At 40.0% G+C, this 120,766-nt stretch overlaps 2 protein-coding genes and 1 pseudogene across 5 annotated transcripts; 1 reads left to right on the top strand and 2 right to left on the bottom strand.

Moving 5' to 3' along the window:
- Positions 1-263: 263 nt before the first annotated feature.
- Positions 264-7,573, top strand: SETD9 (SET domain containing 9). Of its 2 annotated transcripts, none has more exons than XM_032625664.1 (6): positions 264-565; positions 2,135-2,502; positions 3,728-3,851; positions 4,074-4,189; positions 4,914-5,019; positions 6,998-7,573. In XM_032625664.1, the coding sequence occupies exons 1-6, from the start codon at positions 369-371 to the stop codon at positions 7,083-7,085; spliced, it is 999 nt and encodes a 332-aa protein (XP_032481555.1). In that variant the 5' UTR covers positions 264-368; the 3' UTR covers positions 7,086-7,573. The 2 variants fall into 2 exon arrangements, with proteins under 2 accessions (XP_032481555.1, XP_032481556.1); XM_032625665.1 differs by having other exon boundaries at positions 466-565; positions 1,077-2,502; positions 6,998-7,568.
- Positions 7,574-11,596: 4,023 nt separating this feature from the next.
- On the bottom strand, positions 11,597-41,813 carry MIER3 (MIER family member 3). Of its 3 annotated transcripts, none has more exons than XM_032628469.1 (13): positions 41,778-41,813; positions 40,309-40,333; positions 37,209-37,354; positions 28,742-28,876; positions 27,422-27,542; positions 26,392-26,477; positions 26,127-26,199; positions 24,176-24,327; positions 21,656-21,737; positions 20,205-20,299; positions 15,928-16,055; positions 15,702-15,844; positions 11,597-15,590 (listed from the first exon to the last, which is right to left on the bottom strand). In XM_032628469.1, exons 1-13 carry the CDS (start codon positions 41,784-41,786, stop codon positions 15,133-15,135), a joined length of 1,653 nt encoding a protein of 550 aa, XP_032484360.1. In that variant the 5' UTR covers positions 41,787-41,813; the 3' UTR covers positions 11,597-15,132. The 3 variants fall into 3 exon arrangements, with proteins under 3 accessions (XP_032484360.1, XP_032484361.1, XP_032484363.1); XM_032628470.1 differs by having other exon boundaries at positions 20,205-20,296; positions 41,778-41,808; XM_032628472.1 differs by lacking the exon at positions 41,778-41,813 and having other exon boundaries at positions 15,928-15,971; positions 40,309-41,679.
- A 70,707-nt stretch (positions 41,814-112,520) lies between these two features.
- On the bottom strand, positions 112,521-113,289 carry LOC116751098 (annotated as a pseudogene).
- Between the last annotated feature and the right edge of the window lie 7,477 nt (positions 113,290-120,766).

The raw sequence follows: 120,766 nt of genomic DNA, 5'->3' as shown, positions 1-120,766 counted from the left end.
AGGTTAGGATTTACCCTCACTTTCAGGCAAAGAACAGGAAAGCTGACTTTCCAGACTGAGGAAGCGGCATCAACATTTATTTTTTAATAAACACCTGCTGATTTGAAGATGGTTGAGTTATTCTAGTATACCCCTCCTGCAACTAAGCGTGGTCTAATTAATCCTCTCCTAAATGTGCGCGCGTGTGTGTGAAAATACACGAGCGAATGGAGAAAGGAAAAGGGAATAAGGAGCCCTCCTACAGCTCTACGCACCTCTGTTTCAGCGAGCTGGGGTCAATAAAGCAGAGGCACGGAGACACGGCGACAGGAGGCCAGGAGGTACCGGGACCGCCGAGCGCGGCACTGAGTGTTGAGACCGCGAAGGGGATGGACGGCGGCGCGGCATCTGCTCCTCCTCGGGTCGGGGCGGGCCCGAGAAAACCCGCCTCCCCAGTGCCTTCCTCTTCACAGCACCACAGGACAGCCATGCCGGGCCGCCTGCTGCGCGGCCTCTGGCAGCGATGGCGTCGTTACAAGTACCGCTTCGTACCCTGGATCGCGCTGAACCTAAGCCACAACCCGAGGTGAGAGGGCTGGGCGGCTCGACCAGGGCCGTTTTCCTCTAACCCAGCGACGCCATCTAGACCGCTGGGACTTGGGTTAGAGGGCCGAGGTGGGCGGAGCTTCCGGAGGGCAAAGCCTCAAGCAGGCGGAGCCTAAGACGACCCAGGGACCTGAGTGGGCGGGGCCCGAGGTGCACAGCGCCCGAGGTGGGCGAGGCGGAGGCTGATGGAGTCCGAGTTGGGCTGGGGGCCTGAAGAGGGCGCGGGGCTTTTAGGTGGGCAGGGCCTAAGGCCTATTTCCCGTCGTCCCTGGCGCGGCGAGGTACGCTAGGACCCGATCGCCCGCGGGCTGTGGCTGGAGTTCTCGCGTTTGCTTCTGCAGGGGCTGGGGTGCCTGGGTTTGGGGGAAAAATAGGAACTTTTGAAAAAGAAAAGAACTTGTACAACATGAGGGTGCGTGGACTTCTCTCCGCCAAGGCAGTTAGGAGCTTGAAGTTCCTTAGAAAAGCCAAACCGTGGTTTATTTTCACAGCTCCGTAGTTGGTATGGAGAAAACAGCGCAGCTCGGCTGTGAGGATAACAGCTTGGAGTAGCTGATGTATAAAAACGAGCAAAAAACCAATAAAAGCATGTCGGAATAATGGATTTAGAATACGGATTCAGCGCTTGAAGAAGGGGATCTAGCTGAGTGGGTGGCCGTAGTATCATTGTTATTGCCGGCTTTAGTAAGTGGCCTGCTTGTGGTCTGGAAGAAGTCAACGTAATGCTCACTTAAATAGGCAAACGAGCTCCATTGAAGGCTGGTTAATAACCAAAGAGCTTTCCCAGAGTTTCATACTACGGAAACGTGAATTCAGCTGCATCATTACTAGAATTGTGAGGCGGAAATTGGTTCAAGTAAAACAAGAAGTAAAAATAATAATTAAAAACTATTTACGGAAATAAAAAGTGATCATTAAAGAAGTAATTACTGTGGTGGTGTGATGAATTGGGAGATTGGGATTGACATATATACACTAGTATGTATAAAATAGATAATAACCTGCTGTATAAAAAAATACATAAAATTAAATTAAAAATAAAAAAGTAATTACTCCTGGGAGAGAATGTGACAAAATATATAATGTTAACTTAAATTTGTCTTTGAAACTACACGCGTGTGAAAAGAGCCATTGCAATATGAGGATTCTCATTATGTAATAACATTCACATAATGGCTTTGGGTGTAGTGGGAAACTAGCCCTGTTTCCGCTTCTGGCTCTCCCATTTACCCGCTTTCGGACCATGGGCAAGTTCCCTAACATCTTCAAGCTTGAGTTTCCTTGTCTGCAAAAATGGGGTAATGAATGTAAGGACCCAACAGAATTTGGTATGTAATGGGCCTTTCATAAGCATTAGCTGTTATTGACTTGTGTAGGTATTGTTGGGAGTCAGGTAACTAGAACTAAAAACTCTTTTCTGAACTTCTTAGTTTTATGCCCTTCAAACACATGAGAATAATCTTCATACAGGCCAGTAACCCAGAAGACATCAAGACAGTCTGGCTTTTATCAGTTGAGGGTAGTGAATAGAAACTTTTTCCCATTTCAGGACCCTCCGATATGTTCCAGAGGAATCCAAAGACAAAGTTATCTCAGATGAAGAGGTCCTAGGAACATTACTGAAAGTTTTCCAGGCTCTATTCGTAAATGATTTCAATAAACAATCAGATATCTTGACTGTGTTTCCAGAACCTGTTAAATCAAAATATCAAGACCTACTGTCAGTTCAGCATCCAGGGGTGAAACAGCTTGAATACAGACATCAACAGCAAAATACCTTTACACCAGAAGAAATTCTTTATAAGACATTGGGTTTCAGTGTCACCCGAGCACCTAGCACATTGATTTCGGCTGGAAAAGGTGTCTTCGTTAACAAAGGATTGGTACCAAAAGGCGCGGTTGTATCTATGTATCCTGGTAATGACATAATTAGTACTTGGCCAAGAGTTTCTTATAAAAAAATATAAGTTCAACAAAATGCTTATCCCAGTAATCCTTGGAGTAAAGGGTTGTATTGGAAACTCTGATTTCCACGGATTTTTTTTTCCACAGATTTTTAAACCCTGATTTGGAAATTAACTGTTTGTAAATTATCTCATGTATTAGAAAGTATCCTGGAGTATTTGTTGGGATAAATGCATTTTTCTTTTAAGGAAATTTTTCTAATCAATGTTTAAATTTAGGAGATTATAGTATGGCCTACTTTGATAAGACTGATTACTTAGAAATCACTAGAAAATAAGTCAGTTTGGCTTAGCTAACTAATAATTAAAGGTAAAAAATGATATGGGTTAAAACATGAAAGATAAAATTTAAACCTATAAATCACTGAATAAAGATCTTCCTGCCATTTCTAAACTTGAAAAGTAAAGAAGCTTCTTTTCAAAAGATCATTGACTAGCATGCTAAGTAGAATGTTACTTGTTAAACATATTATTTGGTGTAGTGGAAAGTAAGCGTGAATGTTTGTCAGATAGACCTATGTTTTTAAAAAGTCATTCTACTATTTTTTAATTCTGTGTCCCTAAGCAAGTGAGTCTCAGTTTCCTCCTACACAACTATCCTAACTCCATAAAGACTAAATAGGACAAGCCAGCAACAAACAAATTAATAGTAAAATAAATAGATTAACATGCCTGGAACATAGGAAGCACCCTGTAAGTATTAATTTTCTCCTTTCCTTCATTGCCAATGAAAGGAAAAACAACCTGAATGTCAGACTTATCTATTCCCGTATATATCTACATTATTTAATTATTAATAAAAATACTTTTCTTAAAAGGCTCTTTAATAGATGACAAATCACACTCTACTTTAAAAAATAAAAATAAAAACAAAAACACAGCTTTGTAAAACTGAACCTAAAATGTGGTGTTCACATTTTTTTAACCAAAATAGTCATATTTTATTTGGCTGTGTGGACAAGTTGGTTCTGTGCTCCTTCTGCTATTGGCCACTCTTTAATGAGGGAAGGTAGCCAAAGAGAATCTGATGGTCTAGACTGGAGGTGAAACTTTAGAAAAAGGCAGAGAAATTAAAACAAATTCTTCCATGTTATGTTTATGTTCCAGAGAAAGGTCCTTATCATGATGTTTATGATTTTTATAGGTTGCTATAATAATGTCTTTGTCTTGTATACTAGGTACAGTATATCAAAAGTATGAGCCAATCTTTTTCCAGTCCATTGGAAATCCGTTTATTTTTAGATGCCTGGATGGGGTACTCATTGATGGAAATGACAAAGGAATATCAAAAGTCGTGTATAGGTAAGTTGGTGCCATGTTCAAATTTAATTATAGGAGGTAGAACCACACCACAATGACTCTGACCACTAGCGTTTGTACTTTAAAGAAAAATCACTTAGGCAGCTGCCCTATTGATTAGACAAAAGTTTTTTAAGAAAAATTTCACTGTTCAATTCTAGGGTTAACTTTCAATTTTAAGATACAGAGGAACAATGTCTTAGCTAATGCTTTCACCTGTTTCAGATCTTGCAACGGGAGGGATCAACTTGGCCCTTTAAAAATGAGTGATAGTACATGGCTAACGTCAGAAATTCATAATCCACTGGCTGTAGGACAGTACGTCAACAATTGTTCAAATGGTAAGTTGGCACCTTGGGGCTGTGAGATATAAATACAGCAGTCGTAATGCTCCTCCTTTGCCATGTGACTGAGTGCCAGAGGCAGTTGAGTTAACATTTCAGCTATTCTAAGCCCTTGAGTGAACTCTAACTTTATAATAGCTGATATCAAAGAGAGAATTCAGGGAGATAATGATATACATTAACTGGAATTCTTTAACTTACTATTTTTATTCTGATTTTTCAGTAAATATAGGCAATTGATAACTGCCCTTTTGATCATTATTATTTTAATATTTTTTAATACTTAACTTAGAGATTATTTTGTCAGTGCCTCAACATAGCCTTATAGATTACTCACTAGACACTAGACTGGTATCCTCTTTCTGTTGCTAAGTTTGTGAGTTACCTACCTTCTCTAGGACTTAACTTTCCTACAAGTTTGATCATCTGGCTACATTTAACATAGACTTTGGTGTTCGGGAGACATGAATTTGAAGCCTGATTCTTCTACTTAACCTTTACCCTTTCTGAACCTGTTTCCTGATCTTCAAAAAGTAAATAAAACATCCAAACATATGTATATAGATATATAATCTAGCAGTGCCTGGAACATAATAGTGATTATTAATTTGAACATTTTCTGAAAATTTAGAAAACCATACATCAAGTGCCATAATTCAGTACATAATTCATGACCTTATAAAATGTCTCTGTTTCTAAAAAATTCTGTACTTGTTCCTAGACAGAGCAGCTAATGTCTGTTATCAGGAATTTGATGTGCCTGCAGTTTTCCCTATAGAACTGAAGCAGTATCTTCCAAACATTGCGTACAGCTATGACAAACAAAGGTTAGTCTTCTGGAAGAGCTTTTCCTATCTTCTGTCTTATGCTGTACCTAAAAAAATATATATTTTCTATGAAAAAACTATATAGAGATTGGGGTAAGTTTTTTAGTGAAAAATTATAACAGATTTTTATGTGCATCACACTTTAGTGTGTTAATGTAGGTTATCTGAAATTTAAAATTTTCCATTAACTTAGCTTATTCTGCTTATTATTACCCACTTTTATTCTGTGTAGTATAAGTTATCAACCTTAAAGTTTGTTTCAGGTGACTCTGTTGTTTTTCCTACCTACAAAATCTTCAAATAAATTTTACTTTATTTTAAGGATCCTGTTCTCCATTTTACATGGAAGCACCCAGTTGAAGAAAGGGACCAAATTAGACTATTACTTCTTTTGCCTACTTCACTATTAGGTTCAGAAACTTAGTCAAAAAAAGGGAAATATTCAGAAGATATGAATTTTTAAATCTGCTTTTGTTTTTACCATAATTTATTTATTTTTTATACAATTGTTAAAGGTTACTTTCCATGTACAGTTATTACAAAATATTGGCTATATTCCCCATGTTGTACAGTACACCCTTGTGGCCTTACACCCAGCATTTTGTACCTCTCATTCCCCTGCCCTTATGTTGACCCTAGTAACCACTAGTTTGTTCTCTATATCTCTAAGTCTGCTTCTTTTTTGTTATATTCACTGGTTTGTTGTATTTTTTAGATTCCACATATAAGTGATAAGAATATATGTATTTTTTTAAATAATGTTATTTTGGGCAGCATTGCATCTTCATTGTTGCACATGGGCTTTCTCTAGTTGCAGCGAGCGGGGGCTACTCTTCGTTGCAGTGCGCGGGCTTCTCATTGCGGTGGCTTCTCGTTACAGAGCACGGGCTCTAGGCGTGCGGGCTTCAGTAGTTGCAGCACATGGGCTCAGTGGTTGTGGCATGCGGGCCCTAGAGCACACAGGCTTCAGTAGTGTTGGCACGCAGGGTCAGCAGTTGTAGCTCGCGGGCTCTAGAGCACAGGCTCAGTAGTTGTGGTTCATGGGCTTAGTTGCTCCGTAGCATGCGGGATCTTCCTGGACCAGGGGTTGAACCCGTGTCCCCTGCATTGGCAGGAAGATTCTTAATCACTGCGCCACCAGGGAAGTCCCTGTATTTTTATTGTAACATTTCTTCTCTGATTGATCATTAAGTGGAAAGTCTACCGAGAATACTCAAGTAACAATTTTTAAATATAAGTAATTCTGTAGAGCTAAGAGTTCTTTATTAACAATGCTATAGGAAGATATTGTCTTTATATCATTTCACTGAGCTGCCAATTGCTAGCAAACTTTATTTTGTACAGGTCCTATTAAATTGTCTTTTGAAGATGAATGATATTTAAAACTTGGACTATTCCCTGTACTTAAACCTTGGTAACTTTCATGTCTTTGTGTGTGTATTTAACAATGAGGTTTTCTTAGCCTTATACTCTGGAGCATAATATTATTACTATTCAACAAGTACAAGAAAAGTTAAATGAGTAGGAACATTGAAGGTGTGCATTATGTCTTGTGTCCATAAAAAGTATTTTTTCAATTCCCATAAATTATAAAGTAATGTTTCCAGCTTTGCAGAATACAAAGATACAAATTAATTTTTTTAAGTGTTGATTATAATAAATTATAATAAATGTCATTTTAAAATGCTTTTTGTGATACCAGTTTTGAGGGCTTGAACATAGAAACAACATTTTCAAAAGAAGTAGTCAGTTGTATAAACAATTGACTTGTGGTCTTTTTAAATAGTACAAAATAAACATACTCTAAAATGCCTTCATCAGTGATAAGAACTATTTCCTCATGGAAATCAAATACATAAAGTAAGATGATAGTAAGGAATCTGAATAAAATTCTCTAAAATCCATATTGGTTGTATTAAAACATGAGCTTGTATCTGTTAATACTTCTAATTTTGTCTATGTTTCTTTTTGTTTTCAGTCCACTTCGATGTGTCATTCTTGTCGCACTCAGGGACATCAAACAAGGAGAAGAGCTTTTTTCAAACTACTATACAATTGTCAGCTAACTGTATGAAATTAGGTTTTCTATTCAGCTATTGAGTTAATTCTAAATGTTTTTGTTGTTTCTCTGAGTTCCACCTGCAGAGCAAATATTTTGAAACCTAACTGAAGTGGGAACTTTTTAGTTTTTATTGATATTTGTGTTTCAGTTCCATCATGAAAGCTATTTGCTTCATTACAATTTCAAATTTGTAATGCAATTCCAGTGTTAATTGGTTTTCACCTAAGTACACAGTAGTTTACTAAATTAAAACCCACTGTCTGAACTTACAGTTTCAACTTTTCTTTTGTATATTTTGATTATCTCTGTGGTGGTTTATCAAATTTTAGCCACGTCATCAGCAATTCTTGTACTATTGATGTGTACTAACTTCCATAAAGACTTAATTTTTCCAGAATATTCTAAAACCAAAAATATTTGTTGTGTTGTCATGAGTTAATTGGGGTGTGTTTGTGTGTGTGTGATTTAAAGATTGTTTTAGGGACTTCCCTTGTGGCACAGTGGTTAAGAATCTGCCTGCCAGTGCAGGGGACATGGGTTCGAGCCCTGGTCTGGGAAGATCCCACATGCCATGGAACAACTAAGCCCGTGAGCCACAACTACTGAGCCTGTGCTCTAGAGCCCGCGTGCCACAACTACTGAGCCCACGTGCCACAACTACTGAAGCCCGTGCACCTAGAGCCCATGCTCCACAACAAGAGAAGCCACCACAATGAGAAGCCCGTGCACTGCAATGAAGAGTAGCCCCGGCTCGCTGCAACTAGAGAAAGCCCATATGCAGCAACAAAGACCCAACACAGCCAAAAATAAATAAATTTATTTTTAAAAAAAATTTAACAGAAACAAAAAAAAGATTGTTTTAGCTGGTTAAGGGGAAAATGGGGGGTCATCATACTATTTACTGTATGTGAACATTTACACACACACACACACACACACACACACACACACACAGTTTAAGAGTGTAAGATTGTTTTGGCATGGAATTATAGTTAAAAGACGGTGGTGGGAGGAACACCTATCCCCTATTCCACACTTCTCATATTTGGACAGCTTCCATAAGTAATTCTCCTGCCTCTTTCTCCACCCACTGGCGAAAGAGTGATTTTCCGAGATTATCTTTAGGGAAGAACTAGGCACCCATGGCCCAAACCCCTCTAGTTCCTTTTCTGTGGACTCTCCCAGCTGAGTCTGTTCTGGGTTGCTCTCTGCCCTGTGCAGGGAGTAGCCTGTAGTCAGCCCAGCCAGTGAAGGAGTGAGTTTAGTTCAGAGGTAGAGTATTAGTGAGCTGACCTGGCCTCAGCTCTGAAGCCACATTCTCCAGTTTTATTAGTAAGAGTTACTTTGATCTGCATCAACCTGACTCCTGCATCCAACCCTCAGTTCCAAACTTGGATAGGGAGGAGGGTGTTATTTTTTGGGCCCCTCAAATCCTAACATGGCACCTATACAACCAGATTCTGACCATCTCCAATGCTACACCAACAGCTTTTCTCAGTTTATTGCAATTTCAGTGGCCACCTAACTGCCTTCCCTGTTTCCATTCCTGCGCCTTTTACAGAATAGAACACCAAGAGGGATTCTTTCAAACACAAATCAGATCCTAACCCGCCTCTGCTCAGAACTCTTTGATTACTCCTGCTTTGGAGTAAATGCCGGTCTTTCATTACCTCTGATCGCAGGTCCTGCTCACTCCACCCAGCCACACCTGCCTCCTTGCCACTCCTAGAGCCTGCCGGGCACACTCCCACCTCAGGGCTTTTGCACTAGTTCTCTCTGCCTCCAAAAACCTCCCCCCAGATAGCCATACAGCTCATCCCCTGTCACCTTGCCTAACCAACCTATGGAAATTTACAATCCCCAACCGCCAACCCCTAAAATCCCCATCCATTTCTTCTCTGTAGTATTTATCATGTATGTCCATGTAAATCCACGGAAGCATCTCTTTTTCTCAGGCTCATTTGTTTTTTATTTGTGCCGCCAAGATTCTGAGATGCCAGGAGACTCATATCGTTAAAAAAGCCAAGCCACTTGATCAAGAAGATCCTATTGGGCTTCCCTGGTGGAGCAGTGGTTGAGAGTCCACCTGCCGATGCAGGGGACACGAGTTCGTGCCCCGGTACGGGAAGATCCCACATGCCACGGAGCGGCTGGGCTTGTGAGCCATGGCCACTGAGCCTGCGCGTCCGGAGCCTGTGCCCCGCAACGGGAGAGGCCACAACAGTGAGAGGCCCGCGTACAGCAAAAAAATAAATAAATAATAAGATCCTATTACTCAGAACTTTATGTAAAATACAGAAACTTAACTCCTGTGGCCATATTAGGTATTTAGGAGTGAAGTATTGCAATGTAAAAGACTTTTTAAAAATAAGTCAGAGGACTTCCCTGGTGGCATAGTGGTTGGGAGTCTCCCTGCCGATGCAGGGGATATGGGTTCAAGCCCTGGTCCGGGGTGATCCCACATGCCGCGGAGCGGCTGGGCCCGTGCGCCACAGCTGCTGAGCCTGCGCTCTAGAGCCCGTGCTCCGCAGCTGAGGCCGCCGCAGTGAGAAGCCCACGTACTGCAACAAGGACCCAACGCAGCCAAAAATAAATAAAAATAAAATTTTATAAATAAATAAGTCAGAAAAAAATGCATATTATATAGAAAGAGAACAAATATGGTAAAAAGTTAATTGTTTAATCTGGATTGTTCTTCATACTGTTATTTTAACTTTTGTCTCAAAAGTTTTATTATTTTAAGTAGGGAGAAACGTCACCATCAGCTTAAGAGTCATCAAACATTTAGTGAATGCCTACTATGTGAAGGGTCCTGGAAGATTCAAAGAATAAAACATAGTTCCTGCTGATAAAATGCTTACAATGGTACTATAAAGCATACCCAGTACCATGACTTGGTCTGGACTGGAGAGGTGAAGATATTTTAAAAAAATAAAACACTGATTTTTTTTTAAAGAACCACTTTTTCCTTACTAGAATATTTTTTTAAGGTTTATAAATGACATATCATTTCTGACATGCTTATGAAATGCTTTTATTAATTCTACACCAGGAAACAACTTTGTGGCAGTATTGGCTTTTTGTGTAAAAACAATCTCATCAAAATCGAGGTACACTATAGAGCATGTGTCTCTCTAAAGTGAATATGCCAGCTATAGTATATTAAACCTTGAAAAATGTGAGCATTTCTGGTCTAGGACTATGACTTCACTGCCCTGTGCACTGTTTTGTCAGAGAACCCAGATAGCCACAGAGAAGAGAATAAAGATCAGAGATCACTTACCTGGGTGGGAAACTGTAAACAGTGCTATATCCCAGGGACTAATTTAAGTTAAAAATGAAAGTGTGGGGCTTCCCTGGTGGCGCAGTGGTTGAGAGTCCGCCTGCCGATGCAGGGGACACGGGTTCGTGCCCCGGTCCGGGAAGATCCCACGTGCCGCGGAGCGGCTGGGCCCGTGAGCCATGGCCACTGAGCCTGCGCGTCCGGAGTCTGTGCTCTGCAACGGGAGAGGCCACAACAGTGAGAGGCCCGCGTACCGCAAAAAAAAAAAAAAAAAAAAAAAAAAAAAAGAGAGTGTGTATAATGAAATACCCAATTTACAGATGACATGAAATCTTTAAGTCAGAGAAGCAGCTGGCTCAAAAAGTATACCATTGATGGAAATTATGGCCTAAATGGGTAAGGTCTACAAGTGACTAGATTATTCTGCTCCCACAAGGCTCTCGTCCCTCCCCTAAAAGACTAAAGCGCTATGCTCTTATATGGCGTTTGGCTGACCTCTTGGCTGTATTCAAAACACTGGTCCTTGTACCTCCTTTGAAGGCACTTCTGTGTATGTGTCCACCAGATAGCCCTGCACATTAAGGAAGAAATGTGGTTTTAGATAAGCAACTGAAGCAGAGACGTCAAGGTTTTTATCCTCCTCTTGTCCTTGTACAAAATCTGGACATTATGTGCAATCTGATCACTGCATATTAAGAATGGAACTACAGAGAAAAAGCTCTGGTCAGAGCAAGTGAAATATGGGGACAGACTTGTGAAATTAGGCTAAGGTGAGATATTTAGCTTGAAAAGATGAAGACTTAGGGCAGATATTTCTAGAGTCTACTAAACTATGAATATTATGATAAGGAAGACTAGTTTACTATAAATATATTGTCAAATAATAACATCTGATCAAATTTCAGATTTCATGTCTTCCTAAATGACAACAGTTACTGAGAAACTTGTTTGAAACATAACAGACATTCAACAAATACTTCCTGAATGAAACTAAAAGTATGTACAATCCCCACTTTGGGATAACGAGAATTTTATTATAGATGGAAATTTATTTTAGAGGAGTTAAAGAAAACTTATTTTATCTACCAATTTTATTACTTACCTATCAAATATCTTATTTACTACATCTAAAACCAACTTAACAGTGGTTAAATATCTACCCATGTGTTATAGCTTAAGAATTATTAAATAAAAATCTATTTGTGGCAAATACTCACACGAACCAAGAAAAAAAAAGATTTCCAGATTTTTATTTCTGGAACTGTACACCAGGTATTAAAGTACAACAAATACAAAATAATGCTCAAAAAAATCAGTGTTTATGTACAAATATTAAAATCAATGCAACAATAGCAACTTCCTCTTGAACATCTGATACTAAAACTTGTTCTGATTGTCACTAATCATCTCATACTCACAGCGTACTTATTTCAAACTGGGACAATTGGAATCACTGGTCATCTAAGAGGAGTTTTAATATCTACCATATTTAACAATAAAACTAATAGTTTCCTCCTTTTAGTGAAAAAATTAAGAACTTTTTAAAAAACATAGTAATGTCAATATTTTTATAAATTATTTCGATTTCCAGTTGTAGACAATGTGCTTTGAAACTCTGGGCAAACAATCTCCTTGGTGGTCAGGTTTATTTGTTGGTTTACATTCAAAGTTGAAGTATTCACTAGAGACTTTGGTTAAATTAAACAGTATCACTATGCTCTATTCGATCTGACGTTCTCAAATATTATGACCCTCAATTGTAAAAATTAAAAAGGAAACAATTGCACAATTCTTTGACCTAATTGTACACACTTTAGTATTGTTTAAACAGTATTCTACATCCTTCAAGTAAATTCAGCAGTTGACCATGACAAGAGGAAAACTAAACACTGAAAAAGCTAGCATGAAAAAGTGGAGTACAACTAACAAAAGTAAAGTATTGCTATAATCACAGCACCAGTTTCACTTCTAAATGAATCCGCTGTCCTCTTCAAACCCCCTGTACATAAAAGACACATCAGCCAACACTGCAACTGCTCACCATGGATTTTTGGTTTGTTCATACAAAAATAATATGGCAAAGGAAAAAGAAAAAAGAATTTATCACAGTTTGTTATAAGAATTGTGCTTAACACTTGATAATAAAGGCATTATTGTTTCTTCTTATGACTGCAAACCAGTTATTTTCATGCTCTCAAACGCAATTCTTCTAATAAACAGTAACAAATTCTCTGTTAAGATGCTTAAACGGAAAGGAAAAAACCCAGTAAATCCAGATTTAAAAGGAAATTCAATAAATAGCTATTTTACATGAATAAAGTCATAGTGGTACAATTTATGAATGTCACATCAAGCATGCACAAAAATGGTATTATACATGGAGGAAGCAGTCAGAAAATATTGAATTAGATCTAAAAAGAGATGAAGACTTTACATATATATACAAAAATCTTGCAAATTATTGCCTCATTTTAACAAGGAATTAAAAGTAAACGTTACCAGCCAGTTAGCGCTCTCTAAGAGGCTAAAATCAGATTGGCGTTTAAAAATCCATTAAACTAGCTGGAAATTATTTTTCTCTCATATCATTTCTGGATTTTGGTCAAAAATCTTTATTTAAATAACTAAAGTGTCCATTCAACTTGCTGATAATCAAAACTTCAGATAAGAAACACTGTTTCCATCTTGTATCAAGATCCCAGCAATGCATAGATAAACTGAATATATTACTGCATCAGCTACTGAGAATGGGCATGTTCATTTAAGTGCAACTGGTATTAGCATTCAGTCATCTTTGTGTAAATTATTTTATACAGACCAGCCACTGTAAACCCAGAGTAAAAATTAAAGTTATAACAATGGAAGAGTATGGCCAGTATCTTACTAAATTATAGGTGTATTCATTTTTAACAAAAGAAATTAGGTTCAAAGTTTAGCACAACACCACAGCAATAAGAAGCTGACAACTTGGAAAAAAATATCTGAAAGCAACACAGAACCCAGGCTACCCATTATTTACTGTGTGCATACAGGAATGCTAGACTTTAGATGTATAAATTAGAGACTGACTTTAAGTTATTAATTTAACTACTTTTCGTCCACTGTGCTAAACTAACTTTTATAGTAAATGTGCTAATGCGTAAACACTTCAAAGCAATCTTCATTAAAATGCTGCAAAGAAAAGAATACACATCATCCAAAACTAAGGATGTCATTGCAGTTCACAGTTTGTATAATAAATACCCTCCCTTTCCATCACTACTAAGGTAACTACACTCTATCTATTCATCAGCACAACCTTGAAGCGACTTATACTTACAAATATCAGCAATGTAGCCAAACATTTAAGTTTCTGCAAAGCAAGACAACTAGTAGAAACTGAAAAATTTAATTGACAGTGCAAAAAAAAAAAAAAGTAAAATTCTGTGTTTTAACTGAACTATAAAAGCAAAGCTTATCACATCCTAATACTGCATTACATATTGTTTGAATTCACCTTATAACTTAAAGATGCATGTCTATACAGCAAAAATGGCCTAAGTTTAAGACAATGGCTTCTGATTCACAATGTTTGGAATAAAAATAAAACTGAGTTTGAGATGCAACTGAACGTCAATCACTTTTTAAAACTTAAAGTGGTAACGTACCATTCTATTTCAGATAGGAACTCACATTTTTCTTGCCAGTAACTGTTCAAGCTAAACAGAAAAGTTTAAATATACTTCAAGGTTCTACTGCATTTTATGTCTAAAATCTAGAAATCCCTCCTAAATATTAACACTTTGAACTGCACCACTATAAAAAAACTTAAGAGGTGTCCCAAAATGTAAACCAATGAGTGGCAACATCCTAGGCTTTGTAGACTGTGCCCTGCAAGTCAACTGCCTCAGGATAAACTAAATTATCAATGACTGGTATGATTTTTATGATTACAATCTTGATAATGGTGGACAAAACCCCATCTAAATACCACACCTTCAAATGCCAAACTTTTAGCCAATAACTGAAGTTACACAGAAATCTTCCGGCAGTAAAATGACCAATTCTGTGTAAGGTAGCCCTGGTCTAGAATTCTGAAACAGGATCCAAGCAAGCGTCTTCATAATTTGCACGCAGTTCCTCGTGCTGGCTTCCATAAAGATGGACTTGCTGTTTTGTAAACTGAAGTGCTCTAGTTGAACAACATGAGAGAAGTTTCCATTTTTAAAAAAATCCTTGCATGTTTGTGCAGTTTAAAGAAACCTACCCCTGCTTTTATTTAATTAAGAAAATAAAACCAAAAAATGCTACATTGAGCAGGGATCAGGATCGGTACCTGTAAACATTGTTATTCCACTGCATCCATTACGGCAAAAGGAATTTACATGAATAGAAGCCACTCCCTTCAGTTCAGAACATCTGTGCTGGTTTTGAGCTGGTGGCCTCTGTCTACAGGTTTTAAAATTGGGAGTGAGGGCAGTGGGGAACAGAAAATAGAAAAAGAAGGGAGTGGGGAAGAGGTACTGGGGATGAGGAAGAGATAAGCAGAGCTTAAAGCTGCACCACAGAGTTCAATCTTAGTCCCCAACTCTGCTGATCATAGTTCATTTCCACATTTATGGATTGAAAATGAAAATACTCTTGATAAATCAAGATATAGTTCTATACATACTGACATCACTGATGTCATAGTGAAAAAAGTTCAAACTTCCAGTGAAAGACTAAGCAAACCTGATACTTTCCTGGTACTGGTACTGCACACCCACTGTTTCTGGGCCCCTCACTCATGTCACTCAGAATGAAGGGCGGCATGCTGATGCAGAGCGTGGGCACTGATGAAACCATTGGTCTCGCTGGCAGACAGACTGCCAAAGTCAGCCACAGACACGGCCATTTTGGCACTGGTGATATGATGTGTGTGATTTTCAAAGTCCACACCCAAATTATTTGCAGAAACCTCATTCATAAAGGATTCAGGAACAGCAATGCCCATTTTCAATCTCTTTGCTGGTCTTTCTGACTCTTCACTGCACATGTTCATGGGGTTTAGCTCTGAGTGATAAAATCCAGTCTCAAATAAGTTAAAACAATCACTTTCCCCATTGCTGGGCAGGGTGAGTAACTCCTCTGTTCCAACAGGCACATGATTGACTTGTCCACGGGGCGTGCTGCCCAGTGGAGGAAAGCTATCATCCAAACAACTCACATCCGCTGGATCGCAGACGGTCGCTACACCGCTGGTCAAAGCTAAAAAAGAGACGGAAAATGGTTTAAGTAAGCGGTCTGACGTCATGCCACAAAGAGGATATAAGTTTGCCCCAAGCTATGGTAAAAAATGCAAAAAGACGCTCACATTACCTGTCAAGTCACTAGCAGTGAAAGAGCTGAGAATGTTCAGCTGTTGATCAGGAACAGGCTCAGGTCGGTTAGACGTTAAGGCTGAAGAATTTACTGTCCCACCCAGAGCTTCTGTTTCATCTACCAAACGATCCATATAGTCCCTAAAAAACACACCCCAGTAATTTTATGACTGCATATCACAGTTAAAAACAAAAATCCCAGAAGTCAATCCCACAGTACTTACGTAACTCCAGGGTGATGGTTATATCGTTTCTTTCCAAATCTTGTCTGTTGAGCAAAGTAATCATAACGTTCAGATTTCTTCCACATATAGTAGAATGCTACACATTCAGCAACTGTTCTAGTTCTCACCTAACAAAAAAAGTTGCATTTTAAAAAATCAACATATTCTACGCATTTTTTAATAACTATTTTTTTTTACAACCCATAGGTCTTATTTTCTATCTTCCCAATTATGAAATTCTGAACTTTTTATTAGTGAACTGCCATTACATTTACACTATTTAATAATGAGGCTGACTTCAAAAGCCCAAGGCTTTTTCTTTAAATCAGAATGTAATAATAATAATAAATGCGTATCCAGAAATTATCTTTTTTTACACCTTTACCGAAAATCTTAAAACACTGACATCCTTTACTTTTCTTCACTGAACTTTCACTGTGATTCTGACTGTAGCAGGGGTCCTTCTTAACCCTGAGGGATCCATGAATGAGCTTCGTTGGGATCTATTAATTCCCCAAATTTCATGCAGGTCTACTTTTCTGGGGAGAAGGGTGCAGCTTCATCAGATTATCAAAGGGTTCCAGGGCCCAAAAGAGATTAAGAACCATTTGCAAAGGGATCAGTACTCTACCGCATCTGGAATTTAAGATGATTGCCAGATAAAGGCAGAATTTTTTCCTTTAACATGCACTTGGCTCTTAGTGCCAACAGAGTTTGGTAAGAACAACAACAACAATAAAATTTGAGCCTCGTTCAACTTGGCTCCACATGCAGACTAGGGTTCTTCTAACTATATATAGGTAAAGGTATGAGTTCAGATGTACAGACAAAATTCTGTATCTTTATCCAATAAACACTTTCTCCCTGCTTAATCAGTACCCAATAAGGACGTTTCAGAATCTCCATCCTGATTAGTGAGCATGTTGTGATATAAGATCATAATATAGTAACAAGCTTTTTAAACCAAGAAATAAGGTATACCTTTCAATAAATACATTAGCCGTAAGTCTTCAAAAAGAATATAGGCTTCTTGGGAACAGAGACCTTTCCTGTCTTATTCACTGATGTATCTCTAGAGCTTAAAATAATATCTGTTAAATGATAAAGCTTATTTGTGAAATAAATGAATATATTTAATAAATTATTGCTAAACTGAGATTTTATTTTGACTTAAAAGGGCAACTGCTTCATCTTTCAATAAATTAAACACTTAATCTCATCTGTGAGAAAACAATAGGTTTTCATACATACAAAAAAGCACTGAAGTATTCAACATCATACTGGAAGATCTAGCTAAATGCAATAAGAAATAAAAGGTATACAGATTGAGAAGAAAGAAATAAAACTGTCTGCTCATAGATGACATGATTGTCTATATAGAAAATCCTAAAGAAGCAACAAAAAACCCTCCTGGAACTAATAAATGATTATAGCAAGGTTGCAGGACACAAGGTTAATATGCAAAAGTCAATTGCTTTCCTATATACCAGCAATGAGCAATTGATATTTGAAATTAAAAACACAATACCATCTACATTAGCGCCCCCAAAATGAAATACTTAGGTATATACCTAATAAAATACATGTAAGATCTATATGAGAAAATCTACAAAATTCTGATTAAAGAAATCAAAGAAGATTTAAATAAATTGAGAGATATTCCATGTTCACAGATAGGAAGACTGATTATTGTTAAGGTGTCAGTTCTTCTCAACTTGATTTATAGATTCAGTGAAATCCCAATTAAAATTCCAGCAAGTTATTTTGTAAATACTGACAAATTAATTCTAACGTTTATATGCAAAGGCAAAAGACCCAGAATAGCCAACACAATATTGAAGGAGAAGAACAAAGTCGGAGGATAGATACTACCCAACTTCAAGACTTACTATTAAGCTATTGTAATCAAGATAGTGTGGTACTGGTGAAAAAATAAACAAATACGTTAATGGAACACAATAGAGAGCCCAGAAACAGACTCACACAAATATAGTCAACTAATCTTTGACAAAGGAGCAAAGGCAATTCAATGAAGGAAGGATCATCTTTTCAACAAACAGCACTAGAACAAGTGGACATCTATATCCACCTTTCACAAAAACTCAGAATGGATTATAAGACCTAAAAGTACACTACAAAACTATAAAAGCTCCTAGAAGATAACACAGGAAAAAAACCTAGATGACATTGGGGATAGTGATGACTTTTTAGGAACAACAATACTAACACAATCTATGAAAGAAAAATTGATAAGTTGGACTAATTAAAATTTAAAACGTCTACTCTGCAGAAGACACTGTTAAGAGAATGAAAAGACAGGCCAAAGACTGGGAGAAAATATTCAAAACTCACACATATTTTTTTGGACTGTTATCCAAAATATATAAAGAACTCTTGCAATTCAACAATAAGAAAACAAACCACCCAATTAAAAAATGTGCTAAAGACCCTAACAGACACCTCACCAAAGAAGATATATAGATGGCGAATAAGCATATGAAAAAATGACCCACATATGTCATCAAGGAAATGCAAATTAAAACAAGATACCACTACACATTTTAGAATAGCCAAAATCCAAAACAATGACACCACCAGATACTGGCAAGGATGTGAACAACAGGAACTCTCTCATTCATTGCTGGTAGGAATGCAAAATGGCACAGACACTTTGGAAGACAGTCTGGCGGTTTCTTACAAAACTATCCATACTTGCTTAAAGAAAAAGAAAATGAAAAAAAACATTGGAAAGCAATTATACTCCAATAAAGATGCTTAAAAAAACCAAAAAAATAACAACAAAAAAATATCCATACTCTTACCATATCATCCAACAATCACACTTACTGGTATTTACCCAAAGGAGTTGAAAACTTATGTCCAAAAAAACCCCTGCACACTGATGTTTACAGCTGCTTTACTCGTGACTGCCAAAACTTGAAAGCAACCAAGATGTCCTCCAAATGGTGAATGGATAAACAAATTGGTACATCCATACAATGGAATATTATTCAGTGATAAAAAGAAATGAGCCACACTAAGACTCCATGCTCCCAATACAGGGGGCCCAGGTTCGGTCCCTGGTCAGGGAACTAAATCCTACCTGCTGCAACTAGAAGTTCACATGCTGCAACTAAAGATATTGTGTGCCGCAACTAAGACCAATATAGCCAAATAAATAAAAAATTTTTAAAAAAAAAAAAAAGAGAGAAATGAGCCACAAAAAAACATGGAGGAACCTTAAATGCATATTACTAAGTCAAGAAGCCAATCTCCAAAGGCTACATACTGTATGATTCCAATTATATGACAAGGGATTTTTTGATCAGTGAAACTATTCTGTATGATAGTACAATAGTGGATAGGTGTCGTTGTAACAACAGAGTGAACCTACTGTAAACTGTGAACACTAGGGGATAAAAACATGGCAAAGTAGATTTACCAGTTGTAACAAATGCACCACTCTGGTCGGGGGGCTGGTGGGGGGAAGCCCTGTGTGGGTGGGAGCAGGAAGTACATGGGAACTCTCCATACTTTCTCCTCAATTCTGCTGTGAACCTAAAACTGCTCTAAAAATAAAGTCTATTATTTAAAAGTGTGTGTATATTCTAACAGTTTGGGATAATTAAATCTCATTAAAATATGCTTTGCTTATTCTTTCTTTTTGTCCTAAGGAACATACGATTCTAAAATATTTAGGTGGATAGGTCAATATTCTATGCCTACTGCTTTTTTAAAATTTTAAGTTTATTTATTATATTTATTTGTTTTTGGCTGCGTTGGGTCTTCGTTGCTGCATGAAGGCTTTCTCTAGTTGCAGTGAGTGGGGGCTACTCTTCCTTGCGGTGCAGAGACTTCTCATTGCGGTGGCTTCTCTTGTTGTGGAGCATGGGCTCTAGGTGCGCAGGCTTCAGCAGTTGTGGCACGCGGGCTCCAGAGCGCAGGCTCAGTAGTTGTGGCACACAGGCTTAGTTGCTCCGCGGCATGTGGGACCTTCCCGGACCAGGGCTCGAACCCGTGTCCCCTGCGTTGGCAGGCGGATTCTTAACCACTGCACCACCAGGGAAGCCCCACCTATTGCTTTTTAAACTAGATTTTATATTTCAGAGCAGTTTTGGGTTTACAGAAAAATTGATCAGAAAGTAACAGAAATGTTAATAGGAGGGGAGCATTAACAAGTTATAGCTTTTATTCCCTACCCAAGAGGCTCATAAATTAGTTGCTTATATTCATTGTAATTACTAAGCAATTTCTCTATACTAATTTGCCTAACTTACCTTATTCTTCTGTATAAGATGAAAATCTTTTCCAAAAAGCATGAGTGCATGTTCAAAGCTCCGGCATTCTTCTTCTGTCCATGCAGTCATTCCTTCTAAAGAAATTTTAAAACAAAATAAATTGGCCTCAAAACTCTTATATATATAAATGACTGATTTACTTTCAGTATGTTTTCCTAATAAAAAGGCTATAAACTTCTACACACACACACACACACACACACACACACACACACACACACAGAGAGACAAGTTCTTTATGTGGAGATTTTAGTTAGTAATCTTAACTAAAAAAATCTAGAATACCAAAATATAAACAACTGGGTTTTTTTCCTCTGCATGATGAGACAAGAATTTTATATTTTCTTCTATAATTCAAGCACATTGTTTTTCTGATTTTTTTAAGCAATGAGCATTTTTTTTAATTAGGGGAAAAAAAAGGTTATTTTCTTTATAGAAAAAAAAGCCTTCCTTTGGTCTTATGTCAAAACCATAAGCTCTTTAATTAGAGACCATAAATAATGAACACATATTTATTTAGAGTCAGTTTGCAAAGTGCTATACTGTAGGAATATAAAGGGAATAAAAAACAGCCCATGCTCTCAAAAGACTAAATCTCATTCAACTTCCTGGCAGATGTCAATGTTGATGAATCAAATCTACTTGGGGCAGAGGAGACTTGAAGTGCCTCACAATGGGAACCAGGTCCCCAAAGCCATTAAGAGTAGCCCACCACAAAGGCAAAAACTTTGTTCAGAGTTTTGAGAGCTTAAAGTAATTTTTTCAAAGAAGCAGCTTTTACACGGAAACATTTCAATAGACTATCTCACCTACAAGTTTAAATGCATTGTTTCCAGCTTCTATATTTTTCCAAGTCATTTATATAATATTAGTAAGCATTATTTCACTCTATATATACTTAATGAAAGCTATGGTGCATGCAATTGATTTATATAATGACAAAAATACTGAAATTAAACTTAACCATTTTCCTTGACACACACAAACCAAAACCTAAGCACTGCAAAAATGTTATTACATGATTACTAAACATACACTTCTTGCAATAAATTGAATGGAATATATTATACATGTTTCTTTTTTTTAATCTTTAATCTCCTGTTCATTTCCTGTCTGGTTTAAGAAAAAACAACTTTTTTCCCCCAATGAAATCATAAAATCATTCTTATTAATTACTTTGGATATATTGTCATCTCTGGGGTCTGCTTTGTTCTGGAGGTGACAGGGGGGTAACTAATTTGTATTTGAACAATCTCTGGTACGTCTAAAAATAGAGGGCAAGAAAAGGAAAAAATTATTTGCTATGAAGATGAAAATAGATCTTATACAAAAGTGTTATAGGATTGCTCCGTCCTTTATACTTTGCTTATTCTGATCCCCAAATGACCATCCCCTATCATTTCCCTCTCTTGATCCCAAGTGTTTCTTACCTTGAGAGGCCTTTCCGTTGCAGCAGTACCTTTCAATTGCTTCCTTTATATTATGGTTACACTTGAGAAGTTCATATAATGCCTTAGGGCAAGGGAAAAAAAACTATTCAATAAAACTTACCAAAAGTTCATACTTAAAAAAAACCCAAAAACAAACAAACAAACAAAAACAGGTGTATTGTAAGAGTCCTGACAAATACTAGCTGAAGTCCTCTCTAATTTCAGGACATTTGAAGCGTATGTTTGCCCAGACATTTAATCTACGTAACTATCCTGTAGATTGACTCTGGTATCCGAAGAGTTTGTCCATTCTGATTCTACCTCTCAGAAGTCATCTACCAGTATCATTCCTCACTTTTTTTTTTCATTGCCAGGCCTTCTGAGCTGGGAGAATATCCCTATTTTAGATGATTATTTCTAGTCAGGAAAAGTCAAGAATTATGGTCTTCTCTCTTGATAGCACCTTCTGCCTGCCTTTTAGAGTTTTAATAAAAGAGAAGAGCAGCAGGTTTAGAATAGAAGGATGGATATTTTAGTGACTGGAGTTTATAGTTATTTCCATCTACTATGGAAGATACTATTTTTAAAAAATTAGAATTTCTTCCCATTAAACCTGTTTGGAATTATGAATATACTAAATAGCAGCAGACAGAACTCAACTGAAAGTTAAATAATAATCCACCTTCCCAAGTACGTTTCAAGAAAGGCAAGGATATTGGTAAACCTATTAATACGTCAATAGGTTAATAATCAATACATTAATAATCAATCATTAAAAACAGCTGCTAAAAAAGCTTCAGATAAATCAGTACCCATTTCTATTTTTAAAAAGACAAAACCTGTAACGGTTATAAGTAGATGGATACTACCTTACTATAAGAAAGACAGGCTGTATCAAACCAAGGCTGGTATTATTCTTTTTTTAAAATTTTTGGCCACACCCCGTGGCATGTGGGATCTTAGTTCCCTCACCAGGGATTGAACCCGTGCCCCCTGCATTGGCAGGCGGAGTCTTAACCGCTGGACTGCCAAGGAAGTCCCAAGGCTGGTACTATTCTTAATGTAAAAACCTTACATGTATTACCTTCCATCAAAAGCAGGCCTCAAACCACTGTAACTACCAAAAGTCTCTGAGAGTTATAGCTAATGCGGTAAAACATGTTCTAGGAATAAGAGATATAATAATGGTAAGGAAGGAACAAACGTATAATTCAGTAATGACTTTAAAACTAGAAAACCTAAGAGAAACAACTGAAAAATCATTATACTAAATTAAATAGTTTCAGTAGCTTGAGAAAAAAATTTTTTAATTTATATTTCTCTAAATCAACAATACACAAATACAAATATAATAGTGATCCCATTTACAACAGTGCTAAATACTGTATTTAAAAATAATGAGGAATTAATTAAATGCATGTGATACTTAAACAAGCAAAAACATTTGAGTGATTAAAAAAAAAGTCAAATACATAGAGAATCAGAACATGTTCTTAAAGTAGGTTTTATGTTTTAAAGGTACTAATTCTTCCAAAATTAATTTATAGTTTTAATGGAATATCAATAGGAAAAGCCAATGGGATTTCTTTTTGACAGCTGACAAAACTACTTTGAAGTTCAGCTAGTTTGACTTCTCTGTGTTATTCGGAAATTCAAGTTTGAGTCCACCTATCTCTGGGCACTCATTAGCTGGGATTAGCTAGGCTGGAGATAGAGTGTAAAGGTATATGAGAGGGGCAAACAACGTCAGAGAGAAAAAACCCTAATAGGCAATACTTCCACCCTTAACCCACACACCATCAGGAGCATACTCCATCTATAAGCACACAGTATTTAACGAATGCTCCTAAAGCAAATTTATACACTGTTTTTTTCGTTTGTTTGTTTTTGCGGTACGCAGGCCTCTCTCTGTTGTGGCCTCTCCCGTTGTGGAGCACAGTCTCCGGACACGCGGGCTCAGTGGCCAAGGCTCACGGGCACAGCCGCTCCGCGGCATGTGGGATCTTCCCGGACCGGGGCACGAACCCGTGTCCCCTGCATCGGCAGGCGGACTCTCAACCACTGCGCCACCAGGGAAGCCCTATACACTCTTAATAGACATGAAGTTTAATCACATCCTGAATAAAGTTCAAGAATAATCCAAAAAATAACTTTAACATAAAATCTAAAAGTCCAACCACAGAGAATGTTTAAATAAACAATGGAACATACAGACATCAAGAATGAAGTATTAAAGAAATCTCAATGGCAAAGAAAATAAGACTAAGTGATTAAAAGGATATAACATGGTAGGTAAAGTAAAATATATGTGTGTGTATACAGAAAAAAAGGCCAGAAGACATGAAACAATAGAACGGTTATCATTAGGTCTTGGGATTTTTTTTAAACCAGTATTTTCCAAGTTTTAAAAATCAGAAAGAGATAGCCAGTTCATATGTAAGAAATATTTGAATCAAATATAAGAAAATCAAGAAGATACTATATTAGTTAGCTGCTGTTTCAACAAAAGTTGATGTATACCTGTTCATTGTCCCTTGTGTGCGTTCCTGCAGAAATCCTATCCATTATTTTTTCGTTTCCAGTTCTTAATGAGGTCTCAACAAGGTACTCCTTAACTTTGCTCTCCAAAACCACACCAGGACGCCAAAGTAATTGGTCTTCATTTTCATACACTGATAAAGAAAATCCCATCAACACATTAAAAGTAGTGAACACACTTTAAGATGTATACAAAACTGTTTTTCTTCTTCCTATACAAGTAACTAACTTTGAGGACACCAGTAATTTGATTGTCTGGCAAGCTGAGTCTTTCATTAGTAAAGGTTTAAAACAATTTTTTTTTTAACTTTATTAAGGTCCAAGTATTCCAGTCACTAGAGCAAGTAGCTTTTTTGGTGATTGGATTTACTAACAAGTTAGAAAGCTTTCTATGCCTAGTAGTCTAATATAAAACCTGGTAGTGGTGTCTTACATTCTTCTAATGAGGGGGTAAAAATAACCTGTGTAAATTCTTTAATAAACTTATTACAATTTTCTCTTAAACTCCCTAAATGGCTCTATGACAATGTCTACAGGTTAAAAATTGCAAACAAATTAAAACAAACAAAAATAAATAACAATCAAAATATCTGCCAATACTGAAATACCTAGGAAAGATATAGTTTTCCTTTACTGATTTCTTCCCAAAAGGTACATTTTTATTTTAAAAAGCAAAATAATAAAATAAAGTAAAAAGGAAGCAGACTAATTAAAAATGGAAAACAATGATAAACAGTAAGATAAGTAAACTTTCCACCTCTTAGAGAAGCTGATATTTAGTAAGCGAAATGACACTAAAACAAACTGTATATTTTATTAACGCTAACACTGTTGCCCATACTGAAGGTTTCTACTTCACACAATAAAGTCACACAAAAACAAAACAAAACAAAAAAAATAATAAAGTCACACAGATAGCCCAAGTATTTATCCCATTGCTTCCATCCTTCAATTGTAAAATAACTACTAAATATAGCGAATAAAAGTAATTTACTGAGAGCTCACTATGCAGCAGAGACGGTGGTAAGTGCTTTACATTCACAACTGTATAAGGCAGGCATTTCTATTCCCAATGAGCAGGAAAGTTAAAAATAAAGTGTGCCTGTGAAGCAATAAGACTGACTTTTGAGGTAAGTTTCTGGAACCAGTTTCATAAAGAAACTTTGGTCAAAACTGAAATAGGTAATATAGTTTGAGTTTATTCCCTCAAAAGATAGAGAAGATATACGTTCCTTTCTGAAGGTGTAGAACTGAGAGAATATTACCTCCCCTATGTTTCATCTAAGGACCAGCAGTTGCTGAGCATGTACTTTTGCCCATGGCCAAATCTACGTGTTTCCCAAGTTTGGCTAGGAAGGTGTACCTGGATTTTTACTTCCCACCACCTCACCCCTCCATACTTTCAGAACCAGCTATAGTTGGAATCTACCAAAAATGTGAGGAAAACTGATTACACTTAAGTAGGGGTATATAACAAAAGCAACAGAATCTTTACATTCTACCGCCTTATCTTTCAGGGCTGGGGCAAGAGAATTTCTTCTAGCTTCTTTTTTCCTTAAGTGTTTCTTCCCAAGAGGATTATATTCCTAACGTTCTCATTATCTCAGGTGATAGGATGCTACCAACTTCCACTGCAGTGGGATGTAGGCCAAAGAGCTGTACTTTAAGAGCAGCTCCACTATTTTAACAGGCGCTTAACATACTGAGTAAGAAGCACCGTAAGGGGCCAGGGTTGGGGGGAAGGGGGCGGTAGTTCTCTGAGTCTCATGGTTAATTAATCTCATGATACATTACTCCTAAGTCAGGCCTAATTCTTCCCTGACTCCAAATCTATCTTTATACTCACAGGATGAGCATACAATCAGATATAAATAAACATATCGAGCGGTAATCTGGCTTACCAAATATTATCAAAATTAAAAGGCTTCCTTACCTTTCTCATTACCAGCATACTCTCCAAGATAAGGTGGAATCTCTGCTTGATATTGTAAACCAATCATTATTTCCTACAGGAAAATTTAGAAGTAAAGACAACTTATTACAAAAATAAATAGTGAAAAAAAAAAGTTCCAATTCATTAATCAGTTACTACAAACCTAAAGTTATCTCACAAAATTATCGTAAATTATTTCAGAAGTGTTTTTAAAAGCTACTTTAATCCAAATGGTCTACTAAATTATGATGGTAACTTAACATACCTTCCTCAAATCTTCAGGTGAGTTACCACTGTCTGTTTCAACATCTTCAACCTCTGATTCTTTATCTCCATCACACGTAGTATTTGCTTAAAAGAAGAAAGTTAAATTTTAAAAAAGGGTTTTGTTGCCTATTTTTGCAGCGCCTGAAACAGTGCCTGATATTTTATATTTTACTTATGATAAAAATTTGTTGAATAAATGAGATCAGCACAAATATACTAAACCTCTTGTACTATTCTCACATTTTGAAACTAGTCAAAACAAGACACTGAAAACACGAAGAAAGTGCATAATATCCTTATAATTATCTGGTGTACGGTCATATAGTTTGGAGAGGCAAGAGGAAAACCACTACGGTCCCCTTAAAAAAAGAAGGTAAAGCACTAGATTACACTGATTACATTAATCCAGAGTGAGACATACACAACGAGCTGCACATTGAGTCCATAAAAATTATCTTTTTGCACACATATGTGTATGTGTATTGGAACTTGTTATCTGAACAGTTCTTCTACCATAAAAATACCTGAGAAATAAGCAAGATTGCATATAAGAAATTATTTCAGTTCAAAGACCTTTTAAATATTACTGATATACATTAAGGGATAACACCAAGAACTAAAAGAAAAGGATTAAATAAATCACTAAAAATAAAAAATACTTTTGGAGCAACCGATGGTAGTTTTCAAACTGACAGTAGTTTATCAGAGAGTAAGAGCCTTTTAACAGAAATCCAAAAAATGTCTATAAAATTTCATGGCTGAACTAAGATTGGTTGCCCTAGCAACAGATGAGTCTTGGGAAAGAAAACAGCCCTGCAAAACCAAGCAAATGCTTTCGTTTTTAAACAGCATATTAGTTTACACCTCCCCCAATAAAAAAAGGTTATAATCTTGTTCAGATTATAATAGTATTTTATTTCAATTAAGTAAAACACTCAGATATTCTGACATAACTACTGAATGTAACAAAATGTACTCAAGCTACAGTATCAGTGCTACTACTAATCAGTAATGATTTGATTTCTTACATCGTAAAGGCCTAGGGAAGAAATCGGAAGTTTCATGGGAAGTCACAGATGGTGTCAGATCATCTGCAGAAGACTGAGTTTCCTCATCATCACCTGACAATAGGTCTTTTGCTATTTCCTCCTATAAGAACAGGAATGCAATGCTAGGGTTAGAAATGATTACATCCCATCAATTTTGAAAAAAAAAGTCTTTATAACATTATTCATAAACATTATGGTATTATAATACAATTAAGAACTAACTGAAGTCTCAGTTTTGAGAAAAGTAAATTTGAAATTCTCCTATAATTTACTTCACATAATTAGTTAATAGCATTTACTAATTATATATAATATTAATGCTATACTATTATACATTTATGATATAACAATTTGCTTAATTTGTGGGTATGTAAAGAACTTATCTGAAGCGGTAGACTAATTTTTAGTGAATTTACAACAAAAATAATCTTACTTATAAGTGGTTAAAAATTAAACTCACTTTCTGCCAACTTAAATAACTAAAAGAAAACAAAAAAGTCTCCAAACTCCACTCTTCTGATAATTTTTTAGAAGTCCAACTAATGCACCACTCCAACCAGCGATATAATTTTAAAAGAAACAGTTCAGAATTAATTTTTATGTAAGTATATAGTCATCCTTGTGCCTGGTACATAGTAGGCACTCAATATTTGCTGAATGACTATGGTCATTAAGGTTTTTGGTACATTAATATCACATTTAATTGAAAAGTGGGAACAACATAACTCACAGGAAGATGTGGAGTCCTCTCCCTGCCTGAGACCTGAAAGATGAGGAAAGTTTCCCAGGGACCTGTTAGCAGAGACCATGACTGAATTCTCCTGGGCAGGGACTAGGCCTCCCCTACAACCAGCCTATGTTAAAGACGTATCACTGAGGCCTTGGCTGCTATGGTCTCTGTCACTCCCAGAGCCCAATAAAACAGAACTTCTCTCCAACCACTCCATGCCTAAGCCAGATTGGTTTGAAAACTTCTGGGGGATTCATTAATCAATGCATTCAAGTGTCCACAGGATCAAAAGAAGTTAGGGCAAAATCTAAGTTTAGATACAGTATGTCTACACAGGAAAGATAAAAAGTTATGGAAGAATACTCAAATATGCAAAGTATTATGAAGCTATTACTACTTTTAAAGTAGTGAGATCAAAGCCAAACAATATTCAAATCAGTCACCAAAATGATAAGAGCAATGCAGCCATAAGAAGTTTACAATTCAGAATTATGAAATGCTTTAAATTAAACTAATAAAAACAGTCAATGGTAACAGATCTGGAATTTTTTCTACATGCTTGTACTTACTTTGTCTAGTGTCATATCTGGTAGTTCATCTGCAAGTTCACTTGGGGAGCTATTTGCACTGGAATTTGCAACTGCTGGAATTGTAGGTTCATAGCCATAGAATGCCAATAAATCTTCTAGAGGCATGTTTCCTTCCTATTCAAGCCAGAACACAAACATGAACTCAGCAGATGCCACAATGCTGAACCTCAGATAAACCTTGATGCCATTAATGTTCATAAAGCACATTATCAAAACAGCAGGACCAAATCAAAACCAAGTTTTAGTTTTGCTTTTTGTAACTGTATCCAGAAAACAGGATCAATATATAATTAATATATGAACAAAAGTCTAACAATTAACATCTTAATTTTCATTTTCCAGCATCATTTTAGTTTTTAAAAACTTCCTCAAATATTTGCCTTCATGCAGACTTTTTTTCGCTTTTATACTACTATAACGATTCGCCTTGAAAACATTTCCGATTAATCAATCAATAACTTCACATAATTTTTAGCTTGTTTCCTTGCAATTAACAGTTGACCACTTGGTTTATTCTTCATGTTATTTAGAAGATATCTAATGAGAAAACCTTTGCTGAACACTTACTAACACTATTATGTTTATATATTAATGTTCAAGACACAGCTATCCTTTGATATTCCTACTACTGTATCTATATTCTGTACCAGTTGTTTTTTTCCCACAACTGTCTGATGAAGTTTGCATTACCACCATCTTACAGATGAGAAAATTGAGGCTTAGTTCTGGGTTCAAATCCCAGGCCCCCAAGTTCTCTTACTGGCAGTGCTGCTTTGATAAAATTACAGACTCTGGCTGCAGGGCTACCTGTGTTATGAATACTTATGCCATGCCACATAGTGGCACCCAGTCATTGTTTTTTCCCTCCACTAATCTGAAAATAAGTGCTATATTTCCTTTTTTAAAGTAGTTTAATTCAACCACTAAAATGCATAGAACTGTTTATAATTATCATTTAAATGACTTCAAAACCATATATTCATGAACTAGTTAATTTCTTAAATATTTTAAAGACGCTTATGTCCATCTATTAAGAGATTCACTTTTAAAACTAGCTTACGGTTTAATTTTCCCTTTAAAAAAAAAAATCTAAGTCATGAAGCACACAGCATGAAAGCAGAGTATGCAACACATGCCTACAGTTGATCACAAAGTGAGCTGAGGAGAGCCAGTGATGTCTCCCAGAGAGCCAGCTGGCTGCCCACCAGGGCCCACAAGGGACACAGGTTCTGGGGGTCCCTAAGAATTGGCCTTCACCTTTGCAGTATAGAACTTACATTTTTCACTATGCCTGAATGAAACAGATTCATGTTACGAGATGAGAATAAGGTACATGACAGAATGCTAATTTGTGAACCTGCAGTAGCAGACATGCACCCTTCCAATGACCATGCCACTCAGGAAACCTTTTCAGCTTGGAAGTGGAATCAGTAAAAAGCTGCTTTGGGAGCATGGACAAATTCAGCACAAATTAAGTTGGATGGTCAGGATGGACAGAAAGTCACCCATGCCACGGGAAAACCTCATGAAGTATTCTTCTCGCAAATGAAAGAACCCCTCGAAGGTGCCAGAACCACATTGAGAGTTTCTCCAGTCCTGCTCCTTGCAGAGTCCATGCAGCCCATTCCCTCTGGTTCACACTAGTTGTAAGAGGAGACTGGTTACAGCCTTTGCCAACCACCTGTTAGCAATATTTCTCCAAAACTTTACAGTTTCAGATTCCCTCCATGAACTGGGGAGATGGCAACTTTCACTCATCATGCACTGACAGTCCACCTTCCCATCAACACAGCATTTACTGAGCTCTAGGTACCATGTGAAGGACTACTGGCTATGGGTAAAGAAATACAATTTCCAAAAAAAAAAAGAAATCCCTGCTCTCAAGAAATTCAGTCTTGGTGGAAGGAACTGACAAGTTAACAATTGTAAAACACGGTGATAGCTGCTTTAATCAGTTCTGGAATTGGTGCTATGAAATGGTAGGTACAGAGAAGGGAAGACCTACACTCCAGGAATAATAGTATATGGTAGGGAAGTATCACACAGAGGACAAAGACTGAGCTAAGTCTTGAAAGATGAAGAGGCTTTTAACAGATAGTGTTGTGTGCTAGGGACTTGTGGTTCATCGTCAGAAACACTGACTGAGCAGTGACTGTGCCAGGAGCCCACTGTGCCAGGTGCTGGTATGAAACACAGGTCTTGCCCTTCTACAGCTTACAGACTAGGGGGATACCAACAATACTCAAATATGGAACTGCCAATTAAGATGAGTGCAAAAGAAATCAACAGGGTCCTGAGATACAGAATTATGTGGAGGGCCTACTGTCATAGGGTTACAGAGTCAGACAGTGAATGACTTCAGCTGAGGCCCAAAGTCTGAGAAGTGACCAATCCTGTGAGGAGCATTCCAGACAAAGGAAACAACACACTTGAGGCCTGAATATGGTTTTCCACTAAGCCAATGGCCAGAGCACAGAGAGTAGAATGAAGAATGGCTCAAGAGGAGATTAGAAAGACGAGCAGAGGCAGATCACAAAAGGCCTCATGGGAAAGGAACTTGGACTTCATACTCCCAGGGCAACGGGAAGCCATTGGAGAATTATAAAACTGGAGTGACATGACTTTATTCTTAAATCCTGGGCAGCTGTATGAAGAAAAGTTTGGGGAGATGAAGAGGGAAGAGAAAAGCAGGGAGACCACTTAGGAGTTGCATGCTGGGTTAGGGTAGTGATACAGACATGGAGAGAAGTGAATAGATGAGATGTATTCTGAGGTGTAATCAAATGGGCTACTGGAGTAAAAGGGAGAAAGACAGACAACTCCCCAGATTTCTATCTGAGCAACTGCCTATCGTGGTAACTTTTACTGAGGTAGAAAAGACTAAAGGAAGGAAAGGTTTATGAAGGAAAAAAACTAAGAGCTCTGCAGAGGGACTTCCCTGGTGGTGCAGCGATTAAGAATCCGCCTGCCAATGCAGGGGACACGGGTTCAAGCACTGGTCCAGAAAGATCCCACATGCCGCGGAGCAACTAAGTCCGTGTGCCACAATTACTGAGCCTGCGCTCTAGAGCCCGCGAGCCACAACTACTGAAGCCCGCGCGCCTAGAGACCGTGCTCCGCAACAAGAGAAGCCACTGCAATGAGAAGCCCGCGCACCGCAACGAAGAATAGGCCCCACTCACCGCAACTAGAGAAAGCCTGTGTGCAGCAAAAAAGATCCAACTCAGCCAAAAATAAAAAATAATAATAAAAAAAACCAAAATGTTTGAGAGGAGAAGAATACGGTGAATTTCATGATTTAAAAAAAAAGAGTTCTGCAGAGGACACAAAGTTAAGTTTGAGAGGACTATGAAACATCCAAGTGGAAAAGTCAAGTTGGCTAAGAGCCTGGAGCTCAGAGGATCAGGCTGGGCTAAAGATATAAATCTGGCATTCATTAGCATCTAGATGATATTTAAAGCCACAGGAGTAGATGAGCTCACTCAGGGAGAGAGTAAAGAGAAGGCGATCTATGCTTTATTAGAAGAATTTTCAGATATATTACCCTATAGGCAATGGGACACGTCTGGAAAATTTTAGATATGATTTGCATTTTGAAAAAGACATCCTAGGGGGAGTAGAAGAATAAGAGCCTGAACTAAGAAGGGAATTAAAGAATCTATTTCTTGACTTACGTGATAGAGAGAATGTAGGTAACACAGGAGTCTAAGTGGATTGCCCATTTCTGACCTGAGAAGGTTAAATAGCTACAGCATCATTATAAGACCAAAACAAAAGACAAATAAACTTAAGGGTAGAGGGTGGGACAGTAGATGATTTAAGGTGAAAGTCGAAGCAGTGGGCTTGAATGAGTTATCCAGAAGAGGAATACAGAGTGAGAAGACAAAAGCTAGAACCCTGGGGAATACCATCAATTAAAATGAGGGTAAAGAAAGAAAAGTCCATAAATACTACAGAGGGAAACACCAGAGGGTAGAAGTAGAACTAGGGGAAAATGCAGGATTATGTAAGTTAAGAAAGAAGCAAGGGTGGAGAAACCACGGATGGTCACTTGGGTCAAATATCAAAGAGAGATCAAGCAAGATAAAGCAGACATGAATTCTTTGTATCTGTCAATCAAGAATTATTGGTGACCTTACAACCTGTTGGGAGAAGCAAAGCTGAGGACTGAATGGGAGGGCAGAAAGTACATACACTATAAAAAGAGAATGTTGAAGGGCAACACAGGGTCAAAACAGAATTTCCAAATGTGGGAAATATATGAGTAGGAGGCCATACTGAAATAAAAAAAATAAGTAGAAGAATAAACTGAGGGCTAAAGGGGTGGAATCTAGGGACTAGCCTGGGATGTGGAAGATACTTTTGGGACCGGAGAGAAGGAAGGAAGAATTAGCATAAAAGTTAAGTTTGCATGTGTGGGGCAAACAGGAGGTTCTGGGTAGTCATTCACGAAAATCCTACTTTCTCTACAAACACACAAGCATGATCATCTGTTGAGGGAGAAGGTGACCTTCTTCGTGGAAACCTCCTTAATACAGTCAAAGGATGACACTGTAATGACCCCTAGAAGGGGCTGGTGCTAAAACACAGAAATTATCTGTACTAAAACTTTAAAGCAAAACTGGAGAAGATTAATCCAGTCTCTGAAGCACTTTACAAATGAGCTTTCTGTTAGAGTCTATTAATAAAGCACTTAGTCCTTTGAAGCATAGAAGAAATGTTTTCAAAATTGAATTAGCAAATCTCAAAGTCTCTGAGGATCTGTGGTGGCTAGATCAGCTTAGAAGTTTGATCTAGCACCTTATCCCAGGGATGAGGATTTTTCTCTTCTACAATATTTCTCAGGCATTTTGTTGAACCTATTTAAATTTCAAGGGACACATCTGAGTCCAGTCACACTTATAAATGAACTGTTTTGTAAGTCAAAGGATTTGTAACAGGAAGAGCACAATATTTAGAGGCAGAGGACTCACTAATTGCTAACTACTACTGTGGGCAAATCACCTAACCTCTCTCACCTCTATTTCCTCATCTGTAAATAGAAAAACACATTATTTCATTAATCCTATGATGCATAACCTCACATATCAGAAATCAGGATGCACCTCATCACCACTGCACAAATTTCTCATAGTAATGTCCCTCCCTGCTCCCATCTATGCTACTTCTAAATCTACGGTACATCTTACAATCAACAAGGCCTCTGAGCCAAGGAAATAATGCTAATACTTGTCTGACACACCTGATGGTGTTGCTGAATGGGTCAAATGACGTTGTCTAAGTGAGGTACAAATTAATTTTCACATAACACCAGTCTGGTACCTTATAATACTGGATGCAAAACCACATACATATAACTTTTTTAAATGCTTTTTCATTTCACAATGCGTATCAGAGGAGAAATCTATATATTAATAAAGGCAGAAATGTAAATTACTTTTTTAAAACTTATAGGTCTAAATCTACATTATTAAATTAAAACCTCTCAGGAAACAGTAACGTGAAGAAATTAAAATGTAGAACGATATAACATAAACCTTATTTTAGTATGGTTAATAACTAAAATCTTGTCACATAATCTATTCTCTATATTTACCAAAGTGCTACTGTAAGAAAACTGATTTTGTACCGCTCTTATTTTCCATAACATACAATGTACTAAAAATTTGTAAGCACCAAAATAAAGGCCATATGTATAGACTACCAAATTTATTTACTATGAGCATAACAACTTGTAGTTTTTTAAAACATTAACACCAAGGCTCTAAGACTGTTACCATGTACCAACACCTAAATCACTGTTCCAATAAGATTAATACATTATTTTAAATCGTATAGAAATAATTTCAAACTTCTTCTAAAAATAAAATGATCCTTACTCTTTATATTTGTGTCTCTATCTACTGTTCCTTTTCTTTGTTTTCATGTTTCATTAAACATCAATGAAGAACAGAGACCACATCTACACAGTTATGCTTTACTGCAGATAAGAATCACAGTTCAGATGAAGTGAGCAGTCAGTCACTCTTAGAAACAGCTCCTCTTGTCCCTTGCTCAATGAGAGAAGGATTAGCCTTCTGAGCAAGGACATAGCTCTTAGGTCTTCACTAGAATTTGTTTAAAAATCACCTGGATTTTTCTGTCGCAATTTCCAAGAATGCGACAAAATGCCAAGAAGCAAAACTGCCTAAGTACAGAGAAGTTGAAACATTTAAAGGCCTGTAATTTTTCAGAATCTACAAATTCAGTGACAGGTATCATTACAAAGATTTAATTACTGGAGTTTACTAAACAAAATGAAAATCACAGGAATAGAAACTAGGTATTTCTGTGAACAGCTAAGTGAGTAACTCTTTGCTGTTGATTATTTCTCTATATCTTCCCTAATTTTCTTTTAAAACTCACCACACAGATTAAAGCAGCTATTACTATAATCTCTGGAAGAATAAAACCTACAAATCTGGAAAACAAAATTTTACCAGCCCATAAAAATCTCTACCAGATTACCCATACTCAAGTAGTAACTACATTAACACATTAAATGAAATTTTAAATTCTTACTAGTTTACTGACAAAACATCTATATGTGTGGTTAAAGCACAGTCTAGCACATTTATATTATTTTCTTATGTCATGCTGTAAATAGACTGCTGTCTCCCTATCTTTAACAGCAAACACATAATTAAGGAAGGTGCATTATGAGACCACCTGGGACTTTTGACCAAGCCCACAGCAGTGTCCTGACATAAAAAACTACAGGAGAGAAGTAAGTATTCTAAGAAGCCTTCCATGAACTTCTACATGAGGCTAAACACATTTTACTAGACATAAATCCTTTCTCCCATAGCTCTCACTGCTTACTGCTTTCATAGTTCTTAGCAGAGGACATCAAAAAAATCTTTGCTCTCATTTGTCACCCCACACTAGACCATAAGCTCCCAGAGATCAGAAACATTGTCAAATTGCTCATTTTTGCCATCCCAGGACCCACCACAGTCCTTGGCTTAGTGATAATGCTAGCTGGATTATAATTCTCAATTTTTCTAGGCTACCTACTCATAAGAGGTAGAAACGAATTCCCTGAATAAAGTCAAGGCAGAGCTTGAGACTCTTGGGTATCTTTTCTCATCAACAGGCAACAACTTACCATCACCCCTGAAAGAAGTGATAGGTAAGACTTTTCTTCTTGATTATTTCCTAACAATTTTATCTCTATATTCCCAAATCTGTTTGGCTTTTATAGGAGATATATGTATTTTTTTTTAATGATTAAATCTAACTGCAACCATGTTGGATTAATCTGCCAAAGGAATAAACATGTTTAGAAGATTTCAGGTCTACAGGAGCAAGCCTGGGGTCTAGGCCCTGAAGACTCTGCTTCTGTTTCCCTGTGTGTTAAGATGAAAGAAGAAATGCAATAATAGCACAGCCCTGCCTCACAAAGACAGCAGAAGAGATTACCTACGAATGTGCTTTGTCTTCTTCAAGAAAAAGAAGTATGAAAACTCAGTATTATTCCTGAAAACTTTTGTTATTCTGGGCTGATTAGAAATTTGCAAATAAGGTTAATTTACAGATAAGTATAATCTTTTCAAGGAACCCCTCTCTCTGTAGTTCCTGGTATAAATATATGTTTAAAATCCAGTTCATTTGAATTTATACTGATTTGGGGTTTTAAAAGTTATAAACTACATTTACCTTCCCGACTTTCTAAAAGATGACTGGGTGGGAAGGAAACAGGATATTACTAATTCACATTTAAAAACAGAGTAAAACTTTTTCTCTCTCAATTTCCTTATAGTAATCTATCAGATTTTAAGTTTCTTGAAGGAGAACTTCTCCCTGTATCTACTGCAGTGCTTAGTTAAACTCAAGTTTGCCCCTCAGTAAAATAGTGTGATATAATGCAAAGAGGCTGGGCTAGGATTCAGAACTAAGTTTCCTACAGTTCTCTATATCTCAATATTCTCATCTGTAAATGTACCTAGTTCATTGTCCTGGTATAAACTTAAAAACAGGTTAACAAACATAAAATAATTTTTAAAAGTTATACGAAAATGTACTTACTAGGCTATCCTTCAAAATAACAAGAAAATCAGTAACTTTCTGTACAAGTTAGGTCAAAAGGAAATACGCTGATACTATTTTTTTAATTGAAGTATAGTTGACTTACAATGTTGTGTTAGTTTCAGGTGTACAGCCAAGTGATTCAGCTATTTATATATACACGTGTGTGTATATATCTTCTTATAAATATGTGTGTATATATATATATTCTTCTTCAGATTCTTTTCCATTATACACTATTACAAGATACAGTTCCCTGTGCTATACAGTAGATTCTTTGATACTATTTTTATTTCAGGTAGGTTATAAATAATTTATAATAGAATGTCAAAATCTTTACTATAAGTTTGTATTAAAATACTAAAGTAAAATCCTTTACCTTTTCTAAGTCTTCAATTTCAGAACTGAAGTTTTTACCCTCATCCATCATTTCCTCTTCTTCAAGAGTTCTTTCATCATCATAGTCATGGACCAACATCTCAGCAGTGGGGTCAAAATCATGATCCTCAGACGACAAAGACCCAACTGGAAGGAAACAAACTGAATCACTTTACAGGTTCCCAAGGCTATTTACAAAAGAAAATAACTTGTGTTCTACTGCCAGTTCCTTAATACACTTGTCTAAAAGCAGTAGAAAAATGTGAGAAGGATTATGAAAGGAAGACTTCACAAGAGTCTTACATAGTGAGGCTAAAAACTTCAGTAGAAGGGAATATTAACTTTACTCAAATTCTAACCCTCAAATAAAGGTTCAAATCACAACAGAAATGTGGTTTTTAGAACAAATACAAATTTCTGTGAAGCAGCTATACAGCAATTCAGTCTTCAAAAGCACTACCTCACTTTTCACGTCTATAACAGTATTTCAAGCTCCCCAGCATTAAACCATAAAAGCATGCTTTTCTTTGGACTACTAATAAAGTTCTTAAGGTTATGTGAAGGGAATACAGAATATCATATCTAAGAGCTTTGGAAGATGTATCCCATTGCAAGTTGTTTTAGTCAATTCCAACTTGTTTATAAGATGGTAATGCTTGGGAATTCCCTGATGGTCCAGTGGTTAGGACTGTGCACTTCCACCACAGGGGGGATGGGTTCGATCCCTGGTTGGTAACTAAGATCCTGCAAGCCACGTGGTGTGGCCAAAAAAAAAAAAAAAAAAGATGGTAATGCTTTTTAATGGCAAATCTGAAGTCAACAGGATACCCTGAAAACCAAGTGGAGAAATGAATACTATCCATAATCCCGAGAAAATAAAGTCAAATTTATGAAAAACAGGATTTTCTCCATTTGTTTTACTCTACTATGTAATTTAATTAGATCACTCTCAGAGCAGGCAAGGAAAGAAGTATTAGAATCTTGGAGTGGAGAAAGGGAGAAGTGGAAGGAAGCATATTCAACACAAAAAGCTTGATGTGTTTTTAGTCAAGCTATTTAATATTTTAAACATTTAAGGACATTAAGATCATTACCAAAACACTGAACTAGACCAAAGATTTTTCACTATGGAAAAAAACACAGACAATTCAATGTTTTTGATTCTGAGTTCAGAGAACTCTAATCATTAGCCCTAAAAATAGTAAAATTCCTATGGGACTCTATTCTTTAGGAGGTTTACATTATAATGTTATTTTTTGAATGCTGAAAGATATTAACCTGCTCATTTTAAAAGCCTGTTGAAGTATAGGTAGTTTAAGTTAATTTTAGAGAAAGATGAATATTTGTTAAATAGCTGAAAAGCAGAACATCAACCATTACAAATTTTCTTTGAGGAATTCCAGGAAACTTTTGGGGTATGCCAAAGTGTAAGGTATGAAGTAGATGGTAACTTTTCTACCTCCTTGAAAGCAGAGCTCTACCCTCTTTCTAATCCACGTATCACTTGGCACACTTTAAGGCTTCCCCTGAAAGAGGAAAGTATTCATTCAGTAACAGCCAGAAACAGAAGGGACTGAGGGTCTACTCTTGGCTTTGTCCCTGGCTTTCTGGGACCTGAGGCAAGTCATTTAAACCGTCGGGGCCTGGGTCCAGTTTTTCATTTATAAAATTCATAGGGTTGGTTTAATGACCTCTAGTCTCTTCTGGTTCTAAAATGTTCTTAAAAATTGGCTAATTGATTATAAACAAGTTATAAGTTTGTTTAAACACCAAAACCACACTTTTTGCTTTTTATTTAGATTGCAACTTCTTAAAAGCATACAGTGATACAAAATGGAAAAATTCCATTATCATCCAGATGTTTGGCATCATGTACATAAATATTCTTTCCCTGAAATCAGCTATAACAAAGAAATGTTTGTCTCAAAGTTAGAGAAACTTAAAACAATTTTTAAATGTAAAGACATAGCTATTTTCAAAATAGCCACAAATTTATTCTACTTGGTGTTAATTATTTTATAATACCTTAAATGATAATCAAGTGAGACATTAAAGGTTGACTAAAGACACGAAGTAATATGCAAGAAAATGGACTCTAAGGCAACATGTGGTAACAGAAGACTTGGGAGCCCATCCAGACTCTATTAACTAGGTAACTCTCGGTAGAGTTATTTAGAAGTCTCCTCAAGTGTAAAATAAGGGAGTTGAACTAGTTCAGAAGCACTTTTCCTGGAGACTATGAGAGGGAAAAGAGGCAGCCAAAAGGGGGCTGGAAAGAGAATAAGAAACTGAAACAAAGCTGTCCTTAACATTTCAGCACATGAGGTAAGGTCTCTGCCATAGATGGGTTTCAGGGGTTCCACAAATCCCAAGTTATATGCAATTATCCATTATGTGCAGAGTTCTGGAGACAGAGTCCCTTGCTTTCATCAGATCCTGACAGGGGTTTCTAACACCAAAATGGTTAAGAAACACTGTCCTAGATGATCTAATGTTGTCTCACCTCAAAAATTCTGTATTACCACTTTTCTTTGCCAAACTCAGAAAGTATGTGTTTCTTTTAATTAGGACAGCTTTACGTAACTCTCAATTTTGCATTTAATACAATCCACAGACACTTCTCAATTATGAAAAATGTATGAGACAAAACAAGGGGAGATGGAGAGTCAGGATTAATGATCAATATAAGCACCCCCAAAGTTCTGACAAATTAAAGAAACAATTTCTCAAAAAAATTAAAATCTAAATTAAACTGCTAAAGTTAGTGGAAAGTTTGGGAAAGATTTGGGATTAACCGTTTCAGGCTTCAAGAAAAAAACACGATATGTGAGAATTAAAGATCTATTACTTAAAAAGAACGTTTGTCAATTAGCAGCTCTGTAACAAAAGTATTTTTTCAACATGCCAGATAAAAGTGAGAAAAGAGTGTAACTAACTGTTCCTTCCTCCAACAGCTTAATTACCAAAATGAACACTGAAACCTCTTAAAAACAAATGATGAAAACTCGCAAGACAAATTTCTGTTGGAAAAATTGAGCAATAGATCTTTGGGTCCCCATCACCCTTTGGGACCCACTGAAAAGTAAGAAAAGGGTACAAACCTGGGCTCGAACTTCCAAAAGAAGCCTAGGAGAGAAAAGAAAACGTGCGGTTAGATCGCGCGGCCAGGGAAAGAGGCAGCGCCGGCAACAGGGCGCAGAGGAGGCGGAGCCCAGCGCTCCTCCGCAGCTGCCAAAAGTGCAAGACGTAGCTTCGCTCCAATCGCTCCCGGCCCCTTTCGGGCCCCTCTTGGCTGCCTCGCCTTCCTCCCCGAGTCCGTAGTGTACAAACTCGCACACCGGGGACGAAGCCCGGTGTCTAACTGGCAACTCCAAGACTCCGCTTGGAGCTCAGCAAGTTATAAAGTAGAGAAGCACAACCCAGAGCAGTCGGCTCACAGCATCGGTCCCCCATACCCCGGCATCTCAGGAGTCCCCAAAATCCCACCTGGCTCTCCACGGCCCCAAACAACAACTCGCAACCTAACACCCTTTCCTGGAAGGGACTCACCCTGCGCATCCAGTCCACCTCCTGGGGCCCGGTAGCCCCAATTCCTGGGCTGTCCTCTGCCCCCGAGCGTAGCCAGCTCTCAACCGGACACTCGCCCCCAAACCAAAGCTCAAGCCCCCCCATACTCTCTCCGGCGTCCGGAGACGCGGATCCGCAGTCCCAGAAATGCTGGTTCCTTCCAGGGTGTTCAGTCGCTCCCCGGGCCCGCCAGCGAGCCCCTCGCCCTAGCGTGCTCCAGCCGAGGGTCTTCTGCTGCGCCACCCCCTCCCCCCAAGCTCACTAGTCCCGGGGGACACAGCCAGGGCAGCTCCGCTCGCCCTGCCTCCCCCCTTAAGCTCGGAGGAAAGTGGGGCTACCGAGAGTCCGTGGAGAGAGCGTCGAGGGTCTTGGTCCTCCCCGTTTACCCACAGGAGCTCCCGCACCTCCCGGGCTGCGGGGCGGGGAGTCCCGCTCGGCTCTCGCGAAGCCCAGCGGCCGCGCATCCCGCTCGCCTCCGAGCCCGGAGCAAAGTGGAGCGTGAGGTTCCTTCGCACCGCAGCCTGGACCCAATGGGCCGGGGGCACAGAACACTCCTCCAGCAGGGCAGTGGCGCAGCCCGCTCCCCGCTTTGCAATCCGGCCGCGGAGGGGGGGGATCGGCCGGTTTCCACCCACCCCGGCCCCAGGAGGCGGCGCGGAGGCTCCGGCGGCCCGCGTCAGCTGCCCGGGGGCACGGCACGGCGGCGTCCGCGGGCCGGGGTTCGCTGCCGCCGGCCGCCGCCTCCCGTCCGGCCCCGTCGCCCGGCCGGGTCGGGGCAGGAGCCGCCGCGGCCTAGTCCCGGAGGGAGACAGCTCCCGCGCCCGCTCCCGCCCCCCGGCCGGCCCCGCCGCCGCCCGTCGCCGCCCCGCGGCCCCGCGCCGCCACGCCGCCCCCCGTAGGGCCGCGGGAAGGGCCCCGGATCCCCCAAGCCAGCTCGGGGACCGCGGGAGGCCCCCGGGCACCCGCTCCAGCCCGGCCGCTCCTGCCCGGTTTCCCTGCTCACCTCCGCCATATTGGTACCTTTAGGGCGAACGAGCAGCGCCGAGCCCAGTCCCCGGATGGGGAGCCTGAGCCAATAGCAGCCGCCGCCGCCGCCGCCGCCGCCGCGGTCCGCCCGGCACCCGCCCGGCGGCGGAGGCGGCTCGGCCCCTTATAGGGCAGGGCGGCCCGCGACACCCCCGGCCCGCTCGCAAGCCCACCCCATCCGGCGCCCCTCGCCGCGCCCCCCGCCCGCTGCGGGCGCCTCGACCCGCACCCGCTCACCCGCCCTTCGCCTCTCGGCTGGAGTAAAGTTCCTGCCGAATTGGAGGCAGACGGGGGACGGATGGAAACATCGGCGCAGGACAGACCCATGTCCACCCAGTCGAGGCCCAAGAACCGGCCGGGGCGGCTGCGGACCGACCGACAGACGCTCCGGTCCGGGAGGGCGCTGGGGAGAGGGGCAAGAGACTTGGAGGGACAACTCGACAGACTTCTCTAAGTAAGAAGAGAGGAGGTGGTGGATGGCCGAGAGGAAGCCCCGAGAAATGGAAGAAGTGGCTGATGGACTGCAGTGTCAGTCCAGAATGAGAGGACAGCGACCAGGCATTTTGCGGTTTCCCCTAAGAGACCTGCAGGAATGGGGGATGCAGATCAGCGTACACTGGCCCATGGAGTAGACGGTGGAAGTGGTCATTTGCCAAACAGGCTTTGGAAGATAGTGACAGTACGGAAGAAAAGGCAAAAGATCAACAGGGCAAAGAAGTGATAGTGAATAGAGTTGCACGACTCAAAGAAGATGCTTGTAAAATACAAACTCTGCACGTTCGGGAAAAAAAGTTAGAACAGTACTAGAGGTTGTTAATTGCCAAACAGGGTGGTAAGGGAATAGGGTTGATCCCAAATAGGGATGACCCAGAGGTACACACTTGATAGACCTATGGAAGAGCAGGAATACTCAAGGGCCTGAAACTGACCCACCTCCCACCTCCCTCCCAAAAGGTCAAACATTTGCTTAGGGTCAAATGGGAAAGTAGACCTGTGGGCAAGTGGATGGGTTGAGGATGGAGGACAAGGTTTAAGAGGTGTAACTTCTCCCAGGCATGTCTTATGGCCGTTTGGTCTTCATTGGGAGACCTAAGTCTAACTCCTGGCAGTTCAAGTTTCACACTGAACAACTCTGAGCAAAGTACACAAAAATATTCACCAACAACTCGTTGGTAGCCCACAGAGGTAAATCCTGCAAGAAGTTCGAGTCCGTATTCCTAGGTTCCTTGGCACACAGGTGTCTTGAGGCAGGAGGCCAGAAATAATATGTATAGAAAACAAAGTAAAAAGAAAAAGTGGAAAAGAGAAGTCGACTGTAAGGTCCTGGATAAGTGAGATGCAAACACAATTAGAAAAGTATAGCAGGGCCCTATAGAAACTTGGAGAAGAGTGTAATCTCAGACACCAGAGCTCTTCTATCAACTATTGCTAAAACACGGAATATTAAATAATAGAATTGAGGTTATTTGCCGTAATCTCACAAATTGAGAGACTTTTTAGAAGCTTAAACTTTCCATTCTTTTAGTCCAAACATGAAAGGTCTGGATTTTAATCTGGGGTTGCCTTCGATTCTCCCCTCCAATGGTGGAGACTGGATTATGGATAGGAGGGGAGATGATTACTTTCAACCTTTTTAAGCAAGGCATCTCAAAATTAAAGTTATTCCACTGGTGAACGTTATTTATTTATGGAAATTTTAGGAGAAAAGTCACCTCAACCATTTCAAAACATCATAAAGACATGGAAAATTACACTTTCCCTGCTGTGAAAGATATCTTTCGACATTTTGTCCAGTCAAATAACTCAAAAACAGCTGAACTTTGAAACCAGAGGGCTTGGCACACATTGTATGTACTGTCCTCAATGAGGCGTTTAGAGTTTTCAAAGTAAAAAATGGCTTGAAATTAAGTGATTAACTTTAGAAAAGTGGTAGTGAACACATCCCATGGACAGAGCCATTAAACAATGCCCTGAGCTGGACCACAGGCCACGCCACCACAGAATGGGGTTGGGATCGAGTCATGAAGAAAGTGTCTCCAGCAACCTGTCTTGTCATACTTAACACTAAGGAGAAACGTTTCCTTCATAGCAAAACGTGGCTAATCCAAACTATAAATGTGGCCTTAGGTTCCATTTTGCCCTATCTAAGAAATATACAGACTTCTGCACTTGCATAAACTTAGTAGAGAGTATGCAGATTCTCTTTTTATTAAACTATAAAGATTTTGCACAGGCACTTGTAATTTTGGCTGCTTATATGCTCTCCATCCTAGTACGTAATTCATGTAGTCTATGTCCAGGCTATTAAATAAGGATTCATAGAAAGATAAGTGAAGCTAAATTAATTTGCAGATTAAGGAAATAGAGCCACTTTCCACTCCTAATCCCCAGAGAAAAAGTATACCACCCAGTCTTATATAACACATTCCTTTTATGATAAAGTGTGTAAAGTCTACTGTTTGTACATGGATCTTTCATTCTTTTTGATGACAAGGCTTCTAGCAGTTGGTACAGATAAAAAGTCCCCTTGTTCTAGGGAGTTGAAATAAAAAATTACTTTTTACTGTTGTTATTATTATATACAACAGGTGGCATTATATAGAAAGTAAGTCCTATGCTGGACTCTGGGCACAATGGGATCACCGTAAAAGTCCTTGTCAAAGCTTACCATGTAACTGAGTAATTTTTATACGTGGTGGATGGGAATCAGAGCAAGGAAAACTCAAAACTGAAACCACAGTAACACCTAAGGAGAACCAAAATGTAATAACATCCTCCAGCCATCTTTAGAAATGAAATAAATCAAGAAAAGATTATAAATGTATGGTTTAATATGTCTTACAATATATACAATAAAATAAGAAAATGTACGTATAAAAAATGAGGGCCAGTGAAACTAATTAGCCTAGGAGATTAACACCAGAGAAGAAGTTAGAACAAGAATATGCAGGTAATGAGGTGTGATACACAACATGAGAGTTAAACCATAAATTTGGCTTAGAGCTTTCTGGAGCTAAAGCAAAAGATAAAAAATAAATACAATCGTTGCTTGATTCTCACTGTCCTTGAGAAGAAATGTACAAATTCTTCCATGGAAACAAAGCTTTTCAGAACCTTTAAAAAAATGTCTTGCCTGAGCTACATAATAATGTAGTACTGTAGAGGGCAATATCCTCTACCAGATCCTCAAAGGGCACTGGCAGGGTTTGCAACACTGTTTCTTTTAGTGACCATCCATGAAAGTTGAGGGCATCCTATAAATGTATGACCTACTGAAAGCAGTTTTAACAGGGCCACGGTAATGCAATACAAATATTTAGCTTTCTACAGATTCCATCTAATCCAAATAGACTATCCAAAGTTAATGTCTCAATCTCAAGTGCCTGTGCTAGTCAGGCAGGCACAACGAACAAGTGAAGCTGGCCATTGTGAAGACTAAAGTAGGGGCAATAGCAAACCAGCAGACAGTAACCCTACCGGAATGGAGCAGCCACTAACTCAGTCTCAGCAGACTGGCTCTAGCCTTGTGAGAATGTGGGCCCAGTGCTTCCAGGCATTCTCAATTTCCAAGAACATCGGGAAAGCCAGATTTTTATGTGACATCTCCTGGTTTTCAAAATTTATCAACTAATTTAAAAAAAAAGTTCAACACAATGTAGATTAAATAAACCATGTTAAATAAATCACGTGAACTGTGTGAGCTTCCAGTTTGCAGACTCTTAGAATCTCTTAACCTTACCTCTCAACATGGCTTCGGGTAAGACTGTAATACCAACATTTCAGCTCGTTATCACATCAAACTTCTTGCATTTTTCTAAACATATCCATTTTTCCTGGGTGAAACGCAAATATTTCTTGACGGAATGGATGACTACTCCATGAGAAAGCTAATTCACTGTAGTAAGCTTTGCCTAAACAAAGATTGTTAACAGAAGGGAGATGGTCTATGTAGTTATTTAAAAAAAAAAAAAAAAAAGGGCTTCCCTGGTAGCGCAGTGGTTGAGAGTCCACCTGCCGACGCAGGGGACACGGGTTCGTGCCCCGGTCCGGGAAGATCCCACATGCCGCGGAACAGCTGGGCCCATGAGCCATGGCCGCTGAGCCTGCCCGTCCGGAGCCTGTGCTCCGCAACGGGAGGGGCCGCAACAGTGAGAGGCCCGCGTACCGCAAAAAAAAAAAAAAAAAAAGAAAAGAAAAGAAAAAATAATTCTTATTTCTCTAAGATTGACCAAAACAGGTTGAACAAAACAACCATAAGTACTGACAATTGCTTTGTAGTTGTATGTTGTACTGTATTAGAATGGAAGCTAGAGAAAGTTCTGAAAAAGCTGAACTCAACAACGTCAGAATTTTAGCAAAAACTAACTGGGGAATCCAGCTTGGAGAACTGGCTTTGAGATGGAACACACAGGGCAAGGATATAGGGACTTCTCTTGATGGAGGAACATTGCCACTTCCCAAGGCAAGTATTAGCAGAACTAATTTAACGGCTGCATAACTTATCTTGAAGAAAGAATGCACACGGGGCTTCCCTGGTGGTGCAGTGGTTGAGAGTCCACCTGCCAATGCAGGGGTCACGGATTCTAGCCCTGGTCCGGGAGGATCCCACATGCTGCGGAGCGACTGGGCCCGTGCGCCACAGCTACTGAGCCTGTGCTCTGGAGCCCATGAGCCACAACTACTGAAGCCCCCGCACCTAGAGCCCGTGCTCCGCAACGGGAGAAGCCACTGCAATGAGAAGCCCGCGCACCGCAGCGAAGAGTAGTCCCCGCTCGCCGCAGCTGGAGAAAGCCCGCACACAGCAACGAAGACCCAACACAGCCAAAACTAAATAAATAAAATAAAATATTTTTTTAAAAAAAGAAAGAAAGAAGAAAAGAATGCACAACTCAAGGAGTGCCAGTGACTTTGCTCTGCGTTTCCCTCAATCAATATACTCTGGGTTTACCTTGAAATGGGAGACTCCAATCTTCTGTACTCTTGGTTGGCTTCTCACAGTGTGAGCACCTTGCTGCCCTGAGTATAATTCTGGTGTTTAAAGATACATTTTTTTTTTTGGTACAGTATGACCTATAAATACAAGCCATAGTATTTAGGCTTAAAGTATAGACACTTTCCTAAGCCTTTTTTTTTTTCAGTTCAATTTCTTCTAAAATTATTATCATGAAATGTTTCAGGAATATCAAAATATATGCTATTTAAATAGTTTTTCCTCCTTTTTCATTTAGTTGCACAACCAAATGTAAATACAGTGTGATTCCACATTACATGCATTTATTGAGTACCTATATATTTTTTTTTGGCCGCACTGTATGGCATGTGGGATCCTAGTTCCCCGACCAGGGATCGAACTTGTGCCCCCTGCAGGGGAAGTGCAGAGTCTTAACCACTGGACCGCCAGGGAAGTCCCTTGAGTACCTATTAAGTACATATTTTTTCGTATAGTCTTCTTCATCATCACCTTGGAGGTAGCTGTTATTGTCTCCAGCTTATAGATAAGGAAACTAAGGCTCAGAGAAATTCAAACTTATCCAGCTTTTAAATGACAGAGCTGAATTTGGGCCCAAGGCTGCTTGAATTTAAAGCCTGAGCTCTTTTCTTCATATTAAGATGTTAATGAGTGAACCAAGAACCATTAGGAAACAAAAAGATAGCATTTAAGTGAAATCTTGATAATTTTATAAACGAGACTAAGCAATCTCTCTTGGGAAAAAACAAGTGCTAAACTAGGGACCAACTTTTAGAATAACCTATGAAACTGGATAAAAGAAAAATGTGTATCAGATCAACTTATTGTAACAATACAGTAAGGAAAATAATCTGAGTTATACAGTACTTAAAAGATGGTAAGCGGAGGGCGCAGAGACCATGTCCGTCTCAGTCCATTTTTTTGCAAACATCTGGCCTAGCACACTGCTTGGCACACAGTGCATGTACACTCAGTAAATATATTTGAATGAATGAATCAGGATCTAGTTCAATGGTAGCCACTTCCTTAGAGAGAAATGACCTAAGGTATACAATAATGAGGATAATAGGCAATGAGTCCTAACGCATCATTAGGAACAGTATTACAAAGGCAACAGTCATTCACTTATTAATCCATTTACAAACCATTTCCATCCCTGGCCTTTGGTTAGATTGGGACTGCCCATGTGGTACACGTACCAGGAAGCCCAGCCACAGACACCAGCCCTCTGTCTTCACTGTGCAGTCAGGCAGCCCTACTGTTCACTTGTTCTGACCTGTTGTGGTCCTTTCTCCTTCCTCCACCTCAGATACCCAACTCTCCTTGATGTCATACCACAGAGTAACGTCCCACAGGGATCCCTTACCTGTGTGACTCACTGGGACATGCTTCTTTGGCTTTTACTCTCAGCATCTCCCTAAGACCTCTACTCACCCATAACTGAAAGATTTTCCTGGCCCATACTGGCCACATCAGCTCTACCTGGCCTTCCATCCGGGAGAAGAAGGGACATATGATCTCACTGTGCTGGGATCTATAAGGAGATTCATCATAAGTACACTGCAAAACAGCTCTCCTCATTCACTAACTTGTATTTCAACTTTTGAAATATTTATGCCCCGACATTTATATTTACACACAAACGAATTCACCACACCACTGGGTGGATTTCTCTCCAAAATGACCAAGTCAAAGTTGTACAAGAACAAGCTTATACTTTGGGAGAACTTCTCTCAATAGAAAGAAGGAATTTTAGGAACTGATTATATCAGAAACATCTTATGTGCTGTGTTAGTTTGCTAGGGCCACCATAACATAGTACCCCAGGCTTGGTGGCTTAAATAACAGAAATTTATTTTCCCACAGTTCTGGAGCTAGAAGTCAAAGACCAAGGTGTCGGCAGGTTTGGCTTCTCCTGAGGCCTCCCTCCTTGGTTTGCAGATGGCTGCCATCTCACTGTATACTCACATGGCCTTTCCTCTGTGCACACGTATCCCTGGTGTCTCTTTGTGTGTCCAAATTTCCAGTTATAAGGACATCAGTCAGATTGGATTAGGCCCACCCTAATGGCCTCATTTTAACTTAGTTATGTTTTGAGAGGCCCTATCTCCAAATATAGTCATAGCCTGCAGTACTGGGAGATCAGGACTTCAACATATTAATTCAGGGGAGGGGGGAAATGATTCAATCCATGACATGCGCCCCCTCAGATTCTTTCCACCCAATCTGCCCTCTCACACTTGCAGCCTCCACTGTGGATGACCAATTCCATGCACACCGCTCCTGCTGGTATCTGGCTTCTTCTGCCATTTCTGCACTCAGACAATAAATAGCTGCAAAGCATGGAATCTGGCTTCCTGAGTGACTGTTAGGGGGATTGGATGGTGTAAGCCAAAAACGTGGAGGTTTGAATTCCACAGGAGGCAAGCTTAGATGAATGGGGATGTGGGAGACTGCAGGGCGCCAGGCAATTAAATTCCTTTTCCTCCCGCCCTTGGGTGGATGACTCTGGGGCACAGTTTCTCCACCCAGCCTGTCCTGAGATGTCCAGTGGTTGAGCAGATGTACTTGCTGAGTGACCTGCTGGGTCTCCTGTGGCTTTGTCAAGAAGCAATGACCAGCATGGTTATATATCACCTTGCACTGCTTCCCATCCTTCCCTGTTTAACTTCCCTCTTTCTTCACTCTTGCTACCATGGCTTTGCACTTCCCCAAATCACCATCTCTTAATCCTTGTCTCAGGCTCTATTTTCTAGGGAACCCAGGAGAGAACACTGGCATACGTGCCAGCTGGAAAATGAGACTGAAAAAGCAAAAACAAAAACAAAAAAACAACCCTGTTAATTAAAGACAAACATTGACAAGGAAACTTGGGGCTGATGCAGAGCTGAATACCATGTAATCAATAACATGCTCCTGCATGATATACATCATGTTCAGAGGACTCATCACTCTTTATGAAATAGGAGATTAGAAAGTATATCAGTTGGTTCCAACTGGGAACCATTCTAAGATTTAAAACAAAGGAAATTAATCCATGAATTGGTTACATAGGCCATAGGTTTGGCTGAGATGCCAAACAGAGGACTGTGAAGCAATCCATAGATTTGCAAAAGCAGAAAGTGTTACGCCTTCTAAGCTGGAAAGACAAAAGGAAGAATCAATGTTACCGCAGCCCAGAGGCCAGTCACTGGGGGAAGCTGGCACTACTGTATGCTTGACTAGCTACAGCTGGAGATACAGCTGTGCTGGAGATGCAACTAGGCATAGAGAGAAAAGGACAAATACCCTGGTTTTTCTCTTCTCCCTCCAATTTCCTGCCAGTGCCTCCCATTACCTGAACTGGGAAGAAGCCAGCGGACCCAGGAGCTCGGAAAATGCAGCCTGCAGGAATTGGCACCTGTCATATGGAGCAGTTCAAGGGAAGGATATAGAGTGAAATTAACAGCACAGGGTAAGGACTGGCCCAGAAAACAAGACAGGTTAACTTGGAGAAGTTGTTAGAAGGTCAATAACTTGGAGAAGTTGTTAGAAGGTCAATAACTTTACAGGTCAAGGTACCGTACCTTAGGGGAAAAATATATATGTAACACAGCTATAGCATAGTGCACATTGGAATAAAACAGCCCTGAGTTCAAATGTTATTCGCACATGTGACCTTGGAAAAAGTCATTTAATTTATCTGAATCTCAGTTTCCTCTTGTTAATCTGTGTTGTAACCCTCTTAGAAACGATGTGTAATGCTTTAGCATTGTCCCACTGAGGGGTGAGGAAGTTGGAATTTTATCCACTAATTCCCATCCCCATTGAAGGTCACTCCTGGCATTCACTCCTGGGCACTTTTGGCCTGCCCTTCCTTCAGGAGGGCCAGGCCCACTGTCTCAGGCAGAGAACAACCTTAGGCAGAGGGGCACGGGAGCCAGGTGTGAACAGGTACTGTCCAAAGACAACTCCAGGGTAGACTGAGGAATATGGATCAAACATTGGCAGTATCTGTTGCTGATATATAACTGAAAAAGATCTGGGAATCATAATGGACAACAGTCCAGCCTTAAATCAGCACAGTTGTGCTTTCATGTTTCCCTAGACCAGTGCTTTTCAAACTTTTCTGACCAATATCCACTGTTAGAAATATAATTTTACATTGTGACCCAGTACACGTGTGTTCGTATACTTATATATAACTTAAACAAAAGTTTCATTAAACAATATTTATTCTAAGTAGCATGGACTCTGATATCTTTTTATTTCATTAGACTTTTTTAAAGAAAGGTTGCAAGTCACAAAATTGATCTCATGACCCTCTAAAACCCTCAGTGTATTTTCTTAGCTACTCTAAATGTGGGCTGCTGCCGTGACAAGTTAAGGAACTGGAGCCAGAATGTAAGTAAACTTTGTCACTAAGCACTAAAGTCATTAAGCACTAAATTCAGCTGACATTTTTTCATAGCAAGATATTCTCAGTGAAGGAAGCAGTATGTGTTGATTCATATTTTGGCTCAAGCTCCTTCTCTAGTCAGAGACCAACAGCTCATGGATCCATACTTTGAGTAGTACTGCCCTAGACCACATTTAAAAAATGGCTTGTTTTAAGGGTAAAGAAAGAATTTTTCTAACATTTGCCCTTCTCTCTTGTTAAAAGATCCCTAGTCCTCCAAAATCTTCCTCAGTTTTTTCTTGGGGTCTCTAAGGGTCATCTCTGATGATGTCATCAAACCACATTTACAGATGGTCCCCACCCTATCCTTAGTGCCGAAGGCTAGAAGCAAGGGTGAAGACGACTGCCCACCCCCTCTGCTCACCCCTGCAAGAAGGACCACGTGGTCCATGCTCCTGGTTCCCTGTTCCTGCTGCCACCCAGCCTATGGGGAAATGAGATTCGAGTTCCACTTCTGTGGGCCAGAAAAGGAGGAAAACGGGGTCCCACACTGCAACTGTGGGCCCCTTCTCCAGGCTTCAGGTGAGTTCTGTGAAGCTACTATCTTCCAGGACAGCAATCCTCAAACTGGAGGATGCTAGGGCAGTGGGCCTCAACCAGCAGCGGTTCTGCCACCCCCCCCCAACCCCGCCCAGCCCCTGGAACATTTAACAATATCTGGAGATGTTTTTGGTAGTCAAGCTGGGGCGAGGGGGTTGCCACTGGCATTTTAGTAAGCAGAGGTCAAGGATGTCGGTAAATATCCTACAATCCACAGGATAGTCCCCACAACAAATAATTAAATAACCCAAAACACCAGTAGTGCTGAGACTGAGAAACCCCACCCCCAGGGTACATGCAGGCTTCCCAGGGGTGAGCAGGCAGATTGTTCTAAGCTGATTGGTTACTTATCTTCAATTCCATTTGTAATCTTTCCTAAATTTGGTCTTCCACAGTCTGCCAATTCTCCTTTTCCACCTCTCTTTTTTTTTTTTGCGGTACGCGGGCCTCTCACTGTTGTGGCCTCTCCCGTTGCGGAGCACAGGCTCTGGACGCACAGGCTCAGTGGCCATGGCTCACGGGCCCAGCAACTCCGCGGCACGTGGGATCTTCCCGGACCGGGGCACGAACCCGCATCCCCTGCATCGGCAGGCGGACTCTCAACCACTGCACCACCAGGGAAGACCCCCATCTCCCTTTTACAATGACCCTTTCCCCAAATCCCAAATAAACATTCCCAGGTATAAAAACTTCCAGGACACCCCGTAAGGGACAATTTGAGTCTACAGCTTCCTCCTGTGAGAAGGAACTGTGAGGCAGTTCTCTGGGTGCAAAGCAAAAGAGCTTCATAAAAACACTAAAGCAGCAGCATCTTGTTTCACGCAGGTGACAAACCCCTGCAAGCCTCTGAACCTTATGCAGCCATCTATATGTCTTACAATTATAATCCAAAAGTAAGATAAGGTGATCACAGGGAGACATATGAACACATTTATATTAATCGATAAATGATGTCATATTTTTTTTCTGACTGAAAATTCAATCTGGTTAATGGGTCTGACAATGAGGACTGGCTTCGCCATTTCAATTATACAGCAGACATTTCCACAAACTAAATTGGCTAACTCTGCAGGCCAAGGTACAATATATGATGTGCCAGAAATGACATCTTTTCAATTATTCAGATTTATAATAGAAATATTTACATGTTAACTTAAAGATGTGAAAGGAGGGTGACACTGTTGGTGTGAATGTAAGCTGGTGCAGCCACTGTGGAAAAAAGTATGGAGGTTCCTCAAAAACCTAAAAATAGAATTAACACATGATCCAGAAATCCCATTCCTGGGCATATATCCAGACAAAACTATAATTCAAAAAGATGCATGCACCCCTATGTTCATAGCAGCACTATTCACAACAGCCAAGACATGGAAACTACCTAAATGTCCATTGACAGATGAATGGATAAAGAAGATGTGGTACTAAGATCAGGAACAAGGAAAGGTTGCCCACTCTCACCACTATTATTCAAAATAGTTTTGGAAGTTTTAGCCACAGCAATCAGAGAAGAAAAAGAAATAAAAGGAATACAAACTGGAAAAGAAGAAGTAAAGCTGTCACTGTTTGCAGATGGCATGATACTATACATAGAGAATCCCAAAGATGCTACCAGAAAACTACTAGAGCTAATCAATGAATTTGGTAAAGTAGCAGGATACAAAATTAATGCACAGAAATCTCTTGCATTCCTATACACTAATGATGAAATATGTGAAATTGAAATTAAGAAAACACTTCCATTTACCATTGCAACAAAAAGAACAAAATATCTAGGAATAAACCTACCTAAGGAGACAAAAGACCTGTATGCAGAAAATTATAAGACACTGATGAAAGAAATTAAAGATGATACAAACAGATGGAGAGATATACCATGTTTTTGGATTGGAAGAATCAACGTTGTGAAAATGACTCTACTACCCAAAGCAACCTACAGATTCAATGCAATCCCTATCAAACTACCACTGACATTTTTCACAGGACTAGAACAAAAAATCTCACAATTTGTATGGAAACACAAAAGACCCCGAATAGCCAAAGCAATCTTGAGAAAGAAAAATGGAGTTGGAGGAATCAGGCTCCCTGACTTCAGACCATACTACAAAGCTACAGTAATCAAGACAGTATGGTACTGGCACAAAAACAGAAATATAGATCAATGGAACAGGATAGAAAGTCCAGAGATAAAGCCACACACCTATGGTCACTTTACCTTTGATAAAAGAGGCAAGAATATACAGTGGAGAAAAGACAGCCTCTTCAATAAGTGGTGCTGGGAAAACTGGACAGCTACATGTAAAACAATGCAATTAGAACACTCCCTAACACCATACACAAAAATAAACTCAAAATGGATTAATGACCTAAATGTAAGGCCAGACACCATCAAACTCTTAGAGGAAAACATAGGCAGAACACTCTATCACATAAATCACAGCAAGATCCTTTTGACCCACCTCCTAGAGAAATGGAAATAAAAACAAAATAAACAAATGGGATCTAGTAAAACTTAAAAGCTTTTGCACAGCAAAGGACACCATAAACAAGACAAAAAGACAACCCTCAGAATTGGAGAAAATATTTGCAAATGAAGCAACTGACAAAGGATTAATCTCCAAAATTTACAAGCAGCTCATGCAGCTCAATATCAAAAAAACAAACAACCCAATCCAAAAATGGGCAGAAGACCTAAATAGACATTTCTCCAAAGAAGATACACAGATTGCCAACAAACACATGAAAGAATGCTCAACATCATTAATCATCAGAGAAATGCAAATCAAAACTACCCAGTCAGAATGGCCATCATCAAAAAATCTACAAACAATAAATGTGGGAGAGGGTGTGGAGAAAAGGGAACTCTCTTGCACTGTTGGTGGGAATGTAAACTGATAGAGCCACTATGGAGAACAGTATGGAGGTTCTTTAAGAAAGTAAAAATAGAACTACCATACGACCCAGTAATCCCACTCCTGGGCATATACCGTGAGAAAACCATAATTCAAAAAGAGTCACGTACCACAATGTTCACTGCAGCTCTATTTACAATAGCTAGGGCATGGAAGCAACCTAACTGTCCATCAACAGATGAATAGATAAAGAAGATGTGGTACATATATACAATGGAATACTACTCAGCCATAAAAAGAAACGAAATTGAGCTATTTGTAGTGAGGTGGGTAGACCTAGAGTCTGTCATACAGAGTTAAGTAAGTCAGAAAGAGAAAAACAAATACCGTATGCTAACACATATATATGGAATCTAAAAAAAAAAAAAAAAACTGGTCATGAAGAACCTAGGGGCAAGATGGGAATAAAGACACAGACTTACTAGAGAATGGACTTGAGGATACAGGGTGGGGGAAGGGTAAGCTGGGAAAACGTGGCTTGGACATATATACACTACCAAATGTAAAATAGATAGCTAGTGGGAAGCAGCCGCATAGCACAGGGAGATCAGCTGGGTGCTTTGTGACCACCTAGAGGGGTGGGATAGGGAGATTGGGAGGGAGGGAGACGCAAGAGGGAAGAGATATGGGCACATATGTATATGTATAACTGATTCACTTTGTTAGAAAGCAGAAACTAACCATTGTAAAGCAATTATACTCCAATAAAGATGTTAAAAATAAATAAATAAAAATGTATGGATAAAGAAAAAAAGATATGGTACATATATACAATGGAATACTACTCAACCATAAAAAAGAATGAAATAATGTCATTTGCAGTAACATGGATGGAACTAGAGATTATCATACTAAGTGAAGTCAGTCAGAAAGAGAAAAACTAATACCATACAATATTACTCATATGTGGAATCTAAAATATTACACAAATGAACCTATCTATGAAACAGAAACAGACTCTCAGACATAGAGAACAGACTTGTGGTTGCCAAGGGGGAAGGAGGTGGGGGAGGGATGGATTGGGAGTCTGGGGTTAGTAGATGCAATCTATCATATATAGAATGGATAAACAAGGTTCTACTGTACAGCACAGGGAACTGTATTCAATATCCTAAGATAAACCATAATGGAAAAGAATATAAAAAGAATGTACATACATGTGTAACTGAATCACTTTGCTGTACAGCAGAAATTAACACAACATTGTATTATAAATCAACTGTAATTCAACTTAAAAAAATGTGAGAGGAAGGGTGATAGAAGCCAGAATAGAGGTTACCTATGGGTAAGAGAGGGCAGGTATCAATAAGAAGGGAGCATGAGGGAGCCTGCTAAGGTGCTGGAAATGTTCTACGTCTTGATTTTGGTGGTGGTAACGTGAGTGTATAAATATGGAAAAATTCATTGAGACTTACACTTAAAATCTGTGTACTTTAGAAAAGTTATATTTTAATAAAAGCAAGAAAGAAGTAAAGGTTTTTTTTCAAAATTCTTTTGTGAGAGTATTCAAGCAAAAAATGTTGCAGACTACTGCTTTGGGAGAATGAGAGGACTAGATTTTCCTGGTTTTCCTTTAGCCATGGTCTAAAACATGTCTCTTCTGTCCTCTATCCTCAAGACTCCTTCTTCCTAACCTGTCTCATTTGCTTCCCAAGCCCTTCCACTAAGCCCCTGGAAGTTATATTCTGTGATCAACACACCCCTACATCATGAATCACTTCCCAGGCATTTCCCTCCACCACCTGACTTAACTGAAATCTACCTCCTCTCCTTGACTGCTCCCGCCCAGGACACCATCTTTTCAGACTGCACAGACCTCAGAGTCAGGAGGGGAGGTCTATGGCCTTGCTCTTCTGATAGGAAGCAGGGTGCTGCACCCTCTGAGAATCCTAGCACTCAGTCATACAACCTTCGCCCCCGTCACTGTCATTTACTGACTGCCTGGCCACTGCCCTTCACCCACCGAGGATTTGGTGTACACACAGTCTTCTCTGCCTCAATCCCTGCTATTCTCTTGATTACATTTACACTTAACAGAAGATTTCAATTTCGATAAAGTCCAGTGTATCCCTTTTTTTAAATGGTTGGTGCTTTTGTAATTTTTGCCCACTCCAGGTTTTCAGAGATTTTCTCCAATATCTTTTTTTCAAAATATGTTATAGTTTTAACTTTAACATTTAGGTCTATGATCTAGTTTGAGTTAATTTTTATGTATTGTGTGAGTTAAAGGTCAAGATTAATTTTTTCTATATAGATATACAGTTGTCCCAGCACCATTTGTTGAAAAGCTTTCCCCATTGAAATAACTTGGCACTTTTGTCAAAAATCAACTGAGTACAGTGGTCCCTCAGTATCTGTTAGGGGTTGGTTCCAGGACACCCCCCCACTCCCACCCCCGCTTAGATACCAAAATCCACAGATGATCAAGTCCCTTATGTAAAATGGTATGGTATTTGCACATAACCTAAATCCTCCCATACACTTTAAATCATCTCTAGATTACTTACAGTACCTAATACTGATACTGTAAATGTTATGTTAATAGTTGCAAATACAATGTAAATGCTACGTAAATTGTTACTGAAGTGTGGCAAATTTAAGTTTTGCTTTTGGGAAATTTTTGGAATTTTTAAAAAATATTTTCGATCTGGGACTGCCCCGGTGGTCCAGTGGCTAAGACTCCACACTCCCAATGCAGGGAGCCCGGGTTCAATCCCTGGTCAGGGAACTAGATCCCACTTGCCGCAACTAAGAGTTCGCATTCCACAACTTAAAGATCCTGCATGCCACAACTAAAGATCCCACATGCCACCGCTAAAGGTCCTGCGTGCCACAGTGAAGATCCCGCATACTGCAACTAAGGCATGGCAGAGCCAAATAAATAAATAAATATTAAAAAAATTTTTTTTGATCTGAGGTTGGTTGAATGTGTGGATGTGGAACCCACCGATACAAAGGGCAAACCGTACTATGCGGTTTTACATGAGGGACTTGAGCATATGTGGATTTTGGTATCCTTAGGCAGTTCTGGAACCATTCTCCCGGATACCCAGGGATGACTGTATATATAATATATATATTCAACTGGATCAACCGAGATATTTATATTACATTATATACATTTTATATATATACATCTAATGCCTATTTCTGGGCCTCATATTTTGTTTCATTGTTCTATATGTCCATCCTTAAGACAATTCCACACTGTCTCGATGACTTATAGTAATAAGATGTATAAAAAATCTTGAACTCAGGTAGTGTAAACCCTTCAACTTTGCTCTTTTTCAAAATTATTTTAGCTATTCAACATCCTTTGCTTATTCCATATGAATTTTAGCATCAGTTCATCAATTTCTACAAAATGCCTACCAATATTTTCACTGAGATTGCACTGAATCTACAGATCAATCTGGAAAGAAATGACGTCTGAACAACAGTGAGTTTTGCAATCCACGAACATGACGTATCTCTCCATTCATTTAGGTCTAACTTTCTTTCAGGAATGTTTTATAGTTTTCAGTGTACAGGTCTTGCACATCCTTTAGTAAGCTTATCCCTAAGTATTTTATGTGTTTTCAAGACTATTTTAAATGACATTTAAAATTTCTCATTTCACCATTGGTTGTTGCCAGTATATAAAAACTTAAATTTTATATATTGACCTTGTATCCTACAACTTTGCTGAACTTATTTATTGCTTTAGTAGCTTTTTTGTAGCATCTGTAGAATATTCTATGTTCACAAATTTGTCATCTGTAGTTAGGACAGTTTTACTTCTGTCTTTCTAATCCAAATATCTTTCTCTTTTTCTTGCTGTAGTACAATGGCTAGGACCTCCAGGACAATGTTAAAAAAAAAAAGCGTTAAGAGTACTTATCCTTCCTTGTTTCTGATATTCCTGGGGGAAGGCATCTTATTTTTTACTGTTGTGGTGGTTATGAAATATATTCATGATTTCTCTGACACTCCTCCCTTCAAAAAGTGGAGCCTTAATATTCTCTCCTTGAATGTGGGCTGTAGTTAGTGACTTGTTTCTAATGAATAGACTCTGGTGGAAATGATGGTATGTGACTTCCAAAAGACCAGGTCATAAAAGACATTGTGGCTTCCTCCTTGCTTTCCCTTTCTCTTGGATCACTCACTCTGGGGGAAGCCAGTTGCCAAGTCGTGAGAACTTTCAAGAAGCCTTGTGAAGAGATCCATACGGTAAGGACCTGAGGCTTTCTACAAACAGTGAGTAAGAACCTGAAGCTTTATCCCAACAGCTTCATGAACGAACCATCTCGGAAGCAGATCCTTCAGCCCTAGTCAAGTCTCCAGATGACTATAGCCCTAACTGATGTCTTGAATGCAACCTCATGAGAGAATCTCAAGCAGAACCACCTTGCTAAGCTGCTCCCAAATCCCTAACCCTCAAAAATTGTGAGATGATAAGTATTTATTGTTTAAGCTGTTCGCTTTGGGGGTAACATCTTACACAACAATAGATAAATAATACAGTCATTAAGTATCACCATGTTTCCTTATATGCCCTTTATCATCATGCCCTTCTATTACTACTTGGCTAAGATTATTTATTGTAAATGAGTGTTGAATTTTGTCAAGTACCTTTTCTCCATACATTGAGATGATCATATGGTTTTTCACCTTATTCTGGTAATATGGTGATTTTCAATGTCTAACCAACCTTTCATTCCTGGGATAAATGTTACTTTATCATTCCCACTCTACGATACATTCATCTTGTTGAGCAGTAAAAAGGAATGAACTGATACATGCAACAATATGGATGACTCTCAAATGCACTCTGGTTCCATTTATATTAAATTCACGAAATAGCAAAGCTAATCTAGAGACAGAAAGTAAGTCAGTGCTTACCTGGTAGCAGAAAGTGGGTGGGGATTGACAGCACAGGGCAGGAGGAAAGGGTGATGGAAATATTCTGTATCTTGATTATGGCAGTGCTTATACAAATTTACATTTGTAGTGGTTATACAAATGTATAACTCATTAATCAAGCCCTTAAAATGGGTGCACTTAAATGTAAGTGAATTTCACCTCCAGAGAGTTGATGTTTAAAAGTTTATACTTGAATTCTGTGAAACTAAATAGGTTGAGAATGTATTTCCTTGTCATGCCCATTAAAATAAAAATGCTAAAACAGTAGGTCTCGGTTATTTTTTTTTTTTTTTTGGTCTCGGTTATCTTTAAGCATGGTTATCTGTGTTACAACTAAAGCTAGCAATTTGGTTAATGACCACAGTAAAAGAGAAAACACTGGCCTAGTTAATGGATTTAATCTATTTTCCAAGTCTAAATGGTTGTTAAGGAAAGGCTTCTGCTGTGTATAGAATCATTACTGTAGGGAAGTGTACTCACTGGGCCTATTTTCCTAGGGTGAAATTCAAATATGTTTGAGAAATCCAAACCCAAGTCAGTTTTCCTAGGGAGAAACCTCTACTTAAGTGATCTCAGCCTCAGAATAAAGGGTTAAACAGAAACACAATCCGTGACTTTTCTGATGGTTTTTCTCATTGTGCTGAAAGCATTTCTTCTTTAGCTGCGATAATCTTGAAATCTGTCTCACCCTGAACTAGGACTCTTCAGCCTGGAACACACAGAAATGGTACAAACGCCAACACTTGTTTCTAAATAAACCAGCCATAAAAGAGAAATTGTTGATAAGAGGAACAATCAACAGTATCAATTGTTAGTTATTGTCAGTAAAAACTGTGATTTTTTTATAACCAAGCCTAATGCTGACCCTCCTCTCTCTTATCTTTGCATTTGCAGAAAATGAAAAGACTGGAGGAAATGAGAGTCTGCCTCTAAATTGGTAATTGCACTGGCCATGTTCTCATCCTTGTCACTCTCAGGCTGGAATTCCAGAATAGCTGCTGCCCCCAAGTCAGCCCCTCCTGCACCCCTCAGCTTGTCATTCCAGCAACAAGAGCAAAAGAGAAAGAAAGGGGCTAAGATAACTGTCAGTCACATTCAACTTTCCTCTTTCTCTACTCTTTTATTTCGAGGGTGGAATCTGAGAACCTCACTATCTGCAACCCCTTTTCCTTAAGTTGGAGAAGCCAAGAGCTAGTTATGCCTCTGTGATGGAAAATATCTTTTGCAGGAAAACGTGAAGAGCCCTGATATCAAGGAAGTGCAAGACAACTAAGGTCCGGAAGCCCAGGGGAAGCCAGGAGTCAATAGCAAGAACTACGGGGACCATAATCCAAAAGACAGGTAACTCTGGATGAAGATGTGAAAAAATTAGAACCTTCATACACCACTGGTGGGAATGTAAAACGGTGCAGCTGCTTTGAAAGGCATCCTGGCAGTTCTCAACAGGTTAAACATAGTTACCACATAACCCAGCAATTCCACTCCTAGATGTACATCCAAGAGAAAGGAAATCATGTGTCCATACAATAATTTATATACAAATGTCAGAGCAGCATTATTCATAACCACCAAAAATTGGAAACAACTCAAATATTCATCAACTGAAGAAAGGATAAACAAAATGTTGTTTATCCATACAATGGAATATTACCTGGCAATAAAAAAGAATGAAGCACTGATATAATATGGATAGATCTTGAAAACATTATTCTCCATGAAAGAAGCCAGTCATAGAGGATGATATATTGTATAATTCCATTTAAATGAAACCCCCAGAATAGGCAAATCTATTGAGACAGAAAGTACAACAGATTAGCGACTGCCTAGAGTAGCGAGGGGGAACAGGCTCATGGAAGGGTTGGGGGTTGTTGGCTAAGCAGTACGGTGTTTCTTTTTGGGGTGATGAAAGTATTCTAAAATTCATTGTGATGATGGTCGCACAACTCTAAATTTATTAAAAGTCATTGAATTGTACACTTCAAATGGGTGAATTGTAGGGCATGTGAATTATACTTCCATAAAGCTACTATAAGAAAAACAAAAATACCCAAAACATACAGGGGACCAGGGCAGGAATGGAAAACCTGGAAATTAGCCAGAGGGAAAGAGGAAGCAGGCAGGTGGCCTGAGGCAGTTCCTAGGCCTCACTACAGTGCAGCTGCTGTCAGTCTGTATTTGCTACAACATGAGGCACGGATGGGATGAGCTGAATTTAAAGGGCCAGGGATGGGCTAGACACTACTGTACAGCAAGATGCTGTTTTCATGGCAGACGACTGCTTCTATAGTTGCTATTAAAAAGTGCCAAGGGCTTCCCTGGTGGCGCAGTGGTTGAGAGTCCGCCTGCCGATGCAGGGGACACGGGTTCGTGCCCTGATCCGGGAAGATCCCACATGCGGCGGAGCGGCTGGGCCCGTGAGCCATGGCCGCTGGGCCTGTGCGTCTGGAGCCTGTGCTCCGCAACGGGAGAGGCCCCAACGGTGAGAGGCCCGTGTACTGCAAAAAAAAAAAAAAAAAAAAAAAGTGCCAAGAGGCTGCTTCTGTGTTCAGGTCTCTTTAAGGGGCAGATGGTGAGCCCCATGTTCATTTGTTTATTTAGGTCCTCAGAGTCAGGAAGTTGACTTACTCATACTCAGTTTAAGACATTTTATCCTCTTCAATCCCATATAAGGCCTTTGGTGGTGGGTACATTCCTTTATATTTATTCCTTTTTACTCCTATATTCTACCCAAGCAACCATTCTAGTGGGTATAATGAACATCTTTTGGATAGTATGTGCATACTTGCATATTGAGTGTTACTGATTTGTATGCAAGTATTCTTCAATTTAGCAAATATTATTGCATTGGACAGCTCATTCTGGTTCTTTTTTTTCCTCCCCTTTTTTTTTCACTCAGCACACTGTTTTTAAGGCCTAGCCATGCTGTTGGGTGTACATCTTTCCTTTTAACCGGTGTGCATCCGCTACATGTTACCAAACTTCTCTCTATATGTGACTGACATATAGGCTGCCTTCCTCTCTCTGCTACCCCCAGTAATGTGTGGCATCCGTGAGAAAGCTCCTCACAGACCTCTAGCCACAGGCAGGGTAACTGAGCAAAGGCCCCAGCTGCTGTACTCTGAAATCCAGCGCTGTGTTTCACCTGAGGTCATGTTTCCCACGGGCTGCTCCCAGCCAGTGACAAGTGCAGCAGGGACACTAAGACAGGCCCATTCCTGGGAGACATGGGATTCCTCTCACAGCTGATTTTGGCTTGAAGACTTCCTGCTGGACTCAAAGAACCTTCCCTAGTTTGTACAGCAGTCTAGGACACTTCCACCAACAGCCCTTCCGTCTCTCCTTCACTTGGGATCAGACTTGCAACATGGTATGACAGTTCTCCCAACCCTCCCCGTTTTTGCTCACAGGCATATTCCCTAGTAAAATCTTTGTACATTTAACTGATTCAACCCACATCTTGGCATCTGTTTTTTGTAAGACTCAGGCTAATCCATAATGCTGTACCAAACATCCTCATACGTGTCCCCTATTAAGTTGTGTAAAGACTTCTTGGGGATGTACATCTAGGAGGGAAGTTGTTGAATCCTAAAGTGGGACCAGATTGCTCCCTGGAGGGGCTGCTCCCATCTGCATTCTCAACAGCAATACATGGGATTCCTATATCTTCTCATCTCTGACTCTCTGTGGCATTATCCACTCATTTCTGTCCATCTAACAAGCATAGAGTAGTATCTCTTTGTTGTTTTAAATTTCTTCTCTCTGATTACTAAAATTACCGATCATTTCTTCATGTGCGTTCTAGTCTTTAGGAGCTCTTCTGTAAATGGCCTGTTACTTTACCCATTTTTATCTTGGGATTGCTTTCTTTTCCTTTTTGGTTTTAAGGAATGCCTTGTATATTCTGGATACTGAGCCCCTGTTGATTTTAGACTTTGCAAACATCTCACAATTTACCATCTAGTAACTTTGTTCATGATATCCTTGACTGAACAGAAATCATTCATTTTAATACGAGAACATCTTTGGGGAAGGGGAGAGCTGTTAACATTTCACATCATGGTCAAAAATTTGAACCATGGCCAGAAATATCCAGACTTCATTCTAGGCTCACCATCTCCTAGATGTGTACATCTAGGCAAGTTACCTCTCTTTCAACTTTTCATCTCTAAAATGGGCATAATATAAGAGAATCCCACCCATCTGAAGCAATTGGGATAAACAGATCAACTTAAAATGGAGAATCATAAAATGCCATACCTATGTTAAACATTTTCTTTTAACTTAAAACATACAAATATGTATTTATTTATACATCTTTACATAGAGCATAGGCCTTTTCTTTGGCTATACTGCACATCTTTCTTCTTACCTAATCCAATCCACAATGCATTGGCAATAATTTCCAGTTTGGGATTCTTTAAGGTATATCAAGAATTCATATCTTCTATATTTTTACAAGTTTTTTCTACCTGCTACAATTGTTCTTACCCATATTTAATCGACAGAAAGTTTTTTTATAATACCTTTCCAGAGCATTCCACTTAATTTTCTTAGGAACAACTCTTCACTCTTCAACTCTTCTTCATATAATGTTTATATACTAATTAATCAAATTGCACAATTGTAACAAGCACAATAGGCACAAACAGGTTTGAGAACAAAGATAGTTTCGTAAGCATATGACTCAACATGGGGGAGCAGAAGTACACAGGCAAACCAGAGTCCTTGGCTGTAAATATTCCATGTGTCATCGGAATTCATCCTTGTGGGTCATGGAGGAAATGGAGAGCCCTGGAGAATCTGATGAGTTGTTTTAGTGGATGCTGCTTAGGAGTTTCCATTGTTATCTGCCTTTTGGTTAGTTGTACTGAACACTGCACCTGGCACCTAGTAAGTGTTTGGTAATTGTTAATCATTATTAATACTAAACTAGTGGTTTTTTTTTTTTTTTTTTTTCTGTGGTACGCAGGCCTCTCACTGTTGTGGCCTTTCCTGTTGTGGAGCACAGGCTCCAAACGCGCAGGCTCAGCGGCCATGGCTCACGGGCTCAGCTGCTCCACGGCACGTGGGATCTTCCCGGACCGGGGCACGAACCCGCGTCCCCTGCATCGGCAGGCGGACTCCCAACCACTGCGCCACTAGGGAAGCCCTAAACTAGTGGCTCTTAACCCTGGGCAACCTGTCTCTTGCTCCTGCCACTCTGTCCCCCAGCCCAGTAATATTTGACAATGTCTGGAGACTTCTTTGGCTGTCTCAACCGGAGAGGTGGTCTAGTGTCTGGTGGAAAGGTACTAAATAGGACAGTCCTCACAACAAAATGTAAGTAGTGCCCAGGTGGAGAACCCTGTACTAGACTATGCACTTCAGGAGAACAGTAACCACATAGGTATTTATTCACAATTGTATCTCTAGTACTTAACATCTCATGGTCCATAGTAAATAATAAGTATGTGTTGATTCATGCATGCAAACTGACTAAATGAGAGAGAAGCCTTTGAGAGAATTGAGGGCACATTCCCAGAGTCCGGGCCCAAGACTTCAAAGGGGCACAAACAGACCCCTTCCCAGAAAATTAATCTAGGCTACTCTAGCATCGACATATATACACTGCCAAATGTAAAATAGCTAGTGGGAAGCAGCCGCATAGCACAGGGAGATCAGCTCGGTGCTTTGTGATGACCTAGAGGGGTGGGATAGGGAGGGTGGGAGGGAGGCTCAAGAGGGAGGGGATATGGGGACATATGTATGCATATGGCTGATTCACTTTGGTGTACAACAGGAAACTAACACAGTATTGTGAAGCAATTATACTCCAATAAAGATCTATTAAAAAAAAATTTAGACTACTCTGTTCCTGATCCAACTTCTGCATATTACAGCTGGTCAGCTGTAGTTGGTTTGATCCCCATCTGCTTCTACTGTTTTTGTCTGTCATATTTACCCACTAAGAATTTTATTATTATTCTTTTGGTAGTTGATCTCTGGCTAGATACCCGGACTTTGCTCTAACCCGGCAATTCAACGTTGGTCCACTTCTCTGGAGAGCCCAGCCCTGCCATCCATTAGCGTTCAGCATCTCACCCTCCTGCCTGGCACCTGCATGCTTGCTTCAGCTCTGCCCCTGGCTGTCAGGAGATTAGATGAAGGGAGAACACAGTTATTATAACTGGTTAAAGAAAGGTCCTGAACGAAGAGAATAAAAGAGGTCTGGCCCAGGGAAGCAGAAGAACTATGTTCTCACCCTGGTTCTACTGCTTATCAGCAACATGTTGGGTAAGATCTCATAGTTACTTTTTCTTTACCTCAGTTTCTTCATCCATAAAATGGAAACAATAATGCTTTTCAACCTATTTTATATAAAGTGGTTTGTAATCAAATGATAACATGAAGGTGATTTTCAGAAAGGTTTACAAATAACCTAAAAGTCTTTAGTGACTGTCAAAGAAACCAACTTTTTAATAAATGGATATAAATATAAATATATATATATATATATATATATATATATATATATATATATACCACATCCCCACACCCTGGCATTTTCCCAGGCAGGCAGAGGAATGCTCTTCCCATTTCACAGATGGGAAAACTGAGTCCCTCAAAGGTTAGTGTTTTGCATAGTTCAAATAGCTGGTATTTTCCAGAGAGACTGGGCCGGGACACAGACCAATGCTCTTTCAACTAAGATACTAGGCTACTAAGCAGGTCCTTTGAAGACATGTGAAAATGACTTTGATAAAGTAATACAAAATCACATTATAAAAGGGTTTGGCATGAAAGGAAGCTGCACAGCATACACCCTAAGGATACTTTTATAGTCATGTCTCAGATGTAAAATTGGGAAACAGTGAAACTATGCAGCTAATTGTCTTTATTTATTTGTTTTTTTTTTTTTTGGTTTGAAACATCCCACTCAGAGAGGATTTGCATGTGGCCCTGACATTTCTCTGCTCATTCAAGTTTTGGCCATTCTTTTTGTGGCATGGATCTACAGAACAGCAGTGCCATAACCTTGAATTCAGACATGACTGTCTCCTGTGTCACTCTGTGGGATTCAGCCAGGCCTGACAATACTCACAGATGGATAGAAGGAAAGGAGGCAGCAGGACTTGAACGCATCTCTGTCGGGCGGGTCAAACACAAGGGAGGGAGAGGGAACCAGCAGCTGCGGCTGCAGGGAATTCCAGTTTTGTGCATGCTGCCGGGGCGGGTGGCCTGGAGAAAGCTGTGCAGGTGGCTGAGAAGGAAGAGGATCCCAGCAAGCATGTGAAGTACAGGAGTGGGGCATTCAAGGTGGAGCACACTTAGAAGTCTGGGACACCCAGCCAGGAATCTGTCAGCACTGGGGATGTTTGTGATTCTGATCCCTGGGATCTGGACTGGCAAGGCCAAGGGAGGCTCCTGTTCTAAGAAGAGATGGGGACATCACCAGGTTATTGAGAACAGGCTCAAATACAGAAGCCCAGACTCAAGACATGGGGTCTGTGAAAGAAGATGGAGAATTCAGGAACAAATTAGGCACTGCTTATGGACCTCTACAGGGGTTGCTCAGCTGGAGTAGAAAGACTGCTCTCTGGGGAGAGAAAAAAGGAATAAACCAGGCACCAGACCGGATGAAGCAGGAGAGGGCTGTCAGCTGTCAGGAGGCAGTGGGACCCTTGATCGCCTCTGTTGCCCCAACTGTAGGCACAGTACCCCACACGCGAGCACAGTACCCCACACGCTAGAGTCTCTGGGCTGCAGAACATACCTGCTGCCCCTGGAGTAGCCCCATGGGTCATACCGCAGAGCTATTGCTAAAGAGATAAAGGAAAACTTGGGAAACGCTCTGGGTTGAGATTTTAAATATTTACAGTATTCTCTGCAACTGATTCTCAGTCGACTTCTTTGCTCCCTGGTGCCACCTTGCACCTGCCACTAGAGCTCCTTCTAGGCAGCCAGTGCCGACCTCCTAAATCTGTAAGCATTCTCCTTGAACAAAGCCCATCAGAGGTGTCTAAATGGGAGAGAGAATTGGACGAAAGGAACGGGGGAGGGAAAAGGACCAGCTCTAACTGAAGTCAAAGTTGGAAGGAAACTGAAAAGTAAGTGGTATGAAGAGACACTGCAGGTTGCTCTCCAAAGCATTCTGTGCTAGGATTGAGTCATCCTTGGGTATAAATCTTTTTGATGCTGATCTACAGAGGAATGAATAAATGAATGAATGGACAAATGAATAAATCAGTGAATGATTCAAAGAATCAATGGACTGATAAACAAATGACTGATGAAGATAGGAAAATGGCATTGTGCAACCGTCACTATACAGATATGTGTATGATTGTGTATATGTGTGTGTGTGTGTATGAATGAGAAAGAGTTCAAAGGGTTGATGGGTATAATAGGTACACAGAGGGCTACTCTGGCTCTTAGAGAGGGATTGGTGACAAAGTAAAGGGGAGTAACAAGACCTAAATTGCCTCAGAAACCCTCAGCCCTCGAATGGCAACAGATATGTGTGGCAGCTGCATCCTGATAGCCAACGGTTGTCATGTTCAACTCTCTCCTTCCCCCATGGGATATGGAGCAAAGCGGGGCCCAAGTCAAAGGATGCTCCACTAAACCAGTCCTTTCTCTGACAAGCCCCTTATGTTTACTCCCTGACACTACAAAAAGAAACAGAATCGCTCACAGATTTTATAACTAATGCTTTCATGCAGATGAAATCCTGTGCCTCTGAAAGACCAGCCAGCTACCCAGCATTGGCTAAAATAGTACTTGACGCACGCACTAGGCAGTGGAGTGGTAAAACTGTGGCTGTGAAGAGTGGGGTGACTTCCGGCTTGATTTTTATCTAGCCGGTATATAGGGGAATAATGTATCCTAATGGCCTGTTGTGGATAACCTTTTCAGAATGAACATCAAATTCTCAACTGATAGAGGGAGTGAGGACCAGGATCACCTGGGGAGCTTTGTCGAACTTCACATGCCCCAGGCATCCTAGCCCTGATTCTGGTATTTACTGCCTGAGACATAAGCTACTAGAGCGCAAGGAATTAGATCTGCAGTTGTTTGCACCCGACAGAATGCCTACCATGCAGTGTGGGCTCAATACATATTTTTATCATCATAGAATTTGGAGGGATTTGGTCTCCTCTTTGCTTGAAGTGTCCTTAGAGCTCAACCAGGGATCTTATTCAATGGCAGAAATTAGGTCCGGAGTAGTGAAATGACTTGTCCAATATCACATGTCTAACTAATGGCTCAGCATGGCAACTGAAATTGCAGGAGAATGCAGAGAGGTTAGTATAAAAATGTATATTAACCAGTGAATGTAATTGTTTTCTGAAAAGGGCAAAGCACCAGTTTTAGGAAATTGGTCAGATGGTCTGATTGAGGGAAAGAAAAGATATGCTAGGCTCACCCATCAAATGTGGGGTGTATGGGCCATGGGTCTGTCCTATCTTTAGGTTCCTGGCCTCTCCCTCCTACTGCCAACCAAGCCTTGTCACACAATCCTAAACCACAAAGTAGAGGAGATGGGCATAGTTTATTAGAAGCATCTCCTGCAGCAGGAGAAAAGGAACCAGGGTCAAATGCCAATTCAGTGCTTCAAAGAAGATTCTCAGAGAGAGGTTCATTAATCAAGAACAGTTTAGGTAAGCTTCCATTTCAAGATATGTAATCTCTATTATGAAAACTCTCACCACCATTAAAACCTCTTTTCCTGAAGCAACAGCAAAATGAATATGGCTACCGATTTTAGGTGAGAGGCTACTTACTTCTATTGTCAAGAGCCAAGAAATCATTCAGCACTGAAACAGTTACTTCTTTTTCACTGGGCAAAGGTCAACATAAAAACCGCAGCCTTGGGACTGCCCTGGTGGCACAGTGGTTAAGAATTGCCTGCCAACACAGAGGACACAGGTTCAATCCCTGGTCCGGGAAGATCCCACATGCCATGGAGGAACTAAGCCTGTACGCCACAACTACTGAGCCTGTGCTCTGAAGCCCGCGAGCCACAACTACTGAAGCCCGTGTGCCTAGAGCCCGTGCTCTGCAACAAGTGAAGTCACCGCAAAAAGCCGACACACTGCAATGAAGAGTAGCCCCCGCTCGCCACAACTAGAGAAAGGCCTGCACACAGCAACGAAGACCCAAAGCAGCCATAAATAAAGTTAAATCTTTAAAAAAAACAAAACAAAACACAGTCTCTGCTTTTAGGTTAAGTTCTTTTCAATACTTCACACTCAAAGGATTTGAAACATAAATCTGCTTGGCTTTGAGTTGCTGGAAAGCAGGGTGTTATTTAAACAAACACACCACCAAGAGTGACACTTTGCACGTGGCCACTAAGACACCACCTAGAGAAGATATTGATGAGGTGTAATCATCTTAGACTGTGCTTTGGTGCTGGAGCAGCACAGGGAACACTGATATGGAGGGGGTGCAACTTTGTCAAGCAAATGGCCCAGTCCTTTTGTTACCCTTTTGACAATAAGGGCACCTTATGAAACTGGGCTCCGTGAAGCACTTACATCATGTCTTAGGATTCTATCCATACATTCAAATGATTTAAACCAACACCAACATTGCCATATGAAATATTTTAAACGTACATCTGTAATCCTGATTAAAAAATGTCTAGGAAGGCCTGTTCTTGGCCACTGTATTTCCAAAAATATCTCTTGCATACACCAACAATTGAGCACACAATCTGTGTGATCTGTGCCTTCAACCACTTGCACCATTCTTCATCTTTGAAGCCTGCTGTTGAAGGGCATTCATCGCAAGGTCACACAGCCTCCAAAGAGGATCATTTGACAATGGCACACAAAGTCATCCACAGATGGAAGATAAGAGCCTTTGTAACTGTGTGGGGCCTGCATGGTTGCAAAACATCAATGAGACGAGAGAGGTGTTACCAGGAGAGCACGGACTCCTTTCTGATATTGAAAAATGAATACTACTGCCTTTTTTTGCCCTGAGATAACTGATTTGTGAAATCCACCAGTCAACTGAGATTTAAAAACCTTCCAATGGTAAGACTTGCAGTATATACAACATTCTATGAGCTATCCTAAGATAAATAAAATCATACCCAATCCCTCATATTTTCATCTAACTCTGGTGTTAATAGTCAAAATAATCAAATTTTGGGCTTCCCTGGTGGCGCAGTGGCTGGGAGTCCGCCTGCCGATGCAGGGGATGCAGGTTCGTGCCCCGGTCCGGGAAGATCCCACATGCCGCGGAGCGGCTGGGCCCGTGAGCCATGGCCGCTGAGCCTGCGCATCCGGAGCCTGTGCTCCGCACTGGGAGAGCCCGCAGCAGCGAGAGGCCCGCATACCACAAAAAACAAAAAAAACAAAAACAAAACAAAACAAAAAAATAATCAAATTTTAAGGAATTTTTTTCTAACCAAGTAATTTCTCAAACAAATTTGAGAATAAAAGGCTCCTCTGCCAGAATGATTTCTACAGAATGTTAAATGGAGCACTTGGATTAACATGTATCTCAGTATTTAACTGCACCCGTCCAGGCAGACCTCAGACAGAGGAAAGTGCGGAAGATTGGCAAAGAGTCTCTCTACCTCAGGATAGGCTTACATCTCACTTTCCCAAGAATTTCAGTTGTAATAAACTTTACCCAAAATTATGTTATGACAAGAGATTGTAATTCTAAGTAATGAAACTCAACATTTCCTTCTTCTATTGCCCATGGTATAATGATTTAAAGTTGGCAAGCCTTCCCTTGGTCACACAATCTATGAAATTAAAATATGGCTGTGGTTTTGGTCAAGGCCAATGAAATGTGGCAACCCTGAACAACTTATAAGAATAAAATGTTAAATTAGCAATTCCAGGGACTTCCCTGGTGACACAGTGGTTAAGAATCCGCCTGCCAATTCAGGAGACACGAGTTCAAGCCCTGCTCCGGAAGATCCCACATGCCGCGGAGCAACTACGCCCGTGCACCACAACTACTGAGCCTGCGCTCTAGAGCCCGTACTCCTCAACAAAGAGAAGCCACCGCAATGAAAAGCCCACACACAGCAACAAAGTGTAGCCCCCGCTCGCCGCAACTAGAGAAAGCCCGCGCACAGCAACAAAGACCCAAAACAGCCGCTAAATAAATAAGTAAACAAATTTATTTTTCAAAAAAATGTTTAAAAAAACAAATTAGCGAGGAGCTTCAAGATGGAGGAAGAGTAAGACGCAAAGATCACCTTCCTCCCCACAGATACACCAGAAATACATCTACACGTGGAACAACTCCTACAGAACACCTACTGAACGCTAGCAGAAGACCTCAGACCTCCCAAAAGGCAAGAAACCCCCCATGTACCTGGGTAGGGCAAAAGAAAAAAGGAAAAACAGAGACAAAAGGATAGGGACGGGACCTGCACCAGTGGGAGGGAGCTCCCTTCGCGAGCGGAGACTGCGGGTGGCAGAGAGGGAAAGCTTCAGAGCCGTGGAGGACAGCAGAGCAACAGGGGTGCAGAGGGCAAAGCGGAGAGATTCCCGCACAGAGGATCGGTGCCGACCGGCACTCACCAGCCTGAGAGGCTTGTCTGCTCACCCGCCGAGGCGGGCGGGGCTGGGAGCTGAGGCTTGGGCTTCGGTCGGATGGCAGGGAGAGGATTGGGGTTGGCGGCGTGAACACAGCCTGAAGGGGTTAGTGCACCACGGCTAGCCGGGAGGGAGTCCGGGAAAAGTCTAGAACTGCTGAAGAGGCAGGAGACTTTTTCTTCCCTCTTTGTTTCCTGGTGCGCGAGGAGAGGGGATTAAGAGCACTGCTTAAAGGAGCTCCAGAGACGGGCGCGAGCCGCGGCGATCAGCGCGGACCCCAGAGACGGGCATGAGACGCTAAGGCTGCTGCTGCCGCCACCAAGGAGCGTCTGTGCGAGCACAGGTCACTCTCCACACCCCACTTCCCGGGAGCCTGTGCAGCCCGCCACCGCCAGGGTCCCGGGATCCAGGGACAACTTCCCCGGGAGAACGCATGGCGCGCCTCAGGCTGCTGCAACGTCATGCTGCCTCTGCCGCCGCAGGCCCGCCCCGCACTCCGTGCCCCTCCCTCCCCACGGCCTGAGTGAGCCAGAGCCCTGAATCAGCGGCTCCTTTAACCCCCTCCTGTCTGGGAAGGAACAGACGCCCTCAGGCGACCTACATGCAGAGGCGGGTCTAAATCCAAAGCTGAACCCCAGGAGCTGTGCGAACAAAGAAGAGAAAGGGAAATCTCTCCCAGCAGCCTCAGGAGCAGCGGATTAAATCCCCACAATCAACTTGATGCACCCTGCATCTGTGGAATACCTGAATAGACAACGAATCATCCCAAATTGAGGAGGTAGACTTTGGGAGCAATGGTATATATATATTTTCCCCTTTTTCTCTTTTTGTGAGTGTGTAAGTGTATGCTTCTGTGTGTGATTTTGTCTGTATAGCTTTGCTTTTACCATTTGTCCTAGGGATCTCTCTTTCCGGTTTTTTCTTTTTTTTTAAATTACTTAAAAATTTTTTTTTCTTAATACTTATTTTTATTTTAATAACTTTATTTTATTTTATCTTCTTTCTTTTTTTCCTACCTTTTATTCTCAGCCATGTGGAGGACAGGCTCTTGGTGGTCCAGCCAGGTATCAGGGCTGTGCCACTGAGGTAGGAGAGCCAAGTTCAGGACACTGGTCCACAAGAGATCTCCCAGCTCCACGTAATATCAAACAGTGAAAATCTACCAGAGATCTCCATCTCAACGCCAAGACCCAGCTCCACTCAACGACCAGCAAGCTACAGCACAGGACACCCTATGCCAAACAACTAGCAAGAGAGGAACACGACCCCATCCATTAGCACAGAGGCTGCCTAAAATAATAAGGCCACAGACAACCCAAAACACACCACCAGATGTGGACCTGCCCACCAGAGAGACAAGATCCAGCCTCATCCACCAGAACACAGGCACTAGTCCCCTCCACCAGGAAGCCTACACAACCCACTAAACCAACCTTAGCCACTGGGGACAGACACCAAAAACAGTGGAAACTACGAACCTGCAACCTGCGAAAAGGAGACCCCAAACACAGTAAGTTAAGCAAAATGAGGAGACATAGAAACACACAGCAGATGAAGGAGCAAGGCAAAAACCCACCAGACCTAACAAATGAAGAGGAAATAGGCAGTCTACCCGAAAAAGAATTCAGAATAATGATAGTAAAGATGATCCAAAATCTTGGAAATAGAGCGGAGAAAATACAAGAAACGTTTAACAAGGACCTAGAAGAACTAAAGAGCAAACAAACAGAGATGAACAGCACAATAAATGAAATTAAAAATTCTCTAGAAGGGATCAATAGCAGAATAACTGAGTCAGAAGAACAGATAAGTGACCTGGAAGATAAAATAGTGGAAATAACTACTGCAGAGCAGAATAAAGAAAAAAGAATGAAAAGAACTGAGGACAGTCTCAGAGACCTCTGGGACAACATTAAACGCACCAACATTCGAATTATAGGGGCCCCCGAAGAAGAAGAGAGAAAGAAAGGGACTGAGAAAATATTTGAAGAGATTATAGTTGAAAGCTTCCCTAATATGGGAAAGGAATAGTTAATAAAGTCCAGGAAGCACAGAGAGTCCCATACAGGATCAATCCAAGGAGAAACACAAGAAGACACATATTAAACAAACTATCAAAAATTAAATAGAAAGAAAACATATTAAAAGCAGAAAGGGAAAAACAACAAGTAACACATAAAGGAATCCTCATAAGGTTAACAGCTGAACTTTCAGCAGAAACCCTACAAGCCAGAAGGGAGTGGCAGGACATATTTAAAGTGATGAAAGAGAAAAATCTACAACCAAGATTACTCTACCCAGCAAGGATCTCATTCAGATTTGACAGAGAAATTAAAAGCTTTACAGAAAAGCTAAAGCTAAGAGAATTCAGCACCACCAAACCAGCTTTACAACAAATCCTAAAAGAACTTCTCTAGGCAGGAAACACAAGAAAAGGAAAAGACCTACAATAATAAACCCAAAACAATTAAGAAAATGGTAATAGGAACATACATATCGATAATTACCTTAAGTGTAAATGGATTAAATGCTCCCACCAAAAGACACAGACTGGCTGAATGGATACAAAAACAAGACCCATATATATGCTGTCTACGAGACCCACTTCAGACCTAGGGACACATACAGACTGAAAGTGAGGGGATGGAAAAAGATATTCTATGCAAATGGAAATCAAAAGAAAGCTGGAGTAGCAATTCTCTTATCAGATAAAATAGACTTTAAAACAAAGACGATTACAAGAGACAAAGAAGGACACTACATAATGGTCAAGGGATGAATCCAAGAAGAAGATATAACAGTGTAAATATTTATGCACCCAACATAGGAGCACCTCAATACATAAGGCAAATACTAACAGCCATAAAAGGGGAAATCGACAGTAACACAATCATAGTAGGGGACTTTAACACCCCACTTTCACAAATGGACAGATCATCCAAAATGAAAATAAATAAGGAAACACAAGCTTTAAATGACACATTAAACAAGATGGACTTAATTGATATTTATAGGACATTCCATCCAAAAACAACAGAATACACATTCTTCTCAAGTACTCATGCAACATTCTCCAGGATAGATTATATCTTGGGTCACAAATCAAGCATTGGTAAATTTAAGAAAATTGAAATCATATGAGGTATCTTTTCTGACCACAACGCTATGAGACTAGGTATCAATTAAGGAAAAAAATCTGTAAGAAACACAAACATATGGAGACTAAACAACACACTACTTAATAACCAAGGGATCACTGAAGAAATCAAAGAGGAAATCAAAAAATATCTAGAAACAAATGACAATGAAAACATAACGACCCAACACCTATGGGATGCAACAAAAGCAGTTCTAAGAGGGAAGTTTATAGCTATACAAGCCTACCTTAAGAAACAAGAAACATCTCAAATAAACAACCTAACCTTACACCTAAAGCAATTAGAGAAAGAAGAACAAAAAAACCCCAAAGGTAGCAGAAGGAAAGAAATCATAAAAATCAGATCAGAAATAAATGAAAAAGAAATGAAGGAAACGATAGCAAAGATCAATAAAACTAAAAGTTGGTTCTTTGAGAAGATAAACAAAATTGATAAACCATCAGCAGACTTATCAAGAAAAAAAGGGAGAAGACTCAAATCAATAGAATTAGAAACTAAAAAGGAGAAGTAACAACTGACACTGCAGAAATACAAAGGATCATGAGAGACTATTACAAGCAACTATATGCCAATAAAATAGACAAATTCTTAGAAATACACAACCTTCCGACACTGAACCAGGAAGAAACAGAAAATATGAACAGACCATTCACAAGCACTGAAATTGAAACTGATTAAAAATCTTCCAACAAACAAAAGCCCAGGACCAGATGGCTTCACAGGCGAATTCTATCAAACATTTAGAGAAGAGCTAACACCTATCCTTCTCACACTCTTCCAAAATATAGCAGAGGGACGAACACTCCCAAACTCATTCTACGAGGCCACCATCTGATACCAAAACCAGACAAAGATGTCACAAAGAAAGAAAACTACAGATCAATATCACTGATGAACATAGATGCAAAAATCCTCAATAAAATACTAGCAAACAGGATCCAACAGCACATTAAAAGGATCATACATTATGATCAAATGGGGTTTAACCCAGGAATGCAAGGATTCTTCAATATATGCAAGTCAATCAATGTGATACACCATATTAACAAACTGAAGGAGAAAAAACATATGATCATCTCAATAGATGCAGGGAAAGCTTTTGACAAAATTCAACACCCATTTATGATAAAAAACCCTCCAGAAAGTAGGCATAGAGGGAACTTTCCTCAGCATAATAAAGGCCATATAGAACAAATCCACAGCCAACATCATCCTCAATAGTGAAAAACTGAAAGCATTTCCACTAAGATCAGGAACAAGACAACGTTGCCCACTCTCACCACTATTATTCAACATAGTTTTGGAATTTTTTAGCCGTAGCAATCAGAGAAGAAAAAGAAATAAAAGGAATCCAAATTGGATAAGAAGAAGTAAAGCTGTCACTGTTTGCAGATGACATCATACTATACATAGAGAATCCTAAAGATGCTTTAAGAAAACTACTAGAGCTAATCAATGAATCTGGTAAAGTAGCAGGATACAAAATTAATGCACAGAAATCTTTTGCATTCCTATACACTAATGATGAAAAATCTGAAAGTGAAATTAAGAAAACACTGCCATTTACCATTGCAACAAAAAGAATAAAATATCTAGGAATAAACCTACCTAAGGAGAAAAAAGACCTGCATGCAGAAAATTATAAATCACTGATGAAAGAAATTAAAGATGATACCAACAATTGGAGAGATATACCATGTACTTGGATTGGAAGAATCAACATTGTGAAAATGACTCTACTACCCAAAGCAATCTACAGATTCAATGCAATCCCTATCAAACTACCACTGGCATTTTTCACAGAACTAGAACAAAAAGATCTCACAATTTGTATGGAAACACAAAAGACCCTGAAAAGCCAAAGCAATCTTGAGAAAGAAAAACAGAGCTGGAGGAATCAGGCTCACTGACTTCAGACTATACTACAAAGCTACAGTAATCAAGACAGTGTGGTACTGGCACAAAAACAGAAATATAGATCAATGGAACAGGATAGAAAGCCCAGAGATAAACCCACACACATATGGTCACCTTATCTTTGATAAAGGAGGCAAGAGTATACAGTGGAGAAAAGACAGCCTCTTCAATAAGTGGTGCTGGGAAAACTGGACAGCTACATGTAAAACAATGCAATTAGAACACTCCCTAACACCATACACAAAAATAAACTCAAAATGGATTAATGACCTAAATGTAAGGCCAGACACCATCAAACTCTTAGAGAAAAACATAGGCAGAACACTCTATGACATAAATCACAGCAAGATCCTTTTTGACCCACCTCCTAGAGAAATGGAAATGAAAACAAAAATAAACAAATGGGCCCTAATGAAACTTAAAAAGTTTTTGCATAGCAAAGGACACCATAAACAAGACAACCCTCAGAATGGAAGAAAATATTTGCAAATGAAGCAACTGACAAAGGATTAATTTCCAAAATTTACAAGCAGCTCATGCAGCTCAATAACAAAAAGTCAAACAACCCAATCCAAAAATGGGCAGAAGACCTAAATAGACATTTCTCCAAAGAAGATATACAGATTGCCAACAAACACATGAAAGAATGCTCAACATCATTAATCATTAGAGAAATGCAAATCAAAACTACAATGAGATATCAACTCACACCGGTCAGAATGGCCATCATCAAAAAATCTACAAACAATAAATGCTGGAGAGGGTGTGGAGAAAAGGGAACACTCTTGCACTGTTGGTGGGAATGTCAATTGATACAGCCACTATGGGGAACAGTATGGAGGTTCCTTAAAAAACTAAAAATAAAACTACCATACGACTCAGCATTCCCACTACTGGGCATATACCCTGAGTAAACCATAATTCAAAAAGAGTCATGTACCAAAATGTTCATTGCAGCTCTATTTACAATAGCCAGGATATGGAAGGAACCTAAGTGTCCATCAACAGATGAACAGATCAAGAAGATGTGGCACATATATACAATGCAATATTACTTAGCCTTAAAAAAGGAACAAAACTGAGTTATCTGTAGTGAGGTGGATGGACCTAGAGACTGTCATACAGAGTGAAGTAAGTCAGAAAGAGAAAAACAAATACCGCATGCTAACACATATATATGGAATCTAAAAAAAAAAAAAAGAGAGAAAATGGTCAGAAGAACCTAGGGGCAAGACGGGAATAAAGATGCAGACCTACTAGAGAATGGATTTGAGGATACGGGGAGGGGTAAGCTGGGAAAACGTGAGAGAGTGGCACGGACGTATATACACTACCAAGCGTAAAATAGATAGCTAGTGGGAAGCAGCCACATAGCACAGGGAGATCAGCTCGGTGCTTTGTGACCACCTAGAGGGGTGGGATAGGGAGGGTGGGAGGGAGGGAGATGCAAGAGCGAAGAGATATGGGGATATATGTATGTGTATAACTGATTCACTGTTATAAAGCAGAAACTGACACATCATTGTAAAGCAATTATAGTCTAATAAAGATGTTAAAAAAATTAGCAATTCCACTTCAATTAATTTATCTTAAGAAAATAAAGATGTGAGCAAAGATTAATGTACAAGGATATTCATAACAGTATTTGTTTTATAGGAAAAATTGAGAACAATTTTAATGCTCAGTAACATAACACTAAATACAGTAAGTGCCAATGTGCACTCCCATGTCCAATCACATAAGTTATTTCACATGTCTGGTGTACATTTTCACGTGCGTGCATCCTCTACAAGTGGTTATGCTTTTGTGTACTTTACTGTACAGTATTGTATAGAGTACAGTATCTTTATGTCAAGCCCAGGATGTCTGGAGTCAAGCAAAAAAGCAACGGTGATGTAGCTGGTACTACTGTACTTTACAAGGTATACTGTACTGTAAGATTAAAAATGTTTTCTTTATTTTTTATGTTTGTTTTTTATGTATTATTTGTGTGAAAAGTATTATAAACCTATTACAGTACAGACTGTATAGCCGAATGTGTTAGTTGGGTACCTAGGCTAATTTTGTTGGGCTTAACGAGCAAATTGGACTTACGAACGTGCTCTCGGAACGGAACTCATTCGTATGTAGGGGACTTACTGTAGATGATGGTATAGCCATTAAAAATGATGATCAAAATGTAATAGTATTGGGCTTCCCTGGTGGCGCAGTGGTTGAGAGTCTGCCTGCCGATGCAGGGGACATGTGTTCATGCCCCGGTCTGGGAAGATCCCACATGCCGCGGGGCGGCTGGGCCCGTGATCTATGCCCGCTGAGCCTGTGCGTCGGGAGCCTGTGCTCCACAACAAGAGAGGCCACAGCAGTGAGAGGCCCGTGTACCGCAAAAAAAAAAAAAAAAAAAAAAAAAAAAAATGTAATAGTATTACCTTAAATATTAAATAATGGGGAAAGTTATAAAATACTAAAGACAGATAAGCTAATTTTTATGGGAAAATGTACCTATATACATAAATAGTCCAGAAGAATATGCGGTATAATTATGGCTTATTTTAACATTCTTCCTTCTTTCTAAATTTTCTGGAATAAATATATGAAGACTTGTATAACTTTATTATTAAAAACACATTTTATTTAAAAAAATAATAAAAGTATCAGAGACCAAAAATGCTACTGGCCAAATGTTTGTCATTGATACCTGCAGCCCCTCCTTTCTACTTGAAAAGTCAGGATAGGCTAACTGATGAAACAGATAAACCCTAAAGCTTGGCAGCTCTCTTAGGCAGCTCTTCTCTGAGCAGTGACTTAGGAACCAAGGCTCTTTCAATCTACAGGCTTCACTAAATCCTTTGCATTAGAAGAGAGAATATTTAGGGTTACACAGGTTTTCTTAGACAAGCCCAGATGGAACTCACAATATCACCCAATTCCACTGGCCATACCTCGGTCATAATGCCATGTCTAACTACAAGGAAGACTGAGAAACAACTAGTTACATGAGTAGGAGGAAAAAGAGAATAACTTGGTCATCAACTAGCCAGTTGCAGCTATACTAGCATAACCAATACCAGGACAACTTCACATGGAAACTGTACTTGTTACATAGAGGTGGGAGTGAGGCATCCTTCCAAGAACTAGAAAATGAGAAAATGAAAATTAACCTAGCTAAAGCCAACCCCAGTACATAAAAGTGTATCCAATTCCTACCTTTTTGAGCAATGAACAGGAGAGAATCAAATGGATTTTGCAAAAGAGGGCAGGCATTCTCACCTATACTCTGTGCTCCAGGGCTTATTTTTTCAACCACCAACCCATGACCACGTTGCCAGAACATAAGGGTTTCACACTATCCATGACTGTAACCCAACAGATGATAGATAGGCTAAAGATAGACCAGCATTATGCTTATTTTGATAGACCCAGAATGAATTGGGCTCATAGGGTCCAGTCTTCAGAAACATGACTGTACCAATAGATCTGAAATTGTAGCACAATCAGACATTAATGTAGTCAAATATTTTAACCCAAAATCTAACAATATGAAACACTCTGTCTAAAGAAAGAATGTATTGATAGATATTATCTTCAGAGAATTTAGTAAAAGAGCTAAGAGTAAGAATTTCGCAGTTTATTCATCAACTTCAGTAACAGACATTAAATCATAATTTTAGCGAATATTCATTGAACTCTGTGGCTCTCAGGCTTCTAAATATTTCACACACATTGTATCACCTAATTCTGTAACAACTCTGTGAAATAACTTCTGTCATCATACCCTTTCAATAGAGGAAGAAACAAATGGTTAGGGAGTGTAAGTGACCTGCTTAAGTTTTCAGTTTGTGTCAGAGTCAGGAGTGAACCAAAGGTTTCTGATACCAGGAGCTGAGAGTCAGTTCACTCACAGAATCACATGGGACATGAAAATCATGGTCACCCAAGAGGTGTACCCTGTGGCAGAGCAGAAATAATTCATCATGTTCCACCTTGGCCTGGATGAAATATTTCCCCAACCGATTGTTTCTAAACTTGGCTGGTGTCACCGGGGAGCTTATAAAAAATACAGTTCCCAAACCCTATCCCAGCCATTACTAAATGAAAATCTCTACAAGCAGGGCTCGAGGATCCATACTCTTACAAAGCTCCTATGGTGATTCTGATGTGCAATTACATTTGGGAATTAATACTCCAGAATTTCCCTCCCTTGGCTCTGATTCACACATTTGAAAGATTCTATTTAAAAATTCAGCCATGTTGGGCTTCCCTGGTGGCACAGTGGTTGAGAGTCCGCCTGCCAATGCAGGGGACACGGGTTCGTGCCCCAGTCCGGGAAGATCCCACATGCCGCGGAGCAGCTAGGCCCGTAAGCCATGGCCGCTGGGCCTGCACGTCCGGAGCCTGTGCTCCGCAATGGGAGAGGCCACAACAGTGAGAGGCCAGCGTACCGCAAAAAAAAAAAAAAATTCAGCCATGTTGACAATGGGACACATATCCTAGATGGTGTGCATAAAATTCCACTCACAGGAAAATTTATACTCTTTTGTAAATTAATAAGTTAGCTTTCAGTTTTATAGATGAGTCTTTTAGAAACTTGATCGACATAAGGAGAGCCCCCCGCCCCAAATCTGTTCATTTCACTTTGTGGTTTGGTTGGGTGAACAAGAGTTCTGGTTTGCCTAGATATTTTCTAGTTTTCACAATGAAAGTCTCACTTCCCAGGAGATTCCTCTGGTCAAACTGGTATGATTGGTAGGGTGACCACCGCATCCCAGTTTGCCCGAGACTGCCCCATGCTTTAAAATTGAAGGTCCCATGTTCTGGGAACCCCCTGAGTCCCAGGCGAACTGCACTGGCTGGTCACCCCTACTTGTTCACAAATCATTGCTTCCCTATAAGACTCCCTCTGCATAGTCTGATAACCTCAGACAAATTCTCTACTTTACGTTTTACTAAAATATCCCATCCCAAGACTCAATGATATCCAGAGTTTCAGGAAATAAGGATTTCACCCCTATGGAGGCCTCATATATAGCAAAACATACAGCTTATAGGCCACAGTGGGGACTTATTCAGAGAAAAGAAAATCATCATGTAGGATTTCTCAAAATTGGAATGCTCTGTAATTTCCTCTCATCCTTTCATAAATAGGATTGAAAAAGCAAACAAAGGTGTGTTGCTATTTAGTTCCAAACACTGATGGGAAGGAATCCAAGGGTCACACCAGATATGTGATCATGGAAACTCCAAGGTCTCTGGAGTCTGCAGAAAAAACTTTGATGTCACCAAGTGTTCCCGATCAAAGAAGAGCCCCAGTGCCTCCCTCCTTGACCGAATGTCTCTCTGATGTGGGGTTCGGACTTCATTACTCATCTCTCACACTGGTTGTGTTTCAAGTGAGTGACCCAAGTGAATGAGTTTGCCTAATTAGATTTCCACTTTGTTTCTGAGACCTTTTCTTCATGCAACAATTGGTGAGTACTGGGTCAGTCATTTATAAATTAACACATCTGAATATTCATAAACAGCATCTGCTTTAGTGTTCCCAAACTCTGCTTCATGAATAATTCACGTCTGACAGCAACCTGTGTTATTCAATTTATTTAAAGACTACAACCAATACAGCATGCCGCTCTAAAACACAGCAACCAGTCCTTTAACTGGAGTGTGCTTTACAATTTCTTTCCAGTTATTTCTCCATCACACTGAACCACAAATATAGGGTAATTACTAATAATTCTATCTCCATTTGCATGTCACCACAATCAACATATTGATTGCTTTTTGATTATAATAAATGGTTGGTTAAATTGAAGGTTTGCGATTAAGAATGTTAAGTTCTGATATTTATTTAATTCAGCTGCACCAATTTAGGTTCTACACGGTAATTTCATAAAAAGCTTTTGAGAATCAAAGTAGTTATTTGAATCAAGTTATAAAGAAAACCCAGTTTCCCCAGGAGAATCTGGCATTTGAATAAATTACACCAACTAGGGGTTTGGTTTTCCCTCTTGGAGCATACAAATCATTCCAGCATTATGCTTATTTTGATATGTAAATAGAATGGAGGAAAACTTAGGGAATTTCTTAGGTTAATTTCTTATTTTAGGATTTAAAGAAATAAGCTCCAGAGAAAGACTAAATAAAGACTAAATGAAACTTTGCTCTAGGCATAAATAAGGTCTTAAACTGGCTGGGTAAAGACAAAACAAGAATTATAGGAGAAATATGATAGGATAGTCACTTTGGTAGAGAATTTGAGAGATTATCAAGATTTGGGCTTACAGCCAGGAACCTCATTTCAAAGGAATGAAAATCCACTATATTTTAGAGTCCCTTAGGAGGAGACACCAAATTTTTACATAAACTCAGTTTTGTGATTAACAAAAATCAGCCCAAACTAGAATGATCAGTGTTAGGAAATTCTTACTGACATCATTCAGAGTGCACTGTCATCTCATTTCCTCTTATTCTCTTTGAATGGCCATATTTCAATACCTTCCTCATTTAAGAAACGTAAGTTCTGATGAGGACTGTGGCTCTCCCTCCACTAATGAGGGACATGATGAAGTTATACAGGATCAGCTTTCATACTTTCTTAATTTAAAGACATATATGTTTCATATTGTCATGTTTCTGAAACCAAGATGTATGATTAATATATTCTTTCCTCCTCCTCCCTAAAAAAAGCTGTTATTAATTGCATAATCTCACAATTCATACTGTCTCAGACTGAAACCATGATACTATCATTGCTCGTGGGCTCATGTAGACTAGAGTTTTCTTGGAAGTATTAATCAACCTGGACCACGCCTGACTTTTTACAGAAACCCAACTCTTTCCTATTCGTAAAGCCACTATGGGAACTAAGGCTTCCAGATACCCTACCTTCAGTTCATCACGGTTTACTTCCACGTCAGCATTGGACACCACTCAAGATGAAACTTCTTTGTCATCTCTCAACTCTTAAACTGTCTTCCCCAGACTACTTTTTTCCCCTTTCTCCTGCCCCAATCACTGCTTTTCCTCTCCCTCCTAAATCTGCCCATTGTGCTCTTGGGAAACCCTATTTCCTATATACGAACTCCACTGGGTTTTCAACATCACAAAGCTCTCCTTGCCTAAACTGAAACCCAGACCTTCCCAAAGGAAACTGCTTGCCCTGTCACCCTCCGAATAGTTGCTTCTCACTCTTCCACGCATGATGTACCCTGAGGTCAAGAGATTAGCTTGACAGCATCTTCCCTAAATAATGATGCATTCAGGCCATTATTTTTCCATCCTCTTTTAAGGACCATAACCTGGTTTTACTGTCCCTGCTTCCTCATCTCTCTTATCTGTTAACCTCCTCATTATGTTCCATCATTCATTATGAACCTTGACTTCTCATTCCCTCTTTCCCCCAGTGTATCATCACTGATGGTTGCTTCAACATCCATGTGAAAGACCCATTCAACACTTCAGTGTCTTGTTTCTTTACCTATTCAACTCCAAATACCATCACCTTCACCTACTTCAGTTTATACATTTTAGACCTCACCACCTCCTAAAATGATTCCACCTCTAAAATTTTCAAACATTCCATTAACTGCATAATCTCCTATCCTCACGTTTCTCCCACTCTGTCCCCCTGTCCTTGTCGTTCTTGTTTCTTCATCCTCTCTGCACTTTCTTTTCTATCTAATCTAGAGCCTACAGTCCATCACTTCTACCACTCTCTATCCAGTTTCCTCCACTACCTCCCTCTTTTGTGCTTCCATCACACATGCCCGGCAAAACGCCAACCCTGGAGAAGCCAACCTCATGCCTTCTGTGCTCCACACCTAGTCTGTGGGTGCTGATGGGAAAAAAAAAACTCAACTCTACAAACACATATAGTCAAATCACTCTGAACTCCTGGACTCCAGCCCGGTCCTCAGTGGCTGCCTGACAATCCTATTGTCTGGGTAGCTTTACTCTCACTCTCTACAGAAATCATTTCAAACTCCTCCACCCTTATCTTTACCTATAGCCCATCACTCCTCACTCTCTATTGGAGACTTCACCTCAAGGAAAATAGAAGCCATCATTTGGGAGCTCCCTCAACTTTCTGCTACCTAATGTACAAATTTCCTAGTGTCTCTACCTTTTCTTCCTTCTTTTCCCCATCGTCAAAATGGGAAAGATGTACTGCCTCTTATTTAAATCTGTTCTCTCTACCTGTAATCTGATCTCATTTGGTTCTACTGTCTCTCAATATTGTATCTTTACTCTTGCTCTCACACTAGCTCCTTCCTGGAAGAATTTAAACAGGTCCTCATCTTTAAAAAAATGAACCCGCTCTGAACTCCATATCTACCCAGACTTATTTTCTCCCTTTCACAGACAAGACTCTACACAGAGGTGCCTGCACTCAATATGTCCTCATCCTCACCTGTCATTCGTCACTTGGGTACTGCAGTCTTGGCTTCTCATGCCACTGAAGTGACTCTCACTAAGATCTCCAATCCCTGTTGTTAAACATTTGACCTCTGTAGTGTTTGCCCATATTAACCATGTCACTGTTTTGAAGCTCTGTTTCCTAGAATTCTATGAAGCCATGTTCTCTTCGTGCCCATCCTGCTTCTCTGACCACTTCTCAGTCTTTTTCTCTAGACACCTCTTCCTCTGCTCATCCTTGAATGTAAGTGACCCTCAGGGTTCTGTTTTGGCTCTATTCTCTTCTCTTCTGGATGACCTTCATCACTTCTGTGCCTTCAATTATCATCCATATTGTGTCAGTTCAGGTTTTCCAAAAAGCATTCACCAAGATGTGATAAGATGTGCAAGAGATTTATTGGGGGAACATCTGTAAAGGATACAGGGAAGGGAGAAGAAATAGTCTGGGAAAACATTTAGATCATGACGTCATTCTGACACCTTTGGAAGAAGAGGGAGAAGGAAGGAAGATCGGTAGGAAGAGTCTCAGACTGCCAGCCAGTTCTCAGAAAGTTCTAGTCAGTTCTATGGAGAATCCTGGAACCAAAGTCACCTGTTAAGTAGTCCTGTGGCTGGCTGGGAAGTGTGGCCTTGGTGTGAACACAGTACAGGATCCAGAGCAGGCTGAGCTGGGTCTGTCAGTCAACTATGCTTCTCATAGCGGTTTCTCTTGAAGGAGGTCTGAGCAATGCACTTTCTGGTTACCACACATACCAATAAATTTCAACCTTGGCAGGGCATGAGAACCCTGATGGAGCTCTTTAAAAACATATGCATCTACATCCTGCTTCCTGAAATTTTTGATTTAGTTAGTCTTCATTGAGGTCAGACATCTTATTGCAAGAAGCCCCCCAGCAATTCTGATTCTTAGCCAAGTTTGGGAACAATGATCTTTATGTTGATTACTCGAACTGTTCTATTTAGTCTAGATCTCCATCCTTAGGTCTAGACACATATAATCAACTGCCTACTGGGTCTTTCCATTTGGATGTCCCATATTAAGATCAATAAAATCTGCCCAAATCCTGTTGCTTCTCCCCTATTTCAGGGACTGCCAATACCTTTCACCTCTCAGTGGTCCAAATCAGAAACTATGGCATCCTCATTGACTCCCCTCTCCCTCATTCCTCACAGGCACTTAGTGACCAAGTCCTGTTGATTCTGCCTTCTTGATATTTTCTGAATCTCTCTCTCTTCCCCAGTGCCACTAGGTTAGTTCAAGCTCTCACTCTTACCTCCATTCTTAACCCCTCTATCTCATTCTTCACACAACAGCTAGGTTACCCTTCCATAACACACATCTGATAATGTCATCCTGTTGTCTCCTCATGGCTCTCAAGACAAAGTCAAGAATCCTTTATATATTACACTAGGCTCTACACATTTGGACCCCTGTGTATCTGCCCTGTTTTATCTCTTGTTGTCATCCTCCCTCCTGCTGAGCTACTTGCAGTTCTGGGAGATCTCCAGGCCTCTGTATCAGCTGCAACCTCTTCCTGGAATACCTGTCCACTTTTTTCCTTGCTAATCTCTAGTCTCTCAACTAGTCTCTCAAGGCTCCATTTGAATTCACTTACTTTGTAAGCCTTCCTTAAGATCAATGTCTCTTTCTAACTCCTCCAAGACTGGGTTAGATGTCCTTGCACTCCCCCCGCAAAGCATCCTATCATTGCATGTTTCGCAATGATGAATGTGGTCCTTGAAGCTACGGATGTGCCTTCTTCACTATAATATTCCCAGCAATTAGCACAGTGCTTAGCATAATGTAGGCACTCAATAAATATTCATGTTATGAATGAATGAATGAATGAATGAGTGAGTGATGCTGTGGCCTCTGTACTAGACACTGAAGTTCTAAGCTATGCACCGTGAGGTCTATAAGCAGAAGAAAGAGCATGGGCTTTGAAGTCCAGCATGGCCTCCTTCTGCATAAACCTGGGCAAATACTTAACCTCTTTGACCTTCTGTCTTCTCATCTGTAAACTGAAGACTTTCCCTCTGGATTGCTGTAGTGACTAAATGAATTGTTAATTAACACATGGTGCCTGTCATATGGAAGGTGCACCCCAAAATTCTAGTTTCTTGATTCTCCTCACTTTCACAATATCTCAGTTTAACTCTTTATCCAGTCGAATCCAATATGCCTTCTTCATTCTTTTCCCATTAGAGCTGTTTCCTTCCTGTATATCAGACCATCTTCCCACAACTCATCTACATAGCCAACTTCCTCTTTTCTCTGATCTCTTCCATGAGCTGATTCCTGCAGCTCATTGCTGAAGCAGACACCGCTAATGGCTTTTACAGAAACTGTGGCGCGAGGCACAGCAGCAGATCCATAAGTTACTGCACATTCATGTGAGCAAAAGATAGGGCTTGAATTCCCAGGTGGGAAATGATAAATATAATCGCTGAAGTGGATACCATTAATGGTTTCTGCAGAAATTGTACTGTCAGATCCTTCATCATATGGACACTTGAACTCCCAAAAGCAACCAGGAAAATCAATTCTGGTGTATCAGAAGTTCTTAGCCAAATTTTGGGCATTAAAACATAATCTCACGTAAGTATTTGATGGGGACAAAGCAAAAGCTGTATAACAAATCCTTCTCACCCAGATGTTCTTAAAAAAACTGACTTAGGACTCCTGTCCTACATAGATTAATTAAGTAACTAATTAAATTTTCCAGTAGTTACTGAATGTCTTGTGTGCACCAGGCACTGTGACTGATCTGAGAACAAGGACAGTTTGGAACTGGAAGCAGTTTAGCACGGTAGTTAACAGCTTGGCTCCAGTTCCTGTCTGCTCCAACTCAAATATAGGCTCCATCACTCACTACTCGTGTGACCTTGATCAGTTACCTGCTCTGTGCCTCAGTTTTCTTGTCTGTGAATTGGGCATAATGGTAGTACCTTCCTGATAAGATTACAAGGAACAAACGAGTTAATACATGTTAGGTGTTACTTAGAACTGTGCTTACCACAGTATACACTTAAATATATTAACCATAATTATTGTGGGAACATAGAGGAGGGCATCCACCCCAGGCCTGGAGACCAAGACAGGCTTCCTGGAGGAAATGATGTCTAAACTGAGACTAGAAGGATGAGTATAGGTGAAGGAAAGAGTGTTTTAGACAGCAGAAACAGAATGTACAAAGCCCCACATCCCGGTGACTCTGATCCAAGGTAGAAAACTGTTAGTTGAGAGTTGCTGGTTGTAGTGTATGTGTGTGTGTGTGTGTGTGTGTGTAAGTAGTGATAAAATAATGATAAAAGTAAGCAGGGGTGCCACATGTCTTCCATTTGTCCCTTCACATTACAATCTTCTCCACCCTGCTCGAGGCTGACTTCTATGGACCATTTCCGTGGCTCCTTTGCTTACTGGCTTCCAGTTGTATTTGGTCAGTGAGAAGGCTGAAAGGCCATCTGATGGAGGAAGGAAAGTAAGGGTGGGATATCACTCCCCTGGCTCCCTTCCTGTAGGGTCTCAGTGAGCCACAGCTCCTTTCAATCAGCCTCATCACCCAACAACCGTCCCCAGGCATGGGGAAAGAACCCCCCAGGAAAACATCAAGGAGAAGGAGATCACCAAGTCTGATATCCTTTGGATTCCTAAATATTTCTAACACCACTGGATGTTTCCCACCCTATCCCAAGTGTCAGCCCTGAGGAGAAAGGTCTCTATCTTTCTCTTTGTATACCTCTTCTATTTCTTAAAATCTCCTAGGGTCAAAAAGTGTGAATTTCAATAAACAGAATGAAAAGACAACCTACAAACTGGGAGAAAATATTTGCAAACTGTGTGACCCACAAGGGGTTAATTTCCAAAATATACAAACAGTTCATAAAACTCAATATCAAAAAAACAAACAACCCAGGAGTTCCCTGGCTGCCTAGTGGTTAGGATTCGGTGCTTTCACTACCATGGCCCAGGTTCAATCCCTGGTCGGGGAACTGAAATCCCACAAGCCTCGCAGCGAGGCCAAAAGAAGAAAACAACCCATTCAAAAAATGGGCAGAAGATCTAAATAGACATTTCTCCAAAGAAGATCTACAGATGGCCAAAAGGCACATGAAAAGGCATTCAACGTCGCTAATTATTAGAAAAATGCAAACCAAAACTACAATGAGGTATAACCTCACACTGGTCAGAATGACTATCAAAAAGTTTACAAGTTATAAATGTTGGAGGGACTTCCCTGGTGGCGCAGTGGTTAAGAGTCCGCCTTCCAATGCAGGGGACGGGTTTGAGCCCTGGTCCGGGAAGATACCACATGCCGCAGAGCAGCTAAGCCCATGCGCCACAACTACTGAGCCTGCACTCCAGAGCCCGCGAGCCACAACTATTGAAGCCTGTGCGCCTAGAGCCTGTGCTCTACAACAAGAGAAGCCACCGCAATGAGAAGCCCGCACAGCACAATGAAGACCCAGCACAGCCATAAATAAATAAATAAATAGATAGATAGATTTTAATAAATAAATAAATAAATGCTGGAGAGGGTGTGGGGAAAAGGGAACCCTCCTACACTGTTGGTGGGAACGTAAATTGGTGCAGCCATTATGGAAAACAGTAGGGCAGTTCCTTACAAAACTAAAAACAGAGCTACCATATGATTCAGCGACCCTGCTCCTGGGCATATATCTGGAAAAGATGAAAACTCTAATTGAAAAAGATACATGCACCCCAATATTCATAGCAGCACTATTTACAACAGCCAAGACATGGAAGCAACCTAAATGTCCATCAACAAACAGATGGATAAAGAAGATGTGGTATATATATTACAATGGAATATTAGTCATAAAAAAGAATGAAATATTGGTATTTGCAGCAACATGGATGGACCTAGAGAATATCATATTAAGTGAAGTAAGTCAGCCAGAGAAAGACAAATATTATATGACATCACTTATATGTAGAATCTAAAAATTACGAATGAATTTATTTACAAAACAGAAACAGACTCAGAGATATAGAAAACAAACTTATGGTTACCAAAGGGGAAAGGAAGGGGAGGGATAAATTAAGAGTATGGGATTAACAGATACGTATTACTATATATAAAATAGATAAACAACAGGATTTACTGTATAGGACAGGGAACTATATTCAATATCTTACAATTACTTATAATGGAAGAGAATATATATATATATGTATATATATGAATCACTTTGCCCTACACCTGAAGCTAACACAATATTTTAAATCAGCTCTACTTCAATTAAAAAGAAAAGATGTGGATTTCAACTTTTTCTTTTCTTTTTTAAAAATTGAGGTAAAATTGGTAAACACATTAATTTGAAGTGTACAACTCAATAATTCAATATTTGTGTACACTACAAAGTGAGCACCACAATAAGTCTAGTTACCATCTGTCACCATACAATTGACCTCCTTAGCTCTTTTTACCCACCACCCCACTAACCTCCTTCTTCTCTGATAACCTCCAATCTGTTCTCTGTATCTAAGAGTCTTGTTTTTGTTGTTTTGTTTGTTCATTTGTTTTGTTTTTTAGATTCCACATATAAGTGAAATCATAAGGTATTAGTCTTACTCTGACTGATTTATTTCATTTAGCATAATACCCTCAAGGTCCATCCATGTTGTCACAAATGGCAAGATTTCTTTCTTTTTTATGGTTGAGTAGTATTCTATTATGTGTGTATACCACATCTTGTTCATCTATTCATCTATCAATGGACACTTGAGTTGTTTCCATGTCTTGGCTACTGTAAATAATGCTGTGATGAACACAGGGGTACGTATATCTTTTCAAATTAGTGTTTTTATTTTCCTCAGATAAATACCCAGAAATGGAATAGCTGGATCATATGGTAGTTCTATTTTTAATTATTTGAGGAACCTCCATACTGTTCTCCACAGTGGCTGCACCCATTTACATTCCCACCAACAGTACACGAGGGTTCCCTTTTCTCCACACCCTCACCAACACTAGTTATTTCTTGTCTTTTTGATAACAGCCATTCTGACAGGTGTGAGATAATATCTCCTTGTGGTTCAATTCTTTACTTTCTCTATGTTATGTCCTCCCTGTTTGTTGGGGCAGATGGCTACATAGTCCGACCATTTGATGGAAGTGGTGTCTACTTTATGCCGTGATATCAACCTCTATATACTGAATGCCTCAAGAGTGGCTCTGGAAATGAGATCCATAAGATAACTTGGCCCCAGGGATTACCTAGGGCAAAAATACATTTGTTTAACATGCTCAAGATATTTCACCTATTATGTGAAGATTTACAATAATGTATATATAGTACATTACACAATTCTTGGACATAGTAAGCATTTATTATATAGTAGCAATTATTATTTTGTAAGTTAGAGATGATGCAGTGATGTGGTTATTATTAATTCTTAGGCAGTGAATCTGAAGGGCTCTCTCTATTGCAACCAAGTGACTACATACCCACTTGCATAGTCTTTCTTCTTTTTTTTTTATAAATTTATTTATTTTATTTATTTATTTTGGCTGTGTTGGGTCTTTGTTGTTGCGTGCGGGCTTTCTCTAGTTGCGGCGAGCGGGGGCTACTCTTCGTTGTGGTGCGTGGGCTTCTCATTGTGGTAGCTTCTCTTTGTTGTGGAGCATGGGCTCTAGGCGCTCAGCCTTCAGTATTTGCAGCAAGGGGGCTCAGTAGTTGTGGCTCGCAGGCTGTAGAATGCAGGCTCAGTAGTTGTGGCACACAGGCTTAGTTGCTCCGAGGCATGTGGGATTTTCCTGGACCAGGGCTCAAACCTGTGTCCCCTGCATTGGCAGGCAGATTCTTAACCATAGCACCACCAGAGAAGTCCCAGCCTTTCTTCTTTTGGCCAATTTTTTTTTTCATTTTATGATTTTTAACCCTGCATCTGTGTTCTTCTGTGTGGAACTGTGATAGAAAGCGTTGTCTCAATCCTGTTATCACTTGCCATGCAAATTTGCTGGCTTTTCTGCTTCCCAACACCACTCTGCTCTGCCTTGGGAAGCACATCTCCAAGTAGGAACGGGCAGCCACCACAGCGGTCCCTGATTCTAGCCCTGCAAATCTCTTGTCCGTACTACTTTCTCAAAGCCACTGGGAACAGAAACGATTGCCAGGTGTGAAAGCTGCTGACACTAGTCCTGGCCGCTAGGGGCACTCTGGTCTCTCTAGTCACCAGAGGTGGAAGTGGTCAGGTAGAGATCATAGGAATGGGCTTTTCTGCATGAAAACAAGTTCTTGACCTAATGTAAATAGATAAGCCCCAGACTGGTTTTGTTTGCACAGTTCCGAGGGTTTATAGGAACCTGATCTTTCTTTTTGGTGTTATCTCACTTGGCTGGTAGACCAAGATGCATGAACTTTCACCTTAGGACAGTTTGGGGATGGCACTGAGGTAAGACAGGGTGGTTTTATAAATCTTTTCTAGAATCCTCCAATCTTCTTTCTCTGTTTGGGCCCCCAGCCCATTCTGTGTAGCCTTGAGGTGCACTGCACACCTCCTATGTAGCAGCCCTGTTCTCTGGAGGAGGAGTGTATTCTACTTGGTCTCTGGCTCTTCAGTTTCATCTTCTGGACATTATGTGGGCTTCTAGGCACTGGAAATCCTGCCTTAACTCATGATCTACTTCTCTTAATCCTGTTAGTTTTGTCTGACCTAAATCATTAGCTGGTTGTTAGACCTGGTTCTGTCTCTAATTCAATTCAGTGTCTCTCAAATCATGGTATGGAGACCACAGACATCAAAGCCACTTGGTATGTTTGTTAAGAATGACAATGTCCCTCACCTAACACACACACACACACACACACACACACACACACACACACACATCCTTAGACATTAGGTACAAAAATTTAGCAAATCAAATCCAAGTAATACACCAAGACCAAGTGGGATTTATTCGAGGTATGCAAGGTAGGTTCAAGATTCAAAAATCAATCAGTGTAATCCACCATATCAACATGCTAAAGAAAAAAATATTATCATATCAATTGAAACAGAAAAAAAGTTTGATGAAATTCAACACTCATTCATGATAAAAAAAAAAAACAATCTCTCAGTATATTAGGAATAAAGGGCAATTTCTCAGCCTCATGGAAAGTATTTACAAAAACACCTAGGGACTTCCCTGGTGGCACAGTAGTTAAGAATCCTCCTGCCAATGCAGGGGACACAGGTTCGATCCCTGGTCCGGGAAGATCCCACATGCCGTGGAGCAACTAAGCCCATGAGCCACAACTACTGAGCCTGTGCTCTAGTGCCCAGGAGCCACAACTATTGAGCCCATGTCCCACAACTACTGAAGCCTGTGCGCCTAGAGCCCGAGCTCCGCAACAAGAGAAGCCCCACAATGAGAAGCCCGCGCACCATAACAAAGAGTAGCCCCCGCTCACCGCAACTAGAGAAAGCCCACGCGCAGCAACGAAGACCCAACGCAGCCAAAGATAATTAATTAATTTTAAAAAAACCTATAGCTAAAATTACATTTAATAGTGAAAGGCTGCGTGCATTCACAAGAAGATTGAGAACAAGGCAAAGATGTCTGCTCCTACTTCTCTTATTCAACATAGTATTGGAAGTTTTAGCCAGTGCAGCAAGGCAAAGCAAGAAAATAAAAAGCATCCAAATTGGAAAGGAATAAATAAAACTGTCTCCATTTACATGGTTGTCTACACAGAAAATCCCAAGAAATTTTTTTTAAATCTCCTAGAATTAATAAGTGAGGTCATCAAGATCTCAGGATAGAAGAAAATCATACAAAGATCAATAGTATTTCTATACACTAGCAATAAACACATGGACACAAATTAAAAATATAACACCATTTATAATTTTTCAAAAACCAATGAAATACTTAGATATAAAACTAAAAAAACATGTACAGAACTCGCATGCTAAAAACTACAAAATGCTGATTAAAGAATTCAAAGAAGATCTAAATTAATGAAGAGACATACAATCAATATATTCAGGGATTGGAAGACTCAACATATTATGTCAATTGTCCCCAAATCGATATACACGTTTAATGCAATTCCATTCAAAAATCTCAGCAACATTTTTGTAAATATAAAAAAGATTATTCTAAAATTTATGTGAAAAGGCAAAGGAACTAGTATAGCTAAAACGTTTTTTAAAAAGAATGGTGGGAGGAATCCGTCCACCCAATTTCCAGACTTATTATATGGCAACAGTAATCAAAACTGTGTGGTATTAGCGGAAGAACAGACGCATAGATCAATGTGTGACCAGAACTGAGAATCCAGAAAGAGAGCCACACAAGTATGCTCAACAAATTTTTGACAAAGGTGCAAGGGCAATTCAATGAACACAGCCTTTTCAACAAATAGTGCTGGAGCAACTGACATCCACAGACAAAGAAAATCAACTCAACTTCAACCTCACACTTAATATAAAAAATTAACTCAAATTGGATCATAGACTTAAATGTGAAATATAAAACCTTGAGGAAAAAAAGGAGACAATCTTCACAATCTAGGGCTAGGCAAAGAATTCTTAGACTTGACACCAAAAGCATGATCCATCAAAGGAAAAACTGATAAACCTCATCAAAATTAAAAACTTTTGCTCTCTGAAAGATCTTGTTAAGGTGATGAAAAGATGAGCAACAGCTCAGGAGAAAACATTTGCAGACCTGATCAATGACGAGTACCTAGAATATATAAAGAACTCTAAAAACTCAACAGTAAAAAACCCCCAAACAATCCAATTAGAAATCGGGCAAAAGACATGAAGAGGCATTTCACTGAGGCAGATACACAGATGGCAAACACACACGTGAAAAGGTGTTCAAAATCATTCGCCATTAGAAAAAAGCAAATTTAAAACACAGTGAGAATACCAGTATGCACATACCAGTATGGCTAAAATCCAAAACAGTGACAACACCAAATGTTGTCAGGGATATGGAGAAATCCAATCACTCATACATTGCTGGTGTGAATGTAAAATGATACAACCACTCTGGGAAATCGTTTGGCAGCTTCTTTAAAAATTAAACATGCAACTACCATACCACCCAGCAGTTGCACACCTAGGTATTTATCCCAGAGAAATGAAAAACTATGCTCACACAACACCTATAAACAATTGTTTATCATAGTTTTATTCATAATAACCCCAAACTGGAAAGAATTCAGATGTCCTATAAAGGCTGAATGACTGAACAAACTGTGGTATATCCATATCATATGATACCACTCAGCAACAAAAAGAAACAAAATTATTGATACATACAACTTGGGTAAATCACCAGCTAATTATGCTGAGTGAAAAAAGGCAATCTGAAAAAGAATTTATGATTCCATCTACATAACATTTATGGAATGTTAGAGAACTTGAAAACAGTGGTACCCAGGAGTTAAGGACCCGGACAGGGGTGTAGAGAGTAAGTGTGGCTACAAAAGGGCAATAGGAGAGATCTTTGTAGTCAGGGAAATGTTCTGTTCTGTATCTTGCCTGTATCAATGTCTATACCCTGGTTGTGATTGTGATATTATACTATAGTTTTGCAAGATGTTACCATTAGGGGTAACTCAGCAAAAGTTACTCGGTGTGATCTCCCTGCATTATTTCTTATACTTGCATGAGAATCTATAGTTATCTCAAAATTAAAAGTTTAATTTAATAAAGAAAAATGTTAATATTGACATCATTTGCCAATATTAATCATTAGTTGTTTTGGATTTACCTGTTATGCTTTTATTAAAGTCATTTTTCTAATTTAAAAAAATGACCAAGCCCCTTACCCCCAACACACACACATACACACATGCACACATATGTACACAAGTTTACCTAGAGTTAGGTACTAGTAGTCTACTGGTCTGGTGTGATGCCTAGAAATCTACATTACTAGCAGTCAGATAATTTTGATACAAACTAAACCACTGCTTTAGGTGAAATTTGGTATTATTCCCCATCATTGTACATTAATGTTCCAACGTCACGACCATGTGGCGTCAGGGGTAAGAGAGAAAAGTCCTTGAGCTTTGCTACACCAATGTCTTCCAAGGAAATCTGGCTCCTGCAGTTTCATAGAAAACGCTTCCTATTGGAACAGACCAGAGCCTCTCACTTCCTGTAACACCATCTTTGCTACCTCTCCAGGCTGTGCCTGGTGACCCATTTAGTTTTACCTGGAGGAAAAACCATAACATTCAGAGTCTTAGGATCAAAATGAAGATCTTTTGAAAAGTACAAATGAGCTGATTTAAAAATAAAATGTATATTCTTACAGTTCCTGATCCTGCAAATGGCAAAGAATGAGAAGAAAGTCCACTTTCAAAACAAAAGCTCTATACCCCATGCACTCACAAGACACGTTCTTGTCTTGGTGTGAAGGTCCACAACTAAGCTAAGGGATACCATTTCCTCCTAAAATCTATTTAAGGAAAACAGGGATTTATAAAGACACAATTACCTTTGATACCAAATAGAGAGAACCAAAACCTGTAGCAGACAGCTGCTTGTTTCCCAAAATGTCTTGGCAGCCTCACAGCTGCAACTTTCCTGAAACCTGAGGAATTAAATTTAAGACAGGAAGTTGGAGGCTAAAGAATCGAGACTTTAGAATACCAAAGCATTAGAAGGTTGAGAGGAATTTTGATTGACTAGGCAAGTAATCCACACCAAATAAATCTATGTCAAGGTAGGGGAGCAATGCAGTGGGGTTCAGGAAGGGGGATGGGTATGCTTGGTGTAAATCTCACTTTCACATCCTAGCATTTGAAGACGTTTTCCAGTATATTTCATGGCCAGGAATAGACTTTACTACCAAGCAGTTAGGCTTTCTCCCAGAGGACAAAGGGATCATCTGTATTTTTTCTTCTCTGTTAGAGGGGGATGGGGGGGAATGAGCAGGGACTGAACATTCCTGAAAATTCCACTTGGTTTTTGTACTGGCCAGAGGAATTGGCTGCAAACAACAGACAAAGATTTGGGGGTAACTAAGCAGAATAGGAATTTATCATCAGGGAACCTGAAGAACCTAGCTCAAAGGAGTATGAACCAAGGTGGGGCAAACAGGTGGGCTCACCGCTATGATCATGCCCTCCTGGCTGGGAGCCATTGCTGCAGCTGCCACCACTGCTATAAACTGAACATTGCCAATGACTCTGCTAACCACTGGACCGTGGGGGTCACCACTGTCGTCACCATCACTAGGGGAGCCGCCTACTCTGGGAATAGGATTAATCAGAATGAAAAATCAGGATTTCCAGGAGATTCTAATGAATCAGGACTTCCAAAGTGTGGCCTATAAATTTGTATTTTAAAATAAACTCTCCAAGGAACCTCTCTGGCAGCCCAGTGGTTAAGACTCGGCACTTCCACTGCAGGGGGCTCAGGTTCAATCCCTGGTTGGGAAACTAGGATCCCACATGCCAGGTGGTGAAGGAAGGAAGGAAGGAAGAAAGGGAGGAAGGGAGGGAGGGAGGGAGGGAGGGAGGGAGGGAGGAAGGAAGGAAGGAAAGAAGGAAAGAAGGAAGGAAAGAAACTCCCCAAGAAAAGAACTTAAAAAAGAATAGACAGATGTATATGTATAACTGAATCACTTTGCTGTATACCTGAAGCTAACACAACATTGTTAATCAACTATACTCCAATATAAAATAAAAATAAAAATAAAAATAAATAAAAAATAAACTCCCCAAGCTGATTTTAGAGATCCACCTGATCTGGAAAGCAATGACTTAAATGTAGGATATTAATCATGCTATTGCCCTAATCAAAGCCTTCCTGTTTGTTTTCTGTTCAGAATTATTCAATGGCTTATTATTATCACTGGGATATTAAGTTCAGATTCATTAGACTAGCATTCAATACCCTACGTTTTCTGGCCCTATCCCATTTTTCCAGATGTACATCCTCCTTTCCCCTCTGTGTACCTATCATACCAGCCCCGGTGAACTGCCCTAATCTTTCTGAGGCTGTGCCGATGCTCCTTCTGCCTCCACTCCCATCTTTATCTGCTGAAATACTCTTCATTTTTCAGGTAACCTTAACCACAAGCTCTCCTTATTTACTTCTCAGCTTTCTCTGAACTCTCTTTAGCACTTTACCTCTCTTTTGACGCATCATACTATGACTTATGCTACAGGTTTTGTGCCTACATATTATTTATAGTAATAGATAAGAATCTGTGAATCACACATCGTATATAGAATAGTACCTGACACACAGTAGATATTCAATAAATGTATGAACAAAAGCCATCTTGAGAATTTCTCCAGTCAGATTTGTAAAGTACATTAACCAATCGATGTTCCCAATTAGGGGCAGAGCTGGCCACAAATTCTGGTATTCTAAATTAGAGCCCGTTCTTCAAATTTACAGACTGTGATTCTTTAAAAGGAATGGATGGTCACACTAAATCCCCTTAAATACAAATGTTATTTACCCTATCACTGAATTGAATACCGAAAAAACTGTGTCTTATGGAGTTAGATCATACCCTTTCCCTCAAACGTTAAAATTAAGAATATCTATCAACTTAGAGCAAATATTACTTACTCAAAGATAATTTCTGTCAGTGTCAGTCCAGAGAGAAGCACTTCATTGTAAATATGTAGCAGTGAATTTTAGAAAGAAAATTCCAAAACCCATATACCTCAGTACTTATTTTTTTAAGAGGTTAACCACAAAGAAAAGGTTGCCCATCTGCCACCTGGGTCAAAATTTAAAGGCCTGAAGTGATTGATTGGCACAATGGTGCGTGGTTAAAAAGGAAGAAAGAAAGAAAGTTTGGGATTTCTTTTCTGTGGTTACCTTGTGTCAGAGATAACCACTATAAAACTATAAATACAATGGTGTTTGCTTTTATTTTTCTCTGTATCTTGGATGTTTTCACTACCTTGGTTTGGAAGTTACAAAATCAAGCCAAACCAAAATGAAAATAGAAAAACAAAATGAAATGGAACAAAACAAAGAGCTTAACTCCTTTGCTTTGACCAGTACAGAGGTGAAATTGGGGGTGGGAGGTGGGGCTGAGCTTATCAATGGAACTGTCGGTGGTCAGTGAGTTTGGAGATTCCAAACAAAATTCAATCTGGATTCAGGAAAGGACTGGGGAGAAAGACCCAACATAGGTTGATTTCATGACTCCCTTCATTTATTCAACAAATATTTACTCAGTGTCTGGCACTGTAGATCTTGGGTTGAGTAAGACAGACACAGTCTGCCTCCTCATGGAATTTATTGTTATGTGAAGAAGACTATTAACAAATGACTATACAAATGATTATTCTGCTGTGGTGACAATTACTATGACGGAGATGTACATGGTGTAGTCTGAGATGGTATTAACAGGAGTCCCAGCCACAACTCACTGCCTGGGTTCCAGACTTTTATTATTTACCTCTACTATTTATCCCCAATTTGTTTAGCTCTTCTCTTTAGCCATTATGTCAGTCTTGTCTATTCTAGCCCACCCTCTTCTCCAGAGTCCCAGCAAGTCATTAGACGAGCGTCACTTTCATGCATCCACAATTTGGAAAAACTAATAGCCCTTTTCTGCATAGTATCCAGGGTAGCCTGGACAGAGCTAATTAGAAGAATTATGATCGTGGATGATCCCAGACAAGATTCTTTTGACTCTTGTCATTCCATAAGTGAATCTGCATCGTACACACAATGTGGTATGAGAAGCCTCTGTTAAATGACAGCAATCCACGACCCATCCCTCCAAGAGCCCTCTCTGCGCCCTTAAGTGCAATGGGAGAGTCATCATAGCCCCTCTGAGATGATACCTCAGTGGAATGGCAACAGCCAGAGTTTATTTCTGCTATACCTTCAAGGATTGGGAGCATTTACTACTACTTAGGCATACATACTCAGGTCAGTGTCTATAATCTTGACTGGGAAGGGCAATGCCCACAAACTGGGAAAGTTCTTGATTTTCACATTAGTTTTTCTCATTTTGTTTTAGGTCATGAACAAGGAGACCTGCTATGACCAAAGATTTTATGATTGTGGATATAAATCTATGGAGAAACAAAACTAGGGGTGAGAGGGATCAACAAAGTTGTGTCTGACCCATTTATTCACACATTCAACATTTGTTAATCCCTTCCACATATCTTGTCTGGGTTCCACGCTAAAGAGGACTCAAGATGAGAAAGATATAGTTCCAATTTCGAGGCAATAGGTTGTATAGAGCTGATATAATAGAATCACCCTTAAGCATTAAAATTGCTGGCAAAAAAAGAAAAGTCTAACCAAAAAAGTGTAATACATGCTAAGCTTGAAAGTAAGTAAAGGAAATCCGCAGGTGCCAGAGAAACAAAACAGGAGCTGCAGCCAAACCTCTCAAGAGAAGATTAATAAATCAATATAGGCCTCAGAGGCCAACAACTGGGGCATTGGTGGTTTCATGGGGATGAGAGGCGAGGATTTGGGCTTCCCACAAAAGCCATGGCTCACAAAGCTGCTCTGCCCATGACAAGGAAATGGAAAGACACTGACCACTGTCCAGGGAAGTGTCAATGAAGCTCATTTTCTACCAAAGGAAAGTGACATCCATCAGAAATCAGAACCCCGAATCTGTGCCACAAGTGTGGGAGGCTACAAATTCATACTACCCTGTGGAAGAGGGAATACCAAACCAAAAGATTAACCTAGAAACTTTCCAGAACCAATGAAACCTTTAGGGCTCTAGAAAAGGCATTATAAAACTATCTTGAAGAGATGTCTCCCACATCAAGGGTTCCCAAGACCATGTCGAGTTTCAGTGATTTGCTAGGAGGACTCACAGAACTTCGCACATAGTTGTCCTCATGGCTAGGATTTATTAACACTGAAAGGATACAAAGCATAATCAGCAAAGAGAAAAAGCACATGGGTGAAGTTAGGAGGAAATGAGGTAAAATTTTCCAAAAGTTCTTTCCCAGCGGAGTCACACAGGACACAATTCCCCCAGCAAGGATTTGTTACAACACATGTGATATGCTGTGTACCAGGGAAGCTCATTGGAGACTCAGTGCCCAGGATGTTAATTGGGGGCTTCGTCATGTAGGTATCCTCTGCCTAGCTCATACCCAAATCCCAGACTCCCACTAGGAAAGTATATGTTCTTCATAAGCCAAGTTGTATAACTTAAGCAGAGTGAGCCACTTGGATCAGTTCTGAGAATAGTGGGACCACTCTTAAAATCTAACTGTGTGGAATGGAACCACAAAAAGACCTTAAGCATTCTCACCACACACACTAAAAAGGTAACTATGCAATGTGATGGATGTGTTAAATAACTTGATTGTGGGATTCATTTCACAATGTATACATACTATCAAAACATCACGTTGTATACCTTAAACATATTACAACTTTGTTTGTCAATTATACCTCAATAAAGCTAGCAGGGAAGCAAAAACAAACAAACAAACAAGCAAAACTGAAGTCTATTTCTGTTGCTTACAACCAAGAATCTTGACTTATATAAGAACAATCTGAAAGAGACTTTTAAAAAATATATATTGGGCTCCAAAATCTTGAGGCTACAGAGCCCACATATATTTTTGGGGTGGGGGAAACAAACATGTGGGGACCTTACTACATATAATGTGAAACGTGCTGCAACAGACACACCTACAAAGCATTCTGAGAACCCAGTGAAGGGAACCTTTTTCTTCGTGGGTGGAGTGGGGTAGGAGGCCAGGTCAGGCTTTATAAGGAAGTAACATGAACCTGAGTCTTTAAGGGTCCGTAAGATTTCATCATACAAAGAGCTGAGAAAAAAGACTTGTATTTAAAGGGGAAAGCGTGATCAAATGTAAGGCAGGAGGGAAGAAACCCTGAGGATAAAGAAATTTAGGATATGAACACAATTAGATATAAGGCTGAGGAGAAAATACGGAGAGTGTCTGAAGAAGGATATGGGAAATTCAGGTGGAGAAGCGGGTTGAACCAAATTCTATAAAACCTTAAAATGACATTCCAAAATGTTTCAATATTATCCTTGTCTGATTTATGTCAGTTTTAGAGGTAAAACATATTGGACCATCAGCTACATGACCTGGCAGGAGATGAGCAGGTCATTGAGATGAAGAATGGATTGGGGCTAGAGGGCAATAATCCAGCCCCAAGCCTAGTGGCTGAAAGCAGGACAAAAACCATGAGTTCTTTTAAAGAACAAACTTATGGTTACTGGGGGGAATGGGGGAGGGCAGGGATAAATTGGGAGACTTGGATTGATATATACATATTACTATATATAAAATAGATAACAATAAGAACCTACTGTAGAGCACAGGGAATTCTACTCAATACTCTAATGACCTATATGGGAAAAGCATCTACAAAAGAGTGGATATATGTGTATGTATAACTGATTCACTCTGCTGTACAGCAGATACTAACAAAACATTGTAAACCAACTATACTCCAATAAAAATTTAAAAATAAATAAAAGGAGTTGGCTGGAACTCAGAAAAAATAAAATAAAATAAAACAAAGAAGGCTTATTCAGATAAAGGAGGCTTATTCAGATAAAAGAAACCTTATTCAGATAAAACAAACACATGGGAAAAATAAAAAACAAATCGCAAGATGATAAATTTAAATCTAACTATATCAATAATCACAACTGTAAATGGTTTAAACACCCTGATTAAAAGACAGAGATGGCAGAGTATCAATATTGGCTCATCAGTTTTGTAATGAACTGAATTTTGTCACCCCAGAATTCATATGCTGTGGCCCTAACCCCTAGTGTGACTATATCTGGAGATCTGGGTCTTTAGGAGGTAATTAAGGTTAAATGAGGTCACAAGGGTGGGGCTCCAACTCAACAGAACTCTAGCCTGAAGAGAAAGAGGAGATCTCATCCTCTCTCTCACTCCTGCTTTCACTCTCTCTTGCTGCCTCTTGCTCCCTTTCTAATTGCACCCAGGAAACGCCCTGTAACCACACAGCAAAAAGGCAACATTTGCAAGCCAGGAAGGGTGCCCGTCACCAGAGACTGAACAGACCAGCACCTTGATCTTGGATTTCTCAGCTTCCAGACTGTGAGAAATAAATTTTGGTTGTTTAAGCCACCCAGTCCATGGCATTTTGTTACAGCAAGCGGAACAGAGTACAACAAATTGTAATAAATGTACTACATTAATAGTAGATGTTAGTAATAGGGAAAGCGAGGGGAGGAGAGTAAAGGGATATATAGGAACCCTCTGTACTTTTGGCTCAATTTTTCTGTAAATTCAAAACTGCTCAAAAATGAAATTCTATTAGTTTTTCTTTTTTAAGGCAGAAATTATCCAACTGATTATAAAAGCAAGATTCACTATATAGTGCCTATGAGAAATGCATATTAACTCTAAAGACACAAAAGGTTAGAGGTAAAAGGACAGAATAAGATATACCAGGCTAACACTAATCAACATAAAGCTGGAAAGCCTATATTAATATCAGACAAAGAAGGTTTCAGAGCAAAGAATCCTGCCAGGGACATATAAATTCAATTCATAAATGATAAAGGGTCAATCTACCCACAAGGACATAACAATCTTAAACGTTTATGCAACTAAGAGCAGAGTTTCAAATAAACAGGAAGCAAAAACTGATAAAACAATACAAGGAATATAGCCAATAATATTATTGTATAATAACTTTGTATGGTGTATAATCTATAAAAAATATCAAATCACTATGTTGTACACTTGAAATTAATATATTGTAAGTCAACTATACTTCAATAAAAATAAATAAGATGGGGAAAAAGACTGATAGAACTACAAGGAACAGTAGATACCCCATAATCACAGTCAGAGATTTCAACAGCCCTCTCTCAATAATTAATAGGACAAATACAGAAAAAGTCAGTCAGGCTATAGAAGACCTGAACAAGGCTGTCAACCAACATGACCTAACAGATGTTTATAGAAGCCCCCCACCTGAAAACAGTAGAAAACACAGTCTTCTCAAAGGCACACACAATATTTACCAAGATACATCATATTCTGGAGCATAAAGCAAGTCTTGATAAGTTTTAAATGACTCAAGTCATAAAAAGTATATTCTGTGACCACTGGAATTAAAATAAAAATCAGTAACAGAAACCTCCATGCAATTGAAAACGGAATAACACACTTTTTAATAACTAATGGGACAAAACATCAAAATGGAAATTAGAAAATATTTTTGAACTGAGTGCAAAAACACATCATATCAAGATGTATGGGATGCCTCAGTGGTAGGGTGAAAAATGGCCCCCAAATATATATACATCCTAATCTCCAGAACCTGTCAATGTTACCTTATATCACAGAAGAGACTTTGCAGATGTGATTAAGCTAAGAATCTTGAGATGGGTAGATTATCCTGAATTATTCCAGTAGGCCAGTGTGATCACAGTAATTCTTATAAGAGGAACCAAGGAGGAGTCAGAGAACAGGGTAATATAATGACAGAAGCAGAGGTGGGGGTTGTGTACTTTGAAGACGAAGGAAGGGGTCACAAGCCAAGAAATACAGGTCACTAGAAGATGAAAAAGGCAAGGAAACAGATTCTCTCCTCAGAGATTCCAGAAGGAACCAGCTCTGCCAACACCTTGACATTAGCTCAATAAATCTGAATTTGGACTTTATTTATTTATATTTATCTATCTATGGCTGCGCCGGGTCTTAGTTGTGGCATGCGGACTCTCAGTTGTGGCATGCGGACTTAGTTGCGGCATGCACACTCTTAGTTGTGGCATGCGGACTCTCAGTTGCAGCATGCAGACTTCTCAGTTGCAGCATGTGGAATCTCAGTTGCAGCATGCATACGGGATCTAGTTCCCTGACCAGGGATCCAACCTAGGCCCCCTGCATTGGGAGCGCAGAGTCTTAACCACTGGACCACCAGGGAAGTCCCTGAATTTGGACTTTTAACCTCCAAAATTTTAAAAGAACAATTTTGTATTGTTTTAAGCCATTAAGTTTGTGGAAATTTGTTACAAAAGCAACAGAAATCTAACAGAGCCCTTAAAATAGTATTTAGGAGGAAATTTATGCTACCAAATACCTCACCTTTTGCCTTATGAAACTAGTGGGGAAAAAATGAATGAAATCCAAAGTAGCAAAAGAGAGGAAATGATAAAAATCAAGAAGAAATCAATGAAATAGAAAACAGGAAAACAATAGAAATCAGTAAAACTAAAAGGTGGTTCTTTAAAATCAATAAACCTCTAGCCAGATCGATCAGAAAAAGAAAAAGAAAGAAGACATAAAAAAGAAAAAGAAAGAAGACCAGTATCAAGAATGAGAGAAGTGGTATCACTAGAGAGTCTAAGGTATTGAAAGAATAATAAGAAAATATAATGAATAATTTTGTGCCAATAAATTCAACAACTTAGAAAATAAAATGGAGAAGTTCAGGACTTCCCTGGTAGCACAGTGGTTAAGAATCTGCTTGCCAATGCAGGGGACACGGGTTCGATCCCTAGTCCGGGAAGATCCCACATGCCGCAGAGCAACTGAGCCCATGTGCCATAACTACTGAGCCTGCACTCTAGAGCCCTCGAGCCACAACTACTGAGCTCGTGTGCCACAACTACTGAAGCCTCTGTGACCAGAGCTCGTGCGCCGCAACAAGAGAAGCCACCGCAATGAGAAGCCTGCGCACCAAAACAAAGAGAAGCTTCCGCTCGCCCCAACTAGAGAAAGCCCATGAGCAGCAATGAAGACACAATGCAGCCAAAAATAAATAAAGAAAATACAGAAAAAATAAAAAATAAAATAAAATGGAGAAATTCTATAAACTACCAAAGCTTACTCAAGGAGAAGTAAATAACTTGTATAGCCTATATCTATTAAAGAAATTGAGTTTATAGTTAAATATCCTCCCCAAAGAAAAGTCCAGGGCCAGATGTCTTTATCAAATTCTACCAAATATTTAAGGAATAACACTAATTCTACACAAACTTCTCCAGAAAATAAGAGGATAGAATACTTCTTAACTCATCTATGCGGCCAGCATAAACCTGATACCAAAACCAGAGAGATATTACAAGAAAAGAAAACTACAGACCCATATCACTAAAGAACACAGATGCAAAAATTTCAAATAAATTTTAAGTGTAATTTGTATCCAACTATATATAAAAAATGATAATACATCATAATTACATAGAGTTTATCCCAATGTATCCCCATTATACGGTGCTTAGCCCAAGAATGCAAAATTGGTCTAACATTCAAATATCAATCAACTTAACTCACCATACAGGATTTTTTTTAAGCTAAAAACTAAAATAACAACAACCCTGTATGGTCATTTCAATAGATGCAGAAAAAGTATTCGACAAAATCCATCATCAATTCTTTAAAAAACAAAAGAAAAAACTCTCAGCAAACTGGAAAGAGAAGAGAACTTCTTCAATCTGATAAAGTGCCTTTACAAAAAACCTACGGCTAACACCATATTTAATAGTGAATATTGAATATGTACCCCCATATGTTCAGGACTAAGACAAAGATATGCACTTTTGACATTTCTATTCAACGTTATATTGGAGGGTCTAACCAGTGCAATACGGTCAAAATAAAGAAACAGCTGCCAGATTAGAAAAAAGTAAAACTGTCTTTATTTATAGAAGACATGATTCTGTATGTAGAAAATCAGATGGAGTTTATTTAAAAGGTACTAGAATTAACAAATGAGTTTAGCACCAGCAATTCCACTCTTGGGTATATATATGAAAAAAACAAAAACACTAACTCGAAGAGATACATGCACCCCAATGTTCATAGCAGCATTATTTACAATTGCCAAGATATGGAAGCAACCTAAGCAATACATACACACACACACACACACACACACACACACACACATACACACACAATGGAATACTACTCAGCCATAAAAAAGAACAAAATTTTGCCATTTGCAGCAAGATGGATGGGCTTGGAAGGCATTATGCTAAGTGAAGTAAGTCAGACAGAGAAAGACAAATACTGTATAATATCACATATATGTGGAATCTAAAAAATACAACAAACTAGTGAATATAACAAAAAAGAAGCAGACTCACAGATATAGAGAACAAACTAGTGGTTACCAGTGGGGCAGGGGGGCAATATAGGGGTGGGGGAGTGGGAGGTACAAACCACTGGGTGTAAGATACGCTCAAGGATGTATTGCACAACACAGGGAATATAGCCAATATTTTGTAATAACTATAAATGGAAAGTAAACTTTAAAAATTGTATTAATTAATTAACTAAATGAGTTTTAACAAGTTGCAGGACTCAAGATCAATATAGAAAAAACAATTGTATTTCTATACACTAGCAATTAACAATTAGAAATGAATTAAAATTTACATTTAAAATAGCATAAAAATATGAAATACTTAGGGATAAATCTGACCAAAAATATGCAAGCTATGTACAATGAAAACTATAAAACATTGCTGAGAAAAATTAAGGAAGACTTTAATAAATGGAAGAGGTACGGTGTTCATGGAAAACTCAGTATTGTTAAGATGTCAATTCTCCTCAAATTGATCTATAGTTTCAACACCATCCCAATCAAAACCCAGCAAGCTTTTTTGTAGAAACAGACAAGCTGATTCTAAAATTCATATGGTAATGCAAAGAATCTCAAATAGCCAAAGTGTCTTTGAAAAAGGAAAACAAAATTGGAGGACTAATGCTACCTCATTTCAAGACATCATAAAGCTACAGTAATCGAGATAGTGTGGCATCAAGAAAGACAAACAGATCAGTAAAATAGACTGAGTCCACAAAGAGACCTACACATATATGAATAACTGCTTTTTACAAAGATACAAAAGCAATGCAGTGAAGAAAAGATAGCCTTTTCAACAAATGATGCTGGAGCTACTGGATATTCCTATACGCAAAAATGAATTCTGATCCACACCTTGTATCATTTAAAAGATTAACTCAAAATGGATCATAGTACCAATTGTAACCTAAAACTATAAAATGTGTCTTAAAACACATCTATCAGAAGTTCCGCAGTTCACAAGGCCAGAGGGTCCTGTGGATCCGTCTCTTGCTTCAGTAGCGTTTGGACAGAACAGGCCCAGGGACGCCCTTTCCTCCAGCCTCATAGCACCCTCCGACCTTTTCTCCAGTCGCAACCGTCAGAATCAACCCCTTAGCTACCCTCCGCCTCTAGGACCAGCCAACACCACGAGCTCCCAGATTCGTCAGAATTATTCTACCCAGGTGGAGACCACCGTCTACCCCCTGGTCAACATGCATCTGCGGGCACTTAGCTCTCTTTGGGCTTCTATTTCCACCAGGAGGATGTGGCTCTGGAGGACACGGACCCCTTCCTCCGCGAATTGGCGGAGCAGAAGCGCGAGGGCGCCTAGCGTCCCTTGAAAATGCAAAACGAGCAGAGCAGCCACGCCCTCTTCCGGGACCTGCAGACGCCATCTCAAGATAAGCGGCGTAAACCGCAGGACGTGATGGAAGCCGCCGTTCTCAGGTAGATGAACTTGAACCAGGCCCTATTGGATCTGCGTGCCCCGGCCCCGGCAGACCCCACCTCTGTGACTTCCTGGAGAGCCACGTCCTAGAAGAGCAGGTGAAACTCAAGAAGATGGGCGACCACCTGACTAACCTCACGGGCTGGCCTCGCCCCCAGGTTGGGCTGGGCGAGTTTCTTTTCAAGGCTCACCCTCAAGCGCGACTCAGAGCCTCTGGAGCCCAGCGGCCTTTGAGGAGCTCCTCTGTTGTCAGGGCTTCTGCCTGAAGCCTTTCTCTGCAGCCACTAGGCATCATTTTAACCACCCTGGAGCCTTTTCCCGAGCTTTGAACCAAGTGGGAACAATAAAGCTTTCTGCAGGGAAAAAATAAAAAACAAAACCAGAAGTTCCCAAGTCGTTGTGATCTCGTTAGGCAAAAATTTCTTAGATCTAAAGACAACAGTTATAAACTGGATTAAATCAAAACTTAAAACTTCTCTTTGAAATACATTAAGAAAATTAAAAGGCACAGACTAGGAAAAAATGTTTGTGAATCGTATTTCTGATAAAGGTCTTGTATTCATAATATATAAAGAATTCTCAGAACTCAGTAATTAAAAGCAGGGACTGAAAAAGATATTTCTACATTTGTGTTCATATATAGCCCGTTATTCACAGTAAGCCAAAAAGTGAAAGCAAGGACTTCCCTGGTGGCGCAGTGGTTAAGAATCTGCCTGCCAGTGCAGGGCACACGGGTTCGAGCCCTGGTTGGGGAAGATCGCACATGCCGTGGAGCAACTAAGCCCATACGTGCCACAACTACTGAACCCCGCACGCCTAGAGCCTGTGCTCCGAAACAGAGAAGCCACCACGATGAGAAGCCCACACACCGCAACAGAAGAGTAGTCCCCGCTCGCAGCAACTAGAGAAAGCCTGGGCGCTGCAACAAAGACCCAACACAGCCAAAAATTAATTATTTTTTAAGAAGTGAAAGCAACTCAAGTGTCCATCAACAAAGGAATGGAAAAATGTGGTATATACATACAATGAAATATTATTCAGCCTTAAAAAGAAAGGAAATCCTGACACATGCTACAATGTAGATGAATCTTGAAGGAATTATGCTAAGTGAAAGAAGCCAGTCACAAAAAGACTAACACCATATGATTCCACTCATACGAGATACTGAAGAGTAGTCAGACTCGTAGAGATAGGAAGAAAAATGGTGGTTTCCAGAGCTGGGGTTGGGGAGAACTGGGCAGTTATTATTTAATAGGTAGAGTTACAGTTTTTCAAGATGAAAGAGTTCTGGAGATGGATGATGGTGATAGTAGCACAACGATGTGAAAGTACTTAATGCCATTGATCTGTACACGTAAAAATGGTTACGATGGTAAATTTTATGTTGCGTGTATTTTACTGCAATTTACAGAAAACTCAGTAAATAGAAAACAACTCAATTTTTTAAATTGGGCAAAGTATTTGAACAGACATTCCCCAAAGAAGATAAACAGATGGAAAATAAGCACATGAAAAGATGCTCAACATTGTCAGTCATTGGGAAAATACAAATTAAAGGATCATTACATACCTATTAGAATGGCAAAAATTAAAACTACTGACCATACTAAGTTTTCGCAAGGATATGGAAGAACTGGAATTTTCATGTAGCATGGATAGAAATGTAAAATGGTATAGCCACTTTGGAAAATAGTTGGGTGGTTTCTAAAAAGTGAAACATACACTTTCCATATGTGATCCAACCTTTCGACTCCTAAGTGTTTACCCAAGAGAAATCAAAACATATGTCCATAGAAAGACTTTTTAAAAAAATATTTATAGCAGTCATATATAATGGCTGAAAACCTGGAAACAGCCCAAATGTCCATCAACAGGTGAATGGATAAACAAATTGTGGTATAGCCATATGATAGAGTACTACCTGGCTCCTTTTTTTTTTCTCCTGTTTATTAACAAAAGGAATATGGATGAATCTCAAAATAATTATGTTGAGTGAAAGGAGTCAGACAAAACAACACTACAGACTGATGATTCCATTTACATAACATTCTAGAAAATATGCACTAGTCTCTAATGAAGGACGGCAGATCGGTTGCCTGGGTATATGGGGAGGAAGCAGGAGGATGAGATTACAAGGGGCAGGAGCAAAACCTTTGTGGGTGTTGGATATGTTCATTACCTTGATGGTGGTGATGGTTTCATGGCTGTATGCGCATGTCACAACTTATCAAATTGTATTCTTTAAATATGTACAGCTTATTGTACGGCAATTTTACTTCAATAAAGCTGTTAACAAAATAAACAAAGGAGCTTTGCAAGCTCAAACTTGATCTGCCTCAGTAAATTCCATCTGTTGGTGGAAACAGAGATTGAGAATAATAACAATTTGGAATTTTCACTTTGGGAAATAACCAAGGAAGACAACCTGGGATGAGAAAAAAAAACTGCTGAGCCACATGGAGAGTTTTAAAGAGGTCGAAAACTGTTCATTTTCTCTGCATTTAATCAACACAGAAAGCCTCAAAGTCACATGATATTGGAGACAGGAGGAATCTTCGAGAGATGAAATAGTCCAACTTCTTTATTTTACAGATGAGGAAATGAATCCAAGCGAAATAAAGGGACTTGCCTTAGGTTACACAGCTTGCAGAGCTAAGAATAAAATGTGTGTCCTCTGAAGCTTACTCTAATGCTATTTATTTTTCTTCATCTAGCTAACCTAAACCCTTGGGTAATTGTTAATCTAGGCTAGTCTATGAAAATATGGAATAACACAATACCTATGAGATGCTGAGTTCCTTCGTGGCCATGTGGATGGCCATGAAGATAGAAGGGAACACCACTACCTTTACCTTCATATTTTCCAGTCCCCAAACCCTCTTAAACAATACTCCTTGTAGGGCAGTAATGCTCTCCTGGCTACCCTCAGAATCTAGGCAACTTAAAACCATTACTTCTGATGTGAACTCCTCACAGGTACAGTCAGGTCTACTATAATGCTTGTCTTGAAAACACAAATCTGTTCCAATGTGATTGATATATTAGGAAACAACATATGAGTATAATGGAAATTTGCCTTGGCCTATGTGAGATCTTATGAGCAAGAAACACGAGGTGAAAGCAGAAAATCAGCCAGCCAGCTGAACTGAGGCACCTGGGAATACACAAAATGCACACACACACTCTCCTCAGATATCTACCAGCTACCTCAGTTTACTGTGTATGTTGAGTTGTGCCCATCCACATCTGGTGTTAAAATTTTTCCTCTGATTTTAGATAACTTACCTTCCTACCGCTGTACAATGAATTACAAGCTGCAACCCTTCCAATGCCTACTCCCTCAAACAAATTTCAAATCTTTTTTTTAAGGTAAAGTGACGTATTTATTGTATTATTTATGAATTTCCTTTTCTTTTTCAACTTGAAAGCAGTCATTGTTTATTAACTGACCAGATTATAAAAATAATCATGGGAGGCACCATAGTTCATCCTTCTAAGAAGCCTGTTGATCCGGTCTCCCCTGTTGCCAGCAGCTCTGCCTTCTACACAATGCAATGCCTTTCTCTCCATTCCACCTTATGAAGAAGATAATTTGAAAGACCACAGAAGATGTTTGCATTTTCCAACAGTATGGGTCTCATGAATCAGATCTTCCATGCAGATGATTTCCTATGTACCAAGAGATCGAGCAGTCGAAGTGTTATCTGTTGGGACAATCACCTTCTTGTTGATCTTGCTATAACTGCGCTTGTAGATCAATTCTTTTACTGATTTGTTTCAGGTATCCCATACAGTATATGGCTCCACAGTCCTCAGCATGTTAACTGAGCCTTACTGAGCTTAACAAAGGTGCCATTGAGGAGCTGAAAAAGGTAAAGAAGATGGAACACCTTTCAGTTCTTTGGGCTCACACCATTGATACCCTGATCCTGAAGACAAATGCTCATTTGGGTTCTAGAGTTACACAGAAGTTACCCACTTTTCTTGCCATCTTTGCCAGTCAAATCTCACTTCTGTACATCTGCCTCTTTTCCTTATTACGGTGCTTAGCTTTTTCATAGATAAGCTTCCTCCTTGCCTTTTGAAGCATCTTTTGGGCAAACTTCTTTCTCAGGTGCCTGATCTTCAGCTCTGCAAAATTCCTTTGCTTTTTCTTGATGGTATCTGGCATAGCAGAAACCTTTTTTCCCTTCTCTTCTATACCCTCCATGATTCCAGCCAGAAAAGAGGTTACTTATAAATTTCTTAACCATTTAACATGTGTAAAACTGTGCTACCATTTTTTTTTTTTTTTTTTTTTTTTTTTTTTTGCGGTACGCGGGCTTCACTGTTGTGGCCTCTCCCGTTGCAGAGCACAGGCTCCGGATGCGCAGGCTCAGCGGCCATGGCTCACGGGCCCAGCCGCTCTGCGGCATGTGGGATCTTCCCGGACCGGGGCACGAACCCGCGTCCCCTGCATCGGCAGGCTGACTCTCAACCACTGCGCCACCAGGGAAGCCCTGTGCTACCATTTTTATTAGGTTCTTATATCTTTTTTTTTTAATGTGTCACTGGTGAGGTTTTGGAGTGTTGTCCCCCTGAGCGCATCTTTTCCCATAAGCCCTGTGGGTTTTATTGCACTATTATTGTGCATAGCACGGTGATTTTTATGAAGTCTTGTGTCATATTATAGCAGAACCGTATTAAGAGTGTGGGTTAAACCCTTAAAAGACTAATCTTGGGTCTAACAGCTGTGGGTGCACGCACGCACACAGACACACACACACAGAGACACACAGACACACACAGCCTTGTTTAAATACAGTTGACCCTTGAACAGTGTAAGGGTTAGGGGCGCTGACCTTCTGCCCAGTAAAAAAAACCTGGGTATAATTTATAGTTGGCTCTCCTTATTGGCAGTTCCTCTATATCCACTGTTCCATATCCATGGATTCAACCAATCAATATTAGTACTGTAGTCTTTACTACTGAAAAAAAATCTGTGTATAAGTGGACCCGTGCAGTTCAAATCTGTGTTGTTCAAGGGTCAACTGTTCTACTAGGCAGGTATCCTGTCATATGAAGTTTGTTTCTGGGCTGACAGGAGAATAAAGTATCCATTTCAGAATCAGCCCACACAGTGGTTCTTAGTTGCAGGATATGGATCCCTTGTTCCCTCTGACTAACCTTGGATGGGATGGAGACCATTATCACTGGCCACCAGCAAAGACAAGCATTAAATCAGTTCACACATAAATGGATCAGGCTTACCAATGACCCACCCTCTTGGCATCTTAAGTGCTAGAAACAGTATAGGTCAAAGCATGTTCCATCGTGGCCTGCATCAGAATCACCCAGAAGACTGAACAGAAAGAAGATTCCTCGACCTCACTCCAGATCTTCCAAATCAGAACCTCTAGGACTTAAGGACTAAGGAATCAGGAATCAGCATTCTGACACTCAGTGATCCTCATACACCCTGAACTTTGGGAACTACTGGACTAGGATGTCTGGCTAAACAAGGCATACAAATGTAGAGCCAGGTTCCCAGGCACTTGATATACAGCCAAACTACTTTTTACCTAAAACAGCTGGCTTTTACTCTATTTTATATCATTATTGTCCAACTACAATGGCTTTTGTCCAGTCTTAGACCATTATTGTTGAGGATTTGTCATGGGTGCCACCTGTTAACCTGTTATGAGGAATTGGGGGTTGATAGAAAGAAAGGATAGTGCCAGAGAGGGGGTTGACATATTAGAGAGTGTTGTTCTGTAGCTTGTTCATTAAGTTCATATCCCATCTGCCTATCAAATTTTTTTTAGAACTTTGAATTAAATTTCTCTGGTGTGTTGTGAAGCAAAGACAGGACATCTGTAGCTTCCTAATGAATCATTTCTCTCTTCTATAATCTAGCCACTGATAAACTGGCACTAAGTTCTGTATTTGTGTACAAGATGGGTTGGGAACAAAACAGCAGTTAAAAATTGCAGAGCTATTATGAGTGCATTAAAGGAATATAATTATTTTTCTGGAGTACACAGCCATTATTATAATGTTCCATACAGTAATGCCTTGTAATCTTCCTCAAGCGTTAATGTGACGTTTAACATGTTTTACCTTGGAAAGTATTTTATTGTGATTCAAGTCACAGGTAAATAATGAAAGATCTTAACTCTCTCCTTAACAGCCCCAAATAAATATTGTAAAATAACTCTAGTACTTAGTATGCTGAGAGGAAAAAAGCAAGTTCTATCTTCTAGTGTGTGCAAGAGGACACTGTAATAAAGAGGTGTTTCTGAAGAAATGATGCAAATGGACATGAAAGTACAGAACTAAAATGGATTTGCTTTGTCTCTTTTGAAATTGTTGAAACAAGAACGACCAAGATGAAATTTATTATGCATGCTTTGTAAAATGGCACCAGGTATCACAGAATTAGCATGAGAATTACCTAAGTGCTAGAAACCTCCATTCCCAGAAGTTCTGTTGATGATTCATGTTGCCCACCCTTTTCTAAATAAGACTTGACTTGTTCAAGAATTGTCACTTTCTCATGGCATGACAAGTGTCAAGCTTGTATTTAAGAGTAAAATGCCATGATATCTACACTTACTTTCAATTAATGTCCAGAGAAAGAAAAAGAAAATATGGCAAAATATTAACTATTGCTGAATCTAAGAGGGTGGTATATGGTTGTTCACTAAACTATTCCAACAACTTTTCTGAATGGGGGAAATTTCTCAGAGTACAAATTTGGAGGGGAAAAAAAAAGGAATGCACAATGTAGCCACTTAAGGTCAATGAAAATATTTATAGTCACTCCAGAAACCCTTGAAATCATACCCAAGCCTGTGAGTACGATTCAGTGTGTAATTCTGGTTTTATGACTTGGCATGGCACTCCTGTAAAATTATGACTGAAGAAGAAGGAAGTGAAACTTGATAACTGCCCTACCCACTGTAATTCTTTTTTTTTTTTTTTTTGCGGTACGTGGGCCTCTCACTGCTGTGGCCTCTCCCGTTGCGGAGCACAGGCTCCGGACATGCAAGCTCAGTGGCCATGGCTCACGGGCCCAGCCGCTCCACGGCACATGGGTTCCTCCCGGACCGGGGCACGAACCCGTGTCCCCTGCATCGGCAGGCGGACTCTCATCCACTGCACCACCAGGGAAGCCCTGTAATTCTTTTGATACTGAGTATATTCCCCTCCGGAATATGACTTGTGTCGTAAATGTTACAGTGGTTTTCTACTTCAGGCCTACGCTTATAAGATTATTTCTCTTTCTGTGGTTGACTAAAAACTGAGTTGTCATAATGTGGAGATCAAAATTAGTTTCTGTAAAGAACAGGTTTTATGTAAGTCTTCAAACCAGTTAGATTCTAAACTAGGAAATGTTTATAAATAGACGGATCCATGAGTAAAAGTTCATTTATCAAAATAAATGACAAGGTGGATTTATTTATGGAGTAAAATCATGGAAATCAAGATTTTCTAGAAGAGTCATAGATGTTTTTATGTTGTGTATGTTTATATTTGTTTCTATATGTTATGTATGTTTCCATTTCAGGAACTTGAAGCAACTAGTTAATCTCAAATTCTCTTCTCCTCTCTCCCTGGCACCATCTGTCTTCTCCAAGCCCTATTACTTCTATCTCAGACTCTCATACTTGAAATGTGGCTCTGGGCAAAAGACCATATCTCATCTGCAGAATGAGGCGGAGGGCTAATGTACCTCACAATCCTCCTGGATCCCATAAGAGTTCAGCCTCATTTTCATTTGCCAATGAATTGTGTTGTTTCCTCTCCTTACTCCCTGGGAACCCACCAGGCTCATGATCTCTCCAACCAATAATTTAAATCCCCCCTTCTCTGAAACAGGAACAAGGAGGTTCTCTCTCTCTCTCTCACTCTCTCTCTCTCCGCTCTCTTCTCCTCTCTCCCCTACCAGTTTCCATTTCCATAGGTCCAACAAATGACCACTTCCTGAGTTTCTAAACTTAGCTCTTAGGCTACCTGACCTATTAACCCTTTCACAGCTGGCTCCCCTCTGCACCTGCTGGACCCATTATAGTTCTACATTCCATGTAAACCAAAAGATTCTTAAAACATGCTTGGTAAATGCTGGTTTCCCGTCTCCTAGGAATGCAAGTTCACGACAGGTGATGTGCCTAATGGGGTCAGCTGGACCTAGTTATATTCGCTGCTGAATTCCTAAGGTATAGCCCCGAGACTTCCCGGTTACCAAATGTTTCCATCTACCTCACCATGAGCAGCTGGTTCCAGATGCACCGTTAAAGTTATGACCAGACATAGAAACACCTGTGCATAGTTTCCTAAAGCACCTTCAGGATGACAGGTATTGTGTATGCTTGTCTGCTACTGCTATTATTAGAAGTACTTCATATTGACTAAGCTGTTGTTGAGGATGAAGTGGATTAAGATTTATGGAGTCTGAGTGGTAAACACGTGACATACGGCTCTGCTGGCAGGCTGGGTGGTGTGCAGTTTTATTCAGCACCACACCTCAAGTGCTCATCAGGGCAGCCTGCGTTAAGGGCATTTTCTAAGCAGCAGAAAGGCAATTCAGATGTTTGAATGACTCATCCGATTAACCTTCCACCACAGCCCAACTATCCTCAGGGGATGGGCAGGCTGACAGCAAAATGCCACAGGGAAACACACTGGAGGGGAAGCGAGGGAACCACAGATGCCCACAACTGGGTAGATGAATCACTGGGTCCCTCTGTGCCTTTGTTAACCTGTGAAGTTCACGGACAACAGCACCTGCCTCCTACTTGCCTTGGGAGGTTGTTTTGAGGACTGCAGGCAATGCTGGCCAAGTGCTTAGAACTCTGGAAGATACTAGAATTCAGACGAATGGAATGCCAAGTCACGGTAGACACATTGAACCCTAGGTCCTTCCCTACATCAACAGAGGCTTTATGTCATTTGTTAATGCAAATGTCTTTACATTTTGATCAAATTAATAACTAAAGAGCCACTAGATAACCAAGCACTCAACTACGTTGTGATGTGACTGACCCTCTGGTGGAGTCCTAGAGGTGGGAGAAGAGAGAAAGCAAGGGCCCTTGAGATGTGCATGCTGGAGAGTGTAATCTTACGAACTACCTCTGTTCAGAGTGGGAGAGCACCAATGAATAGATACAGCAGATTCCGTCCTATTTCGGCAGAGACATTTGATGAAAGCCTGTTGAATTGGGCCAGGAGCAGTGTGCATCCACCAGCCATTCTCTGTAGATTTGACTTGTGGATCTTACCAGCACTCAAGTGGAGGGACAGCAGCACTGAGGGCAAAAAGCACACTCAAGTGTGATCTCTGATAGATCTCACTTCTCCAGAGGATATGTAGAATAAACCACAAATCATAAAACCACAGCCTATGGAAAGATACCAAGAACAAGAGAAGGGGCATCATCCTAAGACTCAGACAACTCACAGCCCCCTGAAAAGATTTCCTGCAGGAATCAGGAAAAAATTTGGGAAGTTTATCTCCTCAGAAGAATGCAAAGTAACTGACCTCTTTAAAAGAGATTCAGGGCTTCCCTGGTGGTGCAGTAGTTAAGAATCCGCCTGCCAATGCAGGGGACACGGGTTTGAGCCCTGATCCGGGAAGATCCCACATGCTGCAGAGCAGCTAAGCCCACGAGCCACAACTACTGAGCCCGTGTACCACAACTACTGAAGCCTGCATGCCTAGAGCCCTTGCTCTGCAACAAGAGAAGCCACCACAATGAGAAGCCCGCACACCCCAAGAAGAGTAGCCCCCGCTTGCCACAACTAGAGAAAGCCTGCGTGCAGCAACAAAGACCCAACACAGCCAAAAATAAAACAAATAAAATAAATTAATTTTAAAAAATAAAATAAAACAGATTTAGAAAAGCACAGGATGGATTGAGATGAAAATACAATAGAATGAAAGAAAACTGGAGGTGGGTGAATGAAGTCTGAGATAGTGGAACTAAAATCCATAATGGAGACAATAAAGAACAGAATTGGCAATGCAGCATCACCTTTCTCAAGGGTAGTTCATCAACATGTATTAATATTCTTAAATATGTACATGGTCTTTTACTTAACAAGTGTATTTCTAAAACATTTAATCCAAGGAAATAATAGTACAAATTTACAAAGATGGAAGTATAAGATGTTAATGAGGGCTTTTTTTTTTTTTTTTTCCGGCACGCGGGCCTCTCACTGTTGTGGCCTCTCCTGTTGCGGAGCACAGGCTCCGGACGCGCAGGCTCAGCGGCCATGGCTCTCGGGCCCAGCCGCTCCGCGGCATGTGGGATCTTCCCGGACAAGGGCACGAACTCATGTCCCCTGCATCGGCAGGCGGACTCTCAACCACTGCGCCACTAGGGAAGCCCTAATGAGGGCTTTTATCATAGAAAAATGTGTCCACCAATGGAGAATTACTTAACTACATTATGGTATTGATATATCACAATATTAAAGTGAACACAGCATTAATAGTTTTAAAATTCTTTTTCATATTCTTTTCCATTATGATTTATTATAGGATATTGAATATAGTTCCCTGTGCTATACAGTAAAACCTTGCTTTTTATCTATTTTATATATAGTAGTTTGTCTCTGCTAATCCCAAACGCCTAATTTATCCCTGCCCCACTCCCTCTTCCCTTTGGTAACTATAAATTTGTTTCCTATGTCTGTCAGTCTGTTTCTGCTTTGTAAATAAGTTCATCTGTATCATATTTTAGATTCCACACATAAGTGATATCATATATTTGTCTTCTCTGACTTACTTCACTTAGTATGGTGATCTCTAGGTCCAGGGTACGCTTGAACAATACTACTCTTAGATCCAGACAAGAAGTACCTCTGCCCTGGGCTTCATGCTTTAGCTTTGCTCTGCACACCACAAACCCTGCAGATCATAAGCACAGACACACACACACAAATATCAGAGAGCATGCCTGCCACTTAGAATCTGACCATTAGCACTGGCCCAGCACCAACCTCTAACCCTGAACATCGGCTCCTGTTCAGCCCCCGGGGAATACTTCCCCTGGCTTAGCCTATAACCTCAAAACAAAAGGCAACTGTATCAAAATGCCATGAAGATTTGCAGGTTGCTCCACTGCCAACATTGAAGGCCAGTGTCTTCTTAGAATTCAGGGCAGATCTGAGCAGCAAAAGTTCGTAGGTTAGAAAAAAGACAAATTTGTTAGCTTGTCAAATCCGTCTCAGAGAGCTTGAAGGCAATAACTTCTTCTATAGTGAAGTATGTCCCCACAGTGCCAAGCCTTCTTTTTTTCCTTTGTTTTCCAATTCACAGTTCTGGAGGAACTGACAACTTAATATTGTATTCACAACAGTCACATACAGTAGCAGAGCAACACTTTGTAACACTAAACAAGTAGTTTTACCCTTTAATTTATATTGTCTCTCAGACCCCAAACCACCTCCTATATTTTGTTGTGTGAAGCCATTACTGGGACTCTGCAAACTACCTTCCTACTTTCTGCCAAAAGGGAAGACGGCAGGAAGGCTGCAAGGCCAGAGGAGGCAGGGACTTGCTCCTCTGTGTGTTGGGTGTTCCTGGCTGCATCACCTCCACGACAGCCCTTCAATGTGGCAGCGACAGCTGGTTCATGTCCTGCTTTTTGTGGCAGTCCTAGAAACAGCACCACAGCATCCACTAGCCAAGACAACTCTCCCCG

This window comes from Phocoena sinus, chromosome 3 (genome assembly GCF_008692025.1).
Source record: "Phocoena sinus isolate mPhoSin1 chromosome 3, mPhoSin1.pri, whole genome shotgun sequence".
Classification (NCBI taxonomy): Eukaryota; Metazoa; Chordata; class Mammalia; order Artiodactyla; family Phocoenidae; genus Phocoena; species Phocoena sinus.
Note: the sequence above shows the minus strand (reverse complement) of the source record. Positions and strands in the feature narration are given on the sequence as shown.

Excerpts from the sequence above, each read along its gene's own strand:
- MIER3 (XM_032628469.1), bottom strand. Across the intron at positions 27,543-28,741 it reads CAGATATGACACTAGACAAA|GAGGAAATAGCAAAAGACCT; the intron begins GTAAGTACAAGC and ends CTGTTCTTATAG. Across the intron at positions 26,200-26,391 it reads CACCTGAAGATTTGAGGAAG|GAAATAATGATTGGTTTACA; the intron begins GTATGTTAAGTT and ends ATTTTCCTGTAG.
- SETD9 (XM_032625664.1), top strand. The coding sequence starts at position 369 with ATGGACGGCGGCGCGGCATCTGCTCCTCCTCGGGTCGGGGCGGGCCCG. Across the intron at positions 566-2,134 it reads AACCTAAGCCACAACCCGAG|GACCCTCCGATATGTTCCAG; the intron begins GTGAGAGGGCTG and ends TTCCCATTTCAG. Across the intron at positions 3,852-4,073 it reads ATATCAAAAGTCGTGTATAG|ATCTTGCAACGGGAGGGATC; the intron begins GTAAGTTGGTGC and ends CACCTGTTTCAG.